This window comes from Tursiops truncatus, chromosome 15, assembly GCF_011762595.2.
Source record: "Tursiops truncatus isolate mTurTru1 chromosome 15, mTurTru1.mat.Y, whole genome shotgun sequence".
NCBI classification, from domain to species: Eukaryota; Metazoa; Chordata; class Mammalia; order Artiodactyla; family Delphinidae; genus Tursiops; species Tursiops truncatus.
In genome coordinates, this window is record NC_047048.1 from 55,363,336 (window position 1) to 55,507,514 (window position 144,179).

The following is a 144,179-nucleotide window of genomic DNA, read 5'->3' on the forward strand; positions in this document are numbered from 1 at the left end:
GGTGTCCAGCACTATAGCTTGTTGGTCGTTGAGTGGAGCTGGGTCTTAGCGTTGAGATGGAGATCTCTGGGAGAGCTTTCACTGTTTGATATTACGTGGGGCCAGAAGGTCTCTGGTGGACGAATGTCTTGAACTCAGCTCTCCCACCTAAGAGTCTCAGGCCTGACACTTGGCCGGAGCATCAAGACCCTGTCAGCCACATGGCTCAGAAGAAAAGGGAGAAAAAGAAAGAAAGAAATATAAATAAATAAATAAAAGTTATTAAAATAAAAAATTAAAAAATATTATTAAAAATAAAAGATTAAAAAGTAATAAAAAAGAGAAAGAAAAAAAGAAGAGCGCAACCAAACCAATCAACAAATCCACCAATGATTACAAGCACTAAAAAGCATACTAAAAAAACAAACAAACAAAAAAAAACCAGACAGTCAGAACCTAGGACAAATGGTAAAAGCAAAGCTATACAGACAAAATCACACAAAGAAGAAGCATACACATACACACTCCCAAAAAGAGAAAAAGGAAATATATATATATATATAAAGGAAGAAAGAAAACCCCAAGTCTACAGTTGCTCCTAAAGTCCACCACCTAAATTTTGGGATGATTCATTGTCTATTCAGGTATTCCACAGATGCAAGGTACATCAGGTTGATGGTGGAGATTTAATCCGCTGCTCCTGAGGCTGCTGGGAGAAGTTTCCCTTTCTCTTCTGTGTTTGCACAGCTCCTGGGTTTCAGCTTTGGATTGGCCCCGCCTCTGCATGTAGGTCACCTGAGGGCGTCTGTTCCTGCCCAGATAGGACGAGGTTAAAGGAGCAGCTGATTAGGGGGCTCTGGCTCACTCAGGCCAGAGGGAGGGAGGGGTACGGAATGTGGGGTGAGCCCGTGGCAGCAGAGGCTATTGTGACGTTGCAACAGCCTGAGGTGCCCCGTGGGTTCTCCCAGGGAAGTTGTCTCTGGATCGCGGGACCCTGGCAGTGGCGAGATGCACAAGCTCCTGGGAGGGGAGCTGTGGATAGTGACCTGTGCTTGCACACGGGCTTCTTGGTGGCTGAAGCAGCAGCGTTAGCTTTTCATGCCCGTCTCTGGTGTTCGCACTGATATCTGCAGCTCATGCCCATCTCTGGAGCTTGTTTAGGTGGTGCACTGCATCCCCTCTGCTCACGCACCACGAAACAATGGTCTCTTGCCTCTTAGGCAGGTCCAGACCTTTTCCCGGACTCCCTCCCGGCTAGCTGTGGCGCACTAGCCCCCTTCAGGCTATGTTCACGCAGCAAACCCCAGTCCTCTCCCTGGGATCTGACTTCTGAAGCCCGAGCCGCAGCTCCCAGCCCCCACCCACCCCGGCGTGTGAGCAGACAAGCCTCTCAGGCTGGTGAGTACTGGTCGGCACCCATCCTCTGTGCGGGAATCTCTCCACTGTGCCCTCTGCACACCTGTTGCTGTGCTCTCCTCTGTGGCTCTGAAGGTTCCCCACCCACCGCCCAGCCCCCGTCTCCGCCAGTGAAGGGGCTTCCTAGTGTGTGGAAACTTTTCCTCTTACACAGCTCCCTCCCAGAGGTTCAGGTCCCGTCCCTATTCTTTTGTCTCTGTTTTTCCTTTTGCCCTACCCAGGTATATGGGAAGTTTCTTGACTTTTGGCAAGTCTGAGGTCTTCTCCCAGCGTTCAATAGGTGTTCTGTAGGAGCTGTGCCACATGTAGATGTATTTTTGATGTATTTGTGGGGAGCAAGGTGATCTCCACGTCTTACTCCTCTGCCTTCCTGGAATTTATTTTTATGATTGTTTATTACACTAATTTATCTATCTGTTCTATTACATTAATAAGGTAAATCCATGCCTATTGTTCTTTTCCTTATATTTACTGGGTTTTATTTTCTAAAAAAAAAAACAAAACTATATTGTTTCATCACTACCAGCAGGAGTGGCCTGCATGGGATGGTGGGTATGCTGGGCTCAGGTTATGTGTGGGGCTATGAGGAGATGATGATTGGGAAGCTGGAAATAAAGAGGGTGGGTTTGGAGGCCAGGCCCAAGGGCTCCTCAGATTTGCTTCTGGGAATGGTTAGCCATGATAAAGGAGTCATGGCAAGCCATGGCCATGCTACCAAGAAGGTTAAGAAATTCTTGGAAATCTAACTGCCTACCACAGTTGAGGTCCCATTTCTGCATCATGTGGTCAAGGACACAGGTCCTTTTGGCTCTTTGTGAAGGCAGCCATTTCTATATTTATGAAGCTTAGGAAATTGCTCTTGAACAATCTGCAGTTGTTCCCATCCTTCCCAGCATACTTTTGGGAAACAGTAATGAGGATTCAATGCTCCACTGTCTCTATAGGGCTGGAGATTTTTGTCTTGTCGGAGTTGAACTAGAGGCTGTGGCACAGAGAGTGCTAGGTAGACTTCAGGCATTTATTTATTCTGTGCTAACATTGTGTTAATCACAGTTTATCCAATTCCTAAGAAGCCCTGTTAAGATTCTAACTAGAATTACATTATATTTATTTATTACTTCCCAATAAAGTATGTGCTATGTCCTTTTGCTTGTTTGGAATATTGTTTTTAAGACTTCTAAAAAGATTTTAAAGTTTTCTTCACATAGATCTTATGTTTCTCATTAGATTTGTTCATAAGAACTTAATAGTTTTTTGCTATTATACATGGAATATTTTATTCAATATCTATTTCTCTGTGTGTATTGTATAGATCAGTTATTTATTTTTATATATTTATCTTATATCTAGCTGACTAAATTCTTTTCTTAATCATTTTAGTTTTATTAGTCAGATTTTATTTTTTTTAATTTATTTAATTTATTTATTTTTGGTTGCGTTGGGTCTTCGTTGCTGCATGTGGGCTTTCTCCAGTTGCGGTGAGCGGGGGCTATTCTTCATTGCGGTGCACGGGCTTCTCATTGCAGTGGCTTCTTCTTTATTTATTTATTTTTTTGCGGTACGCGGGCCTCTCACTGCTGTGGCCTCTCCCGTTGCGGAGCACAGGCTCCGGACGCGCAGGCTCAGCGGCCATGGCTCACGGGCCCAGCCGCTCCGCGGCATGTGGGATCTTCCCGGACCGGGGCACGAACCCACCTCACCCGCAATGGCAGGCGGACTCTCAACCACTGTGCCACCAGGGAAGCCCTGCTTCTCCTTTTGTGGAGCACAGGCTCCAGGCGCACGGGCTTCAGCGGTTGTGGCTTGTGGGCTCTAGAGTGCAGGCTCAGTAGTTGTGGCGTACAGGTTTAGCTCTTCCGCGGCATGTGGGATCTTCCCAGACCAGGGCTCGAACCTGTTTCCCTCGCATTAGCAGGCAGATTCTCAACCACTGTGCCACCAGGGAAGCCCTTCTTTTCTTTTTTTCTGGTCATACTGCAATTACTAGAGTTCCAAGATGGTATTGAATAATAATGATGATGTTGGGCATCCTCTGTAGTTGCTGATTTAGGTTGTTTGTCCATTTAGAATATTTGTCACTTAATCTTGGTAAATAGTCTTTATTATATATTTAAACAGTTTCCAGTTTTATTTAGCATTTTAATTAAGAGTGGCTGCTGATTTTTATCAAATAGCTTTTCACCATTTAATTATTTATTACATGGTCTTGTCTTTTAATTTATTGTAAGGAATTACATTGCCGGGGTTCCTGATTTTGAACCAGATTTGCATTCCTGAAATGCAGCACACACTGTCACAGTGTCACACTCCAGGTACATGGCTGGATTCTACTTGCTAACAATCATTAAGATTTTTACAGCCATATTCACAAGGGCAATTGATTACAGTTTTTTAATATTTGTACTGTCATATCAGAATTGAGTGTTCAGGTTATTGTGGCTTCATAAAAGAAATTAGGAAGCTTTCAATCACTTGTCCATGACCTAAAATAATTTAAATAACACTGAAGATTTTCCTTCTTTAGAGGTAAATAAACATGGCTGTGAATCCATCTAGTTCTGGTGCCTTTTTGTTTCAGTGGTAGAGCTTTAATCACTACTCTCTTTTATTATAATTAATTTGTCTAATCAAATTTCTACTTTGGGGGTCAATTTTTCTAGAAAATTGTTTTCTCTAAGTTTCAAATGTATTTATACAGTGTATAAATGTATTTATACAGTCAAGTGTATTTATACAGTGTTGGATAAATATTCTTTGATAATTTTTATTTTACACTTTTCTGTATCTTTCTTCATTATCAAATTTTCTTTATTAATTTCCTCTTCCTATTTTCTTTTGCTTTAATTTTTTGCCTTTTTCTAATTTTTAAAAACTGATCACTATATTCCTTTATCTTTCTAACTTAATAATGAAATTTTAAGGCTATACAGTGTATATTTATTTTCCTTTGAATACAGTTTTTTGCTGCTAATAGGTTTTTATATGAATCGTTCTCCTCTTCATTGATTTCTAGATAGTTTCTAATTCCTATATTAATTTCCTTGGATATCTAGAAATCTATTTCTTTTTTCCTTTTTTTTTTTTTTTTTTTTTTTGCGGTACGCGGGCCTCTCACTGTTGTGGCCTCTCCCGTTGCGGAGCACAGGCTCCAGACGCGCAGGCTCAGCGGCCATGGCTCACGGGCCCAGCCGCTCCGCGGCATGTGGGATCTTCCCGGACCGGGGCACGAACCCGCGTCCCCTGCATCGGCAGGCGGACTCTCAACCACTGCACCACCAGGGAAGCCCTAGAAATCTATTTCTTAATTACCAAGTAGTAAAGTTTTTGGTTACTTAATTATTTCTAATTTTATTGAATTATAATTAGAAAATGTAGTCAAACACATGATCAGTCTTTACAAATGAGTCATGGATATATAAAAATTATCTATTCTTTACTCAAAAGATTTAAGTATGTTGATTGTATTATACAATTACTCTATTGCCTTCAGTTTACATTTATTAGACATGTCAAAATAAAAAAGAATTGTTTAAATCTCTACAATAATTTTTAAATGGAATTCTCCTCACATTTCTAGTAATTTTTGTTCTATATCTTTAGTTTCCACGTTGTTTGGTGTTTACCTGTTTATACCTGATATTTATAGTTTTATCTTCTTTAGAAAGTGTGACTTTTATCATGATGATCTTCCTTATTCTATTTTGTGCTTTTAATTTTAAATTTCATGTTGTTCAGTATCAAAATTACCAGACTCTGGGGACTTCCCTGGTGATGCAGTGGTTAAGAATCCCCCTGCCAATGCAGGGGACATGAGTTCCATCCCTGGTCTGGAAAGATCCCACATGCCACGGAGCAACTAAGCCCATGCACCACAACTACTGTGCCTATGCTCTAGAGCCTGCGAGCCACAACTACCGAGCCTGTGTGCTGTAACTACTGAAGCACGTGTCTAGAGCCCATGCTCCACAACAAGAGAGCCACTGCAATGAGAAGCCTGCACACTGCAAGGAAGAGTAGCCCCAGCTCACCACAACTAGAGACAGCCCACATGCAGTAGTGAAGACCCAACGCAGACAAAAAAAAATTACCACACTTTTATTAGTCACTAATAAATACAAGGAAGAGAGGTATTTGTATCTACTTGGTATCTCTTTCCCATCCCTTTATTGTTAGTCATTCTTTATTATTATATTTCAACTGTGTTTTTATACAGCATATAGCCACATTTTTTACATTTTAACTCTTTTTGACATTTCTGTCCTTCTTGGGATAATTCATTCTATTTGAACTTATTGTATTAGCTGATATTCTTAATTTTATTCCTTCTTCATTTTGTTTATTATGTACTTTGTTGTATCTATTTTACCTTTAAAAATTTTGTTAATTGAATAAAATTGTGTTAATCTCAACATTCCTCCCCCATCTCTTCCCAGTTAGGTAGGGGATATCATTAAACTTTTCTCAGATTTTATAATTAAACAAATATAATCCTGTTATGAAAACAAGAGACCAATCATTCCTTTCACTACTCCCATCCTCTCTCTTCAATAAGTTGAGACAAACATAATACTCTCATTTCCCCATCTTCCAAGATTAGACATTTAGAAAGCTTTTACTTTTGAAATCCTGTCACTTTGTAACTCCTAAAACTCTTCATTCCAGCTGATTACTTGTATTCTTGCAGTTTGTCTCTGCTATTTGTAATTCCTTCCTGAGTATTTGTACTACACAATTTCACACAGTATATTATTTTGTTAGATTTAGCAGTGTGCATTTTGAAAGGTCCATTGCTCAGCACTGTTTCCTCTTTTTTGAACCATCTCTCAACTTGAAATCTCAGTTCTGACTCATTTGTTTTTGGACAGAGTCCTTTCTTGAAAGTTTTCCTAAGGTGCAGTACATTCTGATGCCTCTCATATCCACAGGTATCTTTCTTTTACCCTCACATGTCAGTGATATTTATGTTGAATAGCTGTTTCTTGGGTTGCTGGATTTATTGGGGTTTTTCTTATCATTATGTTATTCCACTGTTTATTAGCTACCTGTGTTTCAGATCAAAAGTGTGATGCCATTTTGATTATTTTTCCCGTGTAAATTCTTTCTTTTAAATCTTGACATTGGCCATCCTTCAATTCATTTACTGAATATTTTAATTTAAAAATCACATATTTATAACTGTGATTAGATGGTAAGATGCCCATATTTTTTAAAGAATTAACTTTAAAATACTTTCATGAAGTAAAAATTTGGATAGATAAAGCAAATGTTAAATTGTGGTTAGACAAGAGCAAGTGCATATTAGAGATGCATACTAAAGTATGTAGGGGTGACAGAACATGGGTATGGAACTGGCTTTAAAACAGTAGAGAAGAAAAGAAGATAAATGAAGCATATGTGGCAAAATCTTTATGTGCTGAATCTGTACGATGAGCATGTGGGGATTCATGGTGCTTTCTACTTTGTGTATGTAAATATTCATAATAAAGCTCAATAATATTTTACTTCCAGAGAATCTTTTTGTGCTGCACTTAAATCTTTCTAGGTGCTGTAAATAATTGTTTGCTCACATTGGGGTCTGACAGCTGACCGAGCAAAGTCAAGGAAGTGTGAAATAGGGGAGCAGATGTAGGGAGTGACAAGCACTTCACTGTTGTTGGAGCATAAAGTATGAGCCAGAGAGAAGTAAGTCATGAAAATGGAGGCTTAGGCAAGGACTAATAAATGGGCAGCTTTGTAGGCTGTAGGAGATATGTTGCTGCCCCAACATCATCTCTATCACTGAGCCCACTTGAGTTCACCTACAGCTGCAGAGGAAGAAGGTATTTTCCAGCACAATGACAGCTTCCTACCACCTTAAGCAACTGTACATCTTGTTTTTTCTCCGCTTAAAACTTGGAAATCATGAGAGTTTGCTCAATTGAAAGCAGGTGTACACAGAAGTGGTGGATTCGGGGATTTAGCCTCAACCAATGCAGGACTGGTATAGGTGGGAAATGCCCTAAACTTCCACCATCCAATGGGATAAGTCTAAGGCATAGTCCACACAGTTTCTCAGACAAATTGTATAATTGAGCTCCTATTACCCACAGGGGTAGCCTGCTTATTATTGCAACTTTAATTGGCCTTTCTCTCCCCCTTGATCCACTTAGCTACTCCCTCACTGATGCTTCCTAGGATTACCTCCCAAAGAAACCACCTGCATCAAAATTCTTTTCTCAGGGTGTGGTGATTTCAGAATTCTTTGACACTCCTTCCTTAAAAGGTAGAGCTAGGAAGGACATGGCCTTATATTAACATGGGCTACAGTTCATTTTTCTCACACACAGTGACTGCTAGCAGCATCCAAAGTGATGACATGATGACTTAGAGATGTGATAATGAGAAACACGATGGCATTTTCTTCAGGTTTTCTAGTTAACACATCAAAAGTGTATCTGTATACACAAAAAAAGAAGAAAACCATTCAAAGAGGTAATCAGGAGACCTTCAAGATGGCAGAGGAGTAAGACGTGGAGATCACCTTCCTCCCCACGAATACATCAAAAATACATGTACATGTGGAACAACTCCTACAGAACGCTTAATAAATGCTGGCAGAAGACCACAGACTTACAAAAAGGTAAGAAAATCCCCACATACCTGGGTAGGGCAAAAGAAAAAAGAGACAAAAGAATAAGGACAAGACCTGCCTCTCTGGGAGGGAGCTGTGAAGGAAGAAAAGTTTCCACACACTAGGAAGCCCCTTCACTGGTGGAGATGGGGGGGTGGGTGGGTGGGGAGCTTTGGAGCCACAGAGGAGAGAGCAGCAACAGTGGTGCAGAGGGCAAAGTAGAGAGATTCCCGCACAGGGGATCAGTGCCGACCAGCACTCACCAGCCTGAGATGCTTGTCTGCTCACCCCTTGGCGGGGGCGGGGGGGGGGGGCAGGCTGGGAGCTGAGGTTCAGGCTTCGGAGGTCAGATCCCAGGGAGAGGACTGGGGTTTGCTGCGTGAACACAGACTGAAGGGGGCTAGTGCGCCACAGCTAGCCGGGATGGAGTCCGACAAAAGTCTGGACCTGCCTAAGAGGCAAGAGACCATTGTTTTGGGATGTGCAAAGAGAGGGGATTCCTTCCGTCTGCCCACAGAAGGTAGAGCACCACCTAAACGAGCTCCAGAGACGGGTGCAAGCCGCGGCTATCATCTCAGATCCAAGAGGCGAGCATGGACCGCTACCACTGCCACGTCTGCCACCAAAGATCCTGTGTGCAAGCACAGGTCACTACCCACACCCTCCCGGGAGCCTGTGCAGCCCACCACTGCCAGGGTCCTGAGACCCAGGGACAACTTTCCTGGGAGAACACATGGCGTGCCTCAGGCTGTTGCAATGTCATGCCGGCCTCTGCTGCCCCAGGTATGCCCCACATTCCAATTGTGACTACGGTACCTCTCCCTCTCCCTGGCCTGAGAGAGAGCCCTAATCAGCTGCTGCTTTAAGCCCCTCCTGTCTGGGTGGGAAACTGACTCCTGAGGGCTGCCTACACATAAAGGCTGGGACAAAACCAAACCTGAACCCCAGGAGCAGTGCAAACAAAGAAGAGAAATGGAAATCTCTACATGCAGCTTCAGGAGCAGCAGATTAAATCCCCACAACCACCTTGGTAAACCCTGCCTGTGTGGAATACCTGAATAGACAACAAGTGTTCCCAAAATTGAGGCAGTGGACTTTGGGGGCAACTGTGGACTTGGGGTTTGCTTTCTGAGTTTGATTTGTTTTTGGTTTTATGTTTATATTAAATAGTTTCTAGTGATTGTTTTTATGTGTGGGTTTGTTTATTGATTTGGTTTCTCTCTTCCTTTTTTTTTCTCTCTTTTAGTGAAGGTGTGTGTATATGTTTCTTTCTGTGATTTTGTCTTAGTTTTGCTTTTACCATTTATCTTGGGGTTCTGTCTGTTATTTTTCTTTTTGTGAGTGTGTGTGTGTATGTTTCTTCGTGTGATTTTGTCTGTTTAGTTTTGCATTTTCCATTTGTTTTGGGGTTCTGTCTTTTTTTTTTTTTCCTTCCTCTCCTTCTGAGCCATGAGACTGACAGGGTCTTTGTGCTCAAGCCAGGTGGTGGGCCCGAGCCTCCAAGGTGGGAGAGCTGAGTCCAGGACTTTGGACCACCAGAGACCTCCCAGCCCCATGTAATATTAATCAGCGAGAGCTCTCCCAGAGATCTCCATCTCAAGCCTAAGACCCAGCTCCACCCAATGGTCAGCAAACTCCAGTTCTGGATACCCCATGTGGAACAATTAGCAAAACAGGAACACAAACCCACTCATTAGCAGAGAGGCTGCCTAAAGTCATACTAAGTTCACAGATATCACAAAACACACCACCAAACGTGGCCCTGCCCACCAGAACACAAGTAACAGTCCCCACCACCAGGAAGCCTACACAACCCACTGAACCAAACTCACCCACTGGGGGCAGACACCAGAAACAATGGGAATTACAAAGCTGCAGCCTGTGAAAAGCAGACTCCAAACACAATAAGTTAAACAAAATGAGAAGAGAGAGAAATATGCAAGCAGATGAAGGAGCATGGTAAAACCCCACCAGACCAAACAAGTAAAGAGGAAATAGGCAGTCTACCTAAAAAAGAATCCAGAGTAATGATAGTAAAGATGTTTCAAAAATCTCTGAAATAGAATGGAGAAAATAAAAGAAACGTTTAACAAGGACCTAGAAGAACTAGAGAGCAAACAAACAACGATGACCAACACAATAAATGAAATGAAAAATTCTCTAGAAGGGATCAATAGCAGAATAACTGAGGCAGAAAAACGGATAAGTGATCTAAAAGATAGAATAGTGGAAATAACTGCTGCAGAGCAGAATAAAGAAAAAAGAATCAAAATCATTGAGGACAGTCTCATAGTCCTCTGGGACAACATTAAACACACCAACATTCAAATTATAGGGGTCCCAGAGAAGAAGAGAAAAATAAACTGTCTGAGAAACTATTTGAAGAGATTATAGTTGAAAACTTCCCTAACATGGGAAAGGAAATAGTGAATCAAGTCCAGGAAGTGCAGAAAGTCCCATACAGGATATACCCAAGGGGAAACACGCCAAGACACATATTAATCAAACTATCAAAAATTAAATACAAACAAAAAATATTAAAAGCAGCAAGGGAAAAACAACAAATAACATACAAGGGAATCCCCAGAAGGTTAACAGCTGATCTTTCAGCAGAAACTCTGCAAGCCAGAAGGGAGTGGCAGGACATATTTAAAGTGATGAAAGGGAAAAACCTATAACCAAGATTACTCTACCCAGCAAGGAGCTCATTCGGATTCAACGGAGAAATTAAAACCTTTACAGACAAACAAAAGCTAAGAGAATTCAGCACCACCAAACCTGCTTTACAACAAATGCTAAAGGAACTTCTTTAGGCGGGAAACAAAAGAGAAGGAAAAGACTTACAAAAACAAGATCAAAGCAATTAAGAGAATGGTAATAGGAACATACATATTGGTAATTACCTTAAATGTAAATGGGTTAAATGCTCCAACCAAAAGACACAGACTTGCTGAATGGATACAAAAACAAGACCTGTATATAGGCTGTCTACAAGAGACCCAGTTCAGACCTAGGGACACGTACAGACTGAAAGTGCAGGGATGGAAAAAGATGTTCCATGCAAATGGAAATCAAAAGTAAGCTGGAGTAACAAAACTCATATCAGACAAAATAGACTTTAAAATAAAGACTATTACAAGAGACAAAGAAAGATACTACATAATGATCAAGGGATCAATCCAAGAAGAAGATATAACAATAGTAAATATTTATGCACCCAGCATAGGAGCACCTCAATACATAAGGCAAATAAATGCTAAGAGCCATGAAAGGGGAAATCGACAGTAATGCAGTAATAGTGGGGGAATTTAACACCCCACTTTCACGAATGGACAGATCACCCAAAATTAAAATAAATAAGCAAACACAAGCTTTAATGACACATTAGACCAGATCAACTAAATTGATATTCATAGGACATTCCATCCAAAAACAACAGAACACACTTTCTTCTCAAGTGCACATGGAATATTCTCCAGGATACATCATACTTGGTTCACAAATCAAGCCTTGGTAAATTCAAGAAAATTGAAATCGTATTAAGTATGCTTTCTGACCACAATGCTATGAGACTAGATATCAATTACAGTAAAAAAAAAAAAACTGTAAAAAATACAAACACATGGAGTCTAAACAATATGCTAATAAATAACCAAAAGATCACTGAAGAAATCAAAGAGGAAATCAAAAAATACCTGGAAACAATTGACAATGAAAACACGATGACCCAAAACTTATGGGATGCAGCAAAGGCCATTCTAAGAGGGAAGTTTATAGCAATACAATCCTACTTCAAAAATAAGAAATATCTCAAATAAATGACCTAAATTTACACCTAAAGCAATCATAGAAAGAACAGAAAAACCACCAAAGTTAGCAGAAGGAAAGAAATCCTAAAGATCAGATCAGAAAAAAATGAAGGAAACAATAGCAAAGATCAATAAAACTAAAAGCTGCTTCTTTGAGAAGATAAACAAAATTGATAAACCATTAGCCAGACTCATCAAAAAAAAAAAAAAAAGGGAGAAGACTCAAATCAATAGAATTAGAAATGAAAAAGGAGAGATAACAACTGACACTGCAGAAATGCAAAGAATCATGAGAGACTGTTGAAAGCAACTATGTGGTAATAAAATGGACAACCTGGAAGAAATGGACAAATTCTTAGAAAAGTACAACCTTCCAAGAGTGAACCAGGAAGAAATAGAAAGTATGAACAGACAAATCACAAGCACTGAAATTGAAACTGTGATTAAAAATCTTCCAACAAACAAAATCCCAGGACCAGATGGCTTCACAGGCGAATTCTATCAAACATTTAGAGAAGAGCTAACACATATCCTTCTCAAACTCTCCCAAAATACAGCAGAGGGAGGAACACTCTCAAACTCATTCTATGAGGCTGCCATCACCCTGATACCAAAACCAGACAAAGATGTCACAAAAAAAGGCTACATATCTACATAACTACATAACTACAGGCTAATATCTCTGTTGAACATAGATGCAAAAATCCTCAACAAAATACTAGCAAAAAGAATCCAACAGCACATTAAAAGGATCAAGCAACATGATCAAGTAGGATTCAACCCAGGAATGCAAGGATTCTTCAATATATGCAAATCAATCAATGTGATACACCATTTTAAGAAATTGAAGAATAAAAACCATATGATCATCTCAATAGATTCAGAAAAAGCTTTTGACAAAATTCAACACCCATTTATGATAAAACCTCTCTAGAAAGTGGGCATAGAGGGAACAAACCTCAACATAATACAGGCCATATATGACAAACCTACAGCCAACATCATTCTCAAGGGTGAAAAAATGAAACCATTTCCTCTAAGATCAGGAACAAGACAAGGTTTCTCACTCTCACCACTATTATTCAACATAGTTTTGGAAGTTTTAGCCACAGAAATCAGAGAAGAAAAAGAAATAAAATAAATCAGAAAAGATGTAAAATTGTCACTGTTTGCAGATGACATGATACTATACATAGAGAATCCTAAAGATGCTACCAGAAAGCTACTAGAGCTAATCAATGAATTAGTTAAAGTAGCAGGATACAAAGTTAATGCACAGAAATATCTTGCATTCCTATACACTAACAACAAAAAATATGAAAGAGAAATTAAGGAGACCCTCCCATTTACCACTGCAACAAAAAGAATAAAATACCTAGGAATAAACCTACCTAAGGAGACAAAAGACCTGTATACAGAAAACTATAAGACACTGATGAAAGAAATCAAAGATGATACAAACAGATGGAGCGATACACCATGTTCTTGGATTGGAAGAACGAACATTGTGAAAATGATTATACTACCCAAAGCAATCTACAGATTCAATGCAATCCCTATCAAACTACCAATGGTATTTTTCACAAAACTAGAACAAAAAATTTCACAATTTGTATGGAAACACAAAAGACCCCGAATAGACAAAGCAATCTTGAGAAAGAAAAACAGAGCTGGAGGAGTCAGGCTCCCGGACTTCAGACTATACTACAGTAATCAAGACGGTATGGTACTGGCACAAAAACAGAAATATAGATCAATGGAACAGGATAGAAAGCCCAGAGGTAAACCCGCACATGTATAGTCACCTTATCTTTGATAAAGGAGGCAAGAATATTCAATAGAGAAAAGACAGCCTCTTCAATTAGTGGCGTTGGGAAAACTGGAAAGCTACATGTAAAAGAAAGAAATTAGAACACTCCCTAACACCATACACAAAAATAAGCTCAAAATGGATTAAAGACCTAAATGTAAGGCCAGACACTATCAAACTCTTAGAGGAAAACATAGGCAGAACACTCTATGACATAAATCACAGCAAGATCCTTTTTAACCCACCTCCTAGGGAAATGGAAATAAAAACAAAAATAAACAAATGGGACCTAATGAAACTTAAAAACTTTTGCACAGCCAAGGAAACCATAAACAAGATAAAAAGGCAACCCTCAGAATGGGAGAAAATATTTGCAAACAAAGCAAGTGACAAAGGATTAATCTCCAAAATATACAAGCAGCTCATGGAGCTCAATATCAAAAAAACAAACAACCCAATCCAAAAATGAGCAGAAGACCTAAATAGACATTTCTCCAAAGAAGGTATACAGATTGCCAACAAACACATGAAAGGATGCTCAATATCACTAATCATTAGAGAAATGCAAATTAAAACCACAATGAGGTAGCACCTCACACGGGGCAGAATGGCCATCATCAAGAAATCTACAAACAATAAATGTTGGAGAGGGTGTGGAGAAAAGGGAACCCTCTGGCACTGTTGGTGGGAATGTAAATTGATACAGCCACTATGGAGAACAGTATGGAGGTTTCTTAAAAAACTAAAAGTAGAACTACCATATGACCCAGCAATCCCACTACTGGGCATATACACTGAGAAAACCATAATTCAGAAAGAGGCATGTACCACAATATTCATTGCAGCTCTATTTACAATTGCCAGGGCATGGAAGCAACCTAAGTGTCCATCGACAGGTGAATGGATAAAGAAGATGTGGCACAAAAAACAATGGAATATTACTCAGCGATAAAATGAAACGAAACTGATTTATTTGGAGTTAGGTGGATGGACCTAGAGTCTGTCATACAGAGTGAAATAAGTCAGAAAGAGAAAAACAAATACTGTAGGCTAACACCTATATATGGAATCTAAAAAAAAAAAAAGTGGTTCTGAAGAACGTAGGGGCAGGACAGGAATAAAGAGGCAGATGTAGAGAATGGACCTGAGGACATGGGGGGCAGGTGGGGAAGGGAAGCTGTGACAAAGTGAGAGAGTAGCATTGACATATATACACTACCAAATGTAAAATAGATAGCTAGTGGGAAGCAGCTGCATAGCACAAGGAGATCAACTCAGTGCTCTGTGACCACCTAGAGGAGTGGGATAGGGAGGGTGGGAGGGAGGCTCAAGAGGGAGGGGATATGGGGATATATGTATACATATAGCTGATTCACTTTGTTATACAGCAGAAACTAACACAACAGTGTAAAGCAATTATACTCCTATAAAGATGTAAGAAAAATAATAGGTAATCAGGAAAAAAGTAGAGCTAATTTCCCTCCTCTTGAGTGTGGGTGGATTTCATTACTTATTCCTAAACAATGCAATAGTAATGACAGTGTGTGTTTTTGAGGCTAGGTCATTAAAAACATTACAACTTCCACCTTTTTCTCTTGGACCATTCACCCTGGGGGAAGCTAGCCACCATTTTGTGAGGACACTCAAGCAGCCTTATCAAGAGGTCCATGTTATGAGGCAGAACTCAGGTCTCCTGCCAACAGTCATGCCTGTGAGCCTTCTTAGAAATGGATTCTCCAGCCCCAGTCCAGCCTTCATTTGTTATGTAGCAGTAGTTAATTAATACACAGAATCGGCTCTTTGGTGAAGCCAAACAAAGACATAGGAGGCTTCAGGATGTAATTTTATAGGTGTGGGAAGTTACAAAAGGATTTTAAGGGAGAAGCTCGTACCTCCAACTAACAGACCCCATCTTGGGACTATTCTCTCTTCAGAATGCGCATTCTCACCATGGCCATGGCTTGTATCAACATCTAAGGTGGCACATGCAAATTGAATATATGCAAAAATGAAACATTTTGTCTATGAGTGACTGTTCTTTTCTTTTCTTAAATATTATTTATTTATTTTGGGCTGCATTGGGTCTTTGTTTCTGTGTGCAGGCTTTCTCTAGTTGAGGCGAGTAGGGGCTACTCTTTGTTGCAGTGCACGGGCTTCTTATTGTGGTGGCTTCTTTTGTTGCAGACCATGGGCTCTAGTCACGTGGGCTTCAGCACTTGTGGTGCATGGGCTCTGGAGTGCAGGCTCAGTAGTTGTGGCACACAGGCCTAGTTTCTGCACGGCATATGGGATCTTCCTGGACCAGTGCTGGAACCCATGTCACCTGCATTGGCAGGTGGATTCTTAACCACTGCTCCACCAGGCAAGCCCAACTGTTCTTTTCTTGACTCTGAGAAACTATTAAAATTTTTCATCAGTCCTCTCCAGTACAAGCAGTCCTGTAGGTGACTTTTCCGTCCTGCTTAGGACCTGTTCAGCACAGCTCCTCTGCAGGCTCCCACACTCTGAGTTGCCCCCAGCTTCCACAGGGTGAAGGGCCACAGCACAGTGCCTGGGGGGTCCATGTCCTAGTCTGAGCATGTGCTCAGACTTCTGGCTACTCTTCCTGCAGAGCTGATGATATCCAGGTTGTCTTTTGTCTCTGAAAAGGGCCTCTGAACCTGCTACAGGTACAACCATTTCCATATACCTTAGTCTGGGCTCCTTCACTTCCCCACTCCCCACTCTTGTCTAAGCAACTTGCACTTGAATCTATGTCTTGGGGTCTGCATTTGAGGGAAGGCAAAGTCTCACAGCTATCACTGAACTTCACAGGTGCCTCTGCCTAGAGGTGGGAAAAGGGAGAGGTTGTATAGTACTCTGAAGTTTTTACAAATGATTTTCTCAAAACAAACAAACAAACTAGAACAAATTTCCTCTTTCCTGCCAAATGCAGAGTTTATATCCTCCTTTCAGCTTCTTTGAACCTGAGAGAGAATTGTCATCTCACATGGCAGTATGGTGCCCCTTGAACTTAGTCACATGAAATCTGAAGGAGTCAGGTTGGGGAAATGAGGACAGATCTTGCATGGTATCTCAGGTTTTGGCCACAAGCAAATACTTCACAAAGCCCTCTGGTAGGTTTGATAAGCTGATGGCTGGCCATTCTAAACCTTTACCCAGACCTTGTCTCCAAGTTCCAGCCCCTAAAGCCAACTGCTTACTTGACACAACCATAGGTACCTCTCAAACTGGTATGTCCATGAAATACACATCTCCTCCAGCCCCACTGCACTCACTTATGATTCCTCCTATTCTGTCATCTCCCATATCCAATCTTTCACCAAATCCCACTGGTCCTGGCTTGCAACCATCCCCTGAATCTATTCTCTTCTCTGCATATCTACTGTTACCTCTGGTCACACTGATTAGTGTTACCTAGTATTGCCACTGGTAGAATTGAAAACTTGTTATATCACTTTTCTCAATTATTCACCCACCCTGAGTTCGCATCATTTGATATGTGACTCTAGTTCCTCCCACTAGAGGTGGAGTGTACTTCTCATGCCTTGGATTTGGGCTTGGCCATGTGACTTACTTTGGCCAGTGGAACGTGACAAAGACTTGAGATGTGCTTGTGTAGTGAGGCTTGCTCTCTTGTGCCTCAGCCATCACCAGGAGAGGAACATGCCCTGGTTAGCCCACTGGTCTCTGGAAGATGAGAGAATGTAGAACAGAGGGTCAGTTCTTTAGCATGAAGTAGAGCTGTCCCAACTGTCCCAACACATGACAAATGCAGCTCTGAGGCTAGCGTACCAGCTTCTGCAGGTCACCCACAGATTGTGAAAGACAAATACAGCTTCCGGTTTGTCCTCACATATTCTGGTACATCTTTTGCGGTTCCCATTTGTCCTTCCTGTCCCCCACTTTGTGTCCAGCTTTTCTTTTCAGCCTGCACTGGCTGACCTAGGTTTACCACTGAGCACAGAGGCACAGCCTTTTGTAGATTTCTTCACTTCCCTTGCTTTGTGGTTCCTGGTTTGTGACTTTTTTCTAATCCTCCAGTGGTCTTCTTACAGATGTTACCTCACCAGCTTCTCCCATAAAGATGCAAGGGCTAATCTCTAAAATAAATCCATTATTTAAGGGCATCACATTACAATATGAATGAAACCCCAAACTCCTCACTGTGGCCTGCAATACAAGAGGGCATGACTTGGCCTCTCCTGCTTCATCTTGTGCCCATCTCCCTGTACCCTCCTCCCTGCTTGCCTGGGCACTGTTTTCACCATTCCCTCAGGACAAGAGCCAACTGGCTGTATGTCAGAAGTAACATTCTCTGTCCAGTCATTTAGCTCCTTCAAGACCCTCCTCCCACCCCTTCCCTGATGGTCTGGGTCTGGGGAGGAAGAGGTTAAGGTTGTCGGAAAGCCTGGACAGCCCCGGCCTGGTCTCCATCAGGGGCACAGCAGGAAGGCCTGGGTATCCTTGCTGGATCAGGAAGTCTCCTAGCAAAGCAATTAGGTAGAGTGTGGAAGAGGATGTGCTGCATGCTGCTCTCTGTGCATCCCTGTGCATTGAGGAAGGTGGGGTGGTCCAGGGCTGGGAAAGAGCGGCAATCAATGCCTCAAAGTGGTGAAAGCCCTGACAGTTGGCTTTCTACTGCAGAGATTTGTCCAGCTCTGGGCAGAGGGTCAGCCTCTCACACAGGCCAATGGCCGGGCTGTCCTGCCCTCCCCTCCTTGGCTTTCCAGAGGTATCTTGAAAGGCCAAGAGAGCATGTCTGTTCTCCAAGAAACTTCCCCCAGCAAGCTCCTCCTAGTCACTGTACATCTCCATGAGAGAGGTGGCATTGGCTCACCCTCCGGCCCTGCAGTTTGGAGAACTTTCACACGTAGGGAAAAGGGAACTGTGCTACTGAAACACCACAGGAACCAGGGTCGTCTTGAATTTTGTTTCTTGGCTGAATAAGCAGAACTTAAAGTACTTCTCACCTCCCACCTTCTGTTCCAGCCACACTGGACCACACACTGTTCTCTGACCCGCCCAGTCTGTTCATGGCTCTGCCTGGAATGTCCTTCTCCATGCTGGAATGTCTACTCTTACACATGTAGTCCTGCCTTCCTAGGCACTTCCGTATAACACCCGAGACTATTAAAGCAAGGGGTCTCCACCATTAGCATGCACACAGAGCACCTGGCCTTATTGTTTTTGTTTTGTTTTTAAATTTATTTATTTTATTTATCTTATTTTTGGCTGCGTTGGGTCTTCGTTGCTGCATGCGGGCTTTCTCTAGTTGCGGCAAGCGGGGGCTACTCTTCGTTGCAGTGTGCGGGCTTCTCATTGTGGTGGCTTCTCTTGTTGCGGAGCATGGGCTCTAGGTGTGCAGGCTTCAGTAGTTGTGGCACGTGGGCTCAGTAGTTATGGCTCACGGGCTCTAGAGCGCAGGCTCAGTAGTTGTGGTGCACAGGCTTAGTTGCTCCACGGCATGCAGGATCTTCCTGGACCAGGGCTCGAACGAGTGTCCCCTGCATTGGCAGGTGGATTCTTAACCACTGTGCCGCTAGGGTAGCCCTCCACCTGGCCTTATTGTTAAACTTGAACATGGCCTGAGGCCTGGTTCTATATTTTTAACCCAAATCCTAGATGATGTTAGTGCTGCTGGTCCACGAACCATACTTGGAGAGGTGAAGATTGAAAACATTTATCTCATTCTCTCACCTGGATTTTTTGGTCAAACACATGAAACATTTTAAAAAGTATAACTTAATCTCTACTTTGAACTCCTAGTTGACTAATAGCAGAAAACATGTTGGTTAATTTCTGATAAACTTGGTCATTACAGGTTAAATTCAGCTAATTCTGAAAATTTCCTTCCTGCCTGCTCCATGCCTCTCTTTCTCCGTAGGCTTTCATCTCAGTTTTGCTTGTGGTGGTGGGCTTATGGAACATCTTGGCAACTGGGGGTGGGAGGCGACATCTGTGCCTAAGTGAGTATACTGCTGGTTTTGGGTGCAGCATCTTTCCATCCTGGCTCCCACAAGATGTCTGAGTTCCCTTGGGGTCCCTGGCATGGACCAGACCACTGTCTTTCTGTGGGTCCTCTTGTCCCAAATGTGAGATACTCTCCTGTCCCTCAGTTTTCTCCCATCTGGCTTGCACAGCCGTCTCTGGGGTGTGGAAAATGTTGGCTGTCTCCCACACTCCCTGTAATCCCCAGGTGCTTTCTGGATCTGACTAGGTCCCTCTACTCCTGAAGATGGCTTAAGCAGCCACCGTGCCATGGGTACCAGGATACTCCATGTGCCTGATAAAAAGTGGCACAGTTCCTCTCCACTTTCAGATCCCAAACTGGTCTGACATCTGAGGGTCTTACTGTCTACCTCCATCTTTCTGGATATAAACCTAGAGAGGAGGCAGCATCTCAGACACCTCAGCAATCTCTACCAGCAACTAAATGACTTGCATAACCAGCAGGTCACCCCACTCCCTCTCTCCCCTCCCCACTCCCTGCATCCCATAAAACTGCTTTTCCTTTTAATTTTTTGACTAGTTAATATACGCATATGGAACAAATAATTCAAATAGTACAAAAGAGTACTCAAATTTTTATATAATTTATTTAATCTTCCTGCCTTAGGACAATATCAACTGAATCTCCACAAGTGATGATGAAATCAGCGTGCTTCTACTTTACTCCACCTCTTTTCTCTCCTTTCCTCAGTTTTGATAGGTCATTACTAGTATTACTTCTAATGCATAATTTTTCCATGAGGATGAATGAATGTGTTTATATGAAACAAATCTTCTTTGTGCAAGACAGTTGAGCCCTTGGCAGGTTGCTCATTATGTTTGATCCCAGCACACTAACTGATATCAGTGCTGCTCAAGCTCAGAGTACCACCAAAGACGCAGACCCTACTCTGGCTGCAAACTGCTATCTAGTGAGTACCAGACAATTTTAATTCATTTACATCTCTATTATTTGGACTATCTACTTTAAACATCTTTTCATTTCCTTTTTATATAAAATGAACAAATCAGGATACTTAAATTCTTACTTTCACTAGTTTTATAGTTTTTACGTCATAATGGTTTATAACATTTATGTTTTGTTTTGTAAACATAATCCTAATAGTTGAAATAGAGTACTCTCACTCCAGGGACTACAAGGTGATGCTCCCAAGGCTATCAGTGCCCATCACTGTAGAGATTGCAAAGAAACAATAACCTTCTCTCTACCCCCACCCCACGACATATGCCAGCCTCAGGTTCCCCATCTGGTTTCAGGTTTTAATTGGCATTCAAACATAAAAATTAAGAAAAATTTCCTAAATTAAAAAATCAAATTTGTAGATTAAAAGGCCATACTATATTCTGAAGAAATGGATATAGGGTTTTTTGGGTTTTTTTTTTTTTTTTTTTTGCCTTTTAAGTATTTCACTAAAATGTAAATTCCATGAGGTATAAGGACAGGGATTTTTGTCCTTTTTATTTACTGCTATGTCCCCAGTGTTTAAAATAATGTCTGGCACCTGGGAGCCCCCTGTAAACATTCAATGAGTTAATTGCTAAAGGAATAGACCAACTAATACAAACATATCCTATTAATGTTATTATATTTCAAAGATAAAGTTTCCTTTGGTTACCCAGCAAAAAGGTCATTCTATCCTCCCAGCCCCCAAAATCAGGCTGGCTACAAACTTCAGCACAGCAACATTCAAAGTGAGAAGACAATCTTGTACCACCTATGACACCATCAAGGCTAGCAATCTGGGGGAGGATCAGCGGGTGTCACCTCCATGCCTGGACTGGCTTGGCTGAGGAGGAAGAAAACACAAGGATTCAGAGAGGGACTTGAGATACATTTCCCAGGTTCATATTCCAGCTCTGGCACCTGCTGACTGTAATCTTAGGAAAGTTACCTAGTTACCTCAGTTTCCTCATCTATAAAATGAAGATAAAAATTGTACCTCCTCCTAGAGTTAGATGAGAATTAAATGAGTTAATGCTTGTAACTTGGCAAACAAGGAGATGGGATTCATTTTTTTCATTCATCAGATATGTATTGAGTACTCATTTTTTTCATTCATCAGATATGTATTGTGGCAGATGGAGAAGGAGATGAACTGATAAATAAGACAACTTTGTTCTTGGGCTGGTTGACCCAAGAAAGTGGTCCTTGTAGATGCATTTTGAAACAGTACAGTGAGACCACTGAGTAAGTGATGGGGTGAGTGGGGCCTTCATGGAGATGGGCCCTCAAGCCTTGCCACGAACCTGGGCTGCCAGACATGTAAGCGTCAACAGGTGGGAGATGAACAGAAGATGTGACTACTCAGTAGAGACTTCAAATATTTTCCCCTCTGCCCACCCCTCCCCATTTTGAGAACACTGACCCATCTCACATCCTGGCCCTACCCTGCTGCTGGCCACAGAGAGAGTATGTTGATGGTGGTTGCTGGATCTAAGTGCATGTAGACTTTGGGATAAAGGCAGCCATTTGGGCAGAAGTTAGAGCACATATGTGGAGAGATAGCAATACAAGAAACAAGGAGGAAGAGAGGGAGGAAGCAGGGAGAGAGAGAGAGACAGACAGACAGACACACACACACACACACAGACACACACACACACACACACACACACACACAGATTGAACCCTGTAGGTCATATTCTAGTTCATCTTGGACCTGGTTCACTTCTTTCCCATGAGTTCTGCAAGAAACTCTTGGTTCTTTAAAAACAGTCTTACTCTACCTAGGCTGGCTCAAATGGCTTCTGTTTCTTGCAACCAGATGATGTAGTGAGTTGATTTATCTAAGTCTCAATTTCTGAGCCTGCCAAGTGATGTTATTAAACTAAATGCTGCCTAATATTTTTCTTAGCTTCATTATTCTTATTTTTCTTATTTTTTATCATGCTTAGCATAGCACCTTGCATACCATTGATGTCTAGTAAATATCTATCAATACAGTTTTGAAAGCGTATTGCTTTCCCAAAATATTGCTTTGGGAAGGTGGGGTGTATGTGGGAGGAGAGTTCCCCAGATGCATCTCTCTCACAAGCTCATAAACAATCCAGAGGTCTCCAGACTGGTGTCGACCAATAGCCCAGTCATGTCAGCCATGGACACTTCATCCTGTTCTTTTTTTTTTTCTTTGCATTAAAGGTTTTCATTTTTTGTGTTTCTTTTTTTCCAGCTTTATTGAGATATAATTTACACATAACATTTTGTAGGTTTAAGGGTGATGATTTGATGTACATATATATTATAAAAGAATTACGCCAATAAGGTTAGTTAACAAATCTATCACCTCATATAGTTACTATTTTTAAAATCCTGTTAAGTTCTTTAACAGTTAGCTACTGCTATATAACAAACTATCCCAAATTTAGTGGCTTAAAATAACAACCATCTATTTATCTTATGCTTTTATTGGTTGGCTATTTGGGCTAGACTCAGCTGCGCTCCCTCATGCATCAGTGGTCAACTCTAGGTTGGGTAGGGGACTTTACTGATCTTGTTTGGACTCTCCCACATGTCTGGGGCCTTGGATGGAACATCTGGACTGCCTTGGCTCTGGGCCATCCTCCAGCCGGCTAGCGCAGGCTTATTCACATGGCAGAGAAATGTTCCAATAGAAAGAGTAGAAGAATGCAAGGCTTCTTGAGGCCCAGGTTCTGAAAAAGCATGGTATGACTTCTGCCGCATTCTACTGTACTGGCCAAAGCAAGCAGCAATGTCAACCCAGATTCAAGGTGGGGAAGTAGACTCCACCTCTTTGTGAGAGGAACTGCAAAGTGTATGCAGGGAAGGGGATAATTGTAACCATTCTGGCAATCCATCTACCACTTTCTGGGTAATGTTGTCAACATACCAGGCCCTTGAAGTAGAGAAGCTGAGTGTTGGAGTGTTGGTCCCTTAAATGTTACTTAGCAGCAGGGTCACCAAGCATGGCTGCTTAGGCCCCAGAATATCCCTGAATATCATGAAACAGTCTTTTCCTCTAAGTTATAACTTAGAGTCTCTTCTATCTTCTCAACCCCTCCCCTCACTATGTGTCCAGGGACTCAGGTTGGAGGCAGAGCTGAGAGACAATCTCTCATCTCCCTTCTTTCAACTAAAGCTTTGTTACTGGGCCGAACTTGGTTTCTTCTTTCTCTAGAATGAAAATTATCTCCAAGGGGGGCCTTTTTCACCTCTCCAACAAATATATTTCCAGCTAGACCACTATGCTAGTGTGCCAGACATGTCCAGGTGTATTCAGGTCCCAGGGACAGACCTCACCTAGGCTTCCTTATTTCTCTATTAACTCATTGGATCTTCCTTTGCAGGTTCTCACCTCCTACATAGCAGAGGGACAAAGTGGAGTATGACGCAATAATTTAAAAGTCCTGCTGGTCTCGTTAGGTTAAAAACTCTCTCAAGTTCTTCCTCCCTTCCCAGTTCTCTCCAAGATAGATCTTTGGGGGAGATTCTGTCTTACCTTCTCTTGCAGTGGCATTTGAGACTGGTGCCTCAGTTCTCTTGGCTCCCCTGAATAGGGCTTGCTTTGTACCATACCTTTGAAAGCAGCATGCCGAGGGGTGGTGGCCCCATTCATGAGTGTTTGGCTGGCATACTCTGCTGATGCCTGCAGCCTGTGTACCTCATGGTTTGGGTGATCCATGCTCCTTCGGAGCTCTGTAGTGTTCCCTGTCCTCCCTAACCATAACTCAGCCCTCACCAATTGCTCCCTCTGAGTCCCCATCATGTTGTCCTGCCAGCCTCCAGGGTCAACTTGCCCTCTTCATGCTGGGTCTTAGAGCAGATGATTTGTGTGTCCTGTGTCGCCTCCCCTCAGCCCAATTCTCACCCTGGCTTAGCTGTGGTGGGCAGCTCCATGCACAGTAACTCGTCCCACCTCAAGTGCCAATGGCAGTGGCTCCAGCTTTTCTGCCTCAGATGTTTCCTCAAAGCCAAAGATATCCACACAACCAGGAAGTAAGAAGAGGTAAACTCTCCTGGGAATAATCCTCAACTAGTGGGGAATGAGAGTCAGCTGATAAATCCGCAGCTCCCTGACATTCAGAGTGAACAATTCTGAGGGGCATTTTACACAGGTGCTTAGAGGGTCCCCAGAGGAATGGAGTGCCAGTTGTATATCCTTTATTAGCTTCTCCTCCTTCCCTGTCTTCTCTTGCTTCCTGGGATCAACTCCTAAGTAAACGACCTGCACCCAAGTTCTTGTCTCATGTTCTGCTTTTGAGGGAGCTCAAACTAAGGCCCTATAGAAGGGCTTTGGCTCACAATTTAGCTTTCTTCTGAGGCCTCTGGTCCTTGGGAGCAGGGGGGAACTCTGCATTGGTCTAGGCCATGCAGGAACTGTGGGTGACCCCAGAAAAAAACCCAGGCCCTCCCTTTATGTAACATAAGCGATCCACTAAGTTGACCTTAATGAGGCTGCCCTCCAACCCCAGGTGAGTGTCTGAGAACTGGGGAGAAAGAGGTAGGCAGCCAGTGTGGCAATCTCCTCTATTTTATCCCCAGAACTCCCTTCAGTCCATCAACATATCTTCTCACTCTGGTCGAAGTCACAAATGAAGAAGGTGCATTTCCTACTATGTCCCCCACTTCTTCCTCCCTTCTCCCAGAATCCCCTGGGTACTTAAGGGTAGGCTTTTGGCCTCCCCACTTCTCTGCATCTCCTGCTTCTTCCCAGGCATAAAGTAGAACTCTGATCTAGGTAGGCAAAGTCTGCCTCTTGAGATGTTATAGGGGGACATAAAAGAATGTGGAAAATCATTTTCTCTGACCATGCTTGATATTTCTGTCACTGTTTTGCTAAAGAGAAAAGGGAAGTTGGCTTTTTTTTTTCTTTGGCTGCACCACCTGGCATGTGGGATCTTTGTTCCCCGACTGGCACCCCCTGGACTAGAAGCACAGACTCTTAACCACTGGACCACCAGGGAACTTTGGGAAGTTGGCTTTGAGACTCAAGTTCATCAGTGACCTCTTTGCTCTTAAACTTGTGCTGTCCCAATATGGTGGCTATTAGCCACATGTCGCTCTTATGCACTTGAAATGTGATTAGTGGAACTGAGTATTAAGTTTATGTAAACTTAATTAATTAAAACTTAAATTTAAAAACTGATAATTCAGTTATTGGGAAACTTTTAAGCATGTTGGAACAACTTGGGTATGTGAATATACTTTTTCAAGTGAAGATTTTATAAAACCTAAATACAGATCAAGTATTTTTAAATTTTTGAAATTTTATTTCAAAATTTAACATCCATATTGAGATGTTTTGAAGTGTAAATACACACCTGATTTTAGCCTTGGTACAAAAATAGAATATAAAATACTTCATGAATATTTTTTTATATTGTCTACACATTGAAATGGTAATATTTTGGTTATGTTGGGTTAAATAAAATGTATTATTAAAATTAATTTCACTTTTTAAAATTATTTTTAATGTGGCTAGAAAGTTTTAAATTGCAACTGTGGCATGCATTGTATTTCTACTAGAGGATGGCTCTAGAAATACTTTTCTGCTGCTTCTTTGGGGCCATGTGCCTCCTGGTTTAGTCCATGGGGGTGGAAGTCTACAAGAAAACATGGTTTAAGGAGGCTTTAATATAGCAGTTTAATATTTGCAATATATTACCCCTGTTACAGAAGTATTGGCCCTACACTGCCTTGAAGGATAAAGGCATATTCCTTTCTCTCTTGTGCTTTCTGTATGGGGAAATTGATGAAAAGAAAGATGTTTTCTGGTGTCTTGAACTAATCAATCAATTTATTCACCAAGATGGAGACTCTAAGTGGAGAGGAATGGATTTTGTTTTAAACAGGTCAGGACTCCTGGCAGCCTCATTTGGACGATGGATGGTCACCTGACCTAAACTGGGCCAATGAGTTGCTGTCCTGGGAAACTGGAGTAGAGACTAAGGGATTCTAGTTCCACCTGGCTGCCTTCTTCAACAGGGAGCTCTAAGCCCCAGTGATGGAAGTGATGGCCACCCTTTGCCATGTGTCTGGGGTGCAGCGAACGCCAGTCTATGGGGAAAGAGAAAAGTTGGCTTCTCAGAGAAGACTTTCTGGGTTACTGGAAGCCCTTCAAGTTCTAGGTTTGCTTCTTACCAAGCTCTCCCTGCAGTTCTGACCCTGAGGTTGTAGGGAAATCCCCATGTCCTCATAATACGTTCCCCTGAGTGTGCTCTTATTACCTGCAAAGCAAAGAAGCTTACTAATACAGAGTAGTAACTCCAAAATTTGGGGTGGGGGAGGGGGAATTAATAATTGACCTTTCTGTTTATAGCTCCAGAAAGCACCAGAAGATAATTTTTTTTTTTCTATAGTTGATCAGTGGTCTCCTTGTTCTGGGGTAGCTGACACAGTTTTCACCACCAAACTTCAGCTGCATTTTGGGTTCAAAAAACTTCTGTGGCCAGTCTGGGAAGCAGGTCACCATTTACAACATTGTTTCTAAGGGAAACACATTCCACGATCCAAACAATGAATTTGTAAAGAATGTTTCGCTTCCAGGAGGGATGAGCTGACCCAGCTGTACCCTGAGGGTTGTCTACCCATTAATCCTTAGTCCCCCTTCCACGCTGAAAGGCATGGGGACCGACCCTGCAGGGTTGGAGTATGTATGTTGGGGGACAGTTGTGATAAGAGCGAGGGAACAAATAGGGCGCCCCAAATCTGGGGTGCTCTAGGGCTCCGTGTATACTGAGAGGCCCTGGAGGTCCAGGGATGGCTAAGAGGGGGAGGTGAGAGGAGGACAAAGAAACTTGGCCTCCTTCACATTTCTGTCACGTCTGCCAGCCCGCGAAGTCCAAGGGGCCTTGCTCAGCTCAAACCCTTTTTGGAATAAGCAGGTGTTAGAAAAAAATCCCATATCAAAAAATCCCGTATCCTCTGCCTGGGGAATCCAGGGCGCTCGACGTGGGCTCCGCGGGGCAGCGTGACTGTTCTCTGGGAGTGGCTGTCACCGCCCGGAGCAAACCAAGGGGCTCGGGCCAAGACTATATCCCTTTTGGAGAAGGCCGCGGAGAATGGGGTGAGTGAGCCAGCTCATCCTCCCCACCCCCTCACTTCTACCCCTCCACCCCAGGCCGGAAGAGGCGCTGGCAGCCTGAGCCCGGACTCGCAGGGGATGAGCAGCTACAGCTTTGTCTGGGAGGGAGGGGAGAAGCCCCGCCCCCCCGGGGGGGGAGGGAGGGCGGGAGAGGAGGGGGAAGAAGAAAGGCCAGGGAAGAGGGGTGGAGGGAGAGATGGTGAGCTAAAGAAAGAGGGGGAGGGAGGGCGGTCAGATCCGATTGGGGTAGATAAAGGCAGAGGGGCGGAAGAGAGGGCGAGGAGGGGCGGAGGGGGACTGGGCGCCCGACCCCCAATCGCGCGGCTGCCTCAAGCTCAGCAGGGCTGTAAGGGAGCCGGGCCCGCCGACCGCTGACCGAGACGCTGGCTGGAGCCGTCCCCGGCCGCAACACCCCCACTTTCCAACTCCAAGGTCCCCGCAGCGCGCGAGAGGTGCAGCCGGCTCCGGACGCAGGCAAGGCGCGGGCCGCGGGCCGCGGGGAGCGAGGCTCCGGGCCCGATTTGCGGGGCGCAAGGTGTGGTGCACTGGGCGGTCCTCTCTCCCCTTGCCGAAAGTTTTCCTGCAGTGTCCCTTGCCCCGTCCAAGTCAGCCCCTCAGTCCTCTTCTGCTCCTGTTCTCCTCCCTTCTTCCCCAGACACTGGGGGTTCCCGGGCGTGTGGACTCCGCAGGGGCCGCGTAGGTGAGGAACCCCAGCCTGCCCGCCTTCCGCGGGAGAAAGTTGTGGCTCTAGGCTCGTCCTCCCCCTCCGATTCCTGGGGCGTCCTTCCTTCTCTCCACGCCGAGGGCGGCTGCAGGAAGGCGCCCCCACCCTATCCCCGGGGTCCCCGGGATGCCCTGGCTAGAAGGTGCCGGGCGGGCAGGTGCAGGGATGGCAGGCCCCGACCCTTATCGGGGGGTGTCCTGGGGGGTGTCCGATCCTAATCTGGTCCTGTTCTTCCCGGCTCAACCGACGATTCCCTGGAGGCGGGTTCCAACCTCCGGCGCCCGAGCCTCCCTTGGCCTTCAGAAGGGCGCCGGATGCGCGGGGGCCCTGGGTCCTCGTTGTACTTCCCCTTTGCCGGCTCGCGGCCCGTCTCCGGAGCTGATACCGGAGGTCGCTGGTTCTCGGCTTTGCATCCTCTCTCGCCAGAGAGGCAAGTGCCTTGGGCCGACCTCGGCCACTTCTGCATTTCGAGTGCCTGCACTGCACTCAGTTCCTAAGCTGGGAGATCCCTGGGGACAGCAGAGAGGCACGGTGGCCTGACAGGGAGATATAGGGTTCCATCTTACCCTGGGGCGCTCCGTGGGTCCTGGGTTGTCCACCGCACCTCTGCGCCTCAGTGACAGGAGGAGCTGAGCGCCAGGCTTCTGAACGCTGCGATGCACTTTATTTCTAGGTGTGTGGAATCTGGATCCCTAAAACTTGTTCTCCCAGAGAACAGAGGCCATGTCTAGAACTGGCCAAATTTATAGTAAGTACTTTACATGTGATGAATGAATGTATGAACCAATGAGCCGACAAATAACAATTCCTGCCACAGTTGATCTTGGTACAATGGGAGGAAAGAATTAGAAACAATGATTCTTTTAAACAGCTGTGAGACAGAGCCAGGGGCCTTCTTTCCCAAGCATCTGGTTGAGGAATCTGGGGTTGGATTTATTCTATTCACCAATCCACATTTCCTTACTGGGAAATTTTTCTGCAGGTGGTCTGAAGAATTAAAGAAACTTCTCAGTGGCTATGTTGGGTAGTTTGAGGAGTTTTGTTTTGCTTTTTTGTTTTCAAACTTGTGTCCAAATGCAGTGTCTCAGAGAATGTGGAGTCTGCCTGTGAGGTGCCCATTTGGGATCAGAGACCCTGGAGTATGGCCATGAGTGTGGGCCCCAGCTGTGCTTTCTCCTCTGAACAGGTCAGCCTGATGCCTGGGAGCTGCTGCAGTCGGGTGGGCCTCAGGGGGACAGAAGAGGACCTCAAATGATGCCTGTGCTCGGAAAGGGACAGTAGCTTTGGAAAGAGGGTGGTTCTTGCCTTGGGACAAGGAGGTGGAGATAGAGCATGCAACCTGCCCAGGCACCTGGGAGTCTGGGCTGGTTCGATTCAGGATTCCCTGTGCTGAGAAGGCTGGAAGGTGAATCCTGCTCCTCCTTCAGGAGAAGGGAGAGCAGAGGTGGAGTGCAGGGGGGATAGGATAATCTTTGGAGTGCAACCTAGGCATATCCTATGTTCCTCTGTCCTAGTTTTTTATGCTGGTGAAATCTGGTTAGAATGATGAGGGATACTTTTGGGGAGCTTGGCTGAGAGAAGGCCAGGGGATCTGGGGCCCCTAGTCATACCCTCTTCCAGGGGAAGGTAGAAGATGTGCCCTTTGCACCTGGCTGAGTGGGCCAGGGCCTGTGCAGTATTCTGTCCCTGCTGTACCTCTGGCTGGCAGCACCCCCGCCTTCCTGAGGGTGGTCTCACTCTGCCCCAGAGTCCACTTCTCTGCATCTCTGCATGGCTTCTGTTCTGGGTTCAGGCCCTCTCTCCAGTTTGTGTTATCCTAGGAGTCGGTCCAGGATGGTTGACAACCCTACACCTCGTTTTCAGCCCCTCAGTTCTCCTCGTCACTCTTGGATGCACTGGCCTACCTGGGACCACTCAGTTACCGAGTTTTGCTTTGATTTCTTGGTCTGTTTCCTGGAGCCAAGCTTTCTGTCTGCCTTCTGTGCATGAGCGCCTTAGGAGTGGCCAACAGCGTTTGGCTGGAGAGGTGTCCAGGACCAAGTATTCTGGCACCTATGCTAGAGCTGGACTGCGGGCCTTGCCAGAAGGGGGTCCTGTCACCAAAGTACAAAAGGACCTTGGCCTAATTATGTCCTTCAGTCTTCTCTAGGATACTTTTGGCAGGAAGTGTCCTCACTGGGAGGTGAGGTGTGGAGGGGGGACCAGATTGTCAGAGAATCCCTTGGAGAACTTGAGAGACTGGATGATCCCAAGAGCAGTCTCAGGATTTGTCCACATTCATTTTCCTCTGCCCAGAGTGAGAAACTGGGCAGGTCTCAGTAGTGTTCTTAGAATGGAAGAAGACGTACAGTCTCTGTCTTCAAGCTCTAGTTGCGGAGAGCTGCTACAGCTGGGTTTGTAAAACTAGGGCAGTGGTCTCCTTCTACACTTCCCCGCCCCTCCCACCACTCTTCACAATTTGGTCGTTATTTATCCCAATGACACACTGTGCTATTTAAACACCTCCCTGCCTCTCCAGAAGAATTGTAAATAAATCTTTGAGGCTGCATAAGCTACCACAGGCCCATGACTGAAGGCTTCATTTATTTGGCTATTTGTGGATTCCCATGGAGGATGTGGTGGGAGAGGGGATGGGGCAGGAGGCAGTGGGGGAGCAGGGCACAGTAAACAGGAACATCTTCCAGACTCCATTGGCTAGGTGGCCAGAGGGTCATTTTTTAATCATCCCTTGGATGGTAGACTCTGGAGCCTGTAATCAGAGGTTGATGCAGCTGCTCGGGGATGACAGCTTGAGGCTGTAGAATTGCCCAAGGCAGCTGTGACTGAACTAAAGAAGGCAACCTCTCACTGAAGAAGCGGGCAGGGAAGGGCATTTGGTTAATTCTCGTGAGATGAGCAAAGTGACTTAGAATGGCTTTTTCTATTCCTTATATTGATAAAAATTAGCAAAAAGATACCTTATATTTCCTTGGACATGTTAATCCGAAGTGATTTGGCAAATAGGTTTACTTTTACCAGCATAACACTTTATCCATAGTGTTAGTTTGATTAACTGCTCCTTTCTATAGAGAAATGAAAGAACTGTTGGATGTGGAGTTTGAATGGCATTCAGAATTTCTAGCAGCATGATATTGGGCAATGTAATAGATGCTGTCAACATCCTTCCTGTGTTCCCTTGACCTCAACCAGTGAGTGATGGGAGAAAGTGTATAAATACTCCAACTCCCTCACCTCTCTGTTGGGGTAACTTTGAGGCATATTCCATGCTGTCTTTCAGAGTTGCCTTGTAGAACCATATCCCAGTTGCTAACAGTAATAACTGTCTCCCTTCATTGGCTGCCTTCCCTTCCCTCTTTCACTTTCCCACTCCCTTTCAGCTTGCACTCTAATCCTTGTCTTTTTTTTTTTAAATACTTTTCTCTTATGTTTTTTAAATAAATTTATTTATTATTTTATATTTATTTTTGGCTGCATTGGGTCTTCATTGCTGCATGCATGCTTTCTCTAGTTGTGGTGAGCGGGGATGACTCTTCGTTGTGGTGTGCGGGCTTCTCATTGCAGTGGCTTCTCTGGTTGCAGAGCACGGGCTCTAGGCACACGGGCTTCAGTAGTTGTGGCACACAGGCTTAGTTGCTCTGCGGCATGTGGGATCTTCCCAGACCAGGGATTGAACCTGTGTCCCCTGCATTGGCAGGCAGATTCTTAACCACTGTGCCACCAGGGAAGTCCTCAAATCCTTGTCTTATGGTCAACTTCTGGGGGAAACCAACCTAAGGCTTTAGTCTGTAGTTAAAAAGTCATTTTAAGTCTTTGAGTCTCCAAAGAGAATAGACCTTGTCAAGGGGGAGGATTGGACTGGGAGTTTGGGACTAGCAGATGCAAACTATTGTACATAGAATGGATAAACAACAAGGTCCTATTGTACAGCACAGGGAACTATATTCCATATTCTGTAATATACCATAATGGAAAAAAAAAGATAAACCCTGGTTCTGATAAAGTAGAACACTCCTACCACCCAGCAGGACCTACTCAGGGCTGAAAAGCTTGGGGCCACATTTCCAGCTACTTCCAATGTCACTGCGTCCAGGAATTGTTCCCTGACTATGCCCCATGGGAGTACAGCCCCATCTTTTGCCTTCTCATCCCACATTTTGCCCATCCCTTTCCTTCTTGTTTCATTGTTCTCTATCTCTCACCTTGTGAAATTTGAGAGCAGAGTCCTTGACTGACTCACCTTGGTAGCATCCTGCAAAGTGCCTTTTATATCTTGGATTCCTCTTAAATATTGTTGACTGAATAAAAAATGAGAAGAAAAAAAAATAAAGTCTCTGAGTCTCAGTTTCCTCAGCTGTATGATGGAAATGATAACTATCTCACTGTGATACGTGCTCAGACAGGGGCCTGGCACACAGCAAGCATTCAGGCAAACATTTGCTGGCTCTTTGAGTAGTACCGACGGGGCTATGATGGATTTGGGAATGGGTGTTTTGGTGGACCATAGAGAATTATAATACTTTGGAGAGAGAGGCTTGAGAGCCAGTAGGAGCCAGCTCTAGCACACACCTGGCCTTGACTGGGCTGGGATGTGATCAGTGATCTTAATTTCCGAGTTTGTACACAGGGTGAGGAGGATACGAATTGTACTAGGTGGGGGGCTTCCCTGGCGGTCCAGTGGTTAAGACTACAGGCTTCCAGTGCTTCCACTGCAGGGGGCGCGGGTTCGATTCCTGGTCAGGGAACTAAGATCCCACAAGCCGCGCTGTGCAGCCAATTGTACTAGGTGTCAATATTTACGGTATGTTCAACTGTGCCCTGAACTGGCTGAATCACTGTGTATGAGACACTTCTGAGGTTCAGTTAAAGATTATTGAAGTGAGTGCTCTGAGTCTTTGGGGGCCTTGGTTTCCCCATCTCCAAAGCCAGGGCTTAGATGATTCCACAGGTCCCTTCTGGCCCTTGGTCTCCTCAGGAAGAGTCTATTGCATTCTCCTTCTGTCAATACAAAACAACATTTAACAAAAGAAAACCTTTCATATGTCTACAATTAGGTTGCCCACCATGGGGCACCCAGCACTGGGCCATCCTAAAGTTTTAGTCTTTTCTGCTGGCACAAGGGATTTTAGTAGAATTATCCCAGTAAAATGTTTGCCTTCCTTGTGTACCAGTTTCACTTAATGACGTAGGCAGGATGTGTCCCCAGAGGAGGCCTGAGGAGTGGGTAAGGAGGATATGGAAAGGATATGCCCTACTTTCCTGAACCACTATGCAATGCTGTAGACACCCAAGTGGAAACCAAGAAAAGTCCATGTGGAAGAAGAGACTTCTATATGACAGAATTCAGCATTCCTAGTTGGGTTTTACTCACAGTGCTCCATTGATAATCCTCCTGAGGGAGTCCCTGACTCAGCAATTCCACCCATAGGAATTCTTATCCTAAGGATATAATTGGACACATGAAGAAAAATATGTGCATAAGGGATGTCCCATGCAGCGTTTTTTATAATAATAATAATAATAACAACAACAATAATGGAGACTAAATGCCCCCAAATAGTAAAATTGTTAATCATGGTGTATTTATACATTAAAATACCATGTGACTACAAAAAATTTAGGATACAGATGTGTATCTGTTAACATGGGAAAAGAGGATACATTTCTAAAAAGTAGGTTACCAAACAATGTGCTATTTTTGTAAGATATATCATATCATCCACTTATTTGCCTCTGGAATGATATATAGAAAAATGTTAATAGTGGTTGTCTCTGAGTGGTGGAATTTTGATCTTAACTTTTTAAAATATTTTCGATTTTTTATTATGGTAAAATATACACAATATAAAATTTACCTTTTTAACCATTTTTAAGTATACAGTTCAGTGTCTGTCTTAGTCTGTTTGAGCTATACTATATAACAAATCCCACAGATTGAATGACTTACAAACAACAGAAATTTATTTCTCACAGTTCTGGAGTCTGGGAGTCGTCAGGGTGTGAGCGTGGTCAGGTGAGGTTCCTCTTCCAGAATGCAGACTTCTCATTATATCCTCACATGGCAGAAGGGGCTTGGAAGGGTCTCCTTTAATCCCATTCGTGGCTCCACCCTTATGACCTAATTACCTCCCAAAGGCCCCACCTCCTAATACCATCATAGGATTTCAACATATGAATTCGGGGAGGATACAAATATTCAGACCATAGCAGTGGCATTAAGTGCATTCACAGTATTGTATGACCATCGCCGTTATTCATTTCCAGAACTTTTCCATCATCCCAAACAGAGACTGTACCCATTGAACATTAACTCCCCATTCCCTCACCACACCCCAGCCCCTGGTAACCTCTATTATACTTACTGTCTTCATGAATTTCCCTATTCTAGGTTTCTTATAAAAGTGCAATTGCACAGTAGTTGTCCTTTTGTGGATCCTAATCTTTTTGCCTATCTATATTTTTAAAATTAAAAAAGTCTGTTTTACTTATGTAATAAAAAGGAAAGGAACAAGAAAGACCTGGGAGAGAATTGTGGTGCTTGGTCTCTGGTACTGTCATTTCAGGCTGGGCCACAAGGTCCTGGCCATCCTTGCTGCCTCCGCCGCCATTACCTGGGGTGGGGGTCAGCGTCTGACCTCCATCTCAGCCTGGCAGGACAAAGGTGGATGACCAGTGGGCCTCAGAACTAATCACGTTTGGGGCTTGCTGGTTGCTGGCAAATCATCTTATCCCAGGGTTTTCTGTGTGTGGTGGTGGGATTGAAAGGGTGTGCTTGGGGTTCACTGTGCCTCAAACCTAACAGCTGTCATGCAGTGAGGTCCAAACCAGGTGGAAGTCATGTTGCTGAGACCATCTTTCTTAAAGATTGAGAAGGAGAGCCTCAGCCTTTCTATTTTAAGCATCCTTTGTGTATTTCTGACCCTGTGGCTCAACTCAACCTACTAAATACCCACCAATGGCAGCTGTGGGTATGGCTGCTGAATCCTTTGTCCACAGGCAGGGTCAGCCTGCCAGGATGCAGGGAGGACTTTAACTGGTGGAATCTATGAGATCCTAAGAACTCTGGGGAGATGGGTAGTGGCCTCAGATAGTCAGTGCCCTCTTCCTAAGGCTCCACATAGGCTCTTACGGTTGATTATACAGATATCTGGGGCAAGGATTGATCTCTTGTGCATGTGGTGGGTTGTGTATATGACAGGATAATTGGGAACATGGTGCAGAGGGGTGGGGGCAGGGGAGGTGGTATGTATGTGTGTTTCAGTCTGGCCTGAGGTGAGAGGAGGTCAGGAAGCTTTGGTACCCAGAAACTGGATAGTAGGTTGTGTGGCTCTATTCAGGGGTCATGGGAGTGGGTCAAGCGGCTTTACTCTGGGATGTCTTGTTCTGTGGAAAATGTTGTTAAGTTTCTCATTAAGCAATCTCCCAGAAGAGCCTGCCCCAATCCCCCAGCGAGCTGGTGAAAGAATGTAGGTCTGGGAGGACAGATGTGCCTACTGTGTTCTCTGGAAATTTCTTCACCTGGCTCTGCCTGTTTTCTTCCTGCCCAGCAGAAGGCTGCTCTTTTAATCCCAGACAGTGGGGGAAGTATAAAGATTTTACGGAAACAGTCTTTGAAGTCCATTTTGAAAAGTTTGGTTTTTCGTGGTGCTGATTTTTCTTTAGGGTTAGTCAGCTGGTTGCAGGACAGGCAGAGGAGGGTGTGAGTGTGGTTTTGTGGAAAACTTCCCCTCAGCCTCCTGGAAATGTTCTGGAAACCCCTGGATGAGCTGTTTCTCCTGGGTCTGAGATCTGCTATGTGAAGCTTTCCCCACACCTGTTGTAGGGCATTAATGAGGTTAAAAAAGGGTGGATGTGAGATGCCCCACAGTGGCTACCCCAGGGGAGGGCTCAGCACACACTGACCCTTCCTCCGCTCGCCTTCCTTACAGCTTTCAAGGGCGAGGAACCTGCCTGTCTCTGGCGGTGGAGGAGGCCAGCGCTTTGGGCTTTTGGGTTTCCAATCCTGGCCCTGGGTAGCAAGGAGAGGAAACCCTAAGATCTCTGCACACAAAGCTCATAGTCTCAGCCTATAACACCAAAAAAGGGAAGCTGCTGGGGTTCCCTTAGGAAGGGGATGTGAGGTCAGAGATGAGTTTCAGAGAAGCACTTAGTAAACAGGAAGCATGGCCAGAAAGAAACCTGTGCTTGTAGGAAGTGGGGAACTGGAGACGGCCTCCTCACCTGCCAGGATAAGCCAGCAGTGCCTGGAGCTGACGGCGAGTGGGGGCTCAGAGCATGAAGAGTGACACAGAACTTGGGCCCTCCCTGTGGGACAGGGCTCCACTTAAACCTTGCAGTTATTGGGCTGGAGGAAAGCTTAATTTGCCCTTCTGAAGGCAGGACTTTAAATACCCCATAAAATAGCCCTCGGTTTTGAGAAATGCAGGTGAAGGAATGCTTAGTCTTATGTGTCTTGTATGCCTCCACTAACTTCCCACTCTTTCCTCATGCCAAGTCAGTTACATGGAGTTTTGCACTTTGTTGAGTTTTATCCTGTGAGGGGCCATCTGGGCAGGGTCCCTCTGGCTGAAGATGACAGAGGCGCTGCTTCCCTTCCATCAGGGAGGCAGAGGTGGCCAGGACATTCCCTGGGGCCTACAGATACTGGAGGGTTCGCTTTCTGGGTCTTTGTGTTCTCTGAGCTGGAGTCTAAGTTCTTTGCACACACACACACTCCCTCACACACCCATACCACACATTCATATGTGCACTTGCACGCTCTCTCACACCCATACGGACACATTTACACACACACTCTCCCTTACATATCTACATCTATACATTTACTCACATCCACACCTACACATCCACACACATACCGCTTCTTCTGTCTGGAGTTTTTGCTTCCTTTATGCCTTTTTTGGCCCCATTCCAACACCCTGCTCATCCCCTGTGAGGCTAAGGTTTCCTTCTAAATATCCGTCCTGAAGTCAAAAGCTTGTGGATGTTGACGGGACTTCCCTATAAACAAGTAGTTGCTCATCTGGGCCCGCGAAATGATCGTTTGGCGGGGGGTGACTGTTGTGACTCTCGGGGTCACTCGCCTGGCCACCTGCCCGCTGGCGTGAGAGTAGGAGGCAGGCCTTCCCGGCAGGCATCCCGAGACCATTCCCTCAGATCTTCCCCAGCCACACTGAGGGACTCACACCTGTGTGAGGAAGGCCTAAGCAAGAAGGGTCAAGGACCCAGCTATCAGTGGAAGGAGCTGGGACTTTGCAGACCTTGCTGCTGGCAGGAGGGCGCCCAGCTTGGCCACCTGTCCTGCTGAATCTCAGGTCCTCATCTGGCAGGTAGACCAGACAGAGACTGCCTCCTGAGACAGAAGTGAGGTTGCCTGTCAGCAGGGGTCTCGTACCTGTTGTCAGTCAGGCACCCAGGTTTTTTCCAGAAGGAGGGGGGCAGGCTGTTTTTGGGGCCCATGAGTGTAGGGGGTAGCTTGTTCTTTAGACAGAGGGTGAGATGTGTCTGGGGATTCGTGGCTCTGTAACATTGCAAATACCTGGGTCCATGGATGGGATCTCCATCCCAGGCTCCTGCAAGGTCTGCTTTCCCTTCAGCTTGTCTGCCAGGCCAGTCACTGACTCACCTGCCTTCCCCAGGGCTGTGGCCAGCAGCTGAAGCCAGCCTCCAGCTGCCTGTCCTACTCGGAGACCCTCATGTCCAGCCAGGGCACCACAGAAGGAGCACTGGCCTCATCATGTCAGCTCTGTGACCTGGGACAATTCACCTGACCTCCGGGACCTTCTGTTTCCTCATCTTTAAAGTGATAAAAATAAAGCCTTCCCTGTGGGTTCTTGTAAGGAACAGGAGAAGGCTTCTAGAGTCTTGTCACCAGCAGCACCAGCATCCCTTGGGAGCTTGCTAGGAATGCACATTCTCAGGCCCCACTCTAGAGGTACTGAATCAGAAATTGGGAGGAGGCGGACAGGAATCTGTATTCAATGAGCCCTCTGGGGGATTCTGATATACACTTCTCTAGAATATGGCCAGGTCAGGTGACTTTTAGCTGAAAACTCTTTCTTCCCATTCACCTCAAGAGAAGCTGTACTAAATAAGGCTTCTGCTTTGCATCAGACGGTCCTGGGTTTGAACTCTAGCTCTGCCTCTTCCTGGCTGTGTGTCTTTGGACAAGTTACTTCACTTCTTTGTGCCTCAGTTGCTTCATCTACAAAATGGGAATATTATTGTTTCTTTCTTCATGGGGTTGTTACGGGGATTAAATGAGTCGAAGCAGGTATTATCTAGCTTGTAGTAAGCTTGCATTTCTGGTAGTTGTCTATTATTCACACTTGTTGTTTTATTATTAACATAGTAATACTGTTGTGATTGTTCTGTTTCCTATTTGTGAGGGAAACAGGAGACCAGGGCCTCCTTTGACTAGTCTCCTGTTAGTTCTCTTTGCTACCTGCCTCCACGTTAAGTGCCCTCCCTCCTCAGGCAGGACAAGCCAACCTCTTCCCAAATACCTTCGCCTCCCTTTTCCCTAACCTCTAACGTCCTTTTGGGGTGTGGAGGGGCAAAGCTTTGTATTCACATTCACAATAAAGCTGAGGAAGTAGAGTACATATACCCAGTACACTTGACCTTATCTCTCCCTTTGGTGCTGTTTGATGTTCTTTTCCTGAGCAGAGTGACTGAGAACCATGTGGGTGGTTCCCTGGGGGCCTGGACACGGGGTGGGAAAGGGATGGAGGAGGCACATGAGTTTGACCAGTAAGTGGGCCTTTTATTGAAGAAACCATGTAGATGGAAGGCAAAGTATGCTGTTTCCTTCCTAGGCAGCACGAATTTTGCCCATGTTTAGGGCAGGCTCAGGTGGAATCTCTTGTAATCTCTAGATCTTGGCAGCGCCCCAGGTCGCAGCTCAAGTCTCCTTCCTTGTGTGGCGCAGTAGGGCTGGGGTTTCCTGTTTGCCATCAACACTTCTTCCTGCCCCCACACGAGGAGGCTGAAGTGCGGAGGGGCCAGCACTATCTCCTCTCCCACTGCTTGGTTACAAAGCAGGCCCTCAGGAGACCTGATGAGGCGGTCTTCGATGCTGCCTCGGATAGCATGAAGCCATGGATAGTGTGAAGCACCGTGTCAGATAACTTTCTTCTCCAGCCCTAGAGCTCCAGATCGTCCCCAGAGGGCAGGGCCGACCAGGGTTCAGAGAAGAGGTGGGGAGAGGCCCCAAAAGGGGAAGCTGCAGGCCCCCAGCTAGTGTTTCCTTTGCATCTGGGGCCTGCAGCTGGCTCCCTGGCTTCTGGGGTGTGGTGCCCTGGTTTGGTGATGGGGCCCCTTGCATCAGCTCTGTGCCTGTACACACTGATCCTTGGGGATGCTCTGCACTGTCCCCTCTCCCCTTTGAAATATTAGTAATGGGAAGGGGGGCACTAAAGACTCAACTCAGTTTGCTTTCAGAAAATTCTGTTCCTTCCATTCTTGAAAGGCTTCGTTGAGATGCATTTGGGGGTGTCCTCAGTTTACACAGCTCTATCCCCATCAGATTTCATAGTGGTTCTCAGCCCTGGGTTGTACATTGTCATGACCTGGGGAGGTTTTAAAAATGCTTGTGGCTGGACCTCCTCCCGGAGGGTCTGATGAAATTGGTCTGAGTTGCAGCCCTGACATCAGGAATTTCAAATTAACCCCCTACCCCATTCCCCCTCCAAGAGAGTCTAATGAGCACCCAGAATTAGAACCTCTGAGATGTGTGTCCTGAGTTCAGCTGTTACTCCTTCCCACTTTGGTTTCAGCTGAGGCTTGCCAAGTGCATGTCCCTCTCGCTGGTCAGGGGGTGGCTCTGTGGGGTTTGCCCCGCTGGGAATGCTTCATGGAATAAGCCCTCCCCTTTCCCATCCTGTCTCTCTCTCTCCTAGTTATATTTTCTTAGAGACTGGGACTGCCTGGGTCCTATAAATTCATTGTTGCTCTGGCACCCCCCATCCTACCCTGGAGCTGAGGTGGGAGTGGGGTGGGGCCTGGCTCCTGTTATGCAATCAGAAAGACCCTTTAGGAAACAGAAAACAAACAAAACACCACAGGGGTTCTTCATCTCACTCTGGACTTTCCAGCCAGGGGTGGCCCCCCTTTCTGTTCTGTATTTGCCTGCTGGGGACTTTCCAGTTGATCAATAAGATGAGAGACACTTGGTCTCTAGGCTGGAACAGAAACTGTGTAGGGATTAGCTAGCCTCCTGGGGATGCTCTGCGACCAGATAACTTCAGTGTGTTCTCTGGGCTCCCTGACAGAAAGCGAGTGAGGGCACAGGAGTCTGGAGGAACCAAGAGCTAAGAACAGAGGAGCTTCTGCTCTCTTTGAACAGAGCTTTGATGCCTTTCCCACCTCCTCAAGCTTCCTGAGGACTTAATGCTTGCCCTCATCACAGGAAACTGAGCTGGTTAATTTCAAGAGCCTGGCTGGCCTCTCATTTATTCTTGGGGAGGCTGGAAACACCTGTGAGTGGGGGGGGGGGGCGGGGGGAGTGGTTCTGTGAAAAGAAAGAGGAAAGGATCCTTTGTGCAACAGCTACAGGGTAGCTACAGGATTTTGACTGGTCTAGAACTTGGGCAAGTCTGTCCCCATTCCTGCAGCTCAGTCTTGTACCGACTGCACCTGGAGATCCTGTGCAGGCAGCTGTTTTGTCCCAGCTTGAGAGTGGGTAGAGGAAGGTGATAGAGCCAGGAGCTTCAAGCCCTAACGTGGAGCAGGTGTCGTGGCCGCTACTGGTACCCACCCAGATCCCCTTTACCTATTTTTTTAAAAATAAATTTATTTGTTTTTGGCTGCATTGGGTTTTCGTTGCTGCATGCGGGCTTTCTCTAGTTGTGGCAAGTGGGGGCTACGCTTCGTTACGTGCGCAGGCTTCTCTTGTTGTAGAGCACGGGCTCTAGGCATGCGGGTTTCAGTAGTTGTGGTTAGCGGGCTCTAGAGCGCAGGCTCAGTAGTTGTGGCTTACGGGCCTAGCTGCTCTGTGGCATGTGGGATCTTCCCGGACCAGGGCTCGAACCCATGTCCCTTGCATTAGCAGGCGGATTCTTTTTTTTTTTTTAATAAACTTATTTATTTGTTTCTATTTTTGGCTGCGTTGGGTCTTTGTTGCTGTGTGCAGGCTTTCTCTAGTTGCAGCAGGTGGGGGCTACTCTTTGTTGCAGTGCGTGGGCTTCTCTTGTTGTGGCTACTCTTGTTGCAGAGCACAGGCTCTAGGCACACGGGCTTCAGTAGCTGTGGCTTGTGGGCTCTAGACCGCAGGCTCAGTAGTTGTGGCACACGGGCTTCCGCGGCATGTGGGATCTTCCCAGGCTAGAGATTGAACCTGTGTCCCCTGCATTGGCAGGCGGATTCTTAACCATTGCGCCACCAGGGAAGCCCCCCCTTTATCTACTGCCTGTTATGGGTGTGGACTGCCGACAGGTCTCAGTTGCTCCCTAGTCTTGAGAATTTCTCTTGCAGGATAATGCCTGGGTGCTCACCCCCTCCTCCCAGAGGTGGCTCTCAACCAGCGACTGACTAGCATGGGGTACAAAGGCCTGGCCTGCCTGTCTTAGGGTGGGACAATTCGGTGGAGTTGTTCACGCCCTAGAGCTCCCATGGGATCAGGCTGTGGCTGGGCTCCAGTTCCTTCCCCAGCCCAGTCCTTCTTCCCTCACTCCCTTACAGGTTTCTCCTGAAATCAATTCCTTAATAACTCATGTGCACAAGAATCCTCATTTTGACCTCTGCCTCTAGGAATTCCCTAACCTAAGACAGCAGGTTAGCTTTCTTTGGGCTGACTGTTGAATCCACTGTCTCCGCTGAAGAATTAATAATGAGAATGGGAATATTTGCAGGAGAGAGGCACAGTGTAAGAGCTGAGGGTCCAAAGAGAGAAAGCTGTAGGCCTAGGAGAGGAAACAAACACCAAATGAATGGTTTCTGTGTGGTGGTATAAGTGCTGTGATGAAGGACAGGCTGAGGTGTGGGTGCCTATCCCCCCAACACTGCCCAGGGACAGCGAGAACAGTTTGTAGGAGGAGGTAAGTTTTGGATCCGGGTCTAGGGAACATGTGCGTTTGTTTGGGTCTGAAAAGCATGGGCACACTCACAGAGCATGAAAAACAGGCGTAGAAAGTTCTTTGTAGCTGGGATGTCATCATCTTCAATAGCTTAGGAACCTTCCCTTTGTCAAGACATTCTCTTGGATCTTAGGGATGGTTGTGCCCTCAAGTTGTCCTGGGAACAGGCAGGAAGTAGTGGATGGGTCTTCACATGGGAAGTGCTAGGTTCTGCTGACAGGCTGCATGGCATTGCCCAGGCATTTAATGGAGCTGAGGAGAACCCAGAACATGCCAGGGCATGAAGTGGTGCCAGAAGAGAGGACTGACTGGTTAGTGGCCTCAACAGGTCTCCACTGTAACTAGTTGACTAGGAGGCTCATGTCCTGACTTGGCAAGCCCAATGGTATTCACATCTCCAGACATGTTAGCAGACATGCTTTGTAGTTAGTAGACATTCAATATACATTTTATCTTTTAAAGTTTTTCTAAAGAGAAGTTGTACTGATCTAGAAGTCTTGAGGGCTAAATGGCCACGTTCACGGGGGTTCAGTAGGTTTAAATATGTTTTAGACTTCTAAAGAGTGGCTCCACATCAAAGATTATTTGTGTCAAATCTGCCCTTTCATTCCTGTCCCATTCTGTCTCTCTCCTCCTTTCTCTGTATGGGAAGCAGTGAGCTGTCTCCGTTCTGTGCCTGAGATGCTGGCTGATGTGGGAAGCACCCTCCTTCCTCTCTGTCTTGCTTTCCCCTCTTCAAAGAGATGGTGAAGATTGGTTCTATATTCTCAAGGCAATGTGGAAGTGATGCTTGGAAATGATCCTTACAAGGCATTGTGGAGTCCAGGAGGGCTTCATAAATTCTTGATAATAACAGAGAAGGCAGAAGAATTGCAGCCAGCTAGCTGAGCAAATCCCTCTCTTCGAGACTGTAGATATTGGCAGGCACCCTTGGTAGAAGTGTCCAATTGAATGTGGATCCCAGCCCCATCAACCTTCTTCCTCTGACTCTTCCTTGTGTGAGAACAATACTCTGCTTAAGCAATATTGGACTGAACTCTAAATTTCCGGCCTTTTGTTTGCTCTGCTACTGTGTTTGCCTTAAAGTGTATGTAAATGTAGCTGGCTTTTTTTTCCTCTCCAGCTGGCTGGAGGTAGCCAGTGATTTGTGGTGATGGTTGGAAAGTTTATGAAGACAGATGCAGTTGTTGTCCTTGAGATAGACAAAGGAGGGGTTGGGTCCTAGAATCAGCTACCTGTAATTTCAGTTCAACAATGTGGTCGGCTGTGTAAGTATTTTCCTAACATTCCTAACCCAAGAAACGTAAAAGTAAGAAAAAAGGTGGGGAGAAGTCAGGCTGAAGACAAAGATTGGGCCAAGTGAGTCTATAGGTCAGATTTATAACAATGGCCTTGGTGAAGTCACTCAATATGTAGACAGAGCTTTAGAGAATTCCCACATTTGGGCCATCAGACTACTTGATGATTTATATCAACCTGGTAAGTAAAAAATAGTGATAAGGGAGATTGAACATCTTTATTAACTATTTGTATTTATTTTTCTGTGAACTATCTGTTCATGTGCTTTGACAAATTTTCTATTGAGTGTAGTCTTTTTCTTATTGAATTATTAAAGACTTTTACATATTGAGATTAACATTTCATAATATGTATTGTAAATATTTTCCCCCAATTTGTCATTTGCCTTTTGACTCAGGATAGGGTAAACTTTTTTTCTAAACAGAAGCTTAAAATTTTTACAAATTGGTATCTAGTTTTCTTTTTTCATCATGCCTTCTGGGTTTTGGGTCAAGAAAGTTTTCCCCAGTTCAAATTTCCCTACATTTCCTTCTAGCATTTTATGTTTTTAATGTTTAAGTTTTTAATTCATTTATGATTCCTTTTGGTGGAAGAGTAAGGTAGGGATTTAGATTCCGCATCTCCCCCTTTCCAAAGGCCAGTCAATTCTCTGGCAACATTTTGTTTTATTAATCTATCTTTTCCCTGATATTTAGAAAGGTAGCACACATTCTATGTTCCCAAATATGTTTGGGTCTATTTCTGTATGTGATATTGTTTCATTAATCTGCCTGTTTTCCTCAAGTACCAAATAGTTTTAGTAACTGCAGAGAAGACTTAATTTCTCTAATTGGTACTTTCAGTAGATTTAAGAGGATGTAGTGTCAAAAGGGATTTGTCTTGGGAGCAGGACAGATTGCTTTCAGATCCAAAACAAAATTACCAAATTATAGGTTATTATGGAGGCAGTGAATGAGAGTCCTGCAGAAAATCCAATCAGTGATTTAGAAAATTATCTGTAGAATTCTGGGGAAAATAAGGAGGTGGAGACTGTGAGTAAAAATTATACGAGACTTGGAGGATAACTGCAGGGATGTATGTAAGTATGTATGTATGTATGTATAGTGCTGGAGAGAGGGGATAGAGACATTGCAGAAGAAAAAACAAGAATGGAAGGAAGAGAAGCAGGAATCAAAGCAAGTATAGGATATTTCCCTGGCTGGAGAAAGACCTGAATGTTCAGGATGAGGTCTGTCAATGGCCAGGCACTACTAATCTGATTTCTACTCCATCCAAGCTTTGGCATTGGCTCTGACCGAGGTCCCCCATGATTCTGTGTGGTAAATCAGAGACCCCTCTGGGTTTCCCTTGGGCTCCCACCACCAGCTCCTGGCTCTGCTGATCTTGGCCTTCTTCTCAGGGCCCCCTGTTCTCTTGGCTTCCAGGATACTGCGTCTCCTGTTTTCCCTCCCCTTATAGGGACTCATCTTTTCTCTGCCCATCCCTGACCTACTGGGTCCTTTGAATCCCTGCCCTTGGCCCTGCCCCTTCAGCCCTCCCTGCTCTCTCCCTGGTAATCTTGCCACTCTCCTGACCTCCCTTCCTTCAGCCAAGCCAGGATTCCCTCCCTGGGAGCTCCACACTGTCACTCTCCTGGGCCGCAGGGCTGGCTGTGCTTCTTGTCATCTGCATCACGGGGTTCCATGGCCCTGCCTCAGACTCAGCCCGTGTTCCTCACACCAGTGCTTGTGACTGTGCATGGCCACCTTCATCGCTATCCTCACCAGTAGCCAGGCATCGTGCTGGACTCTGCCTTTACCCTCATGTCGAATCTGGCCCTTTCCAAATCTTTTTATTGATGGATCATGACTTTTTCTCTACCTCTTTAAACTCTTTAGACTCTGTTACTCCATCCCCACTGCCTGCTTCCCTGGGACAGGCCTCTCAATTGGTCCCCCTACCTCTGTTTTCTTCCCCAATCCTTTCTCAAAGTAGACAGCAGAGTGTGATAATCATTCCAAAATTCAACTCAGATCACACCCTTCCCTTATAACTCCCCTTGTTTTCCTATTGCCACTATAAAAAAATCATCACAGACTTGGTGGTTTGAAACAACAAAAATATACTCACTTACATTCTGGAGGCCAGAAGTCTGACATTGGTTTCAGTGGACCAAAACTAAGGTGTCAGTAGGGCTGCGCTCCCTCTAGAGGCTGTGGGGGTAATTTCATTTGCTTGCCTTTTCTGGCTGTGTTCCTTGGCTCATGGTCCCTTTCTCCACCTTTCATCCACAGCGTAGCATCTTCAAATATCTTTCTCTGCTGAGGTTGTCTGTAGAATCTCCCTCTGCCTTTCTTATTAGGGCACTTGTGTTTACATTTAGGGCCCACCCAGGTAATCTAGGTTAGTCTTCCCATTTCAAGATCCTTAATTTAATCACATCTGCAAAGTCCCTGTCACCATATAAGGTGACAGTGACAGGTTCCAGGGATTAGGACCTGGATATCTTTGGAGTCCATTATTCAGCCTACCACACCCCCCATTGTACTGCAAAGTCCAAACTCCTCCATATGGTCAAGGTCCAGCACACACACCACCCCATCCTGGTGCATGCTCCTGCCTGGACCACTCTGCCCCTCACCTTTGCCAGCTCTGTCTCATCACTGAGGTCTCAGTTTAGAGTTCACTTCCTCCAGAAAGCTCCTGGGACCCCACCCAAGTCCAGATCAGGTGCCTTTCCCGTGTGCTGCTGTGGCACCTGCCCTCCTCGATAGAATTGTCTTTCCCCTCATATCCCCTCCTGCTGGACTATGTACACTTGAAGGCAGGTCTGTGCCAGTTTACTTGCTGTTGAACTGCCATCAGTAAACGCAAAGCTTTGACACATCTTAGGCACACAATAAATGAACGTATACATTTACATATGCATAGAAGAGGTGCTTTAAAAAAAATGGGTATTCACTAGTTACGGTAATTGTCACTTAAGAAAAAAAGAAAAACTTTCTCAGTAGTCTGACTTTCTTTCCTTTTCCTTTTTTTGCAGTACATATATACTCCAAATTTTATGATTTTTTTTTCCTTTTTTGAAGAATTGAAAAATTAAAATTTAGAGAGAACAGTTGTGTTCTTGGGGTACCACTTTTGGGTATACAGGTGGGGTATGAATTTTCTGAATGGAACTCTGCCCTCCACTCCCCTCCTCCCACTTATACCCCTTCCTTAGGGAGCCTTTGTATTAGTTTCCTGTTGTTCTTGTAACAAATTACCAAAACTTAGTGGCTTAAAACAATACAAATTTATTATCTTCTGGTTCTGTAGGCCAGACGTCTGACATGGGTCTTCCTGGACTAGAATCAAGGTTTTGGCAGGGCCTGTGTTCTTTTCTAGAGGATCTAGGGGAGAATCCATTTCCTTGTCCTTTCCAGCTTCCAGAGGCCACCCACATTCCTTGGCTAGCACCCGATTCCCCCAACTTCAAAGCCAGCAACAGTGGGTTGAACCCTTTTCGCATTGTGTCACTATAACACTGATTTTCTGCCTGCTTTTTCCATTTAAAAAATTTGTGGCAAAACACACATAAAATTTGCCATCATAACCATTTTAAGTGTACAGTTCAATGGCATTAAGTACATTCACATTGTTGTGCAGCCGTCACTGTCATCCAGCCACAGAACTGTTTTCATCTTGCAAAACTGAAACTCTATACCCATTAAATAGTAACTTGCCATTCCACCTTCCCTAGCCCCTGGCAACCACCATTCTACTTTCTTGTCTCTATGGATTTGACCTAGGTACCTCATGTAAGTAAAATCATACAGTACTTGTCCTTTGGTGACTAGATTACTTCACTTGGCATAATGTCCTCATGGTTCATTCATGTTGTAATGTGTGACAGGGTTTCCTTCCTTTTTAAGGCTGAATAATATTACATTATATATATATATATATATATATATATACACACACACATATGCCCCCCACATATATATGTGTGTGTGTGTGTGTGTGTGTATATATATATATATATATATATATATATATATATACCCCCCACATTGTTAATCCATTCATCCACTGATGGATATTTGAGTGGCTTTCACCTTTTGGCTGTTGTGATTAATTCTGTGAAGAACATGGGTGTACAGATATCTCTTCAAGGTCCTACTTTCAGTTCCTTTAGGTATGTACCCAGAAGTAGAATTGCTGGATCATATGGCAGTTCTATTTTTAAGTTTTTGAGAAACTGCCATACTGATTTCCACAGCGCTGCACCATTTTACGAATTCCCACCAATAGTGCACAAGTGTTTCAGTTTCTCTGCATCCTCACCAACACTTGTTGTCTCATGTCTTTTTGATGATAGCCATTCATCAAAATGTGAGGTGATATCTCATTGTGGTTTTTTCAAAAAATTTTATTGAAGTATAGTTGATTTATAATGTATTTAATTTCCACTGTACAGCAAAGTGACTCCGTTATACACATATGTATTCTTTTTCATATTTTTTCCATTATGGTTTATCACACGATGTTGAATATAGTTCCCAGTGCTATACAGTAGGACGTTGTTGTTTATCCATCCTTTATATAATAGTTTGCAAGACTTACGTTTCCCTGATGATTAGTGATATTGAACATCTGCAATCTAAAGCCTCCCAACAAAGAAAAGCCCCAAGACCGGATGGTTTCATTAGTGAATTCTACCAAACATCTAAAGAAGAGTTAATACTGATCCTTCTCAAACTCTTACCAAAAAATTGAAGAAGATGGAACACTCCCAAACTCATTTTACAATGCCAGATCCCAAAGCCAGATAAGGACATTACAATTAAAAAAAAAATGAAAAAAAAAACACTGCAGGCTGAAATACTAGATGAAAGAAAATATAAAAATTCTCAACAAAATACTGGCAAACTGAATTTCAACAGTGCATTAAAAGGATCATACACCATGATCAAGTGGGATTTTTCTCAGAGGCTGTGGCAAGCAGTGGCAGCAGCCAGCAGTGTGGCATTTCCCTGGCCCTGGGTCAGTGTTGGGCTGCTCGAGCTGTGGATCTGGGGCAGGGACAGAGAGCCATGTGCTCCCCACCTCTGGTACATGGTCTGCTGAGTTCCTAAGGACACAACCTGACTTTAACCTCTGTCTTCACCTTTCAAATATAGGCCTCTCGTCTGATGAAAAGAGAAAGGAAGAATGGACTACAGTCACCAAACTTCCCTAGTCCCATGTGGACAAGATAAATACATTTCCAAGTAAGATTTTTTGCTATGGTATTGTGTTTGCAGTGGCCAGTCCCATGTCAATGGAAGCCACTGGCAGAGGAGCCTCCTCTGTGCATGAGAGGAGCTCATGTGTGTGAGAAGGAGAAAGCAACTGAGTGTGGACTAGTGAGAGCATCAGCAAGGTTGCTGCTATAGATAAAAAACATGCCCCCATGGGGCTTCCCTGGTGGCGCAGTGGTTGAGAGTCCGCCTGCCGATGCAGGGGACACGGGTTTGTGCCCCGGTCCGGGAGGATCCCACATGCCGCGGAGCGGCTGGGCCCGTGAGCCATGGCCGCTGAGCCTGCGCGTCTGGAGCCTGTGCTCCGCAACGGGAGAGACCACAGCAGTGAGAGGCCTGCGTACCGCAAAAAAAAACACAAAAAACAAAAAAAAACATGCCCCCAGAGCCTGGCCATAGAGAGTGAAGTTAAGGAGGTCTTTAGGACATGGTACCCTTAGGGGTTCAAAAGAGATGATGTCCTGGAGGGCTTCCAGGAGGAGGAGTTGGCGCTGGCTGCTCACTGTCTTGTCTGTGGTATACCCCAGGGAAGTCCTGGCTGGGTTGTGTCCCTGTGCTGCTGGGGTTCTGGCTAAAATGGGCACAGGTGCCCCCTGAATAGCAGGAGACAGTTTCATTGCTTTATATGCACTAAAGTCTTTTGAACTCAGATTTTTTCTGATATGGCAGGGCCTAAGCCAAAATAGACTTTTTTAAATTATAAGTTTGCAGATATATTTTTACATTCAGCACAGGGATTTGTACATATTTTTCTCTATCTTAATGAAATGTTTAATTTATTTGAGACCAAATTGTTTGAATTCCTTTAGACACACTTGGCCATACACAGGCACACCGTTGTGTGAGCTGTAGATCATACTTATCTCTTCACTGATGGATTTCCCCTGGGGCTTCTACTGACCAGTACTTTTAAATCCTAGTTTCAGATCCTTGTGTTCAAAAGTATCAAACAGCTTTTGTTTTAGGTTATTTGGAGTCACATTTTTTGCTAATTCACTCCAGCTTATCTAGGTTTAACTTGTCTGGAACTTCTTGGAGTTTCCAGCCAGTTTTGACCTCCTGTGTGGCCCCAAATCTCTCCATTGAATGGCTGGACTTAGAGGGACTGAACTCCCTTGCCTCTTGCCTGAGTATAGGCAAAAGAACACACCTCAGCCTCCTCAAGCCCTTCCCAGGCCTCCCCTCATTCACTTTCAGATAAAACTTGATCACAGCATTTTCAGGTTTGACAGCTCTCACTCTGATCACAAAGGGTGTGACATGCTCTCTCACATTTAGTAGAGCTGTGCTCACAGGGGGGCCACTTGGAAACCGTATTTAGAGGCCTTGTAAGGTTTTTAAAAAATATTTTTATAAACTAAAAGCACCTAGAATAGATTAAAAAGATAAAAGCACCTAGAAGGGTACATTGCTAGGATTCAGAAGCCCCCTCATGCCCACTTCTAGTCACCACTCCCAAAGGTGAACCACTGTCTGAATTCTGAATTCATATAAATGGAATCATACAATATGTGCTCTTTTGTGTCTGGCTTCTTTCACTCAGCGTAATATCTTTGAGATTCATCCGTGTTATGTGTAGTTCATTCATATTCTCATTGCTGCTCCATTGTGTGGCCATAGCTGCCTTTATTCATCTGTTCCACTCTTGATGGGAGTCAGTAAATTTTTTTTTTTTTTTTTTGCTTTACGCGGGCATCTCACTGTTGTGGTCTCTCCTGTTGCGGAGCGCAGGCTCAGCAGCCATGGCTCACGGGCCCAGCTGCTCCGCGGCATGTGGGATCTTCCCAGACCGGGGCACGAACCCATGTCCCCTGCATCGGCAGGCGGACTCTCAACCACTGCGCCACCAGGGAAGCCCGGGAGTCAGTAAATTTTTAAACACATGATAAGGTCATGTCAATGAAGCATAAGTCAGTGGGACCCAGGCCTGTCCCTTTAACTTTCTGAAATTCTAGGAGTTTCTGAGTCTTGTGAAGGTTTGTAGTGATTGTCCCCTCCTCACTCACAGCATGTGTGAGGGAGGAAATGCTGTGGAGAGGCTGGAGAAATCCTGTCTATGGGCTTTTGAAGTGTGTTTGCCTCTATGAATCTGTGATTTATTAAGGCCTGCATATTTAGCTTGGGTTTGGGGAGTGTTGTGAGAGATGCCAACCTTTGTCAGCAGACCAGACCTGCGTTGGTTTTCTGGAGTTGCTCTTTACATCCAGTCTGTTCTAGGTAGTATTTACTCTTGACCTTGACCTTGAACTCTGGGTGTGTGTATGTGTATATGTACACATGTAGACAAACACCCAGACTGGAATGACTGAAGGCCAGCTTAGAGGTGAGAAAAAGAGGGAATAACTGCATTATAAGTGGCTTCACCTGAGATTGTGACACCTCTTTTATTTTTCCCTTAAGGAACGAACTTCTTCTGCATCTGAAGACCTACAACTTGTACTATGAAGGCCAGAATTTGCAGCTCCGACATCGTGAGGTAAGGAGTCCCAAGGAAGATCTGTGAGGCTCCTTCCCTGGTGGCCAGCCCAGTCTTTGTCTCCATGTCTCCTGGTCTGAGAGTCCCTGCCTCTCCTGCCACAGTGAGGAGCCTCTCGATGCTAGTGATGTTATTGGGAGTCCCTAGAGTTCTTCAGAAGGAGACCCCAGGCCCAAATTTGTTCTAAAAAGGATGAGCTTTTCTGTTCTGGAGACATTGCTGTGGCTGTGTGGCTGGGCTAGCGCCAGCCTCAAAAAAAGAACCCTCCCTTTCATGAAATGACTCTTTCAGCTAACTCTCAAGCAGCCTTCCTCCTTTGGGGCAATTCAGGAACTTCACACAGTCCTCTACGTTGACACATCTGGGCCCATGTCCTATTGCTGAAGCAACCTGGACAAGTTACATAAGCTCTGGGTGGTAACTCTTGGCCCTTCCCCACAACTGCAGCAGCCTTCCTCGAGTGCCTTCTTGGAGTGTTCTTTGTTATCCATCTGTCTTTCCCCAGCCCCCATCCTGAATCTAAGCTTATTCATACTGTATCCATTTCTGTAAAGCCTGTTTCAGATAGATGGTGGAGTAATATATACTCAAATGTCCTTGACCGATAAGAAATTGTGTGTAATACCCTTCTAAACACATTTTCAGGTTGTCAAGCCATGGGGATTTAATTCATAGAAACAAACGGATATCCAGATGGCAGAATTTCAGCTACTAAGGCAGGCTGGTTGGGAATACTATGTAGTGGCTTTTTGTATGTGCCTCAAACCACACCACATAGGCAAAGTCCTACTTTGGGTTAAATTCTGCCCTACAATCATGTGATATAAACTAATGATGCCAACCTTGACCAGCTAGAAGGCCATATATGACCTGTGCTTCAATAAAGCTTTTCTCCCTAAGATCCCCAAATGCCCTAAAGTTGCTGCACTCTTCTCCTGCCTTCTTTATTACCCCCTCCCTCTCTAAGGATGATCCTGGGGCCCGGGTTAGTTGTTCAGTGAACAAATATCATCTTCGTTTATGTGGCTTGTCCTGAAGATGTGGCCATAGCCCAGATATCAGGTCTTGGCCCTGCTTATAAAATATGGGTTCATGCAGGGGACACGGGTTCGAGCCCTGGTCTGGGAAGATCCCACATGCCATGGAGCAACTGGGCCCGTGAGCCACAATTACTGAGCCTGTGCGTCTGGAGCCTGTGCTCCATAACAAGAGAGGCCGCGACAGTGAGAGGCCCGCGCACCACGATGAAGAGTGGCCCCCGCTTGCTGCAACTAGAGAAAGCCCTCACACAGAAACAAAGACCCAACACAGCCATAAATAAATAAATAAATACATAAATAAATAAATAAATAAATAAACAAAAACAAAAAAACATGGGTTCAGAAAGGTTTTTCTGAAACTCTAGAAAGAAAACCTGACCCTTTAGGCATTGTCCTCAAACCCTCTACTAATTAGTGGCTGGACCATTAGCAAGATTTTGGTCGTTAAACAGCTTTTCTGAGATGTGTCCTATAGGTGATTAAAAGGTTTTATGGTGATTAGTGAGATCCACTTCTTTGGGATAAAACATGCAAATGTTTTTAGAAGGGTTTCACATTTAAATTCTTATCAGTCAACAACCCTTGAGTATAAAGTTGGAATTCTTACAGGATTTATTCACCTCTTGGAGAGTTGTTATGTAGCACATTAGCTAATTATTGGCCTGGGAAGTTCTGCTGTTAAGAAATCTGATTAACACATCATCTCCCAACTCATGATCACACGATACTCTTTTTAAGGTAACAATTGATCTGGTAGAGGAGCTAGTATTCTGTTAAACAAACTTGAGGAAATATTACTTTAAATCTCCTTCAACCAGTGGGTCAGATTAACATATAACATGTTATAGCTAAAGACACATCACTTTCCATAGTAGGGGAGGGGAAAGTAGCTAGTTTAAGGTTTTAGCTCTTGCTTCTGTTAGCAGGGTTAGTCTCACATACTTTAAGAAATGTAATTGGACTTCCCTGGTGGCACAGTGGTTCAGAATCTGCCTGCCAATGCAGGGGACACGGGTTCAAGCCCTGGTCTAGGAAGATCCCACATGCTGCAGAGCAACTAAGTCCATGCGCCACAACTACTGAGCCTGCGCTCTAGAGCCCGCGAGCCACAACTACTGAGCCTGTGTGCCACATCTACTAAAGCCTAGAGCCCATGCTCCACAACAAGAGAAGCCACCGCAATGAAAAGCCCATGCATCATAATGAAGAGTAGCCCCCACTCGCCGCAACTAGAGAAAGCCCGCACACAGGAACGAAGACCCAACACAGCTAAAAATAAATTAAAAAAGAAAAAAAAATGTAGTTAATTTCTTTAAAGTCATTAGTATAAAAACAACAAAAAAACATTGTTATAATTTGCACATGTCTATGAATTTTGAGGCAACTTTGCCCTGACCTCTGAGGTCAGCTTCAGAGCCTCAGGGGTAGTTTACAAGTGGAGAGAGTGTCTTGGAGCTGGGGTGTGACTGTAACTTGGGTGCACCCAGCTGGACACATCATGGATGCTGTCAGTTACCCCCAACAACATGGTGCTGGCTTCCTTGAGGCTTTTCTGGGCTCACCCTGCCAATTGTTTTGTGGCAGGAAGAAGATGAGTTCATCGTGGAGGGGCTGCTGAACATCTCCTGGGGGCTGCGCCGGCCCATTCGTCTACAAATGCAGGATGACAATGAACGCATTCGCCCTCCTCCATCCTCTTCCTCTTGGCACTCCGGCTGTAACTTAGGAGCTCAGGGGTGAGTGAAGAGAGATGGGACTGGGGGGTGACCAGGGGTATCTGGGGGTTCCATCTATTCTCAAGCAGGTAAATTCCACCTTCTTCCAGCAAGCCTTGATCCCAGCTCCTATTCCCACTGCCCCCTGCCTTCGACTTGGGATGAGGAGAAAGGGGTGTATGTTGGTGTTATTGGGCTTCCATGCCTGTCACCACAATCACTGAGTGAGAGTCAGAGTGATGAGGGGAGATGCTGAGTCAGAGAGGAGAAGCACTAAGGCCTGGGTGAGCAGCATGCCTTCCCCAGCGTGGAGACCCCTAGTCTCTGAGGGGTATCGTAGTGGCCAGCCAGGCCCAGTCTGCAGATTTCTGAAAGGACACCTGATGCCCCAGCATCCTCCCCACTGGGACCACTCCTTATAGAACAACCCCACCCCAGAGACATTTAGGGCTCAAAACTTCTGTGCAAAGCTCTCTGTGTCTGAGGGGAACCTGGAAGAGGAAAAAGAATGTCAGGCCCTGTCCAAGCCAGCCAAGCAAGGTCTGCTTCAGGCCACACCTGGAGTTGGGTGGTGGCGTGATGGTCTTGAGAGGTCCCCTCTCCTTGGTTCCCACTGGAAGGTCTGTGAAGACTAAGCCTGTTCCTCCCTGTAGCCAAATGAGTAGTTCAATGCATCTAGTAAGGCACACCCTCTTTACTGTCTTTCTGGGGCTTCAGTTTTTAGGACCAAGTGACTATCCCTTGTTCCATCCTAAAATTTGCTGATACTGAATGCCTTGGGGCCAGAGCGTGGGTGGAGTGCGCCAACCGTTCAGCCAAACCACAGTGATGTTTTTTCTGTTTTAAATAAGAACCAAGCCCTTTCTGTTGACCCCATTGAACATTTTGTTAAACTCCACAGCCAAATCTATTCTTTGCTAAAGTTGAGAGAAACCTACAATGTGGCCAAAGCCTGTTACTGATCTGGTTTCTTTCCAAGGGAATTTAAGGAGGAAAATCTTTGCCTGTCCCATCAGCGCCAGGGCGTCCAGTCAAGGTTCTCTGGTTTCATCTAACTTTGACGGTTTTATACTCTGCTTTGTTTTCAGCACTTTCACTGTATTTGGTTTCGAGTGGGCCAAACCCTTTCCACAGCGCCAGCCCAGGCCCTGGGGTGTTACATTCTGTTTCCTAAGTGAAATGATTTTTAAAATTCCACTTGACCATGTGGCCTTTGGCTGGCCTACTAAGGGGTCTTTCATGCTATACACTTATTTCTTTTCCATTCCGTGTGGCATCAAGCTGGTCTTGGTTGGTTCTTGAAACCTGCAAATACTTTGAGAGAGTTTTCAGGAATGGTAAATAATGTTGTCCCAGTGCCTGCTATAATAAAGTGAATGCCTGAACCACTGTGTTAAGAAGCATGCTGAGACCAGTTTCTGCTTTGGCAATAAAGAGTGCTTTGGACAAGGGAGTGGGAAGGGGCTGCTATGGGTGCCAAAAGTTCACCATTCCTGAGAGGCTCTGCTCAGTTTCATTCTGGGGCTCAGAAGCCCACTGGTTATAATACAATAGGCAGTTCTTTCAGATTTTCAATTTTAAATTGTCTTCACTTAAAATTAGCATCCCTTGGGATTTCCCTGGTGTCCAGTGATTAGGACTCTGCATTCTCATTGCAGAGGGCCCAGGTTCAATCCCTGGTCTCAGAACTAAGATCCCACAAGCCACATGATGTGACCAAAAAAAAAAAAAATTATCCTATCTCTGCTGAGTCCCAGTGTTACCAAACCACACTTGGGTCTGCTCATCTACGTGCAGTAAAGCCAATTTAGTGACACCAGGTTGTGGTGAAGGAAAGTGCTGCGTTTATTGCAGGTCCAAGCAAGGAGTCCATGCAGTTAATGCTCAAAATCCCGAACTCTCCGATGGCTTTCATCGGAGAGTTTTTAAAGGCAAGGTGAGGGGAGAGGGTCGCAGGGTGGTAGATGCTCTTCTGATTAATTGCTGGTGAGGTGATTGGGTGGTATTTCAGGAGTCAACATCATCTGGTTCCAAGGGGTTTGGGGTTTACCTGCTCGTGGTCAGAATGCAGTTAACTTCTTACACCTGGTATAAGAAGATACTTTTAATATTTGCAAAGCAACTCATGGACATGGCTCAGGATACTATCTATAGCCCTTGAGGAGGAACTAAAGGTCCTTGACTTTGTTTTTTGGCTAAACTGTTATTATCAATATTTTGTCTTGCTTGACTGTTTTCCTTAGTTTCTGCATTTTCTCACTTCTCTGATTAAATTTGTTCTTTGGAACTCAGGGAAGGCCTAGGAGGCTAAAGCTTTTTTACAAACAAGAGGAGCGGGATACAGGGGTCTGTTCCTGGGAAGCCCCCACAGGGTCCTGCTTTGTTTCACCAGGGCACCTGCATTCTTCTCAACATGGGATGGTCCTAATTGGTTGAATATTATTCTCCTTTCTGGCCAAATCCTCTGTTGATTTTCGATGTGTTTCTCTGAACTGCCACTGTACTTTTAGGCTTTGAGGAGTATTTTCCAGCTATCATAGCAATACCAGGTCTCAACTCAGATTGCCTGCTTGTGACCCTTTCTCCAGCAACCCTGAGAACACTGCCATCAGGGCCACTTCCAAAGCTGCCCTGACTCTTGTAGCAGCCAACCTATTACTTTCCATTCCTGCTAGATGGTAGAAGCAATTTCTGAGTTATTCCTCCAACAGAAGTTGGTCTGAACTAGAATCTTGTCCCTAGAAGTAAATGACCATTATTAGGGTTTTCTAAATAAGCTATAGAATTTGTACGTGCTTAGAAACTCAGCACAGGCACCACACAAGTGTTCTTTGTTGTTCTCTGTCCTGGACTTCATGTTGCTGCAAATACTGGGAACAAGCATTTTCTCCCTCCAGAACTCCCCTTCCCTGCCCAGTGCTTAGCCCAGGAACTGGACCAGCCTCATGAGACACTCAGCACAGCCTACCATGTCCTTTGTCACCTGCTGTGTGCTGGTACCCAGCCTTGCACAGGCCAAGTGCTCCCTTTGTACGAGTGGGGTGGGGTGGGACTGGGGGCGTTCTTCTGCAGGGGCTGAACCTTTTGTTTGTTTTCTGCTCACCAGCACTATCCTGAAGCCCCTCACCATGCCCAACATTCCAATCTCAGAGGTGGATGCCCTGCCTGAGAATGATCAGACATCAAGTCCCACAGGTACATGCATGGTGGGAGGATCCTCTAGTTTGGGGCCGACTGTGTGAAGACTGATGTGATGAATGTTGTACACTGTTACTTATGTTTTGAAAACAAAATTCACATGGTTCAATATTCAAAACTTATTTAAAAAAAGAATTGAAAGTTTCCCATCTCATCCACCCACTGACTTTCCCTCCCTAGAAGCAAACTGAAGGCATTCTTCCCAAGATACTCTTTGCAAGCACAAGGAAATACACACCAACAAAGCTTAATGGTTGGATGTCATTTCTTTTCTTCCCATTTTAATGTAAGTGGCTGCATTTTGCACATCCCTTTTCTATTAGTTTGTCTTGAGGATTGTTCCATACAAACCCATGGAGAACTTCTGCATTCTTTACAGCTCTGCTGTATTACATTGTATGAAAAAAATGATAATTTAATTGCTCCCTATTGATAAACATTTAAGTCATCTTTAGTCTCTTAGACAAACAAAAGTGTAGAGTGTCCTTATACATGTCTCATTTCACACATTTGTCAGTGTCTGTAGGATTCTTTGAAATCGAATTTCTGGATCTGAGGCTATGTGCATTTGCAATTTTGTTAGATATTGTCAGGTCGACATTATCTTGCAAGTCCTTATATCGTGCTTATCCTGTGCAGACATTGTTCTAAGCACTTTAAATGAATTAACTTATTTAAACCCTCACAACAATCTCATGAGGTGGGTGCTATTGTTATCCTCATTGTATGGATGAGGAAACTGAGGCACAGAGAGTTAGTGATATATGGTGTTGGGAAGGAAGACAGTTTTCTCTACCTTCTAGGTTCTTCTGGCTGGTCTAAGAATTAAATTGACATGAGACAGATTAACAGGAGAAAATCAAACAAAAGTTTAATAACATGTAAACTTGGGAGAGTTACTCAGAAAAACTGAGTAACTCACCAAAATGGCTGATGCCCTCACCTATTTTTGTGTCTGTGTTTGAAATTTATTTTATTTTTTTACATCTTTATTGGAGTATAATTGCTTTACAATGGTGTGTTAGTTTCTGCTTTATAACAAAGTGAATCAGTTATACATATACATATGTTGCCATATCTCCTCCCTCTTGCATCTCCCTCCCTCCCACCCTCCCTATCCCACCCATCCAGGTGGTCACAAAGCACCGAGCTGATCTCCCTGTGCTATGCGGCTGCTTCCCACTAGCTATCTATTTTACGTTTGGTAGTGTATATATGTCTATGCCACTCTCTCACTTTGTCACAGCTTACTCTTCCCCCTCCCCATATCCTCAAGTCCATTCTCTAGTAGGTCTGTGTCTTTATTCCCGTCTTACCCCTAGGTTCTTCATGACATTTTTTTTTTCTTAAATTCCATGTATATGTGTTAGCATACAGTATTTGTCTTTCTCCTTCTGACTTACTTCACTCTGTATGACAGACTCTAGGTCCATCCACCTCACTACAAATAACTCAGTTTCGTTTCTTTTTATGGCTGAGTAATATTCCATTGTATATATGTGCCACATCTTCTTTACCCATTCATCCGATGATGGACACTTAGGTTGTTTCCATCTCCTGGCTATTGTAAATAGAGCTGCAGTGAACATTTTGGTACATGACTCTTTTTGAATTATGGTTTTCTCAGGGTATATGCCCAGTAGTGGGATTGCTGGGTCACATGGTAGTTCTATTTGTAGTTTTTTAAGGAACCTCCATACTGTTCTCCATAGTGGCTGAACCAATTCACATTCCCACCAGCAGTGCAAGAGTGTTCCCTTTTCTCCACACCCTCTCCAGCAGTTATTGTTTCTAGATTTTTTGATGATTGCCATTCTGACTGGTGTGAGATGATATCTCATTGTAGTTTTGATTTGCATTTCTCTAATGATTAATGACGTTGAGCATTCTTTCATGTGTTTATTGGCAGTCTGTATATCTTCTTTGGAGAAATGTCTATTTAGGTCTTCTGCCCATTTTTGGATTGGGTTGTTTGTTTTTTTGTTACTGAGCTGCATGAGCTGCTTGTAAATTTTGGAGATGAATCCTTTGTCAGTTGCTTCATTTGCAAATATTTTCTCCCATTCTGAGGGTTGTCTTTTGGTCTTGTTTATGGTTTCCTTGGCTGTGCAAAAGCCTTGAAGTTTCATTAGGTCCCATTTGTTTATTTTTGTTTTTACTTCCATTTCTCTGGGAGGTGGGTCAAAAAGGATCTTGCTGTGATTTATGTCATAGAGTGTTCTGCCTATGTTTTCCTCTAAGAGTTTGATAGTATCTAGCCTTACATTTAGGTCTTTAATCCATTTTGAGCTTATTTTTGTGTATGGTGTTAGGGAGTGTTCTAATCTCATACTTTTACATGTACCTGTCCAGTTTTCCCAGCACCACTTATTGAAGAGGCTGCCCTTTCTCAACTGCATATTACTCCCTCCTTTATCAAAGACAAGGTGACCATATGTGCGTGGGTTTATCTCTGGGCTTTCTATCCTGTTCCATTGATCTATATTTCTATTTTTGTGCCAGTACTATACTGTCTTGATTACTGTAGCTTTGTAGTATAGTCTGAAGTCAGGGAGCCTGATTCCTCCAGCTCCATTTTTCGTTCTCAAGATTGCTTTGACTATTCGGGGTCTTTTGTGTTTCCATAAAGATTGTGAAATTTTTTGTTCTGGGTCTGTGAAACATTCCAGTGGTAGTTTGATAGGGATTGCATTGAATCTGTAGATTGCTTTGAGTAGTAGAGTCATTTTCACAGTGTTGATTCTTCCAATCCATGAAAATGGTATATCTCTCCATCTATTTGTATCATCTTTAATTTCTTTCATCAGTGTCTTATAATTTTCTGCATACAGGTCTTTTGTCTCCTTAGGTAGGTTTATTTCCAGATATTTTATTCTTTTTGTTGCAATGGTAAATGAGAGTGCTTTCTTGATTTCACTTTCAGATTTTTCATCATTAGCGTATAGGAACGCAAGAGATTTCTGTGCATTAATTTTGTATCCTGCTACTTTACCAAATTCATTGATTAGCTCTAGGAGTTTTCTGGTAGCATCTTTAGGATTCTCTATGTACAGTATCATGTCATCTACAAAACAGTGACAGCTTTACTTCTCTTTTCCGATTTGGATTCTTTTATTTCTTTTTCTTCTCTGATTGCTGTGGCTAAAACTTCCAAAACTATGTTGAATAAGAGTGGTGAGAGTGGGCAACCTTGTCTTATTCCTGATCTTAGTGGAAATGCTTTCAGTTTTTCACCATTGAGGATGATATTGGCTCTGGGTTTGTCATATATGGCCTTTATGATGTTGAGGAAAGTTCCCTCTATGCCTACTTTCTGCAGGGTTTTTATCATAAATGGGTGTTGAATTTTGTCGAAAGCTTTCTCTGCATCTATTGAGATGATCATATGGTTTTTCTCCTTCAACTTGTTAATATGGTGTATCACATTGATTGCTTTGCCTATATTGAAGAATCCTTGCATTCCTGGAATAAACCCCACTTGATCATGGTGTATGATCCTTTTAATGTGCTGTTGGATTCTGTTTGCTACTATTTTGTTGAGGATTTTTGCATCTATGTTCATCAGTGATATTGGCCTATAGTTTTCTTTGTGACATATTTGTCTGGTTTTGGTATCAGGGTGATGGTGGCCTTGTAGAATGAGTTTGGGAGTGTTCCTCTCTCTGCTATATTTTGGAAGAGTTTGAGAGGGATAGGTGTTAGCTCTTCTCTAAATGTTTGATAGAATTTGCCTGTGAAGCCATCTGGTCCTGAGCTTTTGTTTGTTGGAAGATTTTTAATCACAGTTTCAATTTCAGTGCTTGTGATTGGTCTGTTCATATTTTCTATTTCTTCCTGATTCAGTCTAGGCAGGTTGTGCATTTCTAAGAATTTGTCCATTTCTTCCAGGTTGTCCATTTTATTGGCAGAGTTGCTTGTAGTAATCTCTCATGATCTTTTGTATTTCTGCAGTGTCATTTGTTACTTCTTTTTCATTTCTAATTCTATTGATATGAGTCTTCTCCCGTTTTTTTTTGATGAGTCTGGCTAATGGTTTATCAATTTTGTTTATCTTCTCAAAGAACCAGCTTTTAGTTTTATTGATCTTTGCTATAGTTTCCTTCATTTCTTTTCCATTTATTTCTGATCTGATCTTTATGATTTCTTTCCTTCTGCTAACTTTGGCGTTTTTTTGTTCTTCTTTCTCTAATTGCTTTAGGTGCAAGGTTAGGTTGTTCATTCGAGATGTTTCCTGTTTCTTAAGGTAGGATTGTATTGCTGTAAACTTCCCTCTTAAACTGCTTTTGCTGCATCCCATAGGTTTTGGGTCATCGTGTGTCCATTGTCATTTGTTTCTAGGTATTTTTTTATTTTCTCTTTGATTTCTTCAGTGACCACTTCGTTATTAAGTAGTGTATTGTTTAGCCTCCATAGTTTGTATTTTTTACAGATCTTTTCCTGTATTTGATATCTACTCTCATAGCGTTGTGGTCGGAAAAGATACTTGATACAATTTCAATTTTCTTAAATTTACCAAGGCTTGATTTATGACCCAAGATATGATCTATCCTGGAGAATATTCCATGAGCACTTGAGAAAATAGTGTATTCTGTTGTTTTTGGATGGAATGTCCTATAAATATCAATTAAATCCGTCTATTTAATGTATCATTTAAAGCTTGTGTTTCCTTATTTGTTTTCATTTTGGATGATCTGTCCATTGGTGAAAGTGGGGTGTTAAAGTCCCCTACTATGAATGTGTTACTGTCGATTCCCCCTTTTATGGCTGTTAGTATTTGCCTTATGTATTGAGGTGCTCCTTTGTTGGGTGCATAAATATTTACAATCGTTATTTTTCCTTCTTGGATCGATCCCTTGATCATTATGTAGTGTCCTTCTTTGTCTCTTCTAATAATCTTTATTTTAAAGTCTATTTTGTCTGATATGAGAATTGCTACTCCAGCTTTCTTTTGGTTTCCATTTCCATGGAATATCTTTTTCCATCCCCTCACTTTCAGTCTGTATGTGTCTCTAGGTCTGAATTGGGTCTCTTGTAGACAGCATATATATGAGTCTTGTTTTTGTATCCATTCAGCCAATCTGTGTCTTTTGGTGGGAGCATTTAATTCATTTATATTTAAGGTAATTATCGATATGTATGTTCCTATTCCCATTTTGTAAATTGTTTTGGGTTATTGTAGGTCTTTTCCTTCTCTTGTGTTTCTTGCCTAGAGAAGTTCCTGTAGCACTTGTTGTAAAGCTGGTTTGGTGGTGCTGAACTCTCTCAGCTTTTGCTTGTCTGTAAAGGTTTTAATTTCTCCATCAAATCTGAATGAGATCCTTGCTGGGTAGAGTAATCTTGGTTGTAGCTTTTTCTCCTTCATCACTTTAAATATGTCCTGCCAGTCCCTTCTGGCTTGCAGACTTGCTGCTGAAAGATCAGCTGTTAACCTTATGGGGATTCCCTTGTGTGTTATTTGTTGTTTTTCCCTTGCTGCTTTTAATATGTTTTCTTTGTTTTAATTTTTTTTTTTTTTTTTTTTTTTTTTTGTGCTATGCGGGCCTCTCACTGCTGCAGCCTCTCCCACCGGGGAGCACAGGCTCCGGACGCACAGGCCCAGCGGCCATGGCCCACAGGCCCGGCCGCTCTGCGGCATTTGGGATCCTCCCGGACCAGGGCACGAACCCGTGTCCCCTGCATCGGCAGGCAGACCCTCAACCACTGCCCCCACCAGGGAAGCCCTGTATTTAATTTTTGACAGTTTGATTAATATGTGTCTTGGCATGTTTCTCCTTGTATTTACCCTGTATGGGACTCTCTATGCTTCCTGGACTTGATTAACTATTTCCTTTTCCATATTAGGGAAGTTTTCAACTATAATCTCTTCAAATATTTTCTCAGTTCCTTTCTTTTTCTCTTCTTCTTCTGGAACCCCTATAACTTGAATGTTGGTGCATTTAATGTTGTCCCAGAGGTCTCTGAGACTGTCCTCAGTTCTTTTCATTCTTTTTTCTTTAGTCTGCTCTGCAGTAGTTATTTCCACTATTTTATCTTCCAGGTTACTTATCCGTTCTTCTGCCTCGGTTATTCTGCTATTGATCCCATCTAGAGTATTTTTAATTTCATTTATTGTGTTGTTCATCGTTGCTTGTTTCATCTTTAGTTCTTCTAGGTCCTTGTTAAATGTTTCTTGCATTTTCTCTATTCTATTTCCAAGATTTTGGATCATCTTTACTATCATTACTCTGAATTCTTTTTCAGGTAGACTGCCTATTTCCTCTTCATTTGTTAGGTCTGGTGGGTTTTTATCTTGCTCCTTCATCTGTTGTTTGTTTTTCTGTCTTCTCATTTTGGTTATCTTACTGTGTTTGGGGTCTCCTTTTTGCAGACTGCAGGTTTGTAGTTCCCGTTGTTTTTGGTGTCTGTCCCCAGTGGGTAAGGTTGGTTCAGTGGGTTGTGTAGGCTTCCTGGTGGAGGGGACTAGTGCCTGTGTTCTGGTGGATGAGGCTGGATCTTGTCTTTCTGGTGGGCAGGTCCACGTCCGGTGGTGTATTTTGGGGTGTCTGTGGACTTATTATGATTTTAGGCAACCTTTGTGCTAATGGGTGGGGTTGTGTTTCTGTCTTGCTAGTTGTTTGGCATAGGGTGTCCAGCACTGTAGCTTGCTGGTCGTTGAGTGAAGCTGGGTGCTGGTGTTGAGATGGAGATCTCTGGGAGATTTTCGCCATTTGATATTATGTGGAGCTGGGAGGTCTCTTGTGGACCAGTGTCCTGAAGTTGGCTCTCCCACTCAGAGGCCCAGCACTGACTCCTGGCTGCAGCACCAAGAGACTTTCATCCACACGGCTCTGAATAAAAGGGAGAAAAAGTAGAAAGAAAGAAGGAAGGAAGGAAGGAAGGAAGAAAAGCAAGAAAGAGGATAAAATAAAATAAAGTAAGATAAAACAAAATAAAGTTATTAAAATAAATAATTATTAAGAAAAAATGTTTTTAAAGAAAAAACAAACAAACAAAAAGGACGGATAGAACCCTAGGACAAATGGTGACAGCAAAGCTATACAGACAAAATCTCACACGGAAGCATACACATACACACTCACAAAAAGAGGAAAAGGAGAAAAAATAATAAATCTTGCTCTCAATGTCCACCTCCTCAATTTGGGATGATTCGTTGTCTATTCAGGTATTCCACAGATGCAGGGTACATCAAGTTGACTGTGGAGCTTTAATCTGATGCTTCTGAGGTTGCTGGGAGAGATTTCCCTTTCTCTTCTTTCTTCGCACAGCTCCTGGGGCTCAGCTTTGGATTTGGCCCCGCCTCTGCATGTAGGCCCCTGAGGGCGTCTGTTCTTCGCTCAGACAGGATGGGGTTAAAGGAGCAGCTGCTTCGGGGGCTCTGTCTCACTCAGGCCGGGGGAGGGAGGGGTGCGGATGCGGGGCGAGCCTGCGGCGGCAGAGGCTGCCGGGACGTTGCACCAGCCTGAGGTGCGCAGTGCGTTCTCCCGGGGAAGTTGTCCCTGGATCCTGGGACCCAGGCAGTGGCGGGCTGCACAGGCTTCCCGGAAGGGAGGTGTGGAGAGTGACCTGTGCTCGCACACAGGCTTCTTGGTGGCGGCAGCAGCAGCCTTAGCGTCTCATGCCCGTTTCTGGGGTCCGCGCTGTTAGCCGCGGCTCGCGCCTGTCTCTGGAGCTCCTTTAAGCAGCGCTCTTAATCCCCTCTCCTCACGCACCAGGAAAACAAAGAGGTAAGAAAAAGTCTCTTGCCTCTTCGGCAGGTCCAGACTTTCCCCCAGACTCCCTCCCGGCTATCCATGGTGCACTAACCCCCTGCAGGCTGTGTTCACACCTCCAACCCCAGTCCTCTCCCTGCGCTCCTCCGAAGTCCGAGCCTCAGCTCCCAGCCCCGCCCGCCCCGCGGGGTGAGCAGACAAGCCTCTTGGGCTGGTGAGTGCCGGTCGGCACCGATCCTCTGTACGGGAATCTCTCCGCTTTGCCCTCCGCAACCCTGTTGCTGTGCTCTCCTCCGTGGCTCCGAAGCTTTCCCCCTCCGCCACCCGCAGTCTCCGCCCGCGAAGGGGCTTCCTAGCGTGTGTGGTAACCTTTCCTCCTTCACAGCTCCCTCCAGCTGGTGCCGGACCCGTCCCTATTCTTTTGTCTCTGTTTATTCTTTTTTCTTTTGCCCTACCCAGGTACGTGGGGAATTTCTTGCCTTTTGAGAGGTCTGAGGTCTTCTGCCAGCGTTCAGGTGTTCTGTAGGAGTTTTTCCACGTGTAGATGTATTTCTGGTGTATCTGTGGGGAGGAAGGTGATCTCCGCGTCTTACTCTTCCGCCATCTTCCCGATTGATGATGCCCTCACCTTAACTGCCATCTTCAGCTAAAGACAAAAGAGGATGTTGGGGGTAGTGATTTGGGACTTCAGGGGAGGAAGGCAATTCACATGGAGATGGAAAACAAACGTTTGGTAAACAAATGTTTGCTGGGCCTGCAAAGACAGTGTGACACAGGGTGGACTCTGATCTCTAAGAGTTTCCCTCGCCACATTTAGCCCATATTCTTTGCAGATGTCTCTGGTGATAACTCTAGTCCAGTAATAAGCCCGCTATCTAAATTCTTTAGGCAGTTAGGGGAAAAGGCAGAGTTTCTTCCTGAGTTTTTTGACTGAAAAATTGTTCACAACCTAAAAGTTTAGAGTTATGTTTTATTCAGCGAATATTCTTAGGACTCCAAGCCTGGAAGGTAGGATCTCAAGTAACCTTGAGAGAACTGCTCTGAGGAGGCAAAGGGGGAGCTAGGATACATAGGAGTTTTGCAACAAAGGGCAGGTAGTTTGAATGTCAAAAGATTATTGTTAATTAAAGAAAACCAGTATCCCAAGTTAAGGAATTTAGCTCTTTTCTGTGTATGGGAAGATGCAAGAGTCTGGGCTCATTGAAATCATTACTTTGATAGGAACCTCAGCTATCTGGGGCCAGTATCCTGTGTTTTCACCTCCTGAGTTTCCTCAGGGGTCACTGTGGGGAGTGGCTGCAGTGTAATGGCTGCTAGATGGCAGGTGTTCTTTTCCGTCCTGAGTCCCCTTAGAGCTAACCAGCTCACCATCGCCTGTGGCTGCAATCTCTGATGACCGTGATATCCTTTGTTTACTGATATAGCAGGCTATGTTTCAGTTATCAGTCTTTTGGGGCTTGATTGTTTTCAGCATACCAGAGACATTCGGGGGTAGCAAGTTTTGCTCGCCTACAATGACAGTGGTGGAGCTGGGGTTTGAACCTAGGAGTCTGTGCTCTGAACTTTGTCACTGTACTGCTTCTTGGTAAATTATGCATCATGTTTTTCCCCCAGCAGGAAATACTGTTTTTATACAATATATTTTTGAGGAAGCTCTAGGTGCTGTAGCATAGGTCCGGAAGAGGGTACTCTGTGCACACTGCCACATCCCAGGTCCAAGCAGACAGAACTCATCTTCCCCTTCCTTCCCAGACTCCAGGGCCCTGAAGTCCCTGCAGGAAGACACCCCACAACTGATGCGCACACGCAGTGATGTTGGGGTACGTCGTCGTGGCAATGTGAGGACACCCAGCGACCAGCGGCGAATCAGACGCCACCGCTTCTCCATCAACGGCCATTTCTACAACCACAAGGTAGAGGCGATAGGGTGGCAGGGGGCAAGCGCCAGCTCCAGTGGGGGCAAAACCCCTTCCTGGGCAGCTGCCACCTCAGGGCTGCAGACTCCTGGGAAGCCACTCAGTCTTTGGGTCGTGAGTGGGCTGCAGGCTCTGCTGGCTCTGAGAGCGATAAGGGCCTCCTGATCAGGAGCCCTCCTAAATGATGGTGTTGTAGGAAAAAATGGGGTGCAAGAGGATGGTCATGTCCTAGGTCTCAGGTGAGTCCGGTGGCCCCAAGGCAATGGGTCGTTCGGGAATATGAGAGCAGCCCTGGGCTGTGGGGGTGATTAGTTTTTATGGGCTGGGTAATTTCATAGGCTAGTAAGTGGGAGGAGTATTCTGTCTTGGAGAAGGGGTGGGGATTTCCATGAATTGGGCCACCACCCACTTTTTGGCCTTCTATAGTCGACCTCGGAACTGTCATGGCACCAGTGGGTGTGTCATTTAGATGCTAATGTATTACAATGAGTGTATAATGAGGTGAAGGTCTACTGGAAGTCAAATCTTCTGCCATCTTGGGCCTAGTAGGTTCTAACCAGTTTTTGTGGTATCCTGTTCTTAATGGCTGTGTCATTCTTTTAATGGTTGTGCCCTGCCCCCTTTCTTCCTGGCTCAGTGGGTGAGATGCGAGATGACCCCACAAACAGCCCTCATCAGAAACCCCCCCATCCACGTGTTACTCTCTTTCTGCACCATGTGCCTCCAGCTGCTATGTGGCCTGACTTCTCTGTGAGTTAAGGGCTGCCCTGAAACAGAGCTGCAGAACTCAGATCACCCACCCCACCCCAAGCTAGTTGACTCTTCTTCCTTCCTGCTGCTTGGTTTGAATCTGGCCCCAGAAACAAGTGCATCATGGAAGAGTGGTCACAGACCTCCTCATGTTGAAGTCGTAGTAGAAGGGCCTTTGTGCATGTTTTATTTGGAGGGAGTGCCTCCCTTATCTGGTCCTCTTTCCCTCCTCAGTGCTGCCGTTTGGCAAGCTCAGATCCCTCAAGCCTCCTGCAGTGGGGTGGGCGCGAGCTCCTGAGCTAGGCAAAGCCCAGGGCTCTTTATTGACATCAAAGCCCAGTGCTTCTATGTTGTAAGGGACAGAGGACTCTCAGGGAGCACAGGTTGAGTGCCATTGTCCCTATCCCTTTACCCCAGGTAACAGGGCCAGGACACCTGGGTTTTAGTGCCCCATCCTTGTCTGTACACCCACTCTGAGCTGGACCCCTCTATTGACAGACGTCGGTGTTCACGCCGGCCTATGGCTCCATCACCAATGTCCGCATCAACAGCACCATGACCACTCCACAGGTCCTGAAGTTGCTGCTCAACAAATTTAAGGCAAGTTCCCTCTGCTGGCTGGCCTCAGACAGTGGCATGTGTGCCTTGGGGCCCCCAGAAGTGTAGAGGTGGGGGCTATGGAGAGTGTGTGGTAAGGGGGGCACAGGGCAGAGAGGGTTTAGGTTCTTTAGACCCCACGACATCAGCATCACCTGGGAGCTTGTTAGAAAAGTAGGTTCTCAGGCCTCCATCTGCCCCAGATCAGACCCACTGAAGTGGAAACTCGGAGATGAGACCAGGGAACCTGTTCCACAAGGCTTACTGGGATTCTGGTGCCACTGAAGCCCTCAGGTGCTTTATGGGCATCCAGAGAAGGACCCTGGACCTGATGACTGGTTCAGGGCTCCGTGCACATATCGACTTCTGTGCATTTGGGGAACCTACTTTGATGAGCCTTCAATAGATGTGAAAATTATAGTGCATGAGTGTTTTTGAAGTCCTGTTGCTCTGTATGTTTTCCACAATACCCTTCTAAGTCTTTTGGAAACCAGGTATTCTTATTTCTAACAGAAGCCAGTGTGTCCTAGTGGTTTAAAGCATAGGCTCTGGGTTTGAATCTCTATCTATCACCTGCTGGTTGGAGGAGTTGGACAAGTGACTTAAGCTCCCTGTGCTTCTGCCTCACCATCTGTAAAATAAGGTTAACAGGACCCCATTACTGGTGTCAACTGAAAAAAAATTGCACAACCTAAAAGTTGAGAGTTATGTTTTATTCAGCGAATATTCTTAGGACTTCAAACCCAGAAGGCAGCATCTCAAGTAACCCTGAGAGGACTGCTCCAAGGAGGTGAAGGGGAAGCTAGGATACATAGGAGTTTTGTCACAAAGGGCAGGTAGTCTGAATGTCAAAAGATTATTGTTAATTAAAGAAAATCAGGTATCTCAAGTTAAGGAATTTAGCGTTTTCCTACATATGGAAAGATGCAAGAGTCTGGGCTCACTGAAATCATTCCTTTGATACACACCTTAGCTACTGGGGGCCAGTATCCTGTTTTCTCACCCTGAGTTTCCTCAGGGCTCACCGTTGGGAGTGGCTGCAGTCTGATGGCTGCAAGATGGCAGGTATTCTTTGTTTCTTTCCTGAGTCGTCTCAGGGCTCACCAGCTCACCATCGGAGGTGGCTGCAATTGCTGATGACTGTGACATCCTTTGCTTACTGATATGGCAAGCAATATTTTATTTCTCACTGGGTTGTCATGTTAGATGAGTTAAAACATGTAGAGTTTGTTAGAACTGTGCCTGGCATGGTGCAATAAATGTTAGCTCTTATTACCTATTATTATTGATAATGTTACCACCCCATTTCCTCACCACATTTAAATGCTGTAGATAAATAGCCCTCCCCTCAAAAGAGCCTATCATTTATTTAGCTTTGCAGTGTTCAAGAAGAAGAAATGGCCACAGTTAGGATATGTAAATATATGCTTTCAGCAAGTATCTTTTGCTCCTTCCTGATTCAGATCGAGAACTCAGCGGAAGAGTTTGCTTTGTATGTGGTCCATACCAGTGGTGGTAAGTATAAAGAACACAGTATACTTAAAACTTTTAATTAACTCAAAATAGCAAGTTAAAAAAAAAATCTCTGCCTCATTTGCTTGTTGCTTGGGTTTTGGAAACTTCCAAATGTTGTTTGCCTCCAAGGCTGGTGAGCTTGCTGGATGAGTCCACCGGGGAATGCCATATACGGTCAGTAAACTAACCCTGAAACATAACTGCCTATTAAAAAAAGAACTGGATTTTCTCAAAGCACAGAGAAAACCAGATTCTCTAATGCAGCATCTTCCAAAGGGCTTGAGGCATGGAAGTATTGTTGAGGGGTAGGGGAGCGGTAACAGTTGCTTTGAACTGTTGAATTGTTCGTTTACAAATCAGTCTCCTGACTTGTATGGCTACATCTCCTGAGGTGCCTGGTCCATTTGGGCCCTTGAGTTGACAACCACTTAAGGTGAGAAAGACCTCAGGCAACTCAGGGCTGCTCCTGGCTGTGTGTGGTTCCAGAGAAACAGAAGCTGAAGAACACTGATTACCCCCTGATTGCCCGGATCCTCCAGGGCCCATGTGAGCAAGTCTCCAAAGTGTTCCTTATGGAGAAGGACCAGGTGGAGGAAGTCACCTATGATGTGAGTCCCTTTTCAGTCAGATGTCTGTCCCCGGAGGGTGGGGGATTTGGTTGGATAAACTACAACTGGGGTATAGCTTGGCTTTTTGACCAATGATCAGGCCCTGTTTTGTTGCTATTTCTCAACACCAGGTTTTCTTGAAACAATAATGAATGCAGAAGCTAGGTTGAGGGTGTGCCCTGTGGGGGTTAACTGGAAGAAAGCTCAGGCACAAAATGATTTCCATAGAAGGAATAAATTTCTTGAGGCTTTCTGGGGTACTTAAGAGGGCTGAAAAGTTTCTGCAAACCTTTTCCAAGCAACTTCAAAGAGTTAGCAGTGATTTTATAGCTTTTGCTATAGCAACAAACTTCCCCAAGTCTTAGTCACTTACAACAGTAAACATTTACTTTCTTGCTCCAGATTCTGTAGGCTGGTAGCAGCGGTTCTGCTTTAGATTATGGGTTCAGTTCAGGTAGACATTGCATGTCTTATTCAGAGACCGAGGGTAAGAGGCAGTGGCTACCTAGGTATGCTTCTCATGGCAGATGGCTGGAATGCAAGAAACCATGTAAGCTCCTTTGAAGCCCCCACCTGGATTTTATGTATATCACATCCACACACCCATTCCATTGGCCAGAGCAAGTCACATAGCTGAGCCCACCATTAACAGCGTGAAGAAACATACTTCTCCCACAGAGAAGAGTTGGTAGAACAGGGTGAGGGTTCTGGTGAGGGAGGAAGAGTGGCTGCTTAACTTCAGCTCACCTGGGAGCCACCCCCAGGCTTATAGCCTCTCAGGAGGCAGTTCACATTTGGATGCCTGTTTGAGCCTTGAGGCACAAATCATCATTCTGAGCCGTGGTTCCTTAATTTCTCTTAGGGGAGAGCAGAGAGGTTTATTGAATATTATGTGTTCTAGTCTTCTCCGCATGCCTGACAAGAGAAAGTGCTTTTCTATGTTTGACATCACCTCTCATGGATTGGATACATGAGATGAAAAATGAGAAGTTATGAGATGAAGTTATCATGTAAATGAAGTGATCTTCATCATAGACTCTATACCAGCCTTGAGAAGAATGAGGCTTGGCTCCTGCCTTTAAAGAAATCCCGGATTAGTGCAGAAATAGATTTCCCAAGGCTTTGTGCCTTATATGAGAGAGATGCCAAAAAAAATTAGAATAGTGCTGGGAGGGGTCTTGCACCCCAGACTTACTTTTTTCTCCCCAGGTGGCTCAGTATATAAAGTTTGAGATGCCTGTCCTTAAAAGCTTCATTCAGAAGCTCCAAGAGGAAGAAGATCGGGAAGTAAAGAAGCTGATGCGCAAGTAAGCATAGCCCCTGGGGTGGCTGGTTGGGTTTCTCCTGAGGCCTCAGTGAGAAGAGTCTCTGTTCAGGAACCTTGCAGGGGCTGTGAGGAGCTGCCGTCTGGGCCTGGGACTGTGTTCAGGGGGCTTCCCATTGACAATGCCAGATCTCAGATCTCAGGTGGGGACTTGAAACATCGGTGTGTTGGTCGTTCTGCTTCTCGTTCAACTTCTCATTTTGATGTGGGACATAAAATTGTTCCAAGGATTTCAGGAAGGTTGTCTCGGCAGTGGAAATTTAAGCAGAGTAACCCTAAAATCCCTTCCTCACATCCTTTCTCCCTTTTTAACATTTCTCTTCTGGAAATTGCATTTGGGTTGAAAAGTCCAGTACTAAAACTTCGTTCTGGGGAGGATTTTGTTATTTTTTGGTCATGTTTAGTCATAAAGTAGAGCTGCGTTTCATAGATATGGCAGAAAAATTGATTTTTTTGCCTCTAAAGTCAATGCTACATTTTCTGTGTTGATGATAATAATATGATAGCAGTTAACATTTATTGAACACTTACTATGTGCCAAACTTTAAAAATAGTTTTGCTGTGCAGTGCAAAGCCACGTTAGCCCTGCATTAACAGTGCCCACTCCAGTATCTGAATTACCATAATTCAGGGAAGGGATGAAAAAACCATACTCACCACTAAGCCATGGACCTCCATGCCTGGTAGTTGCTATAGTGTCTTTGGCAAAATGCAGATACTGATATTAGATTGAACCTTATGAAGTTGTCATTTTTGTAGGCTCCCCCAAAGTGGTAAAAGTAATGGCAATTTCATATGGTCCAGCCTAGGTGAGGATTATATGATACTCTATGCATAGTGCCTTGAGCAGAGTAAACACTCAGCAAAGGGAATCCCTATTGCTGTTCTTGTTATTTCACCTTCTCATTCTTCTTCCCCAGACTTTTTAATCATAGTAAAATAATTAGCTTGGTGTGAGCCTCTTCAGTCCCTTTCATCCTGTTGTGGAAATGAACACAAGTAACGAAGTGGTTCAAGAGTGGGCCAGTGAGAGAAGCAAAGGGTTGGGACACTTGGCCCACACTGTGACCCAAGTGATGGGGGAGGGTCATGAGAAGGAGTGTGTTGCTTTCTGCTCTCCACCGAAGCTGTTCTGTCCCCAGGTACACCGTGCTCCGGCTAATGATTCGGCAGAGGCTGGAGGAGATAGCCGAGACCCCAGCAACAATCTGAGCCACAGGGAGGGGATCCAGACGCCGTGGAGGGCATTGTTGACCTGAGAAGACTCACAGGAAGCTGGGCGCCTTCCATGGAAACGTTTAAATGCAAACCTTTCCAGCTCCCAAACCACCATGGAGAAGCCAGCAGACAACTAACTCCCTGACCTTTTTTTCCCTGCTCCTTTCCTTTACTCACGAGGACTTTCCATTTTTATTATAAGAAGAACCCAAAATGTGTGTGTGCACGTGTGTGTGCACATGGTACATATCCACATGCCCACATGATATATTCACATGCAATTCAATTCCAAGCAGCCAGCACAGGTGCTATGAGGCTGGCAGATATTCTGCTTGTGGGCAGGAAAATCGGAGGAGTCACCGATCTGAGGGGTTTTAGGTTGAAGAAAAGATTTCTCCCCTCAAGTGCCAGGGAGCAGCCATACATGTCTGCTTGTGTTTAGAAGGGGAAGTGGGCCCAGCAAACTCACCATTTGGGGTATTTTTATGTTAATAGATACTCTCCCTGTATCCCTAGGAAGGATCTGCAAGTGTGAGATCCTTGGCAGTTAACAAATTAATTAACAAACCATGCCCTTGGGGCAGTTCTGATGGAAAGAAAAAGATAAACCATCAGTGGGGTAGATGCAATAAGCCCACAGGTTTTTACACTGGAAACTTCAATTGTTTTAAATAACAAGGACATATGTGATGGTCTGTGTGGATGCCAGTAAAGAATGGATTCTGCCTCCGCCCCCACCTCCCTGGCTACCTCTAGGAGACAGGGGAGCCTGATGTTTGTCTCAGCATGCCAAGCTGATGACCCCAACTCTTTGGGGCCTCCCTGAGTTGAAAGAAGTATCTTATGAAACAGGCCTCACTGGTTTGTACATGGCGCCTGGTCTTGTATGGCTGGGAAGTTTCCCTCCTTAGAGAAATGTAGAGGCTCCTCGCAGAATGACAGGTGCCTGTAAACCCAGCCCATTTTCATATCCAGTGGTCTTCTTGCACTTGGAGCTGAGGCCCTGCGTTTGCAAAGTCAAGGCTTAATACTTTACAACCACTGGATTTTTGCAAGTTGCCCTCACGTCGTGTGTGGAGATGGACTCTAAGAATGAAGACTTGTCCTGCTACTGACCAAGTGTGGGGTTAAGGGATACTTCTTGGGCTGCCCCATGAGAGTGTGTAGATAGGATGGAGCTTCTCTCTCAGCTTCTCTGAGCAGCCACCTGGGTGATCTTTAGAGAGATTCCAATGGAGGGGGAAGGGCAGGAAGAGTCTGTCCTTCTGGGCCCCCATTGGTAAGATCACCAGGTAGCTCAGCTCCAGTACAACGGATACTGTTTGAAGAGCAACAGATAGATGCTTGGAGCAGGTGCCTGGCTGTGGAGGTCAACCAAGCAAGGCCAGAAGCTCTTAACACTGAGCCTTGTTGTGGTAGGGAAGCTCCCCATCTGTTCTCCACCTCTTCTCCAAAGAAGGTTTGGAGAGCTGGGCAGTTGAGGAAAGAAGAGCCACTGATCCGTGCCTGCAAGGACAGTGGACCTTTGCAGCAGAGCTGTTCCTGCCCAGGCACCCTTGCCCCCTACCTGCCCCTGTGGCTTCCATGTAGTCTCACTGTTAACTTTCAAAAGGATGGCATGCTGCTACCTGGCATTTTGCTGAGGATCTCTTAGCAAGCTTACCTCCTCTGTGGGGAGAGCCACCAGCCCTGTGGGGGATGGACTGGAAATCTGGAGGGCCTTAGCCTCAATCATACACCTCAGTGGGCTTCTGCAAAATGCACAGAAAAAAATGGGGGCCCGAGGAGAGGCTTCCTTTGTTACAGATGGGAAAGGGCAGTTTTGTGAATGCAAACATACTTCCTGAGTTTTGCATTTGAGAAATGACTTGGAAAATTTTCTTCCGGTTATTTTTATTTTGAATGTTCAAAGCCTTTGTTGGCCCCAGTAATCTTCCTTGAGTGGCTAGGGAAAAAATTTTCCACAAAGCAAATTACTAATGGCTAACTTTTATTGGACAGCCATTTTTGGTTTATCAAAGTTCTCTTTAATTTGCACTAGCAATATGATAGTGGTAAATATGGGAGTGTTGCAAAATGTCAGATTTGCCAGATCACTTTCTCAGAAAGTGATACTGAGGTAGACTTGGCTTTTTAAAGATGGGGGGTTGGGATGGAATTGAGGGGAAATCGCATCTTACATGATACATTCCACTTAATGCAGGCCGCACTTTTCCATTTTGGCTCACCCTGTTTAGAAATCATTTCTCACGTACTAATGACCCAGTCAGGAATTTTGGAAAGGTTCTTTGAAATAGCAGCAACTGAAATAGAGACCCTCTGCTGTGATGTGGAGCTGGATTTTCTCACTGGTATCACATGGCCTTGCAGCTTTGAACTCCTGGACTGATTTGTGTGGGTTTATGTAATTGTGTGCAATGAACCTGAAATCGTGCGAAGAACAAAAAGGCCAATTTACAGGGTTTTTCCTCACTTGTGAAAAGCGGCATAGCCACATCTGAGTCTTTTTCCAGGGGCTTATGTTACAAGGTGATCAAATGAAGGAAAAACCTGAGTTTATCGTTGGGAAGGGGATCCAGTCCCCCTGGTGATGATGGAATTAAGCACAAGGTCACATTCTTAGTCATCACATTAGTGGGAAGGTGAGGAGTTAAATTTTGTGGTGGGGGGGAGTGGTTACCTTGGGGAGGGATTGAAAAGCACAAACAATAGGTTTGCCTGTGCAAACTGGTGAGGAATGTGTACACTGGTCTCCAGACTTGTGGACTTTGTGAGTTGAGGTTGAGGTGGAAGAATCTCGGATTAGCCACCTACCCCTGTGACAAATGCTGAGCCCTGAGGTTGAGGTTTTGGTCTGAGACTTCAAGGAGAAATATTTTCACCCTTCCCTCCTCTCTACCAGAAAGAAAACAATACTCTCTCCTAGGGACCTCCAGATAAAGACATTTTATCTCTGTAGATAAGACTTTAGGATATAAAGACCAAAATAAACAAACAAAAACACTCAAGAAACAAACTTTGTTCTCAGATGCAAACATGTCTTGGCAAGAATTCTTTTCTTTGGAGTTGGGCTGTTATTTCAGTGTTAGGAGGTTGGAAGGAGAAATGGACCAGAGAAAAGCAGGAAGCTCTCTTAAGGAAAGAGAAGCTCTCTTTAAAAAATAAAACTATTTCAAAGCTCTGTAGCACAGAGAACATGGTGCCATAGATACATCTCCAAGAGAAATTCCTATATGAACAAAGGAATTCCAGTGCCTCATAGTGACAAAACCATGATGTGAGGGCCAAGGTAGGAGGCAGAGATCTCCTTGAACACCTGTTGCAGCAGTACAGATTCTCGAGTCAAGCCTCTGAAAATTGTTTTACACAAAGTCTTGTTGGAGGCAGATGAGATGAAGAATGATCTCCTAGAGAGGTAAAAATAAAGACAAATGTGGCACCCCTTCTTTCAGAGGGAATTGACAGTGTTTACCCTGTCATGGGAGGTCACAGCGCCCCCTGTGTTATAGCCAGGCACCAGACATGGGCAAGCTGTGAAAGGAGAGCCTCAGTTTTCCTGTGGAGTCTCCCCGGCGATTGCAGACCTGTTTCCCAGGCTGATGGTTCCTGGTGTGTTACTGCTAGTGTTTCTTAAGGGTTTCCTCACTTGATTTAGCTTTGTGAAGTATCTTTCTTCTTAATCATAACTTGCTTTTCGAGCAATGGTACATGACCTCGTTCAATGTTTGGTTCTGAAGTTATAAACTGATGTGTTTAGGTATCTTAATGTAACTTGGCAAGTCCTCAGTAGGGAGCTGTGAATTTCTGTAACATTTTGATATGTTTTAAAGCACCTGACTTAGATCTTGTTGAATAAAGCACTTTCAAAGAGAAGTCCCCGGCGGACAGGTGTGTGCGTGTCCGCTGCATTACAGGAGGGTTGGGGATGGGAAAGTGAAGGTGCATCCAGGAGACGCTTTGATTTTCTTTTCAGAGTTTATGGTTTGACTGGCACTCTGACTTGGTTCTAATGTTCCAAAAAGGAAGTGAAATGAGAAAATTCCCTTTGAATCTTGAGTTCAGGCCCTGGTGGAGCCAAGAATTGTAGAAACAGCTGCGGACAGCTATTCAGTGAGGCTGGATTTTTGTCCTAACTCTACCCTTGGCTCGTTGGGGCCAATTCACTGAACCTTTTTCTAGGACTTGGTTTCCTCATCTGTAAAATGACCAAGCCACTGTCAGGGTTTGGGGACCTGGGCTTGCCTCTGTTGGAGGCACAACCCCCCAGGGGTTGCCAAGCCTAAGACCTTTAGACTAGGGCCCAAGTTCCACGCTATGGTGTGAGACAAGCGTGATGGTTAATTTTATGTGCAACTTGGCTAGGTCATGGTACCCAGATATTTGGTCAAACACTAGTCTGGGTGTTGCTGTGATGGTGTTTTTAGATGAGAGTAACATTTAAGTCAATAGACTTTGAGTAAAGCAAATTACCCTCCATAATGTGGGTGGGCCTCATCCAATCAATTGAAGGCTGTAACAGAAAAACACTGACTCACCTGAGGGAGAGGGAATTCTGCCTCCAGTCTGCCTTTGGTCTTCAGCTGCAACATTGGCTCTTCTCTGGGCCTCCAGATTGCCAGCCTACCCTTCAGATTTTGGACTTCCCAGCTCTCACAATTGCATGAACCAGTTCCTTAAAGTAGATCCCTATCATCTATCTATCTATCTATCTATCTATCATCTATCTATCTATCATCTCTCTCCATCCTATTGGTTCTGTTTCTCTGGAGAACTCTAACAAACACAGAGAGACGTTGTGTGGCTGGTTCATAACATTTAAATATGTGATTGACAGTTGTCTTTCTAGGAAATCTGGCCATGGAGCATAAAGAGTGACCAACATAATTTGGCCTCTAGAAAAAGGTAGCAACCAAGACAAGATTTTTATCAATGCTGCCGAACAATGCTTATAGGTACTTAAAAAGAGAGAAAAGTTTGGATAATGGTGGTTCCCCTTTAATTGTTGTTTTGATTTCTTACATTTAGAGTTTTCACTCCAAGCAGTAGCTTTTTAGGTGCTGAATTAACTAAACTAAGTGAAATAGATGAGGAGACACTTCCAAGGTAACACTTCCAAGGCAGTGAGGTTTTTGTACTGTACAGTATTTGGATGTAGGCAACATAAACAAAAGATAAATGGTCTGTTTGGGGCCCCACCAAGACCCCAAATCAGGCAGTAAACTTTATAGAATTTAAGAGTGCCTGAAGTCACCCAACAAATACTAATAGCCGCTGCCAAAGGAGTCGGCAGTTTTTGTCTTGCCTTATGAAAACAGATTTTATGAAATAATTTATTGGTATCCATTTTAGGTAATGAAGCTCTTACTGAATGGAGTTTGCTGTGAGCACCAGACTTTAAAGTTCTGAATACATTTGAGTAGGTTTTGCTGGAATGCTTTAGATGCAAGCAAACCTACTGAAAATTGAACTTGGATAAAATTGACATTGCTCTTTTCATTTTAAAACCAAGAAAAACAGGAAGTGGGGGGAATGCAGGGGAGAAAAAAACCCAACCAAACAAAATAAAAATGATTACTTTTATTTAAGTATGTAATTATATAACAATAACTATGTAAATTAACTTTATAGAAATAATACCTTATAAATATATACTTTTTAAGTACATAAGTTTAGAAGTTTTAAAACTATGGGCTCATTGGTAGGGGCTGTAAGTCCTGGTTTGCTCAGGACAATTCCAATTTATGTCTGTTGCTCTAGTGTAACTATTAATAGCACCCCCTTTTGCTCTCAAAATGTCCCATTGTGGATGATATATATGGTCGCTCTATGCATTGGCCAAAAGGCAGCTTATCACAATTTTAATATGTGAGATTTTTAAGAAAAGCTGTAATTTGGAATTTAAATGTTAAGTTTAAGCTTTAGGCTAGAACTGAAATCTAAACCGATGTTTCGGTGGAAGGCAGAATATAATATGGATATTTTATATGTCACTGTTTTGATAATGCTGATTTAAATGTTCTTGCATTAGAGCAAAATCCTTTTTTCTTTTGGAGTTTTAAAACTGGGTACATTAGCACTAACTTGTGACTTTGAATGTCACACTACCCGTGTCTGCAGAACCATCTAAGGGATCAGCAGCACCTATATTTGGGTCTCTTAAAATATCCTCCACTGAGAGAAACCTGGGCTCCCGGAGGGTAGCTTGTGCCAAAGCTTGGATCAGAAGGAACAGGACAGCGTGGGCTGTCTTACTAATGGGAATAATTATGTCTCAGAGATGTCTGGAGTGTAATTTCAGGAACAAAATGCTGATGAGAACTCCCACACATAGCCAATATTGAATGTCTGGGGCCATAAAAAGCCTGGAATCCAAAATGACCCCAAAGAAAGATTTTTAAAGGCAAGGGACATACTTACAGAAATGTAATGTATTGTTTAACTTAAAAAGTTCCTTCACCAAATTTTGGCAATAACATGAGTCATCACAAAAATTAATATAAGTAGTTTGGCCAAAACCCTTAAGTTAACTAAGCAAAAAGAGCAAACTACAACATCCATGACCCATTAAAAGAAACCAACAAATAAAAGTTGAATTTAAAGTGGTCATAATAATCTAGAGAGAAGTTATTAGAAACAATAAATTGATTTTACAAAGTTGCTAAAACAATGTGACTATATACAAATTAATTTTATTTCTATGTATCAGCAATAAAAGATCATAAAATAAAATTTAAAAATGGAAAGGTATACTTCATTTATGAATTGGAAAGATAGCAACTCTCTTCAAATTGATCTAATTAATCCCAATAAAAAACCAAGTAGGTATACCTCAATCAAAAAAAAGCCAAAGCCGAGTAGGACTATTTCTTTCTTTCTTCTTTCCTTCTGTGATAATGCTGCAGGTAAAATAAAAACCATAAACATGGGTATTATGCAGCCATTAAAAGTATAATTATACATTTATTTAGAAACATTGGAAAACATTACATAAAGTGAATAAAATTGCATGTTCAGTATGATTGCAGGCCTATATATAAAAGCCTATTGAAAAAGTTACCTTGGAGTGGTGAGATTATGTTTTCTTTATTGGATTTTTTTTTTTTTTTTTTGACGGCACATGGCTTGGGGGATCTCTGTTCCCCTACCAAGGATGCAACCCATGCCCCCTGTAGTGGAAGCTCAGAGTCCTAACCACTGGACTGCCAGGGAATTCCCTACATTGGCTTTTGGATTAAAATTTCCTGTTTAGTGTGTCCAAAAGCACATGTAAATGTAAAAACACAAAACAATGAAAACAATGGCCAGAGGATTAAAGCCAGCTAGGCTCTCATCTCCCTGCCAGTGTCAGTTTTCTCTAAGCACAAGACTTCAAAATCCCGTTGTAACACGAGGCCCATCGTGCAACTGAAATGCAGTCTCTATATGCCAAAACCATATATGTGTGTGTGTGTGTGCGATGTACACGCACCACACACACACACATACAGACACCAGAATGGAAAGATCACATCCATAGTTCTAAGGTCTTTGAGAAAACCAGCCACTCTGATGTCTTGACTGTGCTGAAGGATGGAGTCTCCTTGTAAGAAACTCAGGAGCTCCCTGTGTTTAGTCTCAGTCACACTGGACACCAAACTCACTTTCTAATTGTACTCTCAATGCTCCTTTCAGGAACTGGACAAGCAAAAGCTTTCAAAAGGAGAAAAAAAATGCCTATCATGAATTCTGGAAACCTGAGGTTCACCAGAATATACCATCAGATTGCTCTGCTTTCAGTTTCTCACATTCTGAAGTTCTCTTTATTAAGAATTGGGTACCAGAAGCAAGGCCTGCTTGGCTAATCAAAGCCTTTTATGGTAGATTCTGGATAAATGTATGCTTCACCCCACTCTAGCACACAGGACACTCCCTATTTCCCGATCCTGTCTCATGCACCTGGAGGTCTGAGCCAGGAAGTTTGACCTACATTCCCTCAAAGTACTTTTCCCAAGGGCTTTAGGGAAGATAATGTCTGGGGATAGTGGCATTGAAGATTCTTCCTGGAGTGACTCAGATAATTATCAAACAAATTGATAAATTTAATCAGGTATCTACCAGCACCCTAAAAACATATGCACACTCTTCCAACAATAAATAATACTAAAATAACTCAAATGATCCTAAGTGATCCTAAAATGCCCTTAGAATCTCCCCACCCTAGAAAAACTCGAGGATCCTGAAGATCCTTGTAAATTCCATGCCAGTGGTTTTGAACTTCAGGTGGCATCGTTGATTTATTTATTTTCTCCACTAGAACCCAAACTCTATGAGGGTAACCTCAACACCCAGAGTAGGACATGACTCTTGGTAGGCACCTTGATAATATTTGTGCAATGAACAAATGAATATCCAGATGTACCCCAAACACAAAGACCTCAAAATGCGAAGACCACCAAGGTTAACAACCTCAAGGTCTTGACCCAAATTCTTTATCACAATCACTATAATCCCTCTTAAAATGACTTTTCTTTTCTTTGCTTCTGGCTGTGCCTCATGGCCATGGCAGTGAAAGCCTGAAATTCTAAGCACTAGGCCACTAGGGAACTCCCTAAAATGACTTTGGAACATCCCAAACTATCCGATGGGCCACAAATCACTGCAAATGGACCATAAATTACTGCAAATGATCCTAAACCCTTGGTGATCCTAAATACCTGAAATGGCCTAAGACTTCAAATAATCTTGAAGATCCTGAAGAGAAGTAAATTACTCAAAATGACTTAAGCCCTAAGTGAATGTCAATGACTTTAAATGATGCCAAATGATATAAAACATCCTTCAAAACTCTAAGCAATCCAAGTAGAAGCTAAACACTGGAAATATCTAGAAGACCTTCAATATTTTGCCTCCTAAATGATCCTAACTCTAAATACATAAAATACCCTGAATGATGAAAATGACCCTAATTCTAAGGACTTTAAAGAATCCAATAATTTCAATGACCCAATGGCTAATGTGTCTAAAAACCCTAAAGCTCTAATGACTGGCAATGGTCCCACATGACCCTGCACTGTGCTAGAAGAGAGGCCTTCTTGAGGGAATCTTGTTAAGATGTTGATTCTGTAGATCTGAGGTGGGGCTTGAGACCCTGTCTTACTATCAAACTCTCAGGGGATGCCATTGTTGCTGGTTCACAAATCACACTCTGAACAACAAGGAGAGAAGTCACATAAACCTGGATGGCCCCAAAGGATCCTAAGAAAACTAAAACAACCCTACATTCTGAAATGTCCTCAAAGATCCTAAACAAAACTAGACCCTAAATCCTAAGCAGCACTAAACATCCTCAGGTTTCTTAAATGATGCTTAAAATCCTAAGCCCCAAATTATCCCATGTGACCCTAAACTAACTCAAACAGCTCTACATGACCCTAAGGATCACAATAGACTGTAAAAGATTTTAAACCTTACACCTCCCTATAGCACCTTTAAAATCCAAATTTGCTTTAAATGACTCTAAACCCTTTCAGTCCAAAAGGCCATAAAAAACCCAAGAAATCCTAAATACACTTAAATTCCAGATTCCCTAAACAATTCTAATTGACCCAAAATTATCCCAAACCCAAATTAACCTGAAACAGTTTCAATGGAGCCTAGATCTATTGAGCCTGACTTTCCCAGTCTCAGTGACATTAATGCTAACAACTCTAATAAACTTGACATTAATGAGTCAGCAATCCTAAACCCTAACAGGCAATGGAGCAGACACTTTATGGATGGCCTCTCCAGACTCTGATTACCCCAGTCCCAATGACTCACCTCCTCCCTGGAATAAAGTTATGATTCATCCCATTGCTACTATCATTGCACCTGCATCTCCACCATTCCAGCTGTGGTGGCTGAAGTGCAAGCCCTTATCCAATAGGATACAACCCATCCCGCTCAGCTAGGCACCTGGGTGCCCCAGGGCCCTGGAAGGTGGGGAGGAAGCAGAACATCATTCTCTCCTGAGGCCTGAGCAGGGGAGTGCCTCTTCTCTACAAGAGGCATCTGTAGAGAGATGCTTGTAGGCATCTGGCTACATGACTGACCAGAGGCCCATGTGGTCCTTTTCACACCAGTGACTCTTTCCATACTGGTTACACATTCTAGCATCTTCAAACCAATGGCTTGGGTCTGCTTTGACCTGTCATACCCAGAGTTAAGGCTCTACCTCCTATCTGGAGCTTCCACCAGGACCAGCAGGGCCATTTGGCTCATGCTCAAATTAATGCAGGGCCTTAAATATACGCTTTTAACACTATCACTAGATGATATACAATAATGTCTTAGTTTGGGTTCCTCCAGAAGGCGACTCTAAGTCCTGGATTTGAGGACTAGAAGTTTATTTGGGAGGTGATTCCAAGAAAGACTGGAAGTGGAGTGGGGAAGGGAAGGAAGCCAATATAGGCTGCGTTATCAGTTAAGTTACCACTATGGGCAACTACAGCTCAATCCCACAGCAGACCTCTGGGAGCCAGGGTAGAGCACACCTCAGAGTTCTCCCACTGAAGGGTGAGAGAGCTGGGGTATTTATACACCAACTTTCATCAGGCATTGGTAGGGGGCTGCTCTTGGGAGAGGGGGATCCATTAATTCCCCAGCATATCTGGCTTGCAGTGTACACAGGCAGAACAGACTCTGGTGGCCAAGGGACACAGGTGCTGGCTGTTAGTGGTCAGGTGTATGTACACAGAAATAGCAGGCGATACGAACAATGTCTGCTACATGAAGTTGTTGTAGGGATATATGTATGCATATAGCTGATTCAGTTCACTGTACAGTAGAAACTAACACAACGTTGTAAAGCAATTGTACTCCAATAAAAAAAGAAATACATGCTTCCTATTCTCAAGGTAAAAAAAAGAAAAAAGTGACAATTTGTTAGATGTAAATATTTAAGCTATTCCACACTTTTGTAAACTTGTTTCTGCATTTCTTCATCTTGCAATTTCCTGGATGCCCTAAATAGAAAGGGCATCCATTTCTCCTCCATTCCAGGAATTTATCTAGGGCCCACATAAATATTTCACCATAATTTCCCCCTTTCAAAATCCTTAACTTAATCACATTTGCAAAGATCTTTTTTCCATATAAGATAACATTTATAGGTTCCAGGGATCAGGACCTTATATTTTGGGGGGAATTTTCAACCTACTACACTATGGAAAGCCTGGACTGCTTTGGAAAAAGTGAAGTTAGAAAAAAATGATGCCCACAGTCGGTTGTATGACCCTGTTTAGCAGACAAGAAAATGCATAACTTTGAAGCCTGGAACACTGCCCAGCCATGAAAAACAAAGATAAGAGAAACAAGACCAAGGCAAGGCTGACCCCAGATCCACAGCTCCCAGCACCCACACGTCTCAAAGCTCATTCCCTTCTTCTAGGCCATCTCAAGGCCACCAAAAAATTATGGGTAATTCCCAAAGCAATTAGTGAACTGAGGAAGCTTTGGTTCTTTTCCTCTGTCATTCATTTAACACTAGAATCAATTAAGACCCCAGACACAGAGAGATGAGAAAGAGGGTGTTTTCATCTCTGGAAAGACAGTGTGTCCCAGCGGAGGAGCCCTTCTCTTTGCAAGCCTGAATGAAATGCTGAAATTGCCCTTCTATTTTCTTGCTCCGGCCCAAGCAGTTAGCTCCAACTTGTTTCACCCTGGTGAGGTTGCCTCCATTCTCAGATTACAACAGATGGCCCCATCTCAGATATTCAGCTTAGGTTTTCTTTCTCTAAGTAGTCCAGGTTATTTAGGTTTTCGGGGGCAACTTTGAGGTGATTTCCTTCATTCTCCTCAAAGAACACAGCTGACAACGCAAAGGTATCTGCCAGACAGAAATAATGACTGCAGGCATTTTGGGGACACACTGCTGAGTTTTCTGTCACCCAACCACATTAGAGAAATCCTTTGCTCTGCAGACTCAGGGACTAATTTATGCACCATAGGGACCAGCCAGGCTTTTCTTTCCTGGAACACTGGACTTCCTAGGCTGTGTCCACAAGATGGCTTGTGGACTCCTAGGAGGGGGCATATAGGGAGCTCAGGCCAGTGGTTGGGCAGTGCCCTTCCTGCTGTGACATTCAGCCTTGTCCTTTTTCTTCTGACTCTTTTTTCAATTGTTCCTGGGGCTCATTTCAGGGGTCATACATTGGTGCCCACTTGTAGAACACTCCAGGCCGCAGAGCCCGCCAAGTAACCTGGATCTTTCTGACTTGTCTAGGTCCTGCATGTTCCCTGCTGTATTTTCCACCTGTGGCCACAATGCCCACCCTAGACAACTTGGATCCCAGTTGCCTACCTGCTGTCCAGGCCACTCCTACCATTAGTTCTCAGGTAGCTTCTCGTCTTGGCTGCTTCCTCCTCCCTCTTCCATAGACTCTGCCTGGAGATGGCCCTGGGGCCCATCAGGCTTGGGAGCTCTCTTTCCTCTAAGCTGTCCCCCACTGGCTTCCAACTGCACTTACAATGAACTCCTACACAGTCTTCAAGGTCCTCATCACCAGCCCTTGGCTACCTCCTTAAGCTCATCTCACACACCTGTCCTCCTTCTCCCCTTGCTCACACTTTCCTTCTCATGCCACCAACACATTCTCAACTTGGGCCATTTGAACACATGGGTTTCTCTTCCTGAAGTGTCTTGGCTGCATAGTTACCATAGCTAACTAGCTCATTCTCATTCTAGCTCATTCTCATTTTTCAAGTCTCAGCTCAGATGTCTCCTTGCAAAGAGGCCATCCTGATCACCCCAGTAATGTCTTCCTTCTCCAGTCACTCTTTTCATTATTTAAGAAAGTTTTTTTTATTAAGATAAAATCTGCATACAATGAAATGTACCTATCTTAAATGTACAGCTTAGAGAGTTTTGGCAAATGTATACATCCAGGTAGCAATATCCCAAATCAAGATACAACCTTTCCTCAGTGCTTTGTTATCTGTCTGTTTCATCAACTTCACTCAGCTCTGTAGAACATTTCTTGTTTATTTGTATGTTGTCTGTCTCCCCCTCTAAAATGGAAGCTCCCAGAAAACAGAGCTCTCTTCAGTCTCCTTCACTTCTGTTATTCCTCATGGTCAAGACATCCTTCTCTGTTGCACTGAATGAACTAATGACTGGTCTTTTCTATTTGCATGAGCATAAAACCCTGACTTCTAATGCTGCAAACTCACCCAGGGTATTTTCTGGGATTTGACATTGCCCTCCCCTTGGTGGAAAGGAATACAAGATGATGCAGGTAATGCTGAGGTTAATAACACTCTTAGTCCCTGGGCCTAGGGGGAGTGAACCTGTCAGAGCTCTTTCCTCAGCAGTCCCCATGGACCGGTTTCCTGGAAGACAATTTTTCCCGGGTTGGGGGTGTGTATGTGTGTGTGTGGGGGAGGTGTGGGGGGGATATATGGTTCTGGCAGTAATGAAAGCACTGGTTCCTGCAGTAATGCAAGCGATGGGGAGCAGGAGATGAAGCTTTGCTTGCTAGCCCCCTGTTCTACCTCACACTCTGCCTCACCACTTCCACATTCTGCATCTGCTCAGCCTGAGAGGACACCTTGGAGAGTCAAGGTTAGGGTGATCAAATGCAGTCCCAAAGCAAAAAGTCATTCACACTAACCTCAGAGGTTCGGATGATGTGTGAGTGTGTGGGTTAGAGGTTTTTTTTAAAGCAGAATGTACTGACAGATGCTTCACCCTGAAATCATTAAAGAAAGTCTTTATAGATAGCCTCATCCACCAGAGGACAGACAGCAGAAGCAAGAAGAACTACAATCCTGCAGCCTGTGGAACAAAAACCACATTCACAGAAAGATAGACAAGATGAAAAGGCAGAAGGCTATGTACCAGATGAAGGAACAAGATAAAACCCCAGAAAAACAAGTAAATGAAGTGGAGATAGGCAACCTTCCAGAAAAAGAATTCAGAATACTGATAGTGAAGATGATCCAGGGCCTCGGAGAAAGAATGTAGGCAAAGATTGAGAAGATGCAAGAAATATTTAACAAAAACCTAGAAGAATTAAAGAATAAACACACAGAGATGAACAATACAATAACTGAAATGAAAAATACAGTAGAAGGAATCAATAGCAGAATAACTGAGGCAGAAGAATGGATAAGTGACCTGGAAGAGAGAATGGTGGAATTCACTGCTGCAGAACAGAATAAAGAAAAAAGAATGAAAAGAAATGAAGACAGCCTAAGAGATCTCTGGGACAACATTAAACACAACAGCATTCACATTACAGTGGTCCCAGAAGGAGAAGAGAGAGAGAAAGGACCCAAGAAAATATTTGAAGAGATTATAGTTGAAAACTTCCCTAACACGGGAAAGGAAATAGCCACCTAAGTCCAGGAAGCACAGAGAGTCCCATACAGGGTAAACCCCAGGAGAAACACACCAAGGAGCATAGTAATCAAATGGGCAAAAATTAAGACAAAGAAAAATTATTGAAAGCAGCAAGGCAAAAGTGACAAATAACATACAAGGGAACTCCCATAAGGTTAACAGCTGATTTCTCAGCAGAAACTCTACAAGCCAGAGGGGAGTGGCATGACATATTTAAAGTGATGAAAGGGAAGAACCTACAAACAAGATTACTCTACCTGGCAAAGATCTCATTCAGATTCGATGGAGAAATCAAAAGCTTTACAGACAAGCAAAAGCTAAGGGAATTCAGCACCACCAAACCAGCTCTACAGCAAATGCTAAAGGAGCTTCTCTAAGTGGGAAAAACAAGAGAAGAAAAGGACCTACAAAAACAAACCCAAAACAATTAAGAAAATGGTAACAGGAACATATAAATCAATAATTACCTTAAACGTGAATGGATTAAATGCTCCAACCAAAAGACACAGGCTCACTGAACAGATACCAAAACAAGACCCATATATATGCTGTCTAGAAGAGACCCAATTCAGACATAGGGACACACACGACTGAAGTTGAAGGGATGGAAAAAGATATTCCATGCAAATGGAAATCAAAAGAAAGCTGGAGTAGCAATACTCATATCACATAAAATAGACTTTAAAATAAAGAATGTTACAAGAGACAAGGAAGGACACTACATAATGATCAAGGGATCAATTCAAGAAGAAGATACAACAATTATAAATTTATATGCACCCACATAGGAGCACCTCAATACATAAAGCAACTGCTAACAGCTATAAAAGAGGAAATCAACAGTAACCACAGTAATAGTGGGGAATTTTAACACCTCACTTCTACCAATGGACAGATCATCCAAACAGAAAATTAATAAGGAAACACAAGCTTTAAATGACACAATAGACCAGATAGATTTAATTAATATTTATAGGACATTCCATCCAAAAACAGCAGATTACACTTTCTTCTCAAGTGCTCATGGAACATTCTCCAGGATACATCACATCTTGGGTCACAAATCAAGCCTCAGTAAATTTAATAAAATTGAAATCATATCAAGCATCTTTTCTGACCACAACGCTATGAGATAGAAATCAATTACAGGGAAAAAAACGTAAAAGACACACACACATGAGGGCTAAACAATACATTATTAAATAACCAAGAGATCACTGAAGAAATCAAAGAGGAAATCAAAAAATACCTAGAAACAAATGACAATAAAAACACGATGATCCAAAACCTATAGGATGCACCAAAAGCAGTTCTAAGAGGGAACTTAGAACTGCTTTTGGTGCATCCTATAGGTTTTGGATCATCGTGTTTTTATTGTCATTTGTTGTTTCCTACCTCAAGAAACAATAAACATCTCAAATTAACAATCTAATCTTACACCTAAAGGAACTAGAGAAAGAAGAACAAACAAAACCCAAAGTTAGTAGAAGGAAAGAAATCATAAAGATCAGAGTAGAAATAAATGAAATAGAAACAAAGAAAACAGTAGCAAAGATCAATCAAACTAAAACCTGATTATTTGAGAAGATAAACAAAATTGATAAACGATTAGCTAGACTCATTAAGAAAAAGAGGGAGAGGACTCAAATCAATAAAATTGGAAATGAAAAAGGAGAAGTTACAACAGACACTGCAGAAATACAAAGCATTAAGAGACAACTACAAGCAAGTCTATGCCAATAAAATGGACAACCTGGAAGAAATGGACAAATTCTTAGAAAGGTATAACCTTCCAAGACTGAACCAGGAGGAAATAGAAAATATGAACAGACCAATCACAAGTAATGAAATTGAAACTGTGATTAAAAATATTCCAACAAACAAAAGTCCAGGATCAGATGGCTTCACAGGTGAATTCTATCAAACATTTAGAGAAGAGCTAACACCAATCCTTCTCAAACTCTTGCAAAAAATTGCAGAGGAAGTAACACTCCCAAACTCATTCTACAAGGCCACAAGCACCCTGATACCAAAAGCAGACAAAGAGACTACTAAAAAAGAAAATTACAGACCAATATCACTGATGAATATAGATGCAAAAATCCTCAAAAAAATACTAGCAAACAGAATCCAACAACACATTAAAAGGATCATACACCATGATCAAGTGGAATTTACCCCAGGGATGCAAGGATTCTTCAATATAAGCAAATCATTCAATGTGATACACCACATTAACAAACTGAAGAAGAAAAACCATATGATCACCTCAATAGATGCAGGAAAAGCTTTTGACAAAATTCAAAAGCTTTTCACCCATTTATGATAAAAACTCTCCAGAAAGTGGGCATAGCGGGAACCTACCTCAACATAATAAAGGCCATTTATGACAAACCCACAGCAAACATCATTCTCAATGGTGAAAAACTGAAAGCATTTCCTCTAAGATCAGGAACAAGACAAGGAGGTCCACTCTCACCACTATTATTCAACATAGTGTTGGAAGTCCTAGCTATGGCAATCAGAGAAGAAAAAGAAATAAAAGGAATACAAATTGGAAAAGAGGAAGTAAGACTGTCAGTGTTTGCAGATGACATGATACTATACATAGAGAATCCTAAAGATGCCACCAGAAAACTACTAGAGCTGATCAATGAATCTGGTAAAGTTGCAAGATACAAAATTAATGCACAGAGATCTCTTGCATCCCTATACACTAATGATGAAATATCTGAAAGAGAAATTAAGGAAACACTCCCATTTACCATTGCAACAAAAAGAATAAAATACCTAGGAATAAACCTACCTAGGGAGATAAAAGACCTGTATGCAGAAAACTATAGGACACTGATGAAAGAAATTAAAGATGTTACCAACAGATGGAGAGATATACCATGTTCTTGGATTGGAAGAATCACCATTGTGAAAATGACTATACTACCCCAAGCAGTCTACAGATTCAATGCAATTCCTCTCAAACTAGCAATGGCATTTTTTATAGAACTAGAACAAAAAATCTTAAAATTTGTATGGAGACACCAAAGACCCCGAATAGCCAAAGTGGTCTTGAGGGGAAAAACGGAGCTGGAGGAATCAGGCTCCCTGACTTCAGACTATACTACAAAGCTACAGTAATCAAGATAATATGGTACCAGCACAAAAACAGAAATATAGATCAATGGAACAGGATAGAAAGCCCATAGATAAACCCACACACCTATGGTCAACCAATATATGACAAAGGAGGCAAGGATATACAATGGAGAAAAGACAGTCTCTTCAATAAGTGGTGCTGGGAAAACTGGAAAGCTACATCTAAAAGAATGAAATTAGAACACTCCCTAACACCATACACAAAAAGAAACTCAAAATGGTTTAGAGACCTAAATATAAGACTGGACACTATAAAACTCTTCAATGAAAACATGGAAGAACACTCTTTGACATAAATCACAGCAAGTTCTTTTTTGATCCACTTCCTAGAGTAATGGAAATAAAAACAAAAATAAACAAATGGGACCTAATGAAACTTAAAAGTTTTTGCACAGCAAAGGAAACCACAAACAAGACCAAAAGACAACCCTCAGAATGGGAGAAAATATTTGCAAAAGAATCAATGGACAAAGGATTAATCTCCAAAATATATAAACAGCTCATGCAACTCAATATTTAAAAAAACAAACAACCCAATCCAAAAATGGGCAGAAGACCTAAATGGACATTTCTCCAAAGAAGACTTACAGATGGCCAAGAAGCACATGAAAAGCTGCTCAACATCACTAATTATTAGAGAAAAGCAAATCAAAACTACAATGAGGTATATCACCTCACACCAGTTAGAATGGCCATCATCAGAAAATCTACAAACAACAAATGCTGGAGTGGGTGTGGAGAAAAGGGTACCCTCCTGCACTGTTGGTGGGAATGTAAATTGATACAGCCACTATGGAGAACAGTATGGAGGTTCCTTAAAAAACTAAAAATAGAATTACCATATGACCCAGCAATCCCACTACTGGGCATATACTCAGAGAAAACCGTAACTCAAAAACACACATGCACCCCAGTGTTCATTGCAGCACTATTTACAATAGCCAGGACATGGAAGCAACCTAAATGCCCATTGACAGACAAATGGATGAAGAAGTCATGGTACATATAAACAATGGAATATTACTCAGCCATAGAAAGCAATGAAACTGGGTTATTTGTAGAAACATGGATGGATCTAGAGACTGTCATACAGAGTGAAGTAAGTCAGAAAGAGAAAAACAAATATCATATATCAACGCATATATGTGCAACCTAGAAAAATGGTACAGAGGAACCGGTTTGCAGGGCAGAAATTGAGACACAGATGTAGAGAACAAACGTATGGACACCAAGGGGGGAAAGTGGCGTGGGGTGGGGGGTGGGGGTTGGGATGAATTGGGAGATTGGGATTGACATGTATACACTAATATATATAAAATGGATAACTAATAAGAACCTGCTGTATAAAAAAAATAAATAAAATAAAATTCAAAAATTCAAGAAAAAAAAGAAAAAGGTGTTTAAAAACGTATCTCCAGGAGGTGGTAGATGTGGAGGCAGCAGGTGAAGGCGATGCTCCCTGATGGTACCTCCTAGCTCTGTGACTCCCTGAGGATTTCGTTGTCATTGCCCTACCCAGCTATTAGCGGAGAGTAACAGCCAGGCTCCCTATCCCAGGCCCAGCCCCGAGAAGGATTTGGAGCTAAGAAAGACAGGCCCATCTTTCATACTGGGTGAGCCTGATAGCTAATGAGAATGCGAAAAGCAAACTCGGCAGATGGCCTCGTTACAGGCGTTCAGGTCGTGAGTGCTGCAGACAGGTTAGGCCCTTGCCCTTTAGGGCCGGTGGTTTAGGGCGCCCTCTGGTGGTCCCGACGCTGTGTTATGCCCACTCCCCCACCTCTTCTGAGCAGTGGCTTCCAAAGTGGGGCAGGAAAAGACAGGACTATAACCTCCATTTCAATTGAAATAATTGAATTTTTAAAATTCTTAAAATAGTGACACTTTGATCTTTGTGTCCTTATTTGGTTTGTGTGTCAGCCCCATATCTTTTTGCACAAAGTGAAGGGAAAGGCACATCCTGGGAGTGCAAGAGAGCCTCACACCGTGGAGAGGCTGCTGGTGACAACTTCGCTGGGCTCAGTGTTCGGGACATAAAGCTTTTGACATATCCCTGGTGTGTTTTGATGCTTTCTGAGCCAGACTGTTCCGGTTCGAATCCTCATTCTGCTATTATGAGCCCTGGGTTACTCTCTGTCCACTTTCTTCATCATTTTAATGGGAATAATATTAAGACCCATCTCATGATGGTGCTACAGGGATTAAATTCCTTTAAAATATTTAGAAAACTGCCTTGGTAAGGATGATATAAGTGGCAGCAGCTATTATTTTTAGTTTTGCTGAAGCCCTCACAAAAAACCTAAAAGGCTTAAAAAAATCACTGCAAAAAACATAGATCAAAGATAATATGAATAATGCAAGTGCAAGAGGCCACTAACATTAATATTTAAAAGTACATGTATATAATTTGTAAACAAATATTAGTATATATTAAGAATGTCACTGAGCGGGTGTCTAATCTGAAAAGTTTTGGAATCACTGGTTCTGAGCCTGGATGGGGACGCGTGATTCCAGTGGAAGGGTTGGCTTCACCCAGCGCATCTCTCTTGATTTGTCCTTTGGGTTGGCAAGGGCTTTAGTGTCATGTTTCATGTGGGGACACTGAAGCACAGAGAGGTCAGCAGCCTTATCCAAAATTGCATGGTGTGGTCACTAGCTTAGCTGGGCCTCTTCATTCCAAAGACTGCTGGTTTTCACACCCTCCTAGATGCTCTCCATGACGGTTAACCTCTTGTGGACCCCATTCTCCTCAGAGGTGCAAGGGGAGGCCCATCAACATTTGCAACTCACCCTGTAGCTGCCTCTGCCCCCTCCCACTCCCTTCTCTAAAGGATAATCAGGTTTGAGACCAGGAGAGTTTGGGGCTGGGCTCTGCTCTGAACTTTATTGGTTCTGCCATGTCCAGGGTGGAAAATACCTTACATGGTCTTTGTTCTGGTCAGGGCCACTTTCATGGGCTTTCTCTTCCATTCTGGACCTTGAAGTGGCTCTTGTAATTTGTAGGCCATATCCAAAGCAGTTGCTGACAAGTAGTATGTAGTTGCACATGATTAATAAAGAACTCCATTTAAGCAAAAGTTTGTGTCAAGTCCATCTCCAGCAAGAGGTATTTCTGAAAAGCCAACTGTCATGATGGTTTTATAGGACAATTGTTTGAATTTCAGCATAGACTTCTGGTTCAGAAGTTCATTCAAATGTATAAGGGACTGGTTAAAAACATCTGTCACTGGGTCTTCCCTGGTGGCGCAGTGGTTGGGAGTCTGCCTGCCAATGCAGGGGACACGGGTTCGTGCCCCAGTCCGGGAAGATGGGCCCGTGAGCCATGGCCGCTGAGCCTGCGCGTCCAGAGCCTGTGCTCTGCAACGGGAGAGGCCACAACAGTGAGAGGCCCGCATAACGCAAAAAACAAACAAACAAAACAACAACAACAACAAAAAAAAATCTGTCACATGCCTGACACTGATCTAGGTAAAGATACATAAAACAGACAAGTGTCTTGCTTGCTCAGAGCTTACATTCTAGTGGAGAAGGGAGGAACAAAAATGTGACTTTGGGCTTGAGCATAAAACTTCCTTTGGACAGTGGAATGTGGGTGTGGCTGAACCACACAGACTCCATTTTGTCAGCTCCATTTAGGTCAGCAGTTCTACCCCCTCCCCTTTCTCTGTGACTGAGCTTCAGCTACTCTCAAGGAATGTGCCCTAGCCAGATGAGTTCCCTATCAACTCTTACCCTTCCCTTCATCTGATATGAAAACTGGAAGAATGACTTTTGCTGATACAAATGGTTAATGGTCATGAGACCCCCAGGGGGAGGGAAAACTCCTGGTTCCTGTCAGTGCAGACATGCTTCTCCCTTGGTAGTCAGATTCTATTTTTAGCTTTAGCCTCTTTAAATCCCCCTGTACCCCTTTCGGTAGAGCAGATTGCAGCTCTGAATGCCTCTGGATCATCCTCTGCCTAATCCTGCCTGTAGGTGAGTTACACATGATAAACTTCATAATTTCACTTTATGAAGTTACCTGCTTTGTTTTTCCATCTCAGAGTTCCTTCTTGGTTCCCAGGATACTACTCAGTATCTCATCTTTCCAACAAAAGTGACAGTGTGTCAGTTTTGAGCCTAGATCTTAAGAGATCTCACACATTTCTGCTTACTCTATTGTTCCTCTGCCACTGCAGTGAGAAAAACATACCAGTCTGGTCCCAGCAGGAGGATGAGAGACGTGTGGAGCAGAAATGTCTCCGCAAGCAACCCACAGCCCTCCCCTGAGGAACACAGCTGTGCCAAGCTGAGCCCAGCCAACCTGCAGATATGAGTGGTAATACAGGATTGTGGTTTTAAGCCATAGAGTTTGAGATGGTTTGTTACACAGCAATAGCTGACTGTTACAGGTGCTCTGAAGGGTAAAAGAAGCTGAGATAAAGATGCACCTGAAGGAACACACTTAGGCAGGATGGTCTGGAAAGGTCTGGAAAGGAGCTAATACTTAGGCTGAGACCTGAAGGTTGAGAAGGAGCTCTCCCATGATAATGGGAGAGGAGTAAGAAGAGACAAGGTCCTGAGGCTAGAAAGAACTTGTTGTGCTTTAGGAGCTGATGGAAGACCTGGGTGGCTGAAACAGAGTTAGTCAGGGAAAAGGGGCAAGTGAAGCTAGAAAGAGATACAGAGCTTTTGAGGCCAAAGAGTTTGAATTTTATTCTCAGTACAATGGGAAGCTTTAAAAAGGTCTTAAGGGAGAGAGAGAAAGAGAGAGAGAGAGAGAGAGATAAAGAAGAAGGAGAAGGGGAAGGGGAAGAAGAAAGAGAAGAAGAAGAGGAGGAGGGGAAGGGAGAAGAGAAGAGAGGAGAGGAGAGGAGAGAGAATTGATTTTATATTTGTAATAGACCATCTTTGTTCTTGTGTGAATAGAAGCAGGTGTGCCAGTTGGGAGGCTGTTGCAGACATCCAGGTGAGATAATGGCAGAGCCTGGGCCAGGTGGTGACAGTGGCAGTGCTGAGAAGTGAGTGGATTAATAATGCATTTTAGAGTAAACTTCATAGGACCAAGTTTTCTGGTTTAGGGTATGATGGAGAACTACTATCAGCTACCAATTCCTTACCCCCAGAAAACTGTTTCTGGAAATCCAGAGGAGAGAAAGGAAGGTAGATGATGGGTATGTCATGGCATTTGAATGAGAGTGTAGAAGTAACAGCAGCAGTGTAGTAACTAATATTTGTTGAGCATTCCCTATTTTCTAGGTACTTCCCTAAGCTCTTGACATTCTCACACCAACCCTGAGGCTGTTCTTTATCTCCACCTTACAGATGAGACAGAGACACCATGAGGATCAGTGACATGTTCAAGGGCACACATAGCTGATAAGAGGAGCAGAGTGATTTGGGGTTTGGCGCAATCTCTCTCTTGGCCATACTCCAAGGGAAGACCCCAGGAAAATGGTGTTGGAGTTTACCTTCGTAAGGCTTTCAGAGATCCCTCGTTTGGATCTGAGGAATGTCCCCTACATGGTGAAAAACTCTTTTCTCTTAGGTCTATATCTAGACTAGAACTGACACCCTGTCTTTGAAGGCTGGTAAATTAAAGTCTGCAGTATTCTCAGGATAGATTAGCCATTCTGTAGTGGGCAGTGGGAGAAGTGTTGGATACGAATGTGGATGAGCTGATCCTCCTGGACTCCCAGCAGCTCCAGCCCCACCTGTTCATTCAGTGTCTGAGGAAGATGGCTCAAGGAGGCGGGAGTGTCCTTCAAAGCAGCTGCAAGCCCTTCTCAGTGAGACAGCCCAGCCCATCCCTCATCCAGGCCTGGTCGAGGACTCATGTGAACTGGAAATGCCTAAATTAGGGAAGAAGGTGCCCTATACATCGGTCTCTTTTCTGAGAGGATGTCATAAATGGAAATGGAGAGGAAACCAGGGAACTGAGCAGGGAGTGGTGACAGGGACTGGTTCTGTGACCCATAAGCTGAAAGCATGATTGTAGACCCCAGGCTTTCCAAACCTCTTGGCAGGGCACCTGGGACCAGGAATGCCATCTCCACCTGGTCCTGCTTTGGGTGGAGAGTGTGTCAATGCAGAGCTAGGTGGATTCTCCTGCTCCTCCCTGCCCCCACACCAGGGCCATGACCTCCACTTGAAGACTCCAGCAGCAAGAGATGATCCTCCAACCTTGTTGATGAAAATTTTTAAAATACTAAAATTTATTAAAAGGAGGCAACGAGATGTGGAAGTTAAAGTGAACCCAGACTGATGGACTAAGTCCCTTGCTCACTACCAATCACACCTAGTCCCTAAGCCTCCATCTCCCCTTCTGTGAAACAGGGTAATTATATTGACTGACTGATAAGGCTGTGAGGGTTAAGCCACAGGAACAGAGCTTGGCTCATACTAACCACTCAATAAATGCCTTTTTGAAACCTTGAAAATAATCAGCATCTCTAGTTATTAAATAATTTGATTTGTATGTCTTCATAAACTTTTTGTTAAAATTGTCATGGATTAGTAGAAACAAGTAAAGTGCATAAGAGGATGGGTGGATACAAAAGAGACTGTGTAATTTTTTTTTTTTTTTTTTTTTTTTTTTTTTTTTTTGCGGTACGCGGGCCTCTCACCGCTGTGGCCTCCCCCATTGCGGAGCACAGGCCCCGGACGCGCAGGCTCAGCGGCCATGGCTCACGAGCCCAGCCGCTCCGCGGCATGTGGGATCCTCCCGGAACGGGGCACGAACCCGTGTCCCCTGCACCGGCAGGCGGACTCTCAACCACTGCGCCACCAGGGAAGCCCCGAGACTGTGTAATTTAATTAAAATCTAAAACAAACAAAAAAAAGCAGTTTTCCATATATCTGCTCCTTAAGCTGCCACGTGCAGAAGGCAGTAGCCATGTGCCCAGGCCCTGTGTTTGCCCTCAAGAAACAGCAGGTTTTTTTTGGCTGCACCTCTTGGGATCTTAGTTCTCCAACCAGGGATTGAACCCAGGCTCTCAGCAGTGAAAGCAAGGAGTCCTAACCACTGGACCACCAGGGAATTCCCAGTGCAGGGTTCTTTTTGGGCTATCCCTTCTTCTCCATCCCAGGGCCTTACCCTCATCAACATCAGCAGCATCACCCAGCAAAGAGACACTAATTGCAGAGGAACTGCCTGGAGCCTTTCAGGTCCTCTCCCTCGGTAGCCTCCTCAGTGTTGGGTTGCTAGCTTTAAACTCACTAGAAGAAATCAATCAACACCTCAGTCTTGGCCCCTCAGTACTTCCATCCTCATAGAATCTGCAGTTGGAGGGACTTGGGGTTCATCTGGTGGGCCCCCTGCTCACTGCTGCAGGAACCCCCTCCATAGCACCCTGAGGGAGATGGGATGCTCTGCGATGGGAGCCATGTTTGGGGATGACTCCTCGCCACTGTCCTGGCCCTCCCCCTGCATTGGAGCCCCTTCTCTGCCCCCCATTCAACCTCTCCCCATCCCCAGCAGATGCAAGCTGTGCCCTCTGGGTCAGCACAGGGACCCAGGCAGCTCCTCTGGATCCTCAGTCTTATCCTCAGGCTGCCCTGGGAATGGAAAGGCAGCCCTTGGATCCAGTGTCCAGGGATCCAAGTTCTCAGGCCCAAACAGGAAGGAAAAGCGGTCCCACGCTTTCCCTGTGTGTCTTCCCCCTCCCCAGCCCCCACTTCCGAAAGCAGGCACCAGCCTCAGCCACTTAAGGATGAAATCTTCCTGACACACAGGACCAGCCACTTACTTCTCAGGGCCCAGTGCAAAATTATGATACGGGCCCCTGTTAAAAATTATTGAAAATTTCAAATGTACACACTTCCAATTATAAAATGAGTAAGTCCTAGGAATGTAATGTACAGCACAGTGACTATAGCTAATAATACTGTATATTTGGAAGTTGCTAAGGAAGGAGATTCACACCTCCCTACCACGATTTATTTATTTTATAACTGGAACTTTGTACCTTTTGATTCCCTTCACCCATTTTACACCCCCCCCTTCCCTGCCTCTGGCAACCACCAATCTGTTCTCTGATCCACGAGCTTGTTTTTTATTTTTTAATTCCACATGTAAGTGAGATCATAAGGTATTTGTCTTTCTCTGTCTGCCTTATTTCACTTAGCATAGTGTCCTCAAGGTCCATCCATGTTGTCTCAAATGGCAAGCTTTAACTCGTTTTTATGATGACTACTAAACGTGCAGATCTTAGAAGTTCTCATCAGAAGAAAAAAATGTAACTATGTGTGGTGATGGGTGTTAACTAGACTCCTTATGGTGATCATTTTGCAATAGGTACAAATATCAAATCATTATGGTGTACTCCTGAAACCAACATAATTGACATTTATTATTCACATGTATTATATGTCAATTACATCTCAAATTATAAAAAAAAAAGAATTTCAAGGCAATAACAGCAGAGCATTGAACCAAGCACAGGGCCCTTCTGATGGCTGCACAGTCCACATGCCCATGAAGCTGACCCTGATGACGGAGTGTGCCCTGCTTATTCCATTTTCCTTGGATTTCTGAAGCTATTTCTCTGTTTTTGTTTTTGTTTTCTCTTGGAGATATAATCCACATAGTTTAAAATTCATCCTACATAAAGTTCAGTGGTTTATAGTATATTTGTGAAGCTATGCAACCATCACCACTATCAAATTCCAGAACATTTTCATCACCTTGAAAAGAAACCCCATGCCTACCAACAGAAACTCCTTATTCCTCCCTCCCCCAGCCCTTGGAAATCACTAATCTCCTTTCTGTCTCTGTGCCTTTGCATATTCTGGACATTTCATATAAATGGAATCATACAGGTATGTGGACTTTTGTGTCTGGTTTCTTTCACTTAGCATAATATTTTCAAGATTCATCCATTTTTCATTCCCCCCACCCTTTCTTTTTTTTTATAGTGTTATTTTTGTTTGGCTGTGTTGGATCTTTGTTGCTGCGCATGGCAGGGGCTAGTTGTTCTCTAGTTGTGGCGAGCAGGGGCTACTCTTCGTTATGTTGCACGGGCTTCTTGTTGCAGTGGCTTCTGTTGTTGTGGAGCATAGGCTCTAGGTGCGCAGGCTTCAGCAGTTGTGGCAGGCGGGCTCAGTAGTTGTGGCTTGCAGGCTCTAGAGCTCAGGCTCAGTAGTTGTGGCGCGTGGGCTTAGTTGCTCCGAGGCATGTGGGATCTTCCTGGACCAGGACTTGAACCCGAGTCCCCTGCATTGGCAGGTGGATTCTTAACCACGGCACCACCAAGGAAGACCTTCATTCACTTTTATGGCTAAATAATATTCCATAGACCACATTTTATGTATTATTCCTTTGTTTTAATGTTTCCTTTTGAAATGTGATCTCTACATGATACAGTGAGTACAGTCAAATGACTCATTTTGTAGTAATTATCCCATATTCAAAGACTCACATATTTCCTCCTTTATAACTTACAAGTAAAGCACACACAACTTAATTGTGCACTTGATTAGTTTTTACCTGTGTCTCTACCTGAATAACCACCACCCAGATGCAGATACAGAGCATCTTTTCCTCCCATCAGGCTGTCTCAAGCCTCCTCCCGGGACATCCCCCACCCGCACAGTCACTATGCCAATTTCTATAATTTTACATTAATTTTGCCTATCCTTGAACTTCATAGAAGTGGATCCATACAATATGGTTTATTTTTTGCATCTGACTTCTTTTTCTCAGCAATAAGTCAGTGAGGTTCATTTACATTGTATGTGGCAATAGTTCTTTTTGGTTGCTGTACCATCTAGCTATTCTGCTATCCATGGGCATTTGGGTTGTTTCCAATTTGTAACTACTGTGAATAAAACTTCCATGAACATTTTTGTCATTTGGTGACCATAGCCCTCACTTCTGTTGTGTAGTTACCAAGAAGTGGAATTGCTGGGCCTTAAAACAGGTGCGTGTTTAGTTTGAATAGATACAGCCCAAGAGTTTTCCAAAGTGGGTTGTGCCAGTTCCACTGACAGTCTAGTTGCTCTACATCTTCATCAACATTCAGTAAGGTCAATCATTCTAGTATGTGATAGTATCTCATTGTAGGTTTTTTTTTTTTTTTTTTTTTTTTCCGGTACGCGGGCCTCGCACTGTTGCGGCCTCTCCCGTTGCGGAGCACAGGCTTCGGACGCGCAGGCTCAGCGGCATGGCTCACGGGCCCAGTCGCTCCGCGGCATGTGGGATCTTCTCGGACCGGGCACGAACCCGTGTCCCCTGCCTCGGCAGGCGGACTCTCAACCGCTGCGCCACCAGGGAAGCCCTCATCGTAGTTTTAATTTGCATTTCCCTGATGATGAATGAGACGGAACACCTTCCTATGTGGTTGTTGGCCATTGGATATCCACCCATCACTTTTTTTTTCACTCATCATTTTTGAGTCATATTTTTCTTTAGAGTCTGGCAAAGGGAAAATGCCTTTTTTTCTCTGAGTTTTCTTAAAAATTCACTCGTGTTAATTCATATTTAATTACACAAGTTTTATATGAATACATTTTCATTGTTTCCTCACATCCTTGCTAAGACTGCCTATCATCAGTCTTTTAAGCTGTTGAGGGAAAAACAGTCTTATTGTTAGTTTAATGTAATGTGCATTTCTGTTAGTTGTTAGTGAGATTAAGCACTTTTTCATATGTTTATTGGCCACTGTATTTCTTCTGTGTGCCTTTTCATATCCTTTGTCAATTTTTCTATTGGATTGTTTATCCTCATTGATTATGGAAGTTATTTCTACATTCCATGTAAAAATCTGTTGTGTTATATATTGCAAATGCTTTCTCTTTTTCTGTTGCTTGTATTTTTCAAGACTTGATTGTCTAGAACAGTTTTAGATTGAGAAGGTAGTACAGAGAGTTCCCAATACCCCATACCCAATGTCCTCTATTATTAACATCTTACATTATTAGCATGGTACTTTTATTACAATTAATGAAGCAATATTGAGGCATTATTTAGATGTCTTGTTTTTTTAGACTTCTCTTCGCTGTGACAGTTTCTCAGACTTTTCCTCTTTTTTGATGATCTTGACAGTTTTGAAGAGTACTGGTCAGATATTTTGTAGAATGTCCCTCTATTGAGTTTGTTTTGGTGTTTTTCTCATGATTAGACTGGAGTTATTATGAATTTTGGGGAGGAAGACCACAGAGGTAAAGCGTCATTTTCTTCACATCGTATCAGTAGTACATACTATCAACATGATTTATCAATGTTCACATTGACTGTGTTCACTTGGGTGAGGTGATGTTTGTCAGGTTTCACACAACACATATTGTGGAGAAAGCCTTGATAACTAAGTAAGGATGGGGTTAACTTGGATTTGTCTGTGGAGGTTCTGTGCTTAACTCCAGGGTTATCTGGAGCAACACTGGGCAAGATACGGATATATTCTTTTTTTTTTTTTTTTTTCCGGCTGTGTCGGGTCTTAGGTGCGGCATGCGGGATCTTTGTTGCAGTGCTCAGTTTTCTCTCTAGTTATGGCATGTGGGTTTTCTCTCTCTAATTGTGGCGTGCAGGCTCCAGAGCATGTGGGCTCTGTAGTTGTGGCACGCGGGTTCCAGAGCGTGTGGTCTCTGTTGTTTGCAGCACACAGGCTCTCTTGTTGAGGTGCGCAAGCTCAAGAGTTGTGGCATGTGGGCTTGGTTGCCCTGTGGCTTGTGGGATCTTAGTTCCCTTAGACCAGGGATTGAACCCGCATCCCCTGCATTGGAAGGCGGGTTCTTTACCACTGGACCACTAGGGAAGTCCCGATATGGATTTATTCTTGTTGGTGATCTACAAAATGCTTTTTAAAATCCAAAACTCCCCTGGACTCATCTTGTACCAGCATGTCCACATTATTTCTTTGAAATGTAGCAATTGATGGTTTGCATTTGGTTTACATGTTTAACTAGCCTGATTTTAGCTATGTGACCAGTAGGTATAAAAGGTCCCTCAGTAGACTTGTGCCGTGGTCCCTAAGACCAAGGTATGGCACACGTATCAGGAAGAAAATGCTCATATATGTTTTGAAATGAAGGATGAGATAGAAGCATTTCTTTATGGTACTGATAATGCAATAAAGATCATGTTATATGCTTTGGAGTGGCTTGCTTACATGATCTCAGCAACACATTCAGCAGTCAAAATAGTTTGAAGTTATGACTTTAGAGCCAAAATAATATGATTTTAAATTCTGTGGATTTGATGACAGGATTTTTTAAATTTTTATTTTATATTGATTTACAATGTTGTGTTAGCTTCAGGTATACAGCAAATATATTAAATTATATTCTTTTTCAGATTCTTTTCCCATATTGGTTATTACAGAGTATTGAGTAGAGTTCCCTGTGCTATACATTATGTCCTTGTTGATTATCTATTTTATATATATTAGTGTGTATATGTTATTCCCAAACTCCTAATTTATTCCCCCCTCTCCCCACACTTTCCTCTTTGGTAACCGTAAGTTTGTTTTCTAAGTCTGTGAGTCTGTTTCTGTTTTGTAGATAAGTTCATTTGTATCATTTTTTTAGATTTTACATATAAGTGATATCATACGATATTTGTCTTTCTCTGTCTGACTTACTTCACTTAGTATGATAATCTCTAGATCCATCCATGTATAACAGGATTTCTTAAGAAAACTGCACTGTGGTGCAAATGGTTAAACGTGGAGAATTTGACCCTTTCCCAACATTAGACAATTCTTTTTATTCATTAGAGAAAGAAATCTATGGTACATTTAAAAGCATATTTAAAAGACAAGTCCAAATGCTCTAATAGAATATGAAGAACTACTTTCTAGAACTCAAGGCATCAGAGAGGATTAGAAACCCATTTGTTTCTGGGGCTGAGGAGTGGGGGAACTAGGGAGAGGTTGGTAAAAGTACACAAATTTTCAGTTATATTATGAATAAGGTCTAAGGAGCTAATATAAAACATGGTGGGTATAGTTGATAACACTGTATTATACAATTGAAATTTGCTAAGAGAGTAGAACATTTTAAGTTCTCGCCAAAAAAAAAAGAGATAAATACATGAGGTGATGGTTGTGTTAATTAATTAGATGGGGGGAATCCTTTCACAGTGAATTCTTATATCAAGTCACACTATGGGGACTTCCCTGGTGGTGCAGTGGTTGAGTCCGCCTGCCAATTCAGGGACATGGGTTCGAGCCCTGGTCTGGGAGGATCCCACATGCTGTGGAGCAACTAAGCCCGTGAGCCACAACTACTGAGCCTGCGTGCCTAGAGCCCATGCTCCGCAACAAAGAGTAGCCATCACAATGAGAAGCCCGTGCACCGCAACGAAGAATAGCCCCCTCTCGCCGCAACTAGAGAAAGCCCGCACGCAGCAATGAAGACCCAGCGCATCCAAAAATAAATAAATAAATATATTTTTAAAAAAGGTCACCACTATGTACCCTTTAAATAGCTTACAATTTTATATGTCAATTATACCTCAAGCAAGCCAGAAAAAAACTTTTGCATGTGACAGGCAAAAAAAAAGATCTTGCTGACTCAGATATGGTAACACTGAGAAAAAGTTCTGTAATTTCTGGTCCTCATTTGGTTCCAGAACTGACTGGCAGAGTTTACTGCCTTTCCGAACAATCCAGGAAGTGAATCAGGATTTTCTAATTTAATAGGAATAATTGGTAAGAGAAGAATCCATCTGGACATGGGAACTGAGGAATGGCTCAAGCCATCTTCAGAGTCAGAGAGAAACTCTCAGGGAAGGGCCTTGTTTGTGTGTTTCCGCACTGCCCCCTGCTGGCTGATGCTGGAACATTGTTTCCCCCTATGGCTCTAGGAAGACCTAACAGAATGCCATATTGTGGCTCTTGGGAGGCAGGGGGCTCCTCAAACCAAGTGTTGGGCTAGAGGCAGCTGGATCTGGCTGAGACCCTTCCATCAGGGAGAGCCTGGCTTGGGAGGTGGGTTTGAACAGCAGCAGAGGAACATGGGCATGTTATATTTTTTAGAGCATGTCAAAGTTCTGGTGCTTTCAATACAAACAGATAGATCTTAGTGGAAGGAAAGAGATTCAGAGCAGTGGAATTCAGGAATCAGACAGGTAGAGAGGCATTGAGGACCACATTGTGAGGGTTCTAGTCCCTGCAGATAGTCTGACAAGATTGGGGTAGCAGCTGTGTAGAGGAACGCAAGGTGATCAAAACGAATGATTGGGTTTGGAGGCACTCACAGGCCACTATGAGAGATACACATGTAAATAAATAATTACATCACAAAGTGACAAGGAGATTAGGTATCTCACCCAGAATCTGAGGACAGGTCTCCTGGAGGTCTTATCTGAGACTGTTCTGAGATGTGAGTAGGAATTCTACAGAGGGTAAGGGAGGGCTTCTGAGGGCTGGGCAATATGGTTGAATTGTAAAGCACGTGTTTGGGTTATGGAAGGGGAGCTTAGAGAACAAGCCAGGACCGGGTTATGAAGGACCTTGTGCACTTTGTTGAGGTGCCATGACCTTCTTCTGTGCAAGGCAGAATGCCCTCAAAAGGATATGAATAGATTTGAAGGACTCTCAAAAATGAAGAACAGTAGATCCAAAACAGATTGTAGAGATCACTTCATTCTGCTTTCCTTGAAGAATCTCAAGTGTTTACAACCTGGATTGTTTCTGATACATCTGAAGGATATTCTCAAAAACCTGCCATATCTCTTTTCAACAATCTTATACTTTGTCTTTTTCATGTGCCTGTAAACTCTTGAGTACTTGGGCTTTTTGTGTGAGTGGGAAGGCAAAGAAATTCATCCCAGATAATTTTGAGCCACTTATATATTGTTGCTATGATACTGACAGACATATATGGAGCTCTTTTAAGACATGATAGGATCTCCTAAGTGGGTGTGGGAATGGTAGGAAGGAGGAAACTGGGCTTCCACAGGCAAGACAGCATGATTCATTCATTCATTCATTTATTCGGCTGATGCACTCAGCTCTGTTCTAGGTGCTGTGTGGGATACAAAAGAAGCAGAAATTCCAGTTCTTATCCCCGAGAAATCCATATTCAGCTTGGGAATACATGGAAGAAGAAGGCAACGTCAGCAAACTAAGACAGTGCGGTCTGATCTGTAGAGAGGTGTTAAGGACATTTCAATGGGATACAGGAGACCTTTGTGGATTCACAGTGTTCCTAGTTTTGAAGTGATAGACACAAATGTGTGGAGTGCAACTGGGGAAAATTCCATGCCTGAGGTAGGGTCAAGTACAGATGGATGATCTCATGTAGGAAGCCATTCAGGATAAGCACCCCAAATCTAGGAACTCTGAGACCATAGACAGAGAATCTTTGCTGGCATAGAAATTGCGTAGCAGACCAACACTCACCCATAAGGCCAGAAATTCTGTTGCTTCTTGTCTTAGTCAGTTTGGGCTGCTAAAACAAAGTACCACAGACTGGGTGGTTTATAAACAACAGAAATTTACTTCTCAGAGTTCTGGAGTCTGAGAAATCCAGGATAAAGGCACTGGCAGATTTGGTGTCTGGTGGTGTCAGAGTCAATGCCTGGTTCCTAGATAGCTGTCTTCTCTCTGTGTCCTCACACGGCGGAGGATAGGAGGGAGTTCTCAGGGGTCTCTTTTATAAGGGTGAAGCCCTTATGACCTAATCACCTCTCAAAGGCCCCACTTCCTAATATTATCACATTGGGGGGTTAGGATTTTTACATATGAATTTTGTGGGGGACACAAGCATTCAGTCTATAGCACATCTCACTCTCCACCTCCAGGCACTTGGGCCTTGCAAATTTGGGCTGTATGAGACAGAAGACTCTGGAGCTAATAGCTGTGTCTTTATTACCTTTAATACTCACTCAAGATGATCTGATAAAGCACCTCTTTCCTGAAAGATCTCTATAATTAGAAGTTGAAGCTACTCATCATATGAGTAGATGATGTATATTCAAAGCTTAGATGTATATTCTTTTGCTAAACAAGAACATCTTTCCCTCCAAACATTTGCCCTAGTTTTTATGTGATTATCCACTCACTTGTTGATGGACATTTAAGTTTTCTCCAAGTTTGGGCTATTCTGAAGAGAGCTGCTGTGGACATTTGAAATACGCAAGCTTTTTTATGAACATATGTTTTCATTTCTCTTCATTTCTCCTAGGTATACTAGGAGTGGGCCTGCTGGGCCATATGTTGAACTATTAGAAACTGCCAAACAGTTTTTCAAAGTGGTTGAACCATTTTTCACTCCCACCAGCAGGGTAAGAAAGCTAGGAATGGGTTTTGATGTGCCTCACTCACGTAATTCTGCAGGTCTCAGCACAAACATCAACCCTCAGTTTTAATACTCAAATCCCCTTTACTCATGAGTGACAGTCATCACATGTGAAATTAATTAATCATATTCATTGTTTAAGTCTGTCTCCAATATTGACCTAAGGAGCTCTAAGCTCCTTAACTGTGGTCTCCATCACTGTATCCCCAAGGCCTGGCACAGATGCCCAGCACACAAGAGCAGCTCAGTAAATGTTTGTTTCCTAACAGGTTGGCCAGTGGGGTGGAGCTTAGTGAGCTGGCAGCTCAGCTGCCCTCCTTTTGGTTGGCACACAAGGTTCGTTGTGTTCTGTTCTCTGGTGATCATCCTGTTTCATTTCTCCCCTAATCACAGTGTATTTTAGAGTTATACCGGGCTGTCTGTAGTGTTCACACTTGTCACCTCTTTCTAGACCTTTAAGCCCTTGGACATACTATTTCTTAGAGGAGCACCCTCTGTGCTCCATTCTCTTACTTTCTAATGGACTCTACCTAAATCTCATTTCTAATGTCCCCAGGAGCAGATAATTTGCTCTCCTTTAAGCCCCATAGCAGACTCCCTGGCCCCTTTGAGCCTACGATATTTCCCCACCACTGTGACTGTGAACATTCCAAAGCAATATATCCTAAGATTTTGGGGAATCTCATTATAGCACATGTTTCCCCCATAAAATTCAGTAAAGTTTAATTAGAAAGCATAAATGACCACACTTTAGGTCTTGAATATGTACTCTGGGGACAGCCATTTATAAAGCTAGTGAAATAAATTCTGCCCCTAAATGAACTGACTCTGTTGTATAATAGGACCAAGTGACATTAAGCACACATTTGTCTGAATCTGTGAAGTTGAGTGATCTGTTCAGACTGGCATCCCAGACATGAGAAGATGTCCCGGAGAGCATTTCTGAGGGCTCCAGCATCCCCTTTGGGAGGAGAAACATGTGAGGAAGGCAGTGAGGACAAGGGAGTCAGACAAGGGAGGACAGGCAGGATCCAAATGGAACACCTCAAACTCACCATGTGCCAGGCTTAACCTTCTTCCTTTTGCAGCCCTGGCTGCCTGAAGCCCATTCCCTACCCAGCAACTAGAGCCATCTTTCCATCTTTCTTTCTTTCTTTCTTTCTTTCTTTTTTAATATTTATTTATTTATTTGGCTGTGTCAGATCTTAGTTGTGGTACATGGGATCTTTCGTTGCAGCATGTGGGCTCTTCATTGCAGTGCGCAGGCTTCTGTCTAGTTGTGGTGCGGGCTTAGTTGCCCCGCGGCAACTGGGATTTTAGTTCCCCAACCAGGGATTGAACCGGTGTCCCTTTCATTGCAAAATGGATTTCTAACCACTGGATTACCAGGGAAGTCCCTAGAGCCATCTTTCTAAATGCAAGCCTGATACAGTATTCCTAACACCCTTCAGTGCTCCCCCTTACCTACACTGTCCTCAAAGCGTAGTCCATGAACGCATGGTGTTGCATCACTGGGAGCTGATAGAGCTGCAGAATCTTGAGCTCACCCACCCCAAACCTGCTGAAGCAGAGTCTGCATTTAACCAAGATCCCCAGTAAAGCTTAAGAAGTGCTGCCCTGTAGGACCAGCAGAATAAAGGAACTTTGTTGGTCTTGCCCTTCTTGGTTTCTAGCCTCATGGCATCACTCTCCACCATATGCCCCCACCATCCCTGCTGGACTGAATGACTTGCAGCTCCTTGTATGTACCATGGTGTTTTTGGTTTTGGTTTTTGCAATAATACTGCCTCTTTCCTATCTTCTTCACCTCGGTACTCTCATTCATCTTTTCAGACTTGCCCTCTCTGGAAACATTTCTTGCTAGTGCCCATGCATAGCATACCACTTTCCCACACTGCTCAGTCATTATCCACTTCCCCGTCAGACTGAAACCTGGAAAGCAGCAGTGGTGATTCATTCATTGTGGTATCTGCAGAGCCCCAGGGATGGTCAGGCATGTGATAGAGAGTCAATAGAGATTTATTTCTAACTGATCCTGAACTCCAGTGGAGGCCCATGTGCCATCTCTCTTCTGCTCTGGCCTGGCTCTTCCCAAGCCCATGCACCACTGGGTGTCAATCTGCATGTGGGGAGAGAGATCTAGAGGGCAATCTTCAATCATCTACGGCCCTCAACTTGAAATGACTTCAGCCCTGATTTTAGAGGGCTATAAAATGGCATATGGAGTGAATTAACATGTGTAAAGGTTACAAAGTAAACAGTTAAATTAGTTGTGCTGGAACCAGTCACACAGGACTGTGCACATCTCTTCCAGCTCTGCAGTCAGCTAGCTGGTAACTTGAGAATAGCTCGGTGTATTAATCATGTTTTTAAAATTTTCTCTATATTGTGATGTTTTGACATCATAAAAATACTTCTCTGGCTGGAGAGAGACTGCCCTCCCAGGGCCAGCCAGTTGTTAGAGATAGCAAAAGGCTCAGCTGAGAGCAGTGGAAGCTGATCTCTATCAGTCCTGTGCTTTAAAGGGCTGGGTATGAAAAAACTAGAGAGCTCCACTATAGCCCAAAGTCCACTGAAATTATTCAAGCTAGCCAGTCCTAAACTGTTTACCCTGCCTTGCCCTTCCCGAGGAAACCCCAGTAAAAGCTTCTGACCTAGGCTCTCCCTTCTCTCCTGCTTCTGCTTCCTGACCAAAGTCTGGCATTCATTCTGTGACCCTGTGGTGGTGACAAACCATGCCTCTCATTTCTAGGGAAAATGTGATCCATGACATTGACCTCTCCATGCCGTCACTCATCACCTTTATAAATTAAGACCTGAGCACAGAACACAAGGTCACTATTGGTAAATGGTACAAACCAGTGCTCCCCCCAACTCCCAGAGAGCTGATATAGCAGTTTATCTGTGGTTATATGTGTATGTGTTTATGCCACCAGAAAGTAAAGACCCCCAAAAGCAGGGATATTGCCTTACTTGCTAACCATTATAACTCCAGCACAGAGTAGACTGACACATAGTAGGAACTCAACAGATGTTTGTGGAATGAAGGCATGGATGAAACCACAAAATGTTCAAGATAAAGCAAAGAAGGACATTAGCTAAACTGTTGAACATAAGTTAGGAGCTGAGCTATTGCCCAGAGGAAAATTATCTGTAACTCTAAGTAAAAGCCATCTGCTAAGGCAGAGGGCCAGTGGCCTTGAAATATAAATGTGGGGACCCCACAGACAGGCTCAGGTCCTACCCTGAGAGTCTGGCAGCTGGACTTACGGAAATTTCCATCTGCACAGGTCAGTCTCCTCTTAGCTGAGAAGGGGCAGTTTTGCAGACCACACTACGTTTGAAATTCCCAAAGGAACTTTTTAGAATCTGCTCTTGTGACAATAAGCCCAGAAAAGCCCTTTAACTTTGGGTGGTTGGGGGCCCTCCCCACTTTGGCTATGCTATGTGGGCCAAAATCTGAGGGAAATCCACCAACCCTTTGCCTCCTGCTCGCCTTCACTTTTCTTTCCAGGGGGACAGGTGATGATGTTGTTTGGCTTAGGCATGAGGAGGGATAAATGACTTTTATGAGATTCTAAAAGGGTTCTGGAACCAATTCCAGTGTGGGTTTTTGTGGGTGGGTAGATTTCCCCACACATCCAAGCAATTCTCTGACACCAGCTGGGTGTCATACATAATTCAACTCAATTCTGACAGTATCTGCCTGGAGATAGAGTCAGATCCCACAAGTTAAGGGTTCAGTCCTACAAGACTGCCTGCTCCCCACCCTCATTTCAGATACCAATCTGAAGTCCATGCTGTCATCTATGCTTCTAACTGACCTGAGACAATAGATCTGAGGTTCCAACCACCCCCTCCTTGGGCTCGATTAATTTACCTAAGTGGCTCACAGAGCTTGGAGAAACATTTTACTTACTAGATTACCAGTTTATTACAAAACAATATGACTCGAGGACATCTAGATGGAAGAGAGGGCAAGGCAAGGGGTGGGGAAAAAGTGCAGAGCTTTCATGCCCTCTTTGAGCGCACCACGCTCCTTAAATCTCCACATGTTCACCAACAAGGAAGCTCCAAACCCATCCTTTGGGGTTTTTATGGAGAATTCATTACATAGGGAAGGTTGATTAAATCACTGGCATTTGGTAATTGATTCAACCCCCAGGCCCCTCCCTTCCCCAGAAGTTAGGGGCTGGGACTGAAAGTTCCAAACCTCAATTCAAAGTTCGTTCCCCTGGCAACCAGCCCCCATTCTTAGGTGCTTTCCAAAAGTCACTACATTAACATAAATCCAGTAGTTGTGGAAAGGGGCTTGTCATTAATAACAAGACACCCATTTCACCTTTATGGCTTTGAGGTGATTTCAGGAACTGAGGAAAGAGAACTAGTATTATGACAAAATTTTTCTAATCCTATTGTTCTAATTCCTTAGGCAATTCCAATGGTTTGGTGAACCAGGAACCATGGATGAAGACCAAATATATATGAGAAATGGATTTGGTCATCTGAATGACCAGAATATGACCAAATATATTGATACAAAAGAGGCAGCAGGCCCCAAATGGAGTCACCTGTACTAAGCCCATGTCACCAGATTGAGACTTAGTACCTAAATTAATTACAATTTCAACCTCTTCTAGGAGTGGACTCTTAAGCCAGTCAGTCTGGAATTACCTGGTCAGTACTAGTAAGGTAATCTGCCTGTTAGACCGCTGCTGTCCCCTAAAGGAAGGTGACCTTGCCACAAACAATCCACTCTTTGCTAGTAACTTCCTTTTCCCACCCCCTTCTGTAAATAAACGTCTTCCATTTTGTACAGATCTTTGGAGCTCCTCTCTATCTGCTAGATTGGATGCTGCCTGATTCAAATTAATTTTTGCTCAAATAAACTCAAAAATTTTAACATACCTCAGTTTATCTTTTAACAATGTATTTCTTATAAACCACAATATTACAGATGCTATAAGGTCCTTCATTTTGTTCTTGATTGCTAAGTAAACTTGAGTCAAAAGAGCCAGTTAAAAAAATTAGAAACCTGAATTATGGATTTGGAAATTCAAGGAGAAATTCAAGTGTTCAAGGAGAACACGACTGATATGGGTCCTGCCTAACCAGGACCTTACCCTGGATCCTTCCCGCTGCTTAGTCCTTGAACATCTCTCTCCTTGGTGTTGAACCTTGTTTCTTGAGCCCAAAGCCCTGTTGGATGCTGATGACACCTCTGATGAGCCTGAGTGAGTAATTCTTCCCATAGATGGTGTCGACTGAAAAAAAAGGTACAATGTGAGAGCTGTGAGCTAAGTTTTATTTGGGGCAAAATGAGGGCTATAGCCCAGGAGACAGCATCTCAGAGAGCTCCGAGGAACTGCTCCAAAGAGGTAGTGGGGGAGGTCAGTATACATGTGATTTTGGCAATCAGGCACACATTTTGGCAGAAGTTTGCTGTTAGTCATGAGAAGCAGATGTCACTTTAGTGATTTTAGTTCTTTTCTAGATATGAGGAGATGGAAGAATTTGGGCTCATAAAATCTTCTCCTGAAGATATCTAACTATCTGAAGGCCCGTTCTGCCAGTTTCTCCCAGAGCACAGAGTGCCTCATTCCTGATCTCCGCCCTGAGCTCCCCTCAGGATGTGTTGAAGGTCAGCAACTGCAGTGACTAGTGATTTAATCCTTGTAGAGGCAGATAGCAAGTGACAATTTTTAGTTGGCAATGGTCTTCTCCTAGCAGTCTCCCCAACCCCCCAAACCTCTCACCCTCACCCACCTCCATCTATCCAGGGAGACCAGCTGTGTTAGGTCCTCTGGCCCTGACCTTTTTCCAGCTTCCTTGAGTTCCTTTCTGGCCTTCTGCCAACTTCCTTGTATAATTTAAGGCCAAGCCTATTGGAGTTAAAACAATTCGTATTGTTTAAGACGGCAATGATTTCCCACAGAAAGATTTGGGAATTCCAAGGGAAGACCAGGGAGAGGGTGGATGAATGGAGATAAGAAATTCAGACCAGATAGAGGGAAGCATCTTGGGGATGCAGTGACACTTAGGTATTGGAGGATAAGCTTTTTTGGGGGGTCAGCTCTGGCCTGGGTGCAGCTGCCAGGAAGGTCCTTTTGGAAGTGGGGTGGTCAGTCTGAGGCCTCTCATGGGCCCAGGGGAAGGCTCCCATTTGCCAAGGGAAGCAGTTGAGTCTGTTTTTCTGGAGCAGGCTTTTGATGGGATGGGCTAAGAGATGTCTCAAAAACATAGCACCTTATTTCCATTTTGCAGGTGTCTGTTGTTCCCAGTAGCAGGGAAGTTTGGCTCCCTTCTCTTCCACCAGGAAAGCTGGGTGCCCAATTGAAACAGGGTCTCCTACCAGCAGTGAGGATAAGAGAAGAACGAGCCCTGTGCTGTGTCTGACTGCATGGGCTTGGGGCAGAAAATGTGAACACACAGGTGCTGTCTTGAGCTGGGCTTGTCAGAGGTCTGCTCTTCAACTGAGCAGCACCTGAACTTTCAACTGGGAAACTGAAACTTGTCATGATGCCACATCTGTGTAAGCCTTCTTGATTACTCACCTGGCATGTGTGGTCTGCCCATGTATTACCACTGCCTGCATGTGGGTACGTAGGCCCCACTGTCAGCATTTCAGGTGAGACCCTGGCAGACTCCAGAATGTGCCACAGAGCAACACATCGGCATCTTACGGCATCCCTGTCCAGCCATATACAGCACATGAAGAAAAGGTAGAGATGAAAGATGTGACCAAACCGAAGGTGCAAAGTAAGGCCAAGGGTCCACTTTGGGCCACTGCCCAAAGCCAGTCACTTGTTATCAGAAAGCTTGAGGTAAAGGGTGTGGGCAGCTCAAGACAAACTCATGGCACTACCTGGGACACACCTCGTTAGGACCAGAGGGTGGGGTTTCTGAAGATTGCCAGTCACATCCTAAGCCAGGTGGGGTGTGAGGGGCTCCAGGGGATGCTGATTGTCTGCCCAGACAACTCAGAGGAAAGGAGTAGTGTGGACTATTTACACTGTGTGCTCGATTCCTGCTTCTTCTGATTTTTATGACCTAGAGAGCATTCCTCCTGGAATGCAGATACTTGCATTTCTTATTTTACTGCAAATTAATAAAAAGACCAAGACCAAACATCACACTGTGCCTCCCCTGACTGTTGGGGAGTGTGGAGTTGTGCAAGCATACCACTCTCTGAGCCGGAAGCCTGCACACATTCTGCCTGCTTTCCAGATGTTTTGGGCCGAGGACCAGGTGTAGGATGGAAATTGCTAACAGCTTTAGAATTTTCAAATGGTTTTTATGGTCAGAAATTAGTTGGGAAGGTTTAGGTGTGTCGTGTGCAAAGTAGAGAAGATGCTCAAGCACTATTTGTGGAAAAGGCAGTTGCTCTTACTTAAATGAAAGTCTTACATGTTAGCACCATACATAGCAGGGGGATGCGAAATGCTCCAGCTATGTAGGAACATAATCTAGTCATGTCTAGGAAAATTTTAATTACACACAGCTTTGTTCCAGAAACTTTCACGTGTAAATCTATTCCACGGAAATAAAAGTAACAGACTGCAAAGTTGTCTGTACAAGGATGTTTATTGTTTGCAGTGGTGAAAAACTGGAAACAACCTGAAGGTCCGTCAACAAGGAAATGATTAAATCAATCCTGGTCTATTCCATGGGATGGAACATTATGCAGCATTCTAAAAGGACAGGTTAACTAACTAGGTAGCTGTTGCACTGGAGCAAGGGTCATGACTCAGCGTTAGAGAGGTAAATTGCAGAGGATTAAATGTGAGATGTATGATTATAGTATTTTTAAAAGGAGTAATCAAACAAAAAACTCTGTCCTACGTATCTGAGCACAAGGAAAGTGTGGAGGCTACATCTCAGGCAGGAAGGAGGGTGGGTTGGGGAAGGCAGAGGGGGAGGGAAGAAACCCCAAATCATAGAAAATGAAAAAAGCATAGAATAAAGTTGAGCAAAAATTTAGAATATACAAGCTCACTTACATTATTAGTGCAAATATGTACATTTGTATATGCAAATGGTAAGGACTAGGAGGTTATAGGGCAAAACGAGAACCCTGACAATCAGATGCTGGGACTGTGGGCAATGTTTTGGATTTCTGTTGTAATTTTAGTGTCACTTTTACAATAAACTTACATTAAAATAATGAATGCTCAGAAAGGACAAGAAATCAATGGTTGGTGAAATTATTCACATTTAAAATGACTCTGTCAAGAATAATTCAGAAATCCTTCGTAGTCTTGTCCATAGTAGGCACCAGACAACCCTTTGCTAAAGTGAAAACTAGACTCACAAAGCCTTGACTTGATCTCATAATTCATCAATATGAACAAGAATATTCAAACACATACGGAGTCAATTAAAAGTTCCTTAAATAAATTTTGCATTTGAATCACTATATACCAATTCACTACATGCCCACTTAAATCTGGTTTCTGGAACTATTAATGAAATGAGAAAAGACGGGAATTATAGAAAATGTACTACATCATGGCCTGAGTGTTTTCACATAAGTAATGAAGTCATTTTGCTTATGAGGCTGTGTGTGCCCTTGTAATTAAACTCAGGAGAGCGGGGACTTGAAATGTCAACATCAGCCTATAAGTACTTGTTCTTTCTGTTTTTATTGCTATTGTTATTATTAAAAAATTGACATGTAGGAAATAACCTGTATGTGTTCTGGACTTTAGTCTTGGTCTCTGGTCTAGAACTCACCAGGATTGTGGAAGATGGGCACCGTGCTAGCAGCACGAGAGCCACGGAGGTGGGCGTTCCTCATGTGCTGTCAGGGGTGTGCGGCAGGTCCCTGCACACCCTGGGGAAGGTGCTCCACTGGGCTGCCTGGCTCCCAAGTCTTCCACCCACTTTCTATGTTAAAACCTTCCAAATGTATCCTTGCAAAGAACACTGATTAGCAGTGGAGGTTCAGAACATGAGGTACCATTATCAACACTCACGTTTTAAAATACTTAGGATAGATTGTCTGACAAGGCACATTTTTTCACCCTTACAGACAATTGATAATATTCAGCAACTTTTATCTCCAAATACGGTTCAACAACTCTTGGGGGTGGTCTCTGAGCATACTCCCAGAGGGCCTGTGGGGTGTCTTTTAGAGCATTAGATTCATTATTCTTATTTAAACTGTATTCATATTTTGTCATATATACGTAGTTTAACTAATGATAAGTAGAGGTGTATCTGCTCTTGATTGTGGCATGCATGAATTCTTGTTCTTCCGAAAGACATAGTTTCTTTTTAACCTTTCTGTCAAGGCATTGTTTTTTTTGAAGCTGTAAGTGATTCACAGAAATGATGGCTCCTTGCCAAAGTGGCAGTAAAAGAACGGCTAGAGATTTTATCGAGTACCTGTACAAAGGGAGTATATTTAAAGAAGCTCATATGCATGTACCTTAAAACACGCACACAGGGTTGGGGGAACATTAGAAAGCAAACATGCTATTTAGAAATAGTTTCTTAAACACATGGACTATTTCAGAGATGGGAATAGAAAATACTTATCCTTCTTGAGAAAGAACATCTTTGTGCCACAGGCACATCCTGCGAGTAGATCTAGTCTACTCAGAATCAGCAGTACTTCAAGGAAAGGAAATATGGGCTTACAAGGAAATATGGGCTTTTGTTTAGCTTTTATTTCTATTTTAGTTTAATTCCTTTATTATATCTTAATTTAATTAAACTAATTAATCAACTTCCATGTAATAAGGTATCAAATACATGGCCATCAGCATCAATCTTTTCATGTTTCCAAAAGTGGGACTGTACAGAGCAGCAAATCTGGGGTTAGACAAGCCAGGGTTGAATTATGGCTATGATATTTTCTAGCTACTTTACTACTTTACGTCTTGGAGCTTCAGTTTCCTCATCTGTACAATGGGAATAACACCTACCTCTAAGAGTTGTTGGGAAGTATTGTGGAGTGCTTGGCACAGTCCCTGGTGCATTCTTTTATCTGCTTACCAAACATTTATTGCATGATATGGTGTGCCAGACGCTCCACCGGAGCTGAGAATGCAGTGATGAACAAGCCACCCTCAGGTAGAGCCTGGAGAGAATTGATGCCCACACATTTATCAAATACAAACAAGAACCTGAGTGAATACTTGGGAATGTTATTTGAAGTGCTGAAGAATCAATCACTGCTCTTTGGTACCTTCAGAACATGTGGGGGTTTGGGGCTTGGGGAGAAGAACTGAGATAACTCCCTCATGGTTTGCTCACCCACACTCATCTCTGTGGCTACCAGCCTGCTTGCAAACTTACTTCACAATAAACCAGATGAAAACCAGCAGGCAGAGCATCATGGGCTGGTCCAGAGTGACCCGAAGTCCTGCTCCCCTTTCCAACCAAAAATCACACTGTTTGTTGGAGCAGAGCTCCCTGATCAGCTGCCACAGGACCCGCTGGTAAAGACTGTTGTCTTGTTTCTCGCGGGACAGTTCCTCCTGGTTCACCGCCTGGGTGGCATTGATGCAGCTGGTGACAAACTTCTCCTTGGTGACGTTGGCCTCAGAGCAGCCATTGTAATGGATCCCATCAGGCAACTGCCAATAGTTGGCCTCGTAGTATCTATTGCCCTCAGCTCCGAAGTTGATATCCAGCTTTCGGCCTTGCCTGATGAAGGCCCCTGGGCGTATCTCTGCAGTGTGGGCCTCCGTGACCTGGGAGGTACTTGGCAAGGCCTTCCGGTTCCACTTGATTCTGTGCTTTATGCCTCTCGCCTTGACTGAGGACAGCTGGCTGAAGAGCAGGACGCAGACAATGGCCAGCCAGCATCCACCCAGATGCTTCCTCATTGTGTCAGAATCTGCAACAGAAAAGGCTGGAGCAGTTAACTTCCCCAGTGGGGTTCCCAGTCTCCCCTGCGCCCTCCCACATGTAGGAGATTCTATGAGAGGAATGGCATTCTTGCACCCTTTACATTTTTCTGGAAACATAATTGTTTTCGCAGGCTTGGGCTGTACAGGGTTAAGTCAATTCAATACCAAGTTTCTTGCTTTTGCCTGAAATTACATCCATTCAGGACAGTGGTCTTGGTTTTCTCAGACAGATCAGAAGCTGCAACAGGCAACTTGATTATTCATAGATATCCTTTCCAGTCTTACCCTGGGGACAGTGTGACCCCACCCTCCTCCCTCAACTAGTTTCTTATTGCACTTACTACGTGCCAGCCACTGACATTGCCTAACGTAATTCTCACATGGGGTAGGTACATTATTACTCCCACTTTATAAAAGTTGTACTGGGATTCAGAGAAGTTAAGTAATTTGCCCAAGGCCACACAATAGTGGATGGCAGATTTGAATCCAGCTCTGTCTGATGCTCTTCCCATGTGCCCACTTGCCATGCCCCACTGCCCTTCTGGGCTGCTGGAGGGGATGGTGCTCGAATTTTGTGCTTTTGACTCACTGGGCATGAAGGGCAGCTCCGATAGCCCCTAAGCTAAGTGAATAGCAGGGCCTGTGAGGAATTTCAGAGGAAATGAGATGACAGGGAAGACAAGAGGGCTTGGGGAAACACTGAGAGTCAAGGTGGCCCCAGGGCATCTGAAAGGCTGCTGATGACCTCAGGAAATATCCCTCCCCCTTAAGCCCCCCAATCTGGTAGTTCGTCACATCTGGTTCCTGAACTTACAATAGTTACTGTGGAAATCCACCTCTCAAGGTCAACTGTTCAAGGCACTCCAGCACCTGGACCTTTGTCCATGTGGATCAGGGATACAGGAAGAGTTACTACAGCAGAGCATGCTTAGGCTATCTTCTAGAAGAAGATTTACTGTGTCCATGAGTACCAGAGCTGGTGGAGGTTGAAAAGTTAGCTTGCTTAGGCCCTAACACATCCTCCCTGCAGTATTCCTAAAAGTGATTAGTACTTCTCTGTTAAAATGTTCAACTCTAGTGTGACACTGGTTCTTATGCAGAAAAAGAGGCAAAATGCAACCTAAGTGCACACCCAGGCTCCTCTGAACTCCTGCAAAGAGACCTCTGCTGACTTCTCTTTACTTGCAGGCACTGCCCCAGGGTGGGTACAAGTGTGCCAGGCAGCAGCCTGAGCACCCGGGCTTCCAGCATCCACCCCTCACTTTCCCCCAATCACAGTGAGCTCAGATGAACTTTTTCCAAAGAGATCCAAGCGTGAAGCAAACATTCATTAATCTCCTAAACAGGGGCTACACCCATGTCATCAGCCCATACCCCTTGGTAGGAGAAATCTTAAATAACAGTAATAATATAAATTATGGGTGCATCAAATTAAAAAATAAAAGCATAGAGATCTTGAGAAAGAAATTAGTCTTCAGAGGCAAGGACTTAAAAGCAAAAGAAAATCCCAACCAGCCAACCCTAAACTAGCATTTTATTGTAGGACCAAAACATAGGCAAGAACACCAGTGATGTCTGAACATTCTCACAAGTGTCTCCAGATGTGGGACCCATCCCAGGAGGCGAGAGTAAAGAAATCATTGCATGGTTTACAGTCTGATTAAAAATAAACAACCTTGGCCACAAAAATGGAATGCACACGCAAACACTGCCCCCCACATACCTTGGGATCTCTCTGGGAGTGCAGTGCACCTCTGGAGCCACGGGTGCACTGTCGTCTTGCACACCTCCTGCACACACTCCTGGGCCTGCCCGGCTATGTAGGAGCTGCAGGGGGAGGTGCATTCCTGTTGCTTTCCAAATATGGGAGCCCTTCCCTCCCTGGCATGACCAATCAGGGGTTCCCGAGTGCTTCTCTGCCTTGAGACAGACGGACCATTTCATTACTCTTTACTAATAAACACCATGTGAAGAACTTGATGAAGTCCAGAAAGACTTGAGAGGTATCTTTTATTTATCTAAGTTATTTATTAAAAATATTTTATACTTACTATTTCTGGTTGATTATAAAGGATATAAATGAACAGCCAGATGAAGAGGTACATAGGGCAGATCTGGAAGGATTCCAAGTACAGGAGTTCTCATGGATTTGGGGTACACAACTCTCCCCGAATGTGAGTGCATTCACGAACCTGGAAGCTCTTTGAACCCCATGCCAGAAACTGGGAACAAACCAAATATAATAAAAAATGCTCCTCTCACCCCTATCACTCAGGAAATGACAAAGTTTTAGCAGCTCTGTGCCAGGAACTGGGGATGAAGATCAAATATATATTTCTTATTATATTACAGTGTCACAGCTGTACAGATGAGTGGCTGCATCTGTCCAAGGAGTCTGGTTAGGGCTATTTTTAAGACTGATATTTGGAGAGGTGTCTTTTAGAATGAAATGAAAAGTGTTAGAAGGAAAATGTTTTTCCTTCAATATCTACAAGAGGGTATTTTAACAAATCTTTCTGGATATGCATACTATCCTGCACCTAAAGACCAGTTTCAGAAGCCAAGGCGCCTTTGCTGGGCAGCCTCTGTGGGAAGGGTCATGTTGGGAAGAGGGCGAGAAACCAGATGGACCACATGACCCACAGCCCAGAACCACAGGGAGTGAGGGACCAGTTTTCTTGGAGGAGCTTCCATGGACAAGCAGGGCTAATGTTGGGTGGAAGATAAATGAGAGGACTCACCAGGACTTTGAGTTGCTGGGGCCATGAAGAAATGCTTGAAACAATGAATTATTCAAAAGGCCGAGTTGAAGGTTTATGGAAACCCAGGGGACAGAGACAGAGGAAGACGAAACCCACACTGTTCAAAGATGGTGCGGGCTGAGAGCGGATTTCCTCAGAGTACCTCCCTCTCTAGTGGTGCCCAAGCCTAGCTGGGAGGGAGCCAGAGGATCTGCCTTTCTTGGCACGAGGAGCTGTGCGTAGTTATCGGGTGAACGCACAGAAGGGACTAAGGTGTCCGTGTTACAATCATTACTGCAACGCCAAATCAAAAGTGAATTCTGGAGGTGAGGTTGGAGTGAGATTTACCTGTAAATAGAATATGATCTTTACCCTGAATATGACCCTATCGATGGTTTCCAAATTCACTTCAAAGCCCCCTTTTAAACCACATTAAGTTGTTGCTTCTGGGATGACCAGCAGATGACGCCAGAAGAGTTTACAAAAACTTTACACCCTGGAGGAGGGAAACCCCAAATTGAATGCTGTCCCTGCAGGGCTTCCTCTGCTCTAGGTGGATTTTTGGCCTCCACATGGGCCTTTCTTTCTCCCCTGCCTCTACTTTTAAAATTTATCTGATTTTCCTCTCTTAAAAAAAATTTTTTTTTTCATTTTCCTTCTAGAATCATAGACATTTTGGTTTTGTGAACATACACATACACACACTATTAGTAGTAGAAACTTAGTAGAAACTATTTGCAAAATGCAGAAGAGAGGAAGAAAAAGACTCTCAATATTTTGCTACCCCCAGAGACAAGGGTCAGTACATGTTTGTTCAACATAACAGATGCTTAGGGTAATAATTAGGTTTGGGATGTTTAGAGCTGGAAAGGACTCAGAATCCTCTAGTGCAGCTCCTTCACACTATAAGGTCATGGGGCCCAGATAGGCCCAAGGTCACACAGCCAGGAGGCTGTGCTGCCCCTGCAGATCCATTGCCCTGTTCTGTACTCTGTGTACTGTCCACCCTGCCTGTCCCCATCTGGTGCAATTACCTCCATGCCCCCTCCCCTTCAGGCCCTCTTCATTCCCCTTCTTTCTATGCCCTTCCAGAGGAGGACTTTGCCCACAGTGTAGTGGGAGGTTGGTTTAGAGCTGATGAGGCTGCAGATTCCTCCTGTTAGCGAACAAAAGACTGTTCTCAGAGGCACAGAAGAGTGTAGAGGGCTGTGAAATGTTTGAGAAGATGGGAGGAGCTCTGGAAGCTGCAAACAAGCAAGAAAACTGTTAACCAGATGCAGAGAGTACAGAACTGCTGCAACCCTGCCTGGCACCTGGCTCTCACCTGTAAAGATGAACAAACAGCCAAGGAAATAGTGAGAGAACATTAGTTTCTTCAAATGAGCTGAGAGGCCAGAGCTGAGTAACTTGTGTCTTCTGGCATCGATAATTATAGTAGGAAAATAACTGAATGTAGATGGTCTTTGAGAAAACTGGGAGAATGAGACTGATTCCACAGTGTTTGGTGCTCCATGACGCAAAGGACTGTGACATCTTTCTCTCCAACATGAATAATAGAAAATTATGTGGATTAAAAAAAAAGCAACAGGGAAAGACTGAGTTCTAGAATGCATGAATGGATCATTATTATAGCAAATCCTTGTCTGATTAGATCTTGGACCTTTCTGAAAACATTTAGAAATAAATAAATTGATCGTTAAGATAGGAGATGCCATGGCAAAACAACTGTATCCAGAAAGGTTAGTGTGTGGGAAGATCACCCACCATATCTTGGCTTCTTGAAGATTTATCAAGTGTCTGTTATGTGGGAGAGCATAGAGATGAATAGGGCAGGTAACGTAGCTCATGGCCTAGTGGTAGAGAAAGAATTGAAATGTGTTTTGGAATAAAATACTTACTAGATAGCTGTGTAGCTGTCTAAACAGCCATACTCAATATTTTCTTTTTATTGAAGTCTACTATACACACAGAAAGCTGAACATATCCTAAGTATACAGCATTATGTAGTTTTACAAACTGAATACACCCATGTAACACACACCAAGATTAACAAGATGAACATGACAAAGCTCAAAGCCTCCTATCTCTCCATCAGGTCACTGCCCCTCCCCTATACTGACCACTGTCCTGACTCCTTACACCACAGATTAGTTTTGCCTGCTTTTGTACTTCATATAACTAGAATTACATAAAACACAATCTTTTGCATCTGTCTTGCTCAAATTACATGTGAGATTCACCCACATTGGGTGTAGTTGTAGCTTGTTCATTTCATTGTAAGACTTCTCCATTCCCCTGTTGGTGGGCGTTTGGGTGGTTTTGGCATGAAGAGCACTGCCATGAACATTCTCGCACATGTCTTTTGGTGGACCTGTGATCACTTCTCTGTTGGATGTATACTCTGATAGGTAGACTTGCTGGGTCATAGCATATGCCTACGATCAGCTTTTATATTCTTAGAATTTCTATTATTGCCTTGTGCAAACCTTAAATATCACCTTCCTCTATGGCTTGCTCACTCTTCCCAAGCACAGTTAGGGGTCTTCACGTGGGTTCTCATAGCACTTGGCACATAGCCAGCTAGTCATCTGGAGCATTCCCTTGCTGTTCATATGTTCAGCTGAACACACAGAAGTTGAAGGACTGTGTTTCATCCGCATCTCTTTGCCCCACATCTAGCACAATGCCTAGAATCCAGATGCATCTAGATTCCCTTTATCTCTTCCTTATCAGTGGCCTGGTTGAGGACACGGTTGTCAGAGCTGCACATTGATCAAAGCTGCCAAGGTGGGCTGTGCACCAGAGGGCAGGCTCAACACTCCAAATCGCAGCAGGTCCGGATATATAAAGGCAGCAAGAGGAAATTTAACAAGGATAAATGCAACAGTTTTATAATTTAAAAAAAAGAAAATCAAGGGCAGCATGGTGAAGATCTGTCATGGTGGTAGTTGAAACTCCATGGCAGACAGTTGTCTAGAAGAGCAGTATGAGGCACAGGGTGAGCAAACACTTGCAGAGCATAGGCTGCACTAATCAAAAGGTCATTTCCTCTGCAGTCTCTGCCCTTCCCTGCTCAGGCCACAGCTGGTGTTTGGAGCTGGGCTGTGGGGGATTGATTCAGGGCAGGGAGGTGGGAGGAGTGGGAGGGAGTGAGTGAGGGTTGAGAAGTGAGGAATTCCTTCGTGGCACATCAGGGATCACTGAAGGCAATTACTCATCTTGGGCATCACTAAATGTTTGTGGAATAGGATGCTCATAAGTAAGAAGATATAGAACCACTGAAGATTTAGAGCAGGGGTAACAGCATGAAGGCTTTGCTTTAAGTTGATCCAGAAAGGACTGGACTGGGAAACGGCTGAAACTTCCACCCAAAGATTCTAAGAAGGGCAGAGGATGCCAGACTAAGCCACCATGTTGAAGTTCCTCATTCAGCCTCCCACCACTTTTCTCATGTTTTTGTAAAGCATAATAATTAAAGCATAATTTGATCTGTGGTTTGTCTTCTCTCCCTAATATGCAGGAAAATGTCCCAAAGGAGAAAGGCCTTCCCCAGAGTGAGGTTACCTGGAGCAGGTGAGAGGGGCCATGTACTGTGTCAGGGCAATGACACCTTCATTATCCACAGTGCCCTTCATTCTCAGGAGGGACCCTGGGGATGCTGCAAAGAGAGAGAGTGTGAACTCGAGACCCAGGTTCTCATTCCCACGCTGCCATTCTCTGCCTCTGGTGGCTTCAGTTATCATCCGTCAGAGGAGACCTTAGCCTTCTCTGTCATGTAAGCAGCACTTTGTCTCAGAAAACAAATGGCATCTTTGGGGCAGGTGGAGGTTCACCTTGAGAATCAGTTTTCACATCTGTGCAAGAGATATCACTCTGCCCCACCCCACCCCCATCCCCAACTAGGGCTTATCAGACACTGCTTGGCACTGTTGGAATCACAAAATTCAATATAAATCTTTTGCCTGAAATATTATAAAGGGAAGTAAGCTAAGGCCTAAGAGCTGCTTTGAGTGCATGGGCATGTGTTAATTATTGGCCTGCTAGAAATACTAATGAAGGATTTACTGCTATGAAGGCAACTAACAAAGGCTGAAGAGGTTGGTTCCAAAGGCTGGGTCTGTGATGGCTTTCAGCCAGGAGAAAATCAAAGCACTATCAAGACAGTTCACATTTGGTGGGGAAATTAGTGGTCAAGCTGCAGAGCTTATCAAACTGGACAATGCAGGGAGAGGTCACTTCTTGATATTAATGGCTGTAGGGACCAGATTCACCGGCAGATGGGAATGAGGGACCCAACATTGTAAAGAAAAGTATTTACTGAAGTATAACATGAGTACAGAAAAATGTACATTCATAAGTGCAGGATTCAAAAAATTTTCACAAACTGAACAAACTTTTGTAACCAGCAGAACATTCTAAGCCCTTATGCCCACCCCCACCACCCACCCAAATGGTACCCACTGTTCTGACTTCCAATGCCCAAGCTAGTTTCACCTGCTTTTGTATTTTATACAAATGGAATCATGCAATACGTGCTCTTTTGTTGCTGGTTATTTTTGCTCAGCATTATGTTTGTGACATTCATCAGTGTTGTCGTCTAGAAGTGTTATTTTTCAATTCTCATTCCTGTATGATATATGGCTATATAAGTAGGCCACAATTTACTTATCTCTTCACCTCTTGATGGATATTTGGGTTGCTCCTCACTTGGAGCTATTATGAATTCAGTTGCTTTGAAAATTCTTATGTACATCTCTTGGTGAACATAGCTCTCATTCTTGTTGGGCAAATCCTCAGGGACAGAGAGGCTGGGTCATCGAATAAGTGTCTTTTCAGTTTTAGTAGAAGCTGCCAAGCAATTTGCCAAAGTTGTTCAACCAATTTAGATGCATCTGCATAAGAGGTCTCCAAGGTTCCTCTTGCATCTGCTGCATGCCGGCCCCTCTGTACAGGAGACTTCTTTTAATTCTTTGCACCATTGTAGGAAAGGTGCTCAATGGAGAAATTTTGTTGTGTTGTTTAAATAAACAGTAACAACAGTTTGGTAATTTATAGTAGAGCTTAGAACAAAGCATAAAGGTTAGGGGAGATTAGGCCTAACTTCGTCCTGCTAGTTGCAGGGGTTCTTAACCTGGAAGGGGGCTGTCCATGGATAGAATTTGGAAGATACATGAACTTAGGAAAAACCATCACATCTTTATTTCCACTAACCTCTACCTGAAATGTAGGCTTTCCTCCATGAAAAATGTAGGTAGCAGACACAGTAGCATTATTGTACTTGTGACCATAACCCACTAGAATCACAGATGTTTTCAGGTCACATTACAGGTAGGGTGGCCAACTGTCTCAGTTTACCAGCGATTGAGGGGGCTCCCAGGACATGGGAATTTCAGTGCTAAAATGGGAAGTATGGGGCAAATCAAGACAAGTTGTTCACCCTAATTCCAGGTTTAGCAAATCTCAAAATATCCCTTACACTTATCACTGTGAAGTCATTCGGCCCACTAGTAGATCTTATTTAGTGAGTTTTAGATATTTACATTTAATCAGTGTAAAAATGTTTTGATAACTCTATTTCAGCATAATTGGTTTCCTATGTAACCTCTGTATTTTATGCATTTAAAGCCATTATTCTGAGTAGGGTCCATATGCTTCATCAGACTCACAAAGTGGTCTGGCAGGGATAGACATTTCAGCTGGGTCTTGATGTATTAACAGGAGTTTGTCAGGTGGAGGGGGGCAAGGAGGACATTTCAGGTGGAGTGAACAGCATGAGAAAAGGAATGGAGGCATCCTGAGAGTGCCTCTACGGCACAATAAGGTAAGACTTCATGATGTGTTTAAATATACCTTTAAAAATTATTCTTGGGGTAGTGATGGTGGTAAGCTGTGATTGCCAGTATGAAACAGCCCCTTCGTTCAGTGTGTATGACGATAGGTACCAGGCAAGGGTTATCAGAGTGCAGAGGAAGTGGTGATCATTGCAGTGGAAGTCTGCAGATAAAACTGTCTGGAAGGAAGACAATGAGACTAGTTTTTGGAGGGAAGTGAGGATGGGCAGGGGGTAGTGTCTTATTTCAGGTGTGCCAATGGAGGACCAGATTGCCACTGAGAGGGCTGTAGGGAGGAAGACACAGAGAGGGAGAGTTGATGTCTTTGATGTTCTTCTGGATTTCTTTCACAACTGTTTCTGCCCTGCAAATTTTTTTCATCCGACTCAGCTTTATGGTCTGTAGGAAGGGCTAGCACTGAACAATGCATTCTCTTTTCTAGCCCTGGATGATGGTCACTGCCAGGGGAACAATCCGCCCAGCACAGATATGTCTCTACTAGCAGTTCACACTCCATATCCAGCTCTACAACAGATGTCTTGACTTCAAGAGTTGACCAGGTCCTCTCACCCCTTCACTTTAGTTGCCATATGGAAACATTTAGAATTTTCCAACTGGACATGAACCAATACTCCTCTTATATTTTCTGATCTCCTGACCTCAAGTGGAAGTGACATATAGGTATGAAATGACACACAGGAAAGGAGGATCAGGTATAAACTTGGGAGGGAAAACCAAATAGAAGGAAAGCCAACGGAGGGAAAGCCAAAATATCACATGCATTATTCAGATGGGTTCTTAAGTGATATAGCAAGGCCCCTGAACAGGGCAAGCAGGTCAAGGTGAGTAAAACAGGGATGTAATGTGGGCAGCTCAGAAGCTAAGGCTCATATGAAGGCCTCCATTTCTCAAGGCCTGGTATTCACACCACCCAGTCTTGCCAAAGACTTAGCTCATAGCATGAGAGGGTGTGTCCTTATTCATCTGTGTAACTTCCCTACTAGGTGGAGAGGAAACAGCTGGGGCTACCTCTGCTGGGCAGATTGAGAAGTCAAGAGGAATGCCATCTTTGCGGAAAAGGGTAAAGTTTCCACCAGGTGGATGAAAGTTGTTGAAACAGTTTGTAGGAGGAGTAACTTGTAATGTAGTAGAAAAGGCAATCATCACAAAAACTGGTGCACGAAACAACTTCCAGGTCCTTCATTCATTTTTCAAAGACCATAGCTTTTTCTTGAGGAAATTTTAGTATTCAATGCTGAGTAAAGGGGGTCGAATTTTCTCCACATACAGGTAACAGATTTATTTCACCTGGTAACAATTCTTTCAACTCTTGACACCGGCAGGTCCTCTATAATATATTGGAGGAGGGGCAAGCAGGTTCAATCACTCTGTGGTTAACTATTGTGGTGCTCACCTTTTTAAAGGCAAAGAACGTTGTATTACATCTTTCAGCTTTCATTGATTAGGCTTTGATTCTGTGGCCAGAAAAGGCTTTGGACCCAAGGGTATTAGGAGAATAACAAGTGGGCTGAAATGTTCTTATAACAATTAAATTTCAAACAAGTACCCGAACCTCTCTCTACCCTCTCATCACTTATATTCTTAGGTAGGTAATTCTATGCTTAAAAAAAGTTTCATTGAGATATAATTCAAATACTATGGAATTCATCATTTCACATTGTACAATTCAGTGATATTTAGTCCATTCACAAAGTTGTTCATTGTCACTATCTTATTCCAGAATATTTGTATCACACCAGAAGGAAACCCCACGTTCATTTGCAGTCACTTCTCATTATCCCCTCTCTTCAATTGCTGGCAATGAATAATCTACTTTCTCTCTCTATGGACTTGCCTATTCTGGATATTTCATATAAATGGAATCACACAATATTTATACTTTTGTGTCTGTCTTATTTCACTTAGCATCATGTTTTCAAAGTCCATTTACATTGTAGCATACATCAGAAGTTCATCAGCCTTTTTATGGTTTACACCCATTACCCTGGAGAACACAAATGCTCTTCCATTTGATATTGTGGTTTGACTATTGCAAACTAGGGGACGCTGAATAAAACAATGTTTCTGTTGTTCAAGTACTCTTCAGGTGATTTTGTCAAAAGCAAGTCGTGGCTTTCACCGTGCATTTTCCATAAGCTGGCTGGACAGAGCCAAACAGCCCAACCTGGTTTATTTATTGCATCTCCTGGCACGTTCTGAGGAATGTGGCCACCCCAGCTGTGGGAATCAAATGAGCAGCAGAGCCACAGTGGGCCTCCTCCATGGGTGGCAGTGAAAAATCATTCTCCTAAAATTCTCAAAGCTAAGAATGGTCTCTGACATATTTACAGGGGGAATCTGGGCTTGACTGAGCATATCGTCATTCATGAAAGGTCCAGAGATGTTTCTTGAGGAAACATTAGCCCTGTCTGATGGCCTTAACTGGAGGTGAGAAACCCTTCTTCTGGGCTAGTCTGGTCCACAAAAATAGCCTTGGTATTTGCATGATGCCATGGAAATAACAAACCCATGATGTCTCATCACCTCCTGGAAGGCAGTACAGAGAAAAGAGTGGTTGGAGAGAAAAGGCCTCCTTGGAGGGCTGGAATAAAAGGAGATTCAGAGGGCTTCCCTGGTGGCGCAGTGGTTGAGAGTCCGCCTGCCGATGCAGGGTACACGGGTTTGTGCCCTGGTCCGGGAAGATCCCGCATGCCGTGGAGTGGCTGGGCCCGTGAGCCACGGCCACTGAGCCTGTGCTCCGCAACAGGAGAGGCCGCAATAGTGAGAGGCCCGCTTACCACACACACAAAAAAAAGGCGATTCAGAGACATGCAAGGGAATGGGGAAAATAAGGCTGGACAAAGAAAACATGGTCTCCTTTCTCATTGAGTTCCTGGTCTGTGAGTCTAGCCAATGGCAAGACCACCTGGTGGGCCTGGAATCTGTGGGGTTCTCCCTGCACTTTGGAGTTGGGGCCTTGGGAAGATGAGCTGGAGCCATAAAGAAACCTGAGTGGGCCCGTTCCATGTGTGGACAGCTACCGTGAGCAGGGTGACGGGCAAGCCTAGCATTCAGAATTTGGCAGCATTGCGGGGATAGCATCTTGCCAACTTTCTGTCCTACCCCCTGAATTATAGCTAACACTCCGTCTTATGTTAATTAACTCATAATCAGTATAACGCTAAGCCAGGTGTGTTTGCAGTGTATTTGTGTGTGGGAGGAACATTATCTGGCTTAGAGTTTTAGATCTTCATTAGTATGAGCCAAACTAAACAACTTTGTTTGATTACGAAACTCTTCACTTTGTGTGAGCCATGGGGGCGTGGTGGCTGGATTTCAGGGGCTGTATCCAGAATGGAAGCATTTCTGTTTGCAATGGGCAGTAGGAGGTAAGCACCCTTGGCAATCCTAAGTGGATCGGGCAGTGGCCCGGTCTTTTGAAGGCATAGAGTGATCCAGATAACGGTGTAGTGTGTGAATGTGGGGCACCCAAAAGGCCCTCTTAGTCCTGGGACTGCCTTTGAGCTGTATTTAGAGTGACACTGACATACTGCTATGACATTTCTTGATAGGTGTTGAAGTCCTAGTCCCCAATACCGAAAAATTACTGTATTTGGAGTTAGGGCCTTTAAAGAGTTAATTTAAAGTTAAATTAAAATGAAGCCGTTTTGTAAAGCAATTATACTCCAATAAAGATGTTAAAAATTTTAAAAAAAGAAAAAATGACACCGTTAGGGTGGGCCCTAATCACATTTGATGAGTGATGTCCTTATAAAAAGAGATTAGGACACAGAGACACACAGAGGGAAGACGGTGCGAAGACACAGGGAGAAGATGTCCGTCTACAAGCCAAGGAGAGAGGCCTCAGAAGAAACCAACCCTGATGACACCTTAACCTCAGACTTCCAGCCTCCAGAACAGTGAGAAAATAAATTTCTGTTGTTTAAGCCCCTCAGTTTGTGGTATTTTTTTATGGCAGCCCTAGCAAACTAATCAAGATGGTATATTCAACAAGAAAGGCAATGAAACAAGGTCCTGTAAAGTTTTCTGAAATGATTGGGTTGAGTAAGGGTGTTAAAGGATGGAGTTACTGAAAACTGTTATCTTTACCCAATATAAAGATTCAGATAATGACCTTGCTTTTGTTTATTGTTTGTTTTTAGAGAAGGAGGGAGGAAAGATGTAGGTTTGCCAGAACAGTTACAGAGAAAAAAGCCCCCAGCCCCAATCACCCTGGTGGCCTACAGCCTGGGGGCTCCAGCAGGAGGTGACTCGTGCTCTAGGGCTCAGGGGACCATGGTTTGGTTAGAGAGGGCCACCAACCAATGGGTCCTGGCTGCAGGTCACCTCTGAAATAATACAAGGGAGGCATGTATGGGAGTGATGGAGGGTCTGTCTAGGGAAGGAGGCATTTTAGGCTGAGATTGCTTTTAGGATTTCTGACCCTTCCTTCAGATTCCCCTTGGAGTCAACTGAGTCCCCTCAAGCTGGAGCCCTGCAGAAGACCAGGGGGCGCCCTTCACAGAGGCCATGGGTTGTACACAGTGCCCGAGGCCTGGCACCTTTGAGCCAAACCCTTAAATATCATCACAAACCAAAGGCAAAGAGTTTCCACAATGTACTTTTGTGAATATACTATTTGTGTGACCTTGGACAAGTGACAGAATGTCTCTGGGTCTGAGACTTCCCGCAGGAGCAGTTAACTAGCTCTGTTTGGCTCTGAGATAAGATAGAAGCTGACTTCACTGCTGCCTGCAGGTGGTTGATTCTTTTAACTCAGGCCAGGCAGGAGGATTGTGCTGTGAAAGCAGGAGAGGCAGCACTAAGGGCTAAATCAAGAGAAGGTAGACTCCCTGCTGGCCACTCCCCACTCCCCCTGAGCCTTCAGTGCTTCTCCAAAGTCTTGGCCAGGGTTAGAAGAGATGACTTGGGCCTCTAGGCCCTTGTTTCTCGGTGTGGTCCTGGGACCAGCAGCATCACATCACCTGGGAGCTTGCAGAAACACCAAATCTCCGAGCCCACATCAAACTTGTGGCCTCAGAACTGCATTTTGACAAGGTTCTCAGGTGATGTGCATGCCCATCAGAGTTTGAGAAGTGCTACATTTGCAGGGTGGGTACCATTCCAGGTTTAGCTGTCTCTCACTAGTGGTGGGCCTCAGGACTCACCTGTGCTTCCAGCTTTTCAGGTAGCAGGTGTTAACCACCTCCTTACACCTCCATGGCCTTTCATCTTTAGAGCTCCCATCTTTCTCCTCCCCAGGGAGAGTTCCAGTCAGGTTTTTAGTCTCCCTAACAGCTCTGTATTTCAGGGCCAGGCCACCTTCTATTTCCTTCACATCTTCCTGTAGAGCAGTGGAGCTCCATGTGCAATCTCCACATCGAGAGCAGCATTGCTATGGAGTTTGTTAGAAATGTACATTCTCAGGTCCTACCCTGCACTCCAGAATCAGAAACTCTGCAGTGGGGCTCAGCAACCTGTGCTGAACAAGCCTCCAGGAGGTGCCAATGCAGGATATAGTGTGAGAACCCTGAGGGCCTTGTGTCAGTGAGGTTTCACAGAACCAGCATGGCACCATCTAGGAACTTGTGAGAAATGCAGAATCTTGGGCCCCAGTCAGTGCAGATTGGTGAGCACATTCAAATTTGAGGAGCATTGCTCCAAGGCAAGAACAGAGCACCGGCTCTGGAGGAAAGGACAGATGTACCAAGGCAGACGTGAATCTTGTAGACTGGGTGTACGCAGTGGAAGGCGTGGCTTCCTGGAGAACAGGGGTAGGCCTCACAGGAGTGGGGCAAAGGATGGAAATGTAAGCTTAATGCAGGAGGAGCTGAATCCTCCAGTTTTGAAGAGCCAGAGAGGAACTGACCTTTCTCAGGTGGAAATAAACTGTGTAGGTCAGTCATGCTTAGACCAATGCAAGGTCAGGGCCTGAGCCTGGGGAAGCTCAGGTTCTTGCCAGATTAAGGCTCCCACTAGGGTGGGAAGCAGTACAGACCCCAAATCCCTTCCAAAGGCAGGGGACACTTATTTGGCTTTAACCCCAGAGAGAAAGGAAGGGAAACAAAGGTTGACACCTGACACTTCTCTGGAAGAACCCTCTGTGAGGGTTAGACTCAGTTATTTAAAATTGATTTAAAATTTTTTTTAGTAAAAATTCCTTTAGCACAACTCATAGTAGTTGGAAGTAACAGGAAGAAAACATGGTGGCTGAGAAAGCTACAGATGTGTATCATTCACTTTGGCCCTCCAAATACCTATGCTTTTAATGATTGAAGCCTTCTCAGTGGGCTATTTTTGAGAAAGTATGATTGGCAGATAATGAATAGTTTGTTTTTAAATAATTAGAAATATGGTCAAAAGGGCTGAATGAAAATAGTCCTAGAAATTTTTGTTAATGATTAACTTGGAGTAATGCTTTTGAGTCTTTGTATATGTCATTTGTTTTAATAGTTTTGTGAATGATGGGGTTTCAAGATGTTTTTATCTTTTCATTTTTAATGCAAAGTTGATCCTCTGTTTAGATATTGAAGGATACTGGCATTTGCTAAGGTATTAATAAATATTATGATTTCAACCACTGTCATTTTTTATGATTATTTCCTGCTGTTGGTAAATTACAGATGCAGAAGAAAACCTCTGTGAAGGAAAACTGAGAGCTGGTACTTCACACTTGTGAAGAAGAAAACATGAAAAATGAGTTGAAACCCTGTGACAAAGAAAAGTGGCCTATTGACCTTACGGTGTTGAATTTCAATCCAAAGAGTGATTGTTACCAGGTCTCACAGTTTATAACCTGAGTTGGTGTTGAGGGCGGGGATGGGCATCAAGTAGATAATTTAGTTTGTTAAGTCTCATCTTAATCAAGAAAATCCTCTATTTCAAAATCCAGAACAGAAAAAAGCTTCCAGAATTCAAGGACTGTTTTCCTCTGCTGCAGAAGTGACTTTGCCAGGTACTTGTGGAAAAAAATGAAAAGGCAGCAGAGAATAGCTGGCATGTGACTGGGAGTAAGGCTGAGGCAGGATCAGGAGTGGGTGTGTGAAACATTGGCCACCACAAGCAGTGAATGCGCCACTTTGCTCAGATTAACCCCCAAAATGAAGCTGCCAACATGGGGTGCACAATGGTGAAGCACAACTGCAAACTTCAAGGAAGATGCTCCTTTTAGCTCCTGTTTAATATTAGTCAGATATTAAACACTTATAAACTTTTAATACAACAAAGCAAGTACATGCAAAGTTACAAATATAGAAAATATAAAGCACATGCGTATTTCAAATACCACTCTGTATTCTTATACAAAACTATTCAGTGCACATTGTAAGCCTAAGGACCACACAAAAGGGTTTCCTTTAAGTGTTATTAAGTATTTAGTACCTTACAAAAACAGGTAATGCATTAGATAGTTCAGATGTTAATCGCTCTAACCAAAATTTCTAATTTTGTCATATGCAATATATATATATGTATATATATATGTATATAAATTTTTTTTTTTTTTACATAGGATACCCACAAAGTGCAAGCCAGTAATAACAGTGCAGAATAGTAATGTAAATCTGCTAGGTGACAATATTGAACAACCCAGGGAATAATTTTACCTTACTTAAATAATGGTAACAGAATTGCTTTTTCCACTTTGAATGGATCATATTCCTACCATCTCTAACCTATTTTTCTTTTGGAATGCCTCCCTATTCTTTGATTCAAAAACCAATTCCAGAAACTAAGGACCTGAATACCGTGTTTTTTATAGCTGCTGTTTCCTCTATGTTAAAATCTCCTGGCTTCATCCAAACAATGTTAAAATCATTCTGCTTTCCAGGTACACAAACAAAAGAGCTTTGCTCTCAGTGTCCAGAAGGTAGTTTAATTAAAGTATCTTCATTATCTATAGTTTACATTACTAAAGAAAAGAATACCACATAAAGGTGCTTTAAACATCCAAAATGGGAGGCTGTCTCCGAGGGCACCTCTTCCATATGCTGGAAATTTTTAGTCTCAGAAGCCTTTCATATTATGTTAGTTATGTTCATTCCCTGTGAAAATGTCCTCTGCCCTGAAGTCTAGTGTTGCACGAATATCCATTCTTGATGCAATAGCTGCTGTGTAACCCGTACTGCAAAATGCAAAACATCCTTACAGTTCTCTGCAGACACAGGACACATGCTTTCCACCGGGTTGAGCCTGGGCCCACAAGCTAAGGATTTCTAGTTTTATTTTTTGAATGAATATTATGCAGCCTCCTTCCAGATTTGGCAGAAATGCTGTCTGAACAGGGAAATGCAGTCAGGTTTTCTTAAAACAAATGAGGAAATTGCTATAAAATCACTGCTAAGATGGGGCATTAGTGTACTGAGCTCTAGCTAGAGAAGGAGCTGGAGGTATTTAGGCAAAGGTATTTGAAGACTGCTTTGAGAATTGTTTTAGCCTCAATCTGTTGCACTAGACAAAAAATAAGCCTAGATCAACCAATGATTATTTGCTGTTACACTTTTACCAGCTCAGCACTAGCGTTGGCCTATGAAGGATTAAATCAAATGGGGCTTGAATAAATAGCATTTCAGATCTACTTTCCATTTCCCAGTGCTGTAAGTGCTAAGGGTATTAACCTACAGGTGACGAACAGAGAAGCAAGAATGAGACACCACCACTAAAGGGCTGCAGGTAGATACCCCCTCCCCCAACCTGGTGAAGATTAAGATGATGAAAACAGGAAGGCCTTCCTCATCCCACTATGAGGAAAATGAGGAAAGAGATGAGGAGGATCACAGGAGGGGAGGAGAAAAGGATCACACTTGCCCCTCTTTGGTAATAAGCCTCGTATTCTCTCTGGTACTGGGTGATGCACATCTGCTCCACCACACGCTCCATCATCTTGATGTCCGTCTCAGTGAAGTTTTCCCCCTTGGTGGTGGTGGTAGTGACCGTGTGCTGCTTGACTGTGATGTTGACACAGTCATGCACGAAGCTGTTCTGGTTGTTATACTGATCCACTGGCCTGTAGTATACCTGGTTGGGGTAACGGTACATGTTTTCACGATAGTAACGGTCCTCATAGTCACTGCCAAAATGTATAAGGGGCCTGCTCATGGCACTCCCCAGCATGTAGCCACCAAGGCCCCCTACCACCGCCCCAGCTGCAGCAGCTCCTGCCACATGCTTCATGTTGGTTTTTGGCTTACTGGGCTTCCACTGATTATGGGTACCACCACCTTGACCCCAGCCTCCACCACCATGGGGCTGTCCCCAGCCACCACCGTGGGGCTGACCCCAGCCACCACCGTGGGGCTGTCCCCAGCCACCACCGTGGGGCTGACCCCAGCCTCCCCCTCCCTGGGGTGGATAGCGGTTGCCTCCAGGACTGCCCTGTCCTGGGTATCGGCTCCCCCCAGTGTTCCATCCTCCTCCAGGCTTTGGTCGCTTCTTGCAGAAGCCCATGTCACTCCACGTGGCCACAAAGAGAACCAGGATCCAATTGGCTATGTGGCTTTTCACCATGATGACTTATCTGCAAAATAAAGAGGGTGTCAGCATTGTGTGTTTATGTTGAAAACACTTAACGTCTGCAGCATAATGACTGCATAGCAGTGGCATCAGCTATAAATGTTCTTGGTCATATATGTTCTTCACATTCCATGTCTGTTTTGCAACCCTTACAGCAAAAGTAATTGTAGGTAAAGGGTTAACACAGCTCTTTCTCCTTCTCTCAGGACAAATTTGACCTTAAGATAATTTCTGGCTCTGTTTCCTAGAAACTTGATAAAGGTGGAATGCCAGCAACATTGCTTATGATAAAAATAACCTCTGGTTGATACATTGTATCTAAACTGGAAGAAACTATTAACGCCTGGTGGGTTTGCCATAGCTTTGAGCTTCTCTGAAGTAGTGATTTGGGCTGTTATGAGGGATATGAGCTCCTGGAACCTCCCGGGACCCTGGCATGGCCCCTATGGAAGTGATTCTAATGTCCAGTTAGGAACACCCCCAGGTAGGTGCTGAAATCATTAAATCATTTTCTAAATAGCTGGCTCATGTCCTCTTTCCTCCTGCAGGAATGTAAGCTGGAAATGTCTCTTTTGTTCACTGCTATCTCCTCAGGGCCTGGCACAGAGCATATACACAATAGATACCTGTTAAGTGAAGGAATTAATATCCTCTGAACATATAAATGCCAACAAGAATTTCCTCAAAGAAATTCTCAATACAATAAATTTTTGGAAACAGGAAATGTGCAAGATTCTGCAAGCCCACCTATAAATTCATTTTTCTCTTACAGACAGAAACAAATGGGGCTGTTCAAAATGGGGTAAGGAAGGCTGTGTTCACAAGCTTTGCAGTCACTCACTCACTGAATGAGTCTTAGTTCAGCATTTAATGGTTCGTGAGTGACTTATTTTCTCCTAATTTTTGGTAGAAAAGACACATATCTTATATGAAAGGGCTAGCGTGGCTTAGGAATAAACAAAGTATCCTGCATGATAATTTATGAACCTTTGCAGAATGTACATTCATCAATTAAAAACCTCCTTTCAGATTGAAGACCTCATTCACCCTGGGTGCTTGGTGCCAAGAGCAGAGATTAAAGACATACAGTAGAATGATCATTAGTTTCTACTGTACCCCATGTCAAACCATATGCTCCAAAATACCATGTGCCACAAAACCAAAAATGGCATACGTTGTAATGCTGATAGTAGTCTTATCCCCAGCACTGGGACACCTTCAAATAAAAACGGCATCTAATATTATAAAATTATTTTTCATAACCTTCAGAACTAAAGACTAAATTGGATAATATTCAGAGGAAGACTGATTAAACAAATAAATGAATTAACATCATGTTTGTTTCTACTATCACTATTGAAATGTCTTGGTGTAAATAAAAATATATTTTAAAGTTATAAGCCCAGCTAAACTGCTCAGAATATGCCAATTAGGATTTTTGGAGGCTCTTTTGTGTAAGGTCAGAGGGACAGGGTCCTGGGATATGCTGACTGGCCTCAATCTCGCATCCACATCTCCTGGCACTCAGTCTTCTGCAGGTCTGCTTCCCTGATCTATTTTCCATTTGCTAATGGGGCTCAGCTCTTGGCTTCCAGGCTGCTCACAATTCTGCTCAAACACCTCAGGGAATTCTGGAAAGCTTGGTGTTTGACGTGGAAGATGAAAGACTGGAAGAATCGAGGTGGCACCCAGATTTCTGGATTGGGCAATTGTGTGGACAGAACACAGAAGGTGGAGCAAGTCTGGAGGGAGACAAATGTGGTGTGTGGCTTTGGCAATGCCATTATCAAGCTACAATGCCATTATCAAGCTGCCTACTGGGACAAGAGATACCAGTAGGCAGTTAGCTTGGTGAGTCTGGAGCTGAAGAATGACCATGGACTGGAGATACAGGTAATAGGGCATAAGGGCCACGGGCATATGTTGCTGATCAGTACTTTAAAACTGAATATTAAAGTTGGATGATCATAAACTATATTAAGACAAGATCATTTTAAAATCAGTTGAGAACAACAATAGCAACATTTAATTATAAAAAGCATAAAAATTAACAACTACATTTTGAAGCAGAGAATCATTTCTAAGGATAAGGACTCAAAACTTAATGAGACCTTGGAGAATCTTTCTGTTTGTGATAAAATAAGGAAGATCTTATATTATTTAATCCAAACTTCTCACTCTACAAATTAGCCACCAAGATTCAGAAAAGTCAAGTGACATATCTGTGATTACAGTGTTAATTAGTGAAATTGCTAGGAATAGAGACTAGGTTTCTGAATGTCTGGCTGTGCTACGACACTTCATATAAGATGCTCTCAGAGAACAGTCAGGTTGTGGCCTAACACTCTGGCACATTTCAAGACACTAAGTATTTGACAACAGTCAATACCTATTTATCACTAAGAAAAATACTCTTAGTAGACTAGGAATAGGAGGTAACTTCCTTAACTTAATAAAGATTATATAACTAAAACAGCAAACACAATAAGTAAGTTTTGAATGTAGTCCCTTTAAGATCAGAAACAAGACAAGGATGTACACTGCCACAGGACTGGAAGTCCTTCCAATGCCATATGCAAAGACAAAGAAGTAACTGGTGCAAGAACTCCAAGGAAAGAGCTCCAGCTGACATTATGTGGAACTAATGTGATCATAAACATAGAAAATTCAACAGACTCAACAGAGGTAACACGAGACAACTAGAGGGATAAGTTGTGGGATACAAGATTGGCCTACAAAAATCAGCATTTCTCTATACCAGCAATAATCAACTAGAAAAAAATTAATAAGATAGTAATAATTTCAACCCAAACTATAAAGTATCTAGGATTGACTTAAGACTGGGGAAAGAAAAATTGAACATTAGTAAAGAACAAAGAAGATGATCTGTAAACATGGAAAGGTTTTGGTTGGAACAACTTAGTACTATAAAGATATCAATTACCCCCAAATGAACTTATAATAATAAAATGACAATCAAAATTCCACCTGGATTTTTTGAGGAATTCAATAAACCCACAAGAGGTAAGAAATGTCCACAGGTAGCAAACTCAACCTTAAAAAAGAAGAGAAAAAAGGAGAGAATCTACTGTTATCAGACATTAAATCCTATTACAAAGTCATAGTAATAAATATGTAATAAATAGGGTAACAGTCTAGAAACGGACCTACAGATCAAAGGAAGGAGAATAGCAAGTTCAGATATAAACCCATGTATATATTCTTTAGTACAAACCTGATAAATGATAAATCGGACACCACAAATCAATGGAGAAAGAAACATTTGTTTAGCAGATGCTTCTGGGAAACTAGAGGAAAATAAAACTAGGACCCTAACACCACATGCAAAAGCAGACTCTAGAGACCTAACTCTGAAAAGTAAAAGTTTTATGAATTAAAAATCTTTGTGGGATGGATTGCCTTCCTATTAAATTATAAAAACAGATGTTAGAATCAATGCATTTAACAAATATTTATGGAACAGCTAGTACGTGCCAGTTTTTAAAGAAATAGGAAACTTGATGATAAACCATAGGAGAAATGGAGAAAAAAGTTACTGTACAATAGCCATTGATTAGTTTAACAAATATTTGTTGTCTTCTAAGGGTCTAGCATTGTGCTGTGGCTGAGGACACAGTGGTGAGTAAGATGTTTAGTTTGTGGGTTCAAGCACTAAGGAAGATAGGTATCTGGAACCTGAAAGACAGTGGGAAGCCATTAAAGGGTCTTAGGAGAATAACATCACAGGATCTTTTTCTTTTTTTTAAGGAAGTTCACCCTGTTGTGTAAGTAGAAAATTTGGGGGGCAAGAAAGGAAATGGTGAGACCACTTATAAAACGATTGAAGGAAGATGGCGGTGTGGCCTGGGACTGTGCCAATGCAGTTGAGGAGCTGTGAAAAAATGGGATGTATTTTGCAGAAAGAACCAATTAAGCAGATAGAGTGGATGGAGAAGTGAGAGTTGATCAGGTTTGTGGCTTTCATAGCCAGGCAGATGGTGGTGATGCCATCTATTGAAACAGAGGAAACTGATGGAGGGCCATGCTTGTGAGAGAAAATAAAGTTTTAGTTTGGACATACTAACTTTGCTACATCTATGAGCCATTCAAGCGGGAGTATCAATTCAGGCAATTGTTATAAGAATCTGGAACTCAGCAGAGATAAACACTTGGGCAGCTTCACCTGAGAAGTGCTGTTAATAGCCAAGGGAATAAAGGATCGAGATTCAAACTCCAGTATTCTGAGTGAAGGGCTCACACTCTTAGCTATCCAACCTCCAGCAACATGGGTGCCAAAAACCAAAAGAAAATACCACCAAGCTGATTTTGACAGTTTAGTAAAAGAAGAATACACTGTGACCAATAAGGATTATTTAGGAATACAAGGATGGCTTAAAATCACAAAATCAAGTAACCTATTAGTAGGTTAAGGAAAAAAACACAAAGATGCTCTGATGTTGAAAGTTTTCAATTAAAATCTACATACATTCCTGATTTTTTAAGGTTAAGCTGTTGAAAAAATTTCCATAGAACTAGAAAGTAATCCCTTTCCATCATCAAGAACAGCTATCACAGACACACAGCCCACACCCTACCTTAACTGAAAGAGGAAAGGCATTCTCCTTAATATAATGAACAAGACAAGAATGCAAGCAATTGCTGCTATTTTAGACTGTTATGGAGGTTCTAGCCAGGTATGATTTTCTTTTTCTTTTTTTTTTTTTGCCGTACGCGGGCCTCTCACTGTTGTGGCCTCTCCCGTTGCGGAGCACAGGCTCCGGACGCGCAGGCTCTGCGGCCATGGCTCACGGGCCCAGCCGCTCCGCGGCATGTGGGATCTTCCCGGACCGGGGCACGATCCCGTGTCCCCTGCATCGGCAGGCGGACTCTCAACCACTGCGCCACCAGGGAAGCCCTTTTCTTTTTTTTTAAAATTTATTTATTTTATTTTTGGTTGCGTTGGGTCTTTGTTGCTGTGTGCGGGCTTTCTCTAGTTGTGGCAAGCAGGGGCTATTCTTCGTTGCGGTGTGTGGGCTTCTCATTGCGGTGGCTTCTCTTGCTGCGGAGCACGGGCTCTAGGTGTGCAGGCTTCAGTAGCTGTGGCACACGGGCTTCAGTAGTTGTGGCTTGCAGGTTCTAGAGCTCAGGCTCAGTAGTTGTGGTGCACGGGCTTAGTTGCTCCGCGGCATGTGGGAGCTTCCTGGACCAGGGCTCGAACCCGTGTCCCCTGCACTGGCAGGCAGATTCTTAACCACTGCACCACCAGGGAAGTCCCAGGTATGATTTTCTATCTGGAAAATCCAGGAAAATCATCCAAAATTGTGTCCTAGAATAAATAAGTGAGCTTATTAAGGTGGCAGCTTTTGAAATCAACATATAGAAGAGTGAATACTCAAATCAGTTGTAATTATTTAGAAGATTTAGTGTGGAAAAAAAATCCCACTCATAGTGGCAACAAAATATTCAAAATATCTAAGATTTAACCTAAAAATAAATAGACCTTTTAGGAAGAAAGCTGGAAGACTGGAAAAAAAGAGAAAGACAGATAATGTTTTTGGTTGGGAAAATCAAGACTGAAAGATACCAATTCACCTCCAAATAATCATAAAGTCAACACAATTTCAGTCCTAATTTAAAGAGGATTTTAAGGAATATGATGAAATGATACTCAAAATTAAGAAGACTAAAGAAATTATTTAACAGGAAGAAAATCTAGGGTATATTTGGCCTGCCAGGTACCAGAATGCATTGCAAAACTAAAATAAATAAGATCATGTGGCATTAGTGCATGAGCCGAATGGCAGAGCAATGGAACTAGAGAGAAGGAACAAAAAAAAGATCCATATATTATGCCATTCATCCTATTCCCATGGGGAATACATGGGACTAAGAGCCAGGAGGAACTTGTCCAGTGGTCATGTGCCAGGGGCCAAACTTCTGATACTTAAAACATGTTACACCCTTGACACTTAATTGGTTAAATTGGGAACTGGCACACCAAATAGTCCCCCTACCCCCGACTGCCCCGGAAAAATTTCCTGTCTTTCCTGAGCTAAGTGGAACTCATGTGTCATATTTTTATCTTTTGAGGTCATTGCCCCTTAAAGAGCCTAATGCAAGCTACTCAAAATTTTACAAACCGCTCTGGGGTGGGGGTTTTTCACTGGCACTGAGGCCTAGCCCTGGACTGAATAGGGCAAAGGGCCTGAACCTGATCCATCCTCAGAATTATGTGAACAGCTTGAAAAAAAAGCAACATTGCTAGAGCCTACCCTATACCCCAGGAGAATATGGTTAGAAGAAAAAGGATGAACAAACAGAAAATTCTCCCAAATGTAAGAATTACTACACATGCTATTCACTCAAGGATTATTTTGCTGCAGCCATCACAGCTTTAGATACAGGCATGTTTTGAATGTTTCACATGCAGCAGTTCACAACTGATAAAGCTGGCTGCCTTGGAAGAGGAAATAAGATCCGAAAAGAGAGACTGGAATAGATAAATTAAAACTACAGCTTGGAAAAACTTTCATCTCATAAAACCTTTTGTCAGTGTTAATTTAGTGCAGAAATGTTTGTAATGTTACTGCTTTTATTATACTATTTTTAAAATGGTTGCTTCCTTACATAACTCAGAATGATTCTAGAGAAAGCCCTTTCCCTGCAAAATCAAGATGATTTTACAAGAAAGGATGGTATAATAGGTGTGGGTTACATATATAGATCCAAGTTGCCTCCAGAGCAAGGATTTGTGACCACAGCCTTTCGAGGACCTTATCTTCTGTGACAGTTGGGAACTTTCAACCATCACAAGACCAAAGGGATTCCACAGGGTACGTACATCTGCTTTGGCTCAGCTAAGTTGGATTTGTGTCCCTGGGAAGACAGAATGCTTCGGCTTGGCTGAAACTGTTCAGTTTTCAAATATATTCAGGAGTCCCTAAAAAAAAAAAAAAAAAAAAAAAAAAAAAAAACAGAAAAGAAAAAACTAGAATTGATAAATAAATCTAAGAACTGATTCTTTAAATGAAAAACCCAATATATAAATTACTAAACCACTTATATATCTACTCAAGGAAAAAAACAAGATAATATTTGAAAAAAAGAAATGAGGTCAGCTCAAAAAAGCAGCAGCAAACATGACATTGAGCTCTCCCTCTCCCACACACAGAAAGCTGTGGGTCCATTTCCTTAAAAAAATTAACTATGAACTATTTTAAAGATGTTATTTAGAAAAGCAATATATCAACAAGAAAATTAAAATAACCTGTATTTCTATTAAAACTTCATTTTTATTCAGATTTTTCACATATACATTAATAAACTGCATCTGAGTAAGTAGATGCAGTTTAGTAATCTGTACTTTGACTTGTCAGTTTTTTCCAATATATCGCAGACAGGCTCCAAAATCATGACTTGATGGTTACACAATGTTCCTTGCCGTTAATGTGTCATGATTTTCTTAGCTGCTGCCCTGCTGTTATACACTTAGGTTGCTTCTCCGTTGGGTTTAATTTTAGATCATTCTGAATGTGTGTGCATATGGCTTTTTTTTCCCTTTCCTGTTGTTTCTTCCATTGCAAGTAAATTCCCAGGAGTGGGGTTTCTGGGTCTTGGCTTAAATGCATCACCAGATTGCTTTTCACAAATTTCACACAGATTCACTATGTCCCCAGTGCAGTGTGACTAGGAAAAGAATAAAGGTATACATACCAAAGGTCAGTTTTACACAAACAGTTAATCTTGGCAAACTCCTGAAATAGGTATAATTTCCTCTAGCGTATGAATGGACAAAAGGAGGATGAGGAAATTAGGTAACTGGTCCCAAGCTGTGAAATGATTAGTTGCAGAGCCATCTTTCTAACCCCAAAGCCCTGTCACCTCCCAGGATAACTGAATATGCAAATTTCTAGGCAACCTTCCAGCAGTGGTTGCTGTTACTGTTGTTTTTGCTAATAGCTGCAAAATGATAATCCAGACTTACTTTAATTTGCATTGTATTCTATAAACGATTCATCATTTCACCATTTATCTTTTATAATCTCGATATTCTTTCACAAGTATGAAAAATTTGTGTCAGATAAAAACCATATACAAATCACATCCTAGCTCTGCTTTCTTTCCCTTTCTGTTTAGTCCTTTTTCATTGTAAGAGCTCCTCAGTGTTTGGGTAGGTAAAATTGTTCCTTTTCATTGGTGATATTTTTTTTCTTCTTCAAATCTGAGACAGCTGTTGATTTTTCCAGAGATCTGACATTTTTATTCAATTTTCTGTTCCTATTTTTTCTGATAATTTGATTTGTGAAAATCTTTAATTCTATTCTACCTGGATTTTTTTTGCAAGGAAAAGGGAAACAATTCAAATGTTCAGCATGCTGGGAACTGCTTATTAAACCGTGATT

At 43.6% G+C, this 144,179-nt stretch overlaps 3 protein-coding genes, 1 long non-coding RNA gene and 1 pseudogene across 17 annotated transcripts in view; 1 reads left to right on the forward strand and 4 right to left on the reverse strand.

The window, feature by feature from the left end:
- Positions 1–2,045: 2,045 nt before the first annotated feature.
- Positions 2,046–28,868, reverse strand: LOC101327574 (protein S100-A11 pseudogene; annotated as a pseudogene).
- RASSF2 (Ras association domain family member 2) lies at positions 27,950–76,988 on the forward strand. 6 transcript variants are annotated; one of them, XM_033839855.2, is made up of 12 exons: positions 27,950–28,213; positions 29,076–29,150; positions 48,918–49,007; positions 51,438–51,513; positions 54,138–54,289; positions 57,375–57,463; positions 66,928–67,088; positions 68,340–68,441; positions 69,902–69,953; positions 70,440–70,561; positions 71,771–71,868; positions 73,028–76,988. In XM_033839855.2, exons 3-12 carry the CDS (start codon positions 48,949–48,951, stop codon positions 73,095–73,097), a joined length of 981 nt encoding a protein of 326 aa, XP_033695746.1. In that variant the 5' UTR covers positions 27,950–28,213; positions 29,076–29,150; positions 48,918–48,948; the 3' UTR covers positions 73,098–76,988. The 6 variants fall into 6 exon arrangements, with proteins under 6 accessions (XP_033695746.1, XP_073648804.1, XP_019797036.1 ...); XM_073792703.1 differs by having other exon boundaries at positions 27,950–28,152; XM_019941477.3 differs by lacking the exon at positions 29,076–29,150.
- LOC109550908 (uncharacterized) lies at positions 31,795–34,359 on the reverse strand. Its single transcript, XR_002177608.3, has 3 exons — positions 34,347–34,359; positions 33,771–33,838; positions 31,795–33,397 (listed from the first exon to the last, which is right to left on the reverse strand). It is a non-coding gene; the product is annotated as an uncharacterized lncRNA (long non-coding RNA).
- Positions 76,989–113,488: 36,500 nt separating the features above from the next.
- Positions 113,489–119,582, reverse strand: PRND (prion like protein doppel). The gene is made up of 2 exons (XM_073793317.1): positions 119,419–119,582; positions 113,489–117,682 (listed from the first exon to the last, which is right to left on the reverse strand). Exon 2 carries the CDS (start codon positions 117,669–117,671, stop codon positions 117,135–117,137), a length of 537 nt encoding a protein of 178 aa, XP_073649418.1. The 5' UTR covers positions 117,672–117,682; positions 119,419–119,582; the 3' UTR covers positions 113,489–117,134.
- A 13,846-nt stretch (positions 119,583–133,428) lies between these two features.
- The window catches only part of PRNP (prion protein (Kanno blood group)), a 12,119-nt gene continuing 1,368 nt past the window's right edge, over positions 133,429–144,179 (reverse strand). For 2 of the 9 annotated variants that reach the window (XM_073792705.1, XM_073792706.1), the window contains exons 2-5: positions 142,619–142,717; positions 140,373–141,103; positions 135,073–135,781; positions 133,429–134,389 (exon numbers count right to left, since the gene is read on the reverse strand). In XM_073792705.1, the coding sequence (XP_073648806.1) occupies positions 134,303–134,389; positions 135,073–135,771 (786 nt within the window). In that variant the 5' untranslated portion in view covers positions 135,772–135,781; positions 140,373–141,103; positions 142,619–142,717 and the 3' untranslated portion in view covers positions 133,429–134,302. The other 7 variants (XM_019941481.3, XM_073792704.1, XM_019941485.3 and 4 more) reach the window with 5 other exon arrangements.

Coding starts and splice junctions, on each gene's coding strand:
- RASSF2 (XM_033839855.2), top strand. CDS start 48,949: ATGGACTACAGTCACCAAACTTCCCTAGTCCCATGTGGACAAGATAAA. Junction 49,008..51,437: donor CAAGATAAATACATTTCCAA/GTAAGATTTTTT, acceptor TTTTCCCTTAAG/GAACGAACTTCTTCTGCATC. Junction 54,290..57,374: donor TGTAACTTAGGAGCTCAGGG/GTGAGTGAAGAG, acceptor TCTGCTCACCAG/CACTATCCTGAAGCCCCTCA.
- PRND (XM_073793317.1), bottom strand. CDS start 117,671: ATGAGGAAGCATCTGGGTGGATGCTGGCTGGCCATTGTCTGCGTCCTG.